General features: G+C 38.1%; 39 protein-coding genes across 39 annotated transcripts in view; 16 read left to right on the top strand and 23 right to left on the bottom strand.

Annotated features, from left to right (window-relative positions):
- EAE97_002095 (uncharacterized protein) overlaps positions 1-1280 on the bottom strand; it is a 2632-nt gene extending 1352 nt beyond the window's left edge. The window contains exon 1 of the mRNA XM_038872606.1: positions 1-1280. This exon is cut by the window's left edge and continues 37 nt beyond it. Coding sequence (XP_038737164.1) covers positions 1-631 — 631 coding nt within the window. The 5' untranslated portion in view covers positions 632-1280.
- A 717-nt stretch (positions 1281-1997) lies between these two features.
- On the bottom strand, positions 1998-3520 carry EAE97_002094 (uncharacterized protein; the record flags this gene model as incomplete). The annotated part of the gene is given in 7 exon segments (XM_038872605.1): positions 1998-2336; positions 2350-2469; positions 2550-2726; positions 2755-2906; positions 3039-3125; positions 3262-3423; positions 3478-3520. The coding sequence occupies 7 exon segments, from the start codon at positions 3518-3520 to the stop codon at positions 1998-2000; spliced, it is 1080 nt and encodes a 359-aa protein (XP_038737163.1).
- Positions 3521-4527: 1007 nt separating this feature from the next.
- Positions 4528-7062, top strand: EAE97_002093 (uncharacterized protein; the record flags this gene model as incomplete). The annotated part of the gene is made up of 3 exons (XM_038872604.1): positions 4528-4630; positions 4718-6171; positions 6223-7062. The coding sequence occupies 3 exons, from the start codon at positions 4528-4530 to the stop codon at positions 7060-7062; spliced, it is 2397 nt and encodes a 798-aa protein (XP_038737162.1).
- A 720-nt stretch (positions 7063-7782) lies between these two features.
- EAE97_002092 (uncharacterized protein) lies at positions 7783-10332 on the top strand (the record flags this gene model as incomplete). The annotated part of the gene is made up of 1 exon (XM_038872603.1): positions 7783-10332. The coding sequence occupies one exon, from the start codon at positions 7783-7785 to the stop codon at positions 10330-10332; it is 2550 nt and encodes an 849-aa protein (XP_038737161.1).
- Positions 10333-23070: 12738 nt separating this feature from the next.
- EAE97_002091 (uncharacterized protein) lies at positions 23071-24369 on the bottom strand (the record flags this gene model as incomplete). The annotated part of the gene is made up of 2 exons (XM_038872602.1): positions 23071-23507; positions 23604-24369. 2 exons carry the CDS (start codon positions 24367-24369, stop codon positions 23071-23073), a joined length of 1203 nt encoding a protein of 400 aa, XP_038737160.1.
- Positions 24370-29990: 5621 nt separating this feature from the next.
- Positions 29991-30806, bottom strand: EAE97_002090 (uncharacterized protein; the record flags this gene model as incomplete). The annotated part of the gene is made up of 1 exon (XM_038872601.1): positions 29991-30806. The coding sequence occupies one exon, from the start codon at positions 30804-30806 to the stop codon at positions 29991-29993; it is 816 nt and encodes a 271-aa protein (XP_038737159.1).
- Positions 30807-34454: 3648 nt separating this feature from the next.
- On the bottom strand, positions 34455-36694 carry EAE97_002089 (uncharacterized protein; the record flags this gene model as incomplete). Its single annotated transcript, XM_038872600.1, has 5 exons — positions 34455-34899; positions 34950-35209; positions 35261-35579; positions 35637-36268; positions 36317-36694. 5 exons carry the CDS (start codon positions 36692-36694, stop codon positions 34455-34457), a joined length of 2034 nt encoding a protein of 677 aa, XP_038737158.1.
- Positions 36695-37698: 1004 nt separating this feature from the next.
- On the bottom strand, positions 37699-41161 carry EAE97_002088 (uncharacterized protein; the record flags this gene model as incomplete). Its single annotated transcript, XM_038872599.1, has 6 exons — positions 37699-38744; positions 38797-38958; positions 39005-39341; positions 39443-39674; positions 40902-41019; positions 41092-41161. The coding sequence occupies 6 exons, from the start codon at positions 41159-41161 to the stop codon at positions 37699-37701; spliced, it is 1965 nt and encodes a 654-aa protein (XP_038737157.1).
- An 818-nt stretch (positions 41162-41979) lies between these two features.
- EAE97_002087 (uncharacterized protein) lies at positions 41980-43544 on the top strand (the record flags this gene model as incomplete). The annotated part of the gene is made up of 2 exons (XM_038872598.1): positions 41980-42114; positions 42177-43544. 2 exons carry the CDS (start codon positions 41980-41982, stop codon positions 43542-43544), a joined length of 1503 nt encoding a protein of 500 aa, XP_038737156.1.
- A 2114-nt stretch (positions 43545-45658) lies between these two features.
- EAE97_002086 (uncharacterized protein) lies at positions 45659-47109 on the bottom strand (the record flags this gene model as incomplete). The annotated part of the gene is made up of 2 exons (XM_038872597.1): positions 45659-45797; positions 46220-47109. 2 exons carry the CDS (start codon positions 47107-47109, stop codon positions 45659-45661), a joined length of 1029 nt encoding a protein of 342 aa, XP_038737155.1.
- Positions 47110-48950: 1841 nt separating this feature from the next.
- On the bottom strand, positions 48951-51935 carry EAE97_002085 (uncharacterized protein; the record flags this gene model as incomplete). Its single annotated transcript, XM_038872596.1, has 1 exon — positions 48951-51935. One exon carries the CDS (start codon positions 51933-51935, stop codon positions 48951-48953), a length of 2985 nt encoding a protein of 994 aa, XP_038737154.1.
- A 3144-nt stretch (positions 51936-55079) lies between these two features.
- EAE97_002084 (uncharacterized protein) lies at positions 55080-56192 on the top strand (the record flags this gene model as incomplete). The annotated part of the gene is made up of 3 exons (XM_038872595.1): positions 55080-55115; positions 55173-55476; positions 56002-56192. 3 exons carry the CDS (start codon positions 55080-55082, stop codon positions 56190-56192), a joined length of 531 nt encoding a protein of 176 aa, XP_038737153.1.
- A 1576-nt stretch (positions 56193-57768) lies between these two features.
- On the bottom strand, positions 57769-59039 carry EAE97_002083 (uncharacterized protein; the record flags this gene model as incomplete). The annotated part of the gene is made up of 4 exons (XM_038872594.1): positions 57769-58097; positions 58158-58601; positions 58655-58890; positions 58942-59039. The coding sequence occupies 4 exons, from the start codon at positions 59037-59039 to the stop codon at positions 57769-57771; spliced, it is 1107 nt and encodes a 368-aa protein (XP_038737152.1).
- Positions 59040-62108: 3069 nt separating this feature from the next.
- Positions 62109-62990, bottom strand: EAE97_002082 (uncharacterized protein; the record flags this gene model as incomplete). The annotated part of the gene is made up of 1 exon (XM_038872593.1): positions 62109-62990. One exon carries the CDS (start codon positions 62988-62990, stop codon positions 62109-62111), a length of 882 nt encoding a protein of 293 aa, XP_038737151.1.
- Positions 62991-67038: 4048 nt separating this feature from the next.
- Positions 67039-68100, top strand: EAE97_002081 (uncharacterized protein; the record flags this gene model as incomplete). Its single annotated transcript, XM_038872592.1, has 2 exons — positions 67039-67130; positions 67185-68100. 2 exons carry the CDS (start codon positions 67039-67041, stop codon positions 68098-68100), a joined length of 1008 nt encoding a protein of 335 aa, XP_038737150.1.
- A 1882-nt stretch (positions 68101-69982) lies between these two features.
- On the bottom strand, positions 69983-71731 carry EAE97_002080 (uncharacterized protein; the record flags this gene model as incomplete). Its single annotated transcript, XM_038872591.1, has 2 exons — positions 69983-70495; positions 70565-71731. The coding sequence occupies 2 exons, from the start codon at positions 71729-71731 to the stop codon at positions 69983-69985; spliced, it is 1680 nt and encodes a 559-aa protein (XP_038737149.1).
- Positions 71732-72932: 1201 nt separating this feature from the next.
- EAE97_002079 (uncharacterized protein) lies at positions 72933-73311 on the top strand (the record flags this gene model as incomplete). Its single annotated transcript, XM_038872590.1, has 3 exons — positions 72933-73122; positions 73184-73203; positions 73261-73311. 3 exons carry the CDS (start codon positions 72933-72935, stop codon positions 73309-73311), a joined length of 261 nt encoding a protein of 86 aa, XP_038737148.1.
- A 451-nt stretch (positions 73312-73762) lies between these two features.
- On the bottom strand, positions 73763-75602 carry EAE97_002078 (uncharacterized protein; the record flags this gene model as incomplete). The annotated part of the gene is made up of 3 exons (XM_038872589.1): positions 73763-74870; positions 74923-75169; positions 75221-75602. 3 exons carry the CDS (start codon positions 75600-75602, stop codon positions 73763-73765), a joined length of 1737 nt encoding a protein of 578 aa, XP_038737147.1.
- Positions 75603-76600: 998 nt separating this feature from the next.
- On the top strand, positions 76601-78371 carry EAE97_002077 (uncharacterized protein; the record flags this gene model as incomplete). Its single annotated transcript, XM_038872588.1, has 4 exons — positions 76601-76769; positions 76819-76876; positions 76963-77709; positions 77759-78371. The coding sequence occupies 4 exons, from the start codon at positions 76601-76603 to the stop codon at positions 78369-78371; spliced, it is 1587 nt and encodes a 528-aa protein (XP_038737146.1).
- Positions 78372-79663: 1292 nt separating this feature from the next.
- Positions 79664-81019, top strand: EAE97_002076 (uncharacterized protein; the record flags this gene model as incomplete). The annotated part of the gene is made up of 4 exons (XM_038872587.1): positions 79664-79732; positions 79791-80331; positions 80421-80615; positions 80679-81019. The coding sequence occupies 4 exons, from the start codon at positions 79664-79666 to the stop codon at positions 81017-81019; spliced, it is 1146 nt and encodes a 381-aa protein (XP_038737145.1).
- Positions 81020-83113: 2094 nt separating this feature from the next.
- Positions 83114-85184, top strand: EAE97_002075 (uncharacterized protein; the record flags this gene model as incomplete). The annotated part of the gene is made up of 10 exons (XM_038872586.1): positions 83114-83254; positions 83306-83410; positions 83473-83601; positions 83672-83855; positions 83911-83994; positions 84051-84147; positions 84199-84313; positions 84368-84391; positions 84445-84950; positions 85010-85184. The coding sequence occupies 10 exons, from the start codon at positions 83114-83116 to the stop codon at positions 85182-85184; spliced, it is 1560 nt and encodes a 519-aa protein (XP_038737144.1).
- A 551-nt stretch (positions 85185-85735) lies between these two features.
- Positions 85736-86125, bottom strand: EAE97_002074 (uncharacterized protein; the record flags this gene model as incomplete). Its single annotated transcript, XM_038872585.1, has 1 exon — positions 85736-86125. The coding sequence occupies one exon, from the start codon at positions 86123-86125 to the stop codon at positions 85736-85738; it is 390 nt and encodes a 129-aa protein (XP_038737143.1).
- Positions 86126-91204: 5079 nt separating this feature from the next.
- Positions 91205-92744, bottom strand: EAE97_002073 (uncharacterized protein; the record flags this gene model as incomplete). Its single annotated transcript, XM_038872584.1, has 2 exons — positions 91205-92551; positions 92664-92744. The coding sequence occupies 2 exons, from the start codon at positions 92742-92744 to the stop codon at positions 91205-91207; spliced, it is 1428 nt and encodes a 475-aa protein (XP_038737142.1).
- Positions 92745-93915: 1171 nt separating this feature from the next.
- On the top strand, positions 93916-95085 carry EAE97_002072 (uncharacterized protein; the record flags this gene model as incomplete). The annotated part of the gene is made up of 1 exon (XM_038872583.1): positions 93916-95085. One exon carries the CDS (start codon positions 93916-93918, stop codon positions 95083-95085), a length of 1170 nt encoding a protein of 389 aa, XP_038737141.1.
- A 1208-nt stretch (positions 95086-96293) lies between these two features.
- Positions 96294-98255, bottom strand: EAE97_002071 (uncharacterized protein; the record flags this gene model as incomplete). Its single annotated transcript, XM_038872582.1, has 1 exon — positions 96294-98255. The coding sequence occupies one exon, from the start codon at positions 98253-98255 to the stop codon at positions 96294-96296; it is 1962 nt and encodes a 653-aa protein (XP_038737140.1).
- A 493-nt stretch (positions 98256-98748) lies between these two features.
- EAE97_002070 (uncharacterized protein) lies at positions 98749-99529 on the top strand (the record flags this gene model as incomplete). The annotated part of the gene is made up of 2 exons (XM_038872581.1): positions 98749-98781; positions 99041-99529. 2 exons carry the CDS (start codon positions 98749-98751, stop codon positions 99527-99529), a joined length of 522 nt encoding a protein of 173 aa, XP_038737139.1.
- Positions 99530-100256: 727 nt separating this feature from the next.
- On the bottom strand, positions 100257-102305 carry EAE97_002069 (uncharacterized protein; the record flags this gene model as incomplete). Its single annotated transcript, XM_038872580.1, has 5 exons — positions 100257-100888; positions 100976-101486; positions 101560-101583; positions 101832-101848; positions 102068-102305. 5 exons carry the CDS (start codon positions 102303-102305, stop codon positions 100257-100259), a joined length of 1422 nt encoding a protein of 473 aa, XP_038737138.1.
- A 2150-nt stretch (positions 102306-104455) lies between these two features.
- On the bottom strand, positions 104456-107645 carry EAE97_002068 (uncharacterized protein; the record flags this gene model as incomplete). The annotated part of the gene is made up of 13 exons (XM_038872579.1): positions 104456-104479; positions 104535-104633; positions 104719-104869; positions 104925-105110; positions 105164-105980; positions 106031-106224; positions 106314-106344; positions 106400-106626; positions 106678-106788; positions 106851-107001; positions 107060-107225; positions 107271-107432; positions 107487-107645. 13 exons carry the CDS (start codon positions 107643-107645, stop codon positions 104456-104458), a joined length of 2478 nt encoding a protein of 825 aa, XP_038737137.1.
- A 213-nt stretch (positions 107646-107858) lies between these two features.
- On the top strand, positions 107859-111490 carry EAE97_002067 (uncharacterized protein; the record flags this gene model as incomplete). The annotated part of the gene is made up of 12 exons (XM_038872578.1): positions 107859-107965; positions 108163-108427; positions 108485-108508; positions 108558-108750; positions 108801-109211; positions 109270-109288; positions 109350-109822; positions 109872-109977; positions 110025-110288; positions 110347-110807; positions 110854-111284; positions 111338-111490. The coding sequence occupies 12 exons, from the start codon at positions 107859-107861 to the stop codon at positions 111488-111490; spliced, it is 2907 nt and encodes a 968-aa protein (XP_038737136.1).
- A 3442-nt stretch (positions 111491-114932) lies between these two features.
- Positions 114933-115397, bottom strand: EAE97_002066 (uncharacterized protein; the record flags this gene model as incomplete). Its single annotated transcript, XM_038872577.1, has 1 exon — positions 114933-115397. The coding sequence occupies one exon, from the start codon at positions 115395-115397 to the stop codon at positions 114933-114935; it is 465 nt and encodes a 154-aa protein (XP_038737135.1).
- Positions 115398-117984: 2587 nt separating this feature from the next.
- EAE97_002065 (uncharacterized protein) lies at positions 117985-119586 on the bottom strand (the record flags this gene model as incomplete). The annotated part of the gene is made up of 1 exon (XM_038872576.1): positions 117985-119586. The coding sequence occupies one exon, from the start codon at positions 119584-119586 to the stop codon at positions 117985-117987; it is 1602 nt and encodes a 533-aa protein (XP_038737134.1).
- Positions 119587-121197: 1611 nt separating this feature from the next.
- EAE97_002064 (uncharacterized protein) lies at positions 121198-122901 on the bottom strand (the record flags this gene model as incomplete). The annotated part of the gene is made up of 4 exons (XM_038872575.1): positions 121198-121766; positions 121845-122173; positions 122229-122545; positions 122632-122901. 4 exons carry the CDS (start codon positions 122899-122901, stop codon positions 121198-121200), a joined length of 1485 nt encoding a protein of 494 aa, XP_038737133.1.
- Positions 122902-124450: 1549 nt separating this feature from the next.
- Positions 124451-125196, top strand: EAE97_002063 (uncharacterized protein; the record flags this gene model as incomplete). Its single annotated transcript, XM_038872574.1, has 2 exons — positions 124451-125013; positions 125046-125196. 2 exons carry the CDS (start codon positions 124451-124453, stop codon positions 125194-125196), a joined length of 714 nt encoding a protein of 237 aa, XP_038737132.1.
- A 3-nt stretch (positions 125197-125199) lies between these two features.
- Positions 125200-125484, top strand: EAE97_002062 (uncharacterized protein; the record flags this gene model as incomplete). The annotated part of the gene is made up of 1 exon (XM_038872573.1): positions 125200-125484. One exon carries the CDS (start codon positions 125200-125202, stop codon positions 125482-125484), a length of 285 nt encoding a protein of 94 aa, XP_038737131.1.
- A 1295-nt stretch (positions 125485-126779) lies between these two features.
- EAE97_002061 (uncharacterized protein) lies at positions 126780-128506 on the bottom strand. Its single transcript, XM_038872572.1, has 2 exons — positions 128190-128506; positions 126780-128108 (listed from the first exon to the last, which is right to left on the bottom strand). The coding sequence occupies exons 1-2, from the start codon at positions 128310-128312 to the stop codon at positions 127794-127796; spliced, it is 438 nt and encodes a 145-aa protein (XP_038737130.1). The 5' UTR covers positions 128313-128506; the 3' UTR covers positions 126780-127793.
- Positions 128507-129257: 751 nt separating this feature from the next.
- On the top strand, positions 129258-130346 carry EAE97_002060 (uncharacterized protein; the record flags this gene model as incomplete). The annotated part of the gene is made up of 3 exons (XM_038872571.1): positions 129258-129436; positions 129622-129725; positions 129856-130346. 3 exons carry the CDS (start codon positions 129258-129260, stop codon positions 130344-130346), a joined length of 774 nt encoding a protein of 257 aa, XP_038737129.1.
- Positions 130347-131047: 701 nt separating this feature from the next.
- On the bottom strand, positions 131048-133973 carry EAE97_002059 (uncharacterized protein). Its single transcript, XM_038872570.1, has 2 exons — positions 132277-133973; positions 131048-131906 (listed from the first exon to the last, which is right to left on the bottom strand). Exons 1-2 carry the CDS (start codon positions 133288-133290, stop codon positions 131442-131444), a joined length of 1479 nt encoding a protein of 492 aa, XP_038737128.1. The 5' UTR covers positions 133291-133973; the 3' UTR covers positions 131048-131441.
- Positions 133974-135731: 1758 nt separating this feature from the next.
- Positions 135732-137360, top strand: EAE97_002058 (uncharacterized protein; the record flags this gene model as incomplete). Its single annotated transcript, XM_038872569.1, has 1 exon — positions 135732-137360. The coding sequence occupies one exon, from the start codon at positions 135732-135734 to the stop codon at positions 137358-137360; it is 1629 nt and encodes a 542-aa protein (XP_038737127.1).
- A 327-nt stretch (positions 137361-137687) lies between these two features.
- On the bottom strand, positions 137688-139155 carry EAE97_002057 (uncharacterized protein; the record flags this gene model as incomplete). Its single annotated transcript, XM_038872568.1, has 2 exons — positions 137688-138800; positions 138868-139155. The coding sequence occupies 2 exons, from the start codon at positions 139153-139155 to the stop codon at positions 137688-137690; spliced, it is 1401 nt and encodes a 466-aa protein (XP_038737126.1).
- Positions 139156-141795: the final 2640 nt, after the last annotated feature.

The following is a 141795-nucleotide window of genomic DNA, read 5'->3' as shown; positions in this document are numbered from 1 at the left end:
TCGCACTACCATCCGCCAAAATTTCCGCTCCAGGCAAAAATCCAAATCCGCCAACCCTATAAGCCACTTGAACAAAAATAATCGGTTTGCCCTCCGCAATACTTTCCGCTACCCACGAAGATCCATCATACATCCCTGTTCCTCCCAATTCAAAGCCTCCTCCAAAAATCCAAAATAAGACTGGTAATTTAGATGAAGCAGTTGTACCAACTGGTCTTTGAATATTCAAATACAAACAATCTTCTCCAGCATTGAGAACTTGTTGGAAAACTGGTGTATTAAGGAGAAGACCTAGTGCTGATGTAGGAATGGCATCATTGATAGTAGTGCTAAAGAAGAATTGAGGACAAGAAGCTGCTTGGGCTGTTGCTTTGATTGTGCCCAACGCAGAGGTGATAGGTTGAGGTGGTTTAAGTCGAAGTGCACCAACGGGCGGTTTGGCAAATGGAACACCAGCAAAGGTTTCGACAATTACGCCAGCACCTCCAATAATTGTAGCTGCTGGTGATGCAATTGTTACTGTTGGAGCTGCAGCTCTTTCTTCAATTGGTACATCTCGCTCGACATTTTCGACTGGAAGAGCAAATGTGGTTGATAGAAGAGCAAAAATTGATACCAGCGAAAGCTTCATGACTGATGAATTGGGATGTGGCTCTTTCGGAAACCAGAAAGAAAGTAGGATAATGAGTGGAGACTACCGAGAATGGAAGGCCAACACTTCGATCTTTCCTCGAATTATAACAAATATCAGGGCTCCATTATCTTTCATTTTCAGAAGGAAATTTAGTAAATTTTCATCTCTCCAACATGTGCTTCCTCGGTCAGTGACTATAGGATTATCCACCTGACCCTCTTCTTATCACTTAATCTCTCATAGCTCGACATCTCGCATCCACCGCCGACTAGCCATAAGAATGGTGCCTTACTTGATGGAACGCAGAGTTTCCCATTTGCCGGCGCCAAAAGAATAAGCTGGCCAAATTCGAAATAGATTGGTCAATATTCTAAAATTGAACTCTAGAGTGGATGGGAAAGTTTAATAGTGGTCTTGGATTAGTCGGGTCCTGAGGTCGTGTGAGAGATCATTTCCTATTGTGAAATTGAACCCCTGGTACCTATGTAGTTGTATGAACGGGTAGATTCCCATTCCGGGAAAAAGTGTGACTGAAAGATATGGAGGTGTGGGGATGCGGGGTGAGGCTAAATTGACATACCGTTTTAAAGATTCAAAGCCCATCCATCAAAGTACGAACAGAGCGTAAGTACGACCCTATACGAGCCCTACATTGCATATTTCACATGTCTGAGGCCCAAAATAAATTGAATAGTCTTTGATTACTTTCATTTAAGTCGTGTAATTCAGAAATCGCCAAGCAATGTTTACAGAAACGGTCATCAACCGAGGCCAAATGCAAGTACAAGGTTCCCCGCATCAACACAGAAGGATCTTAGAATCAAGAAATTCTTCAATATTAAATTTATTCTTGCTTATCCATATAAGAAGTGGATTATACGAGCATGTGGTGCTACCTTCGTACCATGTATGTAGAATTATTTTTCCGTGTGATCTTGGCAACTTTGCTCAATGAGGATTTTGTTCCGAGGAATGTCTTTTAGATGACCACAACGTGACTATCTCAATTTTGTTCGAGAGGCCCAAGAAAACGATAAGAACTTCAGTCCATCAGTCTCTATTTCTCGGCAGATGCTTGGAAAAGGAAGCCCAGCATGCGAGGGCTCAATGGAGTCTCAAGAAAAAAGTGAGGAAATAAAACACGCAGCAGTTGAAAATTGTTTAGTTCGATGAAGTCAAAAATACTGATCTCCGTTTGTCAAAGTGGACAAATATGGATCAAATTCGGGAGAAAAAAGTGCCGAAGCTTCAACGAAGTCCTGCCCTACCCGATGTTCAAAGTACAGGGTTCCGTAATGAACTTGAACAAAAAATGTTATCAGCGTGCATTTTAAAGTAGCACGATCATACCCAACGATATTAATCACTTCCAAATCTCCATTCTCTCCGTAAAGTCGTTATTCTGATTCTCACTTTCTCCTTTCTTTGCAGCTTTGGTGCCGTTAGTTTTCTTCCAGTTGTAGCATTTACAACCAAAGACCGCAAGGGGCATCAGACCTACCATTGCAATTCCAATGATGTAGGCCTTCTTCGAAGCGGCTACGTAAGATCTGAAATCGTCTTTTGACCGTTCAGCAGTGAAGATCTTCCTCAATTCCGTGGCGCCAGTTGAGACAACCTTCCTTTGTGACACAATTGAATCATAGACTGCGACGCTTTTGATCAGAGTTTCAGCAAATGCAGAATCGACGGCGAGGTCTTCCTAGGGTTCGTACGAAAAGAATAATTGCTATTGCAGATGATATGTCCTCTAGAATCACCAAAGCCTGCACTGCAAGTGTGGACACTTGAATACCGAAGCCATATCCTACGTCCGGAAGACGTCGATATCCAATCTACTTTGAGCTGTGGGTACCGATGTCTTGGGTATACAGGAGAGCGACAACGATAAGACGTAGAGCACCACTAAGCACACGAAAGCCATGCCACCATAAACCGATCTTTCTTTCAACAAACGATTGACTAACATCGTACATTCCCCAAGCCAGATCCGTACAATCATAAAGATCATGGAGAGAAGAATCGAGCCGACGAGAAGTCCGATTACCACAAGTGACTCCCAGAGGTATGTAGTTTCAGCCTTCTGGGAATTCTGAGAAGCAAGGTAATTAGCATATAACAAAATACATGATCGCGATGGATTCGATTACAATGATATAAAGGATTATTCCGTGAAATATTACTTTCGCTGGTTTTGGCGTATCAGATGCAATAAAGATAAGGGAAATTGTTACCACCGAAGCTTCACCAAAAGAAAGATCTATATCGAATCCTAGACAAGATCAGTTATGCCTGGGCCTTTTGAAATTCAGAAATATCCAAAATGCATCATCGCTACAATACATGTGACATAAATTATCCTTCTACCAAAAGGCCAATCACACTAGCAACACCCACACAGCACCAGCAAATCCAGTACATGCATCTCTTTTGTCAGGAACTGCTATAGACGCAATTGCGGTGAATGAGCTGAAATGAATGCCGCCACCTGCTAAAACAATCGCGCACAGCCAATAATAAGCGTGGTATCATCTCGAGCATCACCTAAACAAGATATTCAGCCCTGATTCGTTGAATATGGTCTTGAAGAAACAGAATGCCAAATGTGTACGGAAAGGAGAACATACCGCAAATCAAAATACAGACCTCGCAAGCAACGATTGAAGCTAAAAATGTCCATCTGAACGAAAAATATATGTACGCCTTTCGCCAGACCGACTGAAAACTGAACAAGGCGAGTAAAAAGACGCTTTCGTACCATCCGACAATCTCGATGCCATGAAAATCATCTGTTGTTTTCGGTATAGCATTTCATTTGAGCGAAACTCGCTACGTATCCAAACGAACTTGCATCAGAATGGTGACAATCTGAAGTTTGGGCGCCATCTTCAATACGACCAGTCGCACTGGTATCATATTCCTCGCACTTGCTCTGCTATGATGACCTTGACGTCGAATTTCTTATCATGGTACAATAGAAAAGAAAGGATTTCAGTGGGGAGACAACCTGATCAAAGGAGATTGCTATGCTCGTATTTGAGTAACGGTTGAATCGTTTGTGGCACAATGAGCCCATGCTTGTGAGCAACATCACTGTCCATAATGAATGGTATGTATCTGGGTTAGATGGGAGCTGATATGAATTCAAGTTTTGCGCGGTGATCCACGCCTCTTATTGACAAACCATCTCATGAATAATACTTTTGTGTATGTTCTTGATTTTGATACAAAAAGGGATGATTAGATGCAAATGCATGTAAGAATGACGCATGAAAGAGAGATCGTACGCACGTGCACGTGCACGTGCACATGCAGTTTATTTTGTTGCGCTTGAAATTTCATTGGTTTATTGAAAATCACATGTGGTGGCGGGGGTTTGGACCCTTGAAAATAAACATGGTAGATACCAATACCTTCCAATTCCCTGGATACCTGTTTTGAGTGATTGAACTGATCGTTTCTATTGTTTACTTCACTTTAATGTTAATATCTAGTATCTACTCTCCTTACTACCTATCGTCAAATCTTCTACCACTTCGATCTGGTACTGCAAATAATTTTCATTGCAAACTTCACTCCTTTCCATCTCTTTCTCTGCATCAACCAACCAACCCACATCGGAAGAAGCAAAAGAAGGCCAATCAGGTTAAGCAACAATCAAGAATCTTCTGCGATCCACATCCACAATAGCTTCAAGTGACATTCAGCTCCTCGAAGGTGGGGTAGTGCTTTATCCCACAATACATATGAGAGAGCGAGAGCTTTGGACTTGGGGATATTGATCGACGAGCGATTCAAAGCGCCAGACTTCAAATAATCCTCCCTTACACGAATCGGAGATTTGATTGATTCCATAATACTCGTATTCCCATCAACATCCATCATCCATTAAAATGAATTCACCACCAGATGTCAATAGTCCGACGGTGCCTCGCAGGCCAGCTTTGAGAGCAGACACAGATGACATTCATAGCCCCAAGAGTGGACCAACCAAAGGTTAGCAATTGCAATTATTTCTCATAATTATTCAATACTTTCATTGACCCTGGCGTTTCGCTAACCTCTTATCTTTTAACTTCTCAGTCGTCTCAATTGCCGAGCCAGAACCAGAAGACATACAAGAATTCGAACTTCCTCCTACAGACGAATCTTCGAGAATAAAACATTTCAGTGCTGGTGTTGCAAAAAGAATGACAGGCCGACCAAACATGCCTTCTGCCAGTTCCTCCAAACTATCTCTCCGAAGTCAGAACAGCTTAGAACAACCAAATCGAGATGTTCCTTCCCCGGAAGCCTCAAAAGCCAATGATGAATCAAAGCATCATCATCACCGCGATAAACTTCTTTCTCAAGTTGCCGAATGGCTGCACTCAGAAAAGGCGAAGAGAACTTCCCGAAAAGCAAACAAAAGGGACGCTAAGGAGAACGAGGCTCAGGCTGAGGATTTGCCTAATAGAGAAACAACGTCAAAACCAAGAACAATGTCTGATAGTTCTACTTCAAGTGCTCTTTCTTTAGAAAAATTGCAAAGGATTTTGGAAGATAATATGTTGGATTTTGGCCACAATCAACTCCCACACTTTACTTCACCTAAACGACAATCGAGAAAACGATCCCTCGTTCGTCCCTCGCTGAAACCTTCTCCATCATCTGATACCGAATATAATGAAGGAGATATTGTGGTTCCATCTTGTGATGTTATTCTTGATAACTCAAAAACGCTTGCATATAGTGGTGGCGCTGGATCTTCCATGGAAACAACCACATTAAGCAATGCGAAACGTGCGGAAAAGGAAAGAAAAGCATGGATCCAGTTCAAGAATGAAATTGTGAGATTGGCGCATACGCTTAGATTGAAAGGATGGAGAAGAGTCCCATTAGATCGAGGTCATGAGATTGAAGTGGAACGATTGAGTGGTGCTCTCACAAACGCAGTTTATGTTGTGACTCCACCTGCAGATTTACCACCTTCTTCGAGTAGTACAAACATTTCAACCAAAAGTCAAAAATCTCCACCAAAGTTATTGCTTCGAATTTATGGTCCTCAAGTTGAGCATTTGATTGATAGAGAAGCAGAATTGAGCATTTTGAGAAGATTGGCTAGAAAGAAGATTGGACCTAGAATGTTAGGAACTTTTAGAAATGGACGATTTGAAGAATTCTTCAATGCTCAGACCCTTACAGCGCAAGATCTCAGAATTCCTGAAACTAGCAAGAAAATCGCGAAACGTATGAGAGAATTGCATGATGGTGTTGAATTACTTCAAGAAGAAAGAGATGATGGTCCGTTTGTGTTCAAGAATTGGGATAAATGGGTTGATAGGTGTGAGAAGATCATCACATATCTTGATAAACAAATTCTGGAAGGAGATTCTAGTAAAAGTATTAGAGGCGAAAGTTGGAGAGATAGAGGATTAGTTTGTGGTGTCGAATGGCCCATTTTCAGGGCTGCCGTTGAAAGATACAGACAATGGTTAGAGGAGAGCTATGGGGGAAAAGAAGGGCTAAGTCGTAGATTGGTATTTGCTCATAATGATGTATGTTCTTCACTTTAATCTTTGCGGTTCCGAACTAATCTCGAATTCTAGACACAATATGGCAATATTCTACGACTGGTACCCGAACCACCAGTCAATGGATCAGCGCCCTCCCCTCTCCTCCTTCCAGCGAATCACCACAAACAACTGGTAGTCATCGATTTCGAATACGCAAGTGCAAATACTCCTGGCTTAGAATTTGCCAATCATTTCACAGAATGGTGTTACAACTACCACGCACCTGCTCCCATGACCTGGACTTGTGATACTAGGAATTATCCCACAGTCGAAGAGCAGAAGAGATTCGTCAGAGCATATCTCAACCATCGTCCTCATTTCAATCCTCACGCTAACTTAACCCCCAAAATGGAAGGCAAAGATGCACCACCAGGCAGTATCAAAGAATTCATGTTGGATAGTCGAACGCCAGGTGGCGAGAAGGATACCCCAACTATGAGTACAAGTCTATACGCAGAAGAAGAATCAAGACGAGAGCAGGAGACAGATAGGCAAGTGGAAGAGATGTTGAAAGAAATTCGGATTTGGAGATTGGCCAATAGTGCTCAATGGGTTGCATGGGGAATTGTACAAGCTAAAGTTCCAGAGTTGGATGATGCACCGCCGTTTGTTGTGACGCCGGATGAAATTGACGGGCCCCAGGATGGGATCCTCGAACATGCGAATCCCGAGGATGCGAAGATGAAAACGGAAGATGAGAGGGAAATTAAGATAGAAGAACAGGTCGAGGAGGAAGAAGATGAATTCGACTATCTGGGGTATGCGCAAAGTAGAGCCCTTTTCTTCTGGGGAGATGTAGTTGGATTGGGCATTATGAAAAAAGAGGAACTGCCTGAGGGGTTGGCAGAGAGGATTAAGGTTTTGGAATGTTAGTCGAGGTGCGTGGGGCGACAGGAAACCTAAGGGAACGAGTTTACGTTTTGAATACATCGACAGTGAGGATGGGGGGTCGATCGATGTGAGCGAGACTCAAACATAATGAGCTATGATACCTATATATCTGAAACTCAAACATAACAAATAATTTGGAATGTATTGCATTTGGCGAACGATTGCCATAGCGGAATTGGAGTATTGTAAAGTATTTGAATATAAATAGATAGTAAATAGAAAACATAGCATAGCATTATAGAAATTATGGACCTCATTTATTCTTTTCCATAGTTATTCTTTCATTCTGTATTTCCATTGCTACACTTGGAAGTCCAAGGTAAAATTCACTTATTTAAACGTCGATCAATTTTACTGTTCATTAATTCGTGTTTTATTCTGTAAAAATTAATGTTTCTTACTGTTTGTTAAAACGCCAAGCTGTATGTAAGCATTGGATTTGGTAATCATTAGCGGTTGTCTATTAGCTAAAGATCCTGTGGCGATGCAATTTTCCAAATCATGTCAGCTGAAAAGCTTTTTCCAAAGCATCACCTCGAAGATATTGTTCATTGACATTTTCGCTTCTCGTGATTACTTCGAGATCTAAGATTGTTTATTGCTCACTATGCTTCAATTGCTCGAACTCGAACTCGTATCTTCATCAAATAGCATGTTTTTACTTCCTCAAGTCCAAAGCTCAGAGATGAGGGTCGAAGTGCGATGGAATTAACACTTTCCACTCCTAACGGCGATCAAAACCCAAGTATCGAGACCTATAAACTTGCCTTGCGACATCTCGAGAATGCCATTTCGGAACGATATCTCGGAAGTTACTCTTTAAACTCCGCTGGCGGTGCTGGTGGTGCGCTCTGTAATCATTGTGTAACAGTAGACGAGCGACTAAAAGACGTATGTTATAATGATGATGCAGCTCAAGGATTCGACTTCGGTGCGAGCGCCCGAGATGCTTCTGACAATCTGCATCTGGGCACTTTGAATGAAATATTTGCTCAGAAAAATTGTTCGTTTTGTGCTTTACTTACGAGACAATTTTTACGGACGAAACGAAGGGAGATTTATGTGAATGCAAAATTGAAGGGGAAAGATCTTCATGGATTGACTCTGACTAGGCTCCTCGAATTGGCTTATGCAGAGGAGCTTACTGGAAGTGGGGATGGGGTAGAGTGGATCGTTGATCCGTTCTCGGAGTACCTTCAGCTTTCTCTCAGTACCATCATAAGTGATGGAATTTTATCGATTTGGTGGCCCGAAAATACAGTGGATGATATCAATGATGAACCTACTCAACTTCCAATGCTCGCCACTGATCACGAAATTATATTCACCGGTGTGAAAAAGCCCTGGATTCCTTTGCCCAGTGGTGGAATAAGTACTGAAAGAGATCTGGGTATGTTCTCAGACTGTTTTAATTCTTGTTTACAAAATCATGAGAAATGCCGAGGAACGCAAATGACCGGGGCTCTCAGCCTAGGTTTTGGACCAAGTAGATTGATCGATATTGCGGATATGAAGATTGTGAAAATGGGGATTGATGAAGTTCCAAAGTACTTCATTTTGAGTTATGTATGGGGGCGCCCACCATTTCTTCTTCTCAAGAAGGAAAATGAGAATGAGTTCTCCACACCAGGCTCTCTTACAGTCCAAAGTATACCGCAGACGATTCTAGATGCAATTGAAATTACTGGACGCTTTGGAATACGGTACTTGTGGGTCGACGCCCTCTGTATAGTGCAAGATGATCTAGAAAGCAAAATGCATGAGATTGATCGAATGCATATTATCTACGCACAAGCGGAGATGACGATCGTAGCAGCTACAGGCGATGGTGCAAATTCTGGACTACTGGATATCGATCCAGTTTTCACAGACGCAGAAACTCACTTGGTTGACAACATCAGATTCACAGTCAACTCAATGGAACTTCGTGAAGTGATAGAGTTTTCAACATGGTTCACTCGCGGGTGGACATTTCAGGAATTAGTGTTTTCAAAACGAATTCTTTGTTTCACGACGGAAAGAACTTATTATTCATGCGAGGAAGGGAGTTGGAGTGAGGATTTTCCTTTGTTGACTCTAGATAGCAACGAAAATGGGGATACGGGTGAGATTGAAGATATATTTTATGATGAAAGTCTTAAAACGGGCTTCGATTTTCGGAATATATTGGATCCGTTCGAAAACTACATGGCAATGGTATCGAAAATGTCTACGAGACAATTTACACAAGAAAGCGATTGTTTGAATGCTTGTCGGGGATTTTATACAGGTCTTCTTTTGAAAGGTCTAGGGGGCTCGGTATGTGGAATACCGGCTATTTGTTTTGAGTTTGCCCTAGCTTGGCAACCGGAGGGAAATCTTTCGCGTAGAGGATCTCAAGAATTGAGCTCTGGGAATTTTGAATTTCCGACTTGGTCGTGGGCGGGTTGGAAGGGACAAATTGAGTATCCATTTCTTGCAAGTCCGGACAAGTGTGGGGTAAACATGGAGGTGAGGTGGGCTATTTATGAAGCTTATAAGCCAAACTCCAGCGCAGATGGCAAAGTAACAATAAGACAAGGGAAGAGATATAAACAGGTCGTTCCCACAATCAAAGTGCACACCTCCCCATCACAATCACATCAAAGTATGAGTTCATGGTATACATATTCTTACTCGTCTACATCAGGATCAAGATCTTCGAATCCAAAATTTGGGGTTTTACTTGACGTAGAGGAAGACCCGCACGCGAGCACCCGGAAGATCATGTCAAGTAACTTTATTGGTCCGAGTATCTTATTGTTTCAAACATATTCTATTACTTGTCATATTGACATGAATGAAATCTCACGACCGCCGCTAGCGAGACACAAAGACTTGAGATTCTTCACCATTGCCTCTCTTGGAAAGGATGAAATGATCGGAGAACTGAAAATCGATTCCGGCAGTTTGAATAACTTTCTCGAGTCTCATGTTTCGTCAGGTCCTACGAATACCGCTCTACAAATTGAACTTATCTCCCTCTTTGAAATCGATTTTGGAATCTCGTCGATGCAGAATTTGATGTGGATGAATGAGCATAGTTCGAGAGGTACGTTTTCGAAAGACTTTATGGAGATGGTGGAGAAGAGGGAGGGTAGGAAGATGAAGTGTGTTATGTGGATTGTGTGGGATGAAGAGGAGGAGGTAGCGATGAGGGTTGCGGTGGGGTGGGTGAGTGTTGAGGGGTGGGAGGGGCAGATACCGAGGTGGAAGGAGGTTGTGCTTGTATGAAGGAGGGAGAGAGATTTGTGAGGAAATCGAATGGGGATCTAAAATGAGTAGTTTGGTGAATCAGATTGACCTGTGATGTTGATCATTGATACTATTCTATTTCATTGAGTACGTAACAGCTTTTTCCAGTAATCAATATCGATAGCTCGCTCTATATTCATACATATTCTATCAAGACTTGATGCTGAGGCTCAAAACTTGCTATATTCCAGAAACGCAAACCTTTAAGCCTTAGTTCTGCCGTGAGTTCGATCATATATACTCGGAGAAAATAGGAAGATAAGCCGCTAAGCGCTGTCTTTTTTTTAGCGTAGATGCACGTGTAACCGATTTCCCTACTACGTGCACATCCCTGCTATATGCACAATCTCAATCATCCATTTTGAATAACTTTAAAAATTAATAACAATTCCAATTTATAAGATAAAGAGCTAGTAATTTAATTAATAAATAATAAGATATAATATTATTTAAAAATATAATAAAATCTTTAGATTTTGAATTTCGATGAAATTCATAGTGCTTATTCTTTATTAGATTGTAATATAATCTTTTTCTTTTTTTCTTTCAAATTATTAATCTTTATAGTATTAGAAAGCTTTATAATTTTTGTTAATATTAAATCTATAGTAGAAAAAGCTTTAGGGAACTTTTTATTTCTTTTGATTGGAGATTTTATTGATTTTAAAATCTTTTTAATCTCTTTTTTTATATTATATATAATCTAATAATCAATCTTTTTTTATAATATCCTTTTTCTTGTTTCAATCTCTTTTTGTTTCTTCTCAGTTTTCTTTTTAGCTTTTATTTAAAACTTAGCTTTCTTCTCTTATTCCTTTTTAAGTATTTTATCTTTTTAATATATTCTAGTTTTGATAATAGTAAAAGATAATCATAAAAATACATTATTCCCCTTTTCTTTAATAAGATTTAAACGCTTTGAATAAACTCTTTTTCTTTTTTCAAGTTTTAGAGTCTCTTTTAAATCTTTAAATCTATATTTCTATATAGAAGTTTCAATTTCTAATATAATTATAGCTTTAAAAAGCTTTAAAGTAATTTCATAGGTAAGAGTATAATGAAATTCTAATTTCATTTTATATATTGCTTTTGATATATATAATATAGCAAGAACATCTCTACAAATTTTAAATAATATAGATAATATAAAAAAGGCTTTCAAAATAATATAGTTAATTATAAGATTTCTATTTATAGAATATATGCCTGTTTTTTCAAAGGATTATAAAATATTATACTTTGTATAAATAAGTTCTCAAGCCTTTTTAAATATGTCCCAAAATATATACTTTATTATATCAATAATCCCCCTACTATTATATATCAAATTATTTAATAATATATTATAATTTATTAAAAGAATACTAAAGATTTTAATATCGAAAAGCTATAATTGATATATATAAAAAAAAAAAGAATTAAAATAATAATTTTTAATTTATTATATTTTAAAAGGAATTCCATATTAATATAATTAGAATAATTATTGATAATAAATAGATAATATCTTCCATCTGCTTTTTGATATATAATAGAATCGAATATATTTATAAGTTAATATAAATTAAAAGTATTTAATAATTATTCATTACTTAAGGCTTCAAAATAAGCTTTATTCTTTTCCTCTATATTCTAAACCCATATATCTTATAGATTCCCTGAATCTCCTTTATAAATAAGAACAAAAGGGAGAACTATCCTATTAACATATATAATTACTAATAGAATAATAAACTCTTTTAACTCATTTTACTTAGCTTTTATTACTCTACTTTTATTATAAATATTAGTATTTATTATTCTCTTTATAATCCTTCTTATATTAATTATAAAGCCCTTTTTATTTCAATTGTATATATTTCTTAACTATATATTATATTTTATAATTATTTTTATTAATTAAATTAAAAAAAGAGAAGTATTAGTAAGAGTATTTTAGATAATAAAAATTAATAATAATAGAAAATAGTTTAAACTAGATTATATATATAATAATAGTTATTATTAATATTAAGAGATATAATAGAAATAAATCAATATAATTAGGCAATTGAGAATGGGCTATAGTAAAAATATATGGAAATGAGGAGGATAAAATTATTCTTTTATTTCTAATAATTTAAGGATAGATTTATTTCTTTAATTGGTATATTGAAATTGATTTTTTTGTGGATTAAGTTATTAAATCTATATTTAATGGATAGATAAATAATGAGATAGATTTAAAATAATTGAAATATTTTGATAAATATATTAAAAATCAAAGAAAAAACAAATATCGAATATTGATATTAAATAAATATGAAAATTATAAATTAATAGTTTTTCAAATATATTATAAAGAGAATAATATTATATATTTATATTTATTATTATATTTAAATTATTTAATTTAATTATCTAATATTAACTATTTTAATAATCTAAAATATTTATATAATAATTAAATTAATGGATTTATTAAAATATATATTAATTATATTTCAAAGATTAAATTCTTTATAATTTATAAAATTATATATAAGAAATCAATTACTTTTGAGAATATAAAATCAGGATTCTAAAGAATAGGTTTAATATCATTTAATCCTAAAGTTGTATTTTTAAAATTAAATATTCGAATTCGTATATCTACCCCCCCCTTTTTCAATTTAAATTAATAGATCTCTCAAACCTCTTATAATCTAACTAAAGCTTTTTTTCAATTGATATTAATTAAATTTCAAATAACTTATTATTAATTAAGCTTCCTTACATCTATATTTGAAATTATATTAGTTTTAATTAAAGGTATAAAAAGATTAACTTATAAAAATATATTTTTGAATATAGAAATTCATATACTTTGAAAAGTAAATAAGATATTAAATAAATATTGATATATGAAAAAAATCTAATTATATCAAAAAGGAATATTTACTAAATAAAAAGTTTTTAATATATTATTTTAGTAAAAGATTGATATTTAGATTTAATATAATGAGTATCAAAAAAAAGATATTTTAATAGAAAAGTATTTTTTAATAAATATTATAATAAATATAAAAAAATAGAATATAATATAAGAGTTTATTAGAATAATATAATAGATCCTAAATTATTAAATTCTTTATAGTTTTAATCAATTGAGTTGATTATTATTAAATAATATGAATTTAAAAGTATGAATTGAGGTGAAAGTAGGCTACATGCTGATATGGGCTATATGCTAATAAACCACGTTATAAAAATATTAAATATTATTTATATATAAATAAATAAAAATGTTTTCTAAATATAGATCTTAATAACTTTGATTCAATTGAAAAGTTCATTATTGAATATAAGGTTTTAATAGTAAATCTTAAGAAGTTTAATATTAAGCTTATAAATATCAATTATTATATTTAGTTTATATATAAAGCTAGTAAATATTTATTAGTTTGAATAAATTAATATTTCTATCAAACTTACTATAGTAATAAGAATAAAATATTCAACTTGATTTAATTTATTAATAATTTCATAAATGAAATATAAAAGAATAAAGGTTTTAATAAGTATGACTCAACCTTATTTAGAAAAAAAAATAAGAAATATTAAATAAGAAAAAAAAAATAGAAAAAATACTAATTCAATAAAAGAAGGACAAATTAATTATAAATATTATAATAATCCTTATAACAAAAAGAAATATATTAATAAATATCTTTTAAATCTTATTAATATTAATTAAAAAAAAGTATAGAAAAAGAAGATAAAATAAAAATAACTTTAATACTCTAAATTTCAAAATTTTATTAAAAAAGAAAATAATAAGAAGAAGATTAAGAATATAAATTTTGATATAAATATTAAAGGATTAATAATAGTATTATTTTCTATTTACAAATTCCTTAAAATATTACATTTATATCAAATTTAGTATTAATAAATAAAAAGATTTTAATGTAAGATATATGGGATTTTTATTAATAAGGTATATAATTATATAATATAGGTATATCAATATACTATATATAGGATAAAAGAGTAACTTCAAGATATACAAGAAACTATTTTTTAAGAAAATAAATAATCTTATATTAATATCTATGAACAATCCAATTATATTAATTAATATTAAATTAATTATATAAAATATATTCTATTAAATAATTCAATTAACTTTGTTATACTATTTGAAACACTTTATTTTGAAGATCTTTTCTATAAATTATTTTCAGGTTTTAAATTCTAAAAGACTAGTGATTATATATAACCAAATAATAATAATACTGATATAGATTTTGTTTATAATAAAAATAAAGGAATTCTATTTCAAATCGATTATAATTTATATATACAAATACTTAATATATCAAAAATATAAAGTATATTTCTTATTATTTTATATATAATAATTATAATAATTAAATCAATAAAAATCTAATATTATTATTTTAATTATTTTTTATTATAGAATATATAGAAGATACAAAAAATAATTAAGGATTTATTTAAAAAAGATATAAAAAGTTTTTTCAAAAAGAAATCAGAAATATACGAATTATATACACTAAGTAAATCTTATTAAATCAAGAGAAAGACAATTAATAATCATACAATTTATCCTTTCGAATAGATAAATATTAATATTATTAAAATACACTCTATAAGTCTCAATAATTATAAATATATAATATTATTTATAAACAAAAATACTTATAAATATATAATATTTATATATAAAGATAAAGAAGATGCTAAAAAGATAATTTAATTTATGGATAAGTATATAAAAATATAATATAATATTATAATTCTTATATAAAGATTTAACAAAGAAAACAAATATGATTATTTTAAATTTAATTAAATGATTATAACTTCAGGTTTTTATTTAGAACTTATAATATTATATAACCGATATCCCTACATCTTGCACAACCCTGCATCTTGCACACTTTTATTTCTTTTGAAAATAATATTCTAAAAATGATATATAATCAATCAATCATTGAATTCTATTAAAAATAAAAATAAGAATACTATAATATTATTTCTTTTATATAAAATAATAAAATCATAATTATAATTGATAATTGAATAGAAATCTCGATATCAAAACTATTAATATAAAATTATTATGTATTAATTTATTTAATAATAGAAATAATAAAAGTTTGTTTTTAGAATATATTCTATAAATTTGAAGATCTTTTAATATATGGAATCAAAAAAAGCTAATTTTAATATCAAAAATTCGAAATTATATTAATATATAATAAGAGTTTTAATAAATAATTTGTTTTAAAACAAAAATCTTTTATAACTTAAGTATTAATTATATTCTGAATATAATTTAATTATATAATATATTATTTATATATTAATATTGATAATTAAATAATAAAATACTATATTTTATTATATATTAATATATATAATTATTTATTTTAAAAATATTAATATTTAAAAATTAAAATTATATAATCAATAATAAAGAATTTTTATTCAAATATTTTTTGAAAGAAAATCTTGATTTAAATTTAAATTTAAAACTAATAATTAGTATTAAATATTATAAAATGAATTTGAAATCGAATATAAACTATAAAATTCTTAGAAATATTATAAAATTTAAAAACTTTTTTTAGAAATAAAATTCTTTTAAAAAAGGAACTACAATATTTTTGATTGAAAAAAAATATATAATAAACTTTTCAACTGAAATATAAAGATCAATTATTTTAATTATTATTTTTTCTTATTTATATTACTCTATAACATAATTAATTATAATTTCTAGATAATATATTATTTCAATATTATTTATTATTATTATATTATATATTTTCCAATATATAAAAATATAGTTTTATAAATTAAATTAAAATATCAATTTTATTTTTCTAAAATCTCGAAATAAATATTTTATCATATTTTAAAAAGTATTTTTAAATTATTTTCTTTTTTTAAAACTATACAGAAATTTAAAACTTGATATAAAACTTGATTATTGATATTTTTCGAAATTTCAAACTTTTGATTAATAATAATAATAATAATAAATACAAAAAACTATTTTTCAATTATATACATTCACTCTAATATAGGTTTTTATTTTATTATTAATATTTTAAAATATTATTACTCAAAATCGATTAATATTCAATTGAATATTTCAAATCTTTCAAATTCCTGAAATTATCTTTTAATAAATATAAGATTCTATTATACAAATTTTAAAATCATTATAATGATATTTGAATTTAATATCGATTTTTAGTTTAATAAATCAAATTGTGCAAGATACAGGGTTGTACAAGATACAGGGATATCGGTTACCCTTAATCAAAACAGGATCTTAGAATAATCAATTCATATTGTTTTAGAAAAAACTTATTTAATTTTTATAGAGATAAACATCCCACTTTTTCTTTAGCCTAAGATTCTAAAAGATATAGTTTATATTATAAATTATATTACTATTTATATATTACTAGATAATATTATATTATATAAAGCTTATATAGATCATATTTGACCTAATATTAACAATCAATTCGATATCTCTTATCTATATATACTAAATAGTATTACTTATATATATATCCCAAAAGAATATAGAATTACAAATCAGAAATTCGCACTTTATATAGAAAAGAGTATTTTGATTAACTTTGAAAATAATCATATTTATAGAGTATTTATATTAAATTATACTCTGAATAAGATTATATAATCTTTAAATATATAATTTGATAAATTAGATCTAATAACAGATTCTAATAATAATAATAATAATAATAATAATAATAATAATAATAAATATCAAATTAAAAAGAATAATATTATTAATAAAATAACTAATAATTTGATATCTATAAACAGCTTTATCTATACCTAGTTGGATAAGCTAATTATTAATATTAATAATCGATCTAATACTATTAATAACTTTATCGAAATTATAAATGAAAATGAATTCAATCAAATAGAAAATAATAAAATATTAATATTCGAATCTAAATGTAATTATAATTAGTTTAAGGATTTTAAAAACAAAAAGATGAATAATGAATACTTTATATTACCTATTTTATAACAATATTATACTATAGTATTTAATATATATATAATAACTACAAGCGATTTAGATAATAATCCTAAATCTTTTAATAAAATTATGAGATTATAAAACAAAAACTAATAAATTGAATCTATTAAGAAAGAGTATAAATCTATTCTCAAGAATAATACTTTCAAATTAATTAAGAGATTCAATATTTATAAATAGAAGATTCTATATAGAAAAACTATTTATAAATATAAATATAATAAAGAAGGTAAAATAACTAAATATAAGACTTATTAGATTATTTAAGGCTTTGAATAATATTATAATCAGGATTTCAATTAAACTTTTGTAGGTATATATAAAAATATATTATAGAGGATTATTATAGTAATTATTACAAAATACAATCTATAAGTATTTCAAATAAATATAGTTATAGTAACGTAACGTATGAGGAACTCGGACATATAGGGAACTCGGACACTTTTAGCCCATTATCAACTTGAAATCGCAATAACTTTTATTATATATATCTAATCACCTTTTATATTTACTCAAATTAAAGAAAAGCTTTAAAAAACTATAATTTCACTTCAATTAAAAGAATTTAAATCAATTAGAAAAACTATAAAGTATTTTAAAGTTCCTAAGTCTATTTTAGCTAATAGATTAATTAAAAAGAAAATATATTCTCAAATCTACAAAATAGTTCAAATTCTTTCAAATATAAAAGAAAATACTCTTGTATAATGGATTTCATAATTTATTATTATTAGATTCTCTATTATATTTATATTAATAAAGAAAATAACTAATGAAATTCATTTTTAATATATTCAGATTATATTATTTCGAAATCCTATCTCAATAGAAATTCTATTTATAGATTATAAATAAATCTATAAATTCCAAAAACAATATTTAGAATTTAAAATATATTATTTATATTAATTAAAATCTAATCAAGCTAAAAAAGCAACTCTAGAAAATATTGAGATTTAATTTGATATATTTTGTATATATTTTATTAAATAAAAGTATAAATTAGATAATATATATAATATAAATAAAACCAAATTTGGAGTTGGAAGTATTCAAAATACTTATATAATAATTAATTCTATTTAGAAATCAAATTGAAAAGTTATAGCTAATAAATAAGAATAAATAATTATATTTGAATATATTAATATAATTAGAAATATTTTATTATCTATAATCATTTTTAAGGCTCAAAATACAAATTTTATATGAATTCTAAAGAATATATTTTAAAACTAATAGTTTTTTATTAATATAAATAAATAAATTTCAAATAATTATGGATTAGAATAATTAAAAAGGATTTTCGAATTAAAATCTAAGAAAGTATTAAGTGATTAATCTTGACTTTTAATTATAAATAGCTATTTAAATTATATTACAAATAGCTTTATTATTTTTTATATAAATAATAATATTGATTTATTTATATTATTTTCTTATTATTTTTATTTACTTTAATTATTTGATATTATAATATATAAATTAATAAAATAATATTATACTTTAGAAATTGATTAATATTCTTAAGCTAATATAAAACGAATTCAAAGAATTGAATAAATAAAACTCTTTCAAAATATTAGAAAAAAAGTATTAAATTCTTTTAATATTAAAACTAATTAAAAAAAAGCTAATTTGATACCTTTTGCCTTATAAAAAGTATTTGATTTATTACTATTTAATTCCTTTTAATAATTTTTTATTTTATAAATAAGAATCTCTAATTAAAATCTAGATTTATTTATATTTAGAAATTCTTTTTCAAATGAAATAAAATTAAAATAAGTAAATCAGATCTTTAATATAACTTTAATAAATAATAATTCTTTTATATCACTAATTTATTAATATATTAAAAAAATAATTAAACTTATAGAATCTCAAAATATTAAAATAATTCTATTTCGGAAATAGCTTTCTAATATTTAAAAGATAATTGAGATTTGAAAGAAAAGAATTAAAGATAAAAAAATCAAATTACAAAATCAATTTGTTTTTAATATTAAGAAAATATTAAAAATAATATATAAGATAAAGAAAAAATTAAAAAAGAAAAAGTTATAAGGATAGCTATACAAATACTTAATTAAAGAATTAAAAGAAAAAATTAAAAAAAAAGAGCTAAAAAATAGTTCAAGTGATTTGGAATTGGAATTAGAGGATTATATAGCTTGTAAAACAAGATCGCGTATAGAATAATTGAAAAAGTGTTCGAGTTCCCCATATGTCCGAGTTCCCCATATGTTATGTTATTTCTAAATACTAAGATATTTAATAATTTATCTATATATATTAAGCTATTTCCTTATTAAAAGTAAGACAGTATAATTTATAAATAATTAGAAGAAAACTCTAATAGAATTATTTGAATTAATCAATTAATTAAAGCTTTTTATAGTTTAAAATAAGCTTTATACTAATAGTAAGAGATTTTAAAATATACTCTTTTCAAATTAGATTTTAATTCAATAAAAATCAATAATTATATTTATTTTAATAAAATTATTAGGATTATTATTATTATATATATTAGTAATTTTGTTATTATAAATAAAAATAATAAATATATAATACTCAAAAAGAATTTTATTAATAAATTCAAAATAGAAAACTTAGAATTGATTTCCTATTTTCTTAATATTAAAATTAATTAAAATCTAATAATCAAAATTATTATATTATACTAAAACATTTATATTTAAAAGATTTCTCGAAAATTTGGCTTTGAATACTACAAAACTAAATCAATTCTAATATTAATTGATACAATTAAAGATATAATTTTATTTAAAGAAATTATAAATATATAATTTGTAGTTTTATATTAATCCAAAATTGAATTAATCAATTCTCTTTATATTTATTCTGATATTATATATAATATAAGTATTTTATATTATTTTCTTATTAATCCTTTTCCAATTTATATAAATACAATAATTATATTTTTAAATATCTGATTAATATAATTGATTATATTATTATCGATAATAATAGCATAAATAATTACAATATTGAGGAATATATAAATTCCAATTATACTAAAGATCTCTTTATTAATAGGAGTATATCTAGATATGTTTTTTTTATATAATTAAAGAGATAATCAATTATAACTTTGAGCTCTATTAAATCAAAGTATTATAAATTATGTAAAGTTGCTATAGAAATATTATAAATTAAATAGTTTCTTAGGGAATTAGCTAAATTAAACTACAAATATCTAGAAGCCAAGAAAATCAAGATTATTAATAATAATCAGAATAGTTTAGTATTTATTGAGAATCTAGAAATTTATTAATGAATTAAATATATAATAATGAGATATTATTATATCTATAAACAAATAGCTTAAAATTATATAAATTTATGATTTATATTAATTAATCAATAAATAATTAATAAACTTATAAAATCATTTTTATTAATCAAATATGTAAGATTTGTTGAAATATTATATATAAACAGAATTTAAAATGGGTTAATCTATATGTTAATTATCCAGGATATATATATTAATAATAATAATATATATTAGGATAAAAAAGAGGAATATATAATAAGAAATATTTATAAAATCAAATGGGCAAAATATATATAATACAAAAAGGAAATTATATATATCTTTTAAGAGTTTAAAATGAAATCAAATATCACTTATATTAATAATTAAGAGGTATATTGAAAGTAGTTAGTTTTTATAATATTAGTACTATAGTCTAATTAATATTAGTATTAATTATAAGGTGATTACATCTTATAGAGAGTATAACTATATTCTAGCTCTCATTTCAGTTAAACTATAATACAATGAACTATACCCTAAATTCAATTAATTCATTCCCCACTATAACTTATTTCAACAAAATGAATACAAGATAATAATTAATATAAATATAAATATAGATTTAGAATAAGACTTTTTATTGATTCCTTTAAAACCTCTTTTTGAAACTATATATATATAAAAATTCTTTAGTATCGAAATGATATCAGCCCGATGCCGGTTTCATATCAATGCCCGTAACAATATATTTCAATTTAATATTATATATTTTAAAGAGTCTCTTTTTATATTAGACTTAAACTCATTCAAAATATACAATATTCAAATAAAAATATACAAATTTTCATATTTCAGAATACTACTAGTAATATTCAATATTCTACTTATATTGAAAATTATATTGAAAACTATCAGTGATATTCAATCTATTAATAATTATTGAAATATATTTCAAAAATTCAATACGCATCACTGAAGTGCGGCGTATCCAAAATACAGAAAATACTAATTACAATACTGGTATACGGTGAAAATGCGAACACCTTCCTAGATAGTGATGAATGGGAATGGAGACGGTAGTAGCAGATACATATGACGGCAAGAGCTTCATAAGCCCTAAAATCCTCAGGGTTTCTTGGTGTGAAGATTGATGGGATATGGGTTTTGTATGAAATACTCAATGTACCACAATTCCAGTTGGATATTGGGACTCAGTATATTTGCCCTTTTGGTGATGATACTGCAGTATTATGCGTTGGTGTTGTGGGAATGATTAATTATACAGGTGATTTACATACTTCATATACGAAATCAGAAACAAAAAAACGAGTCACGGTTTGATCTTGAACTAAGAAGCGCTCGATAATCATTTTCTAGTGTCTAGACTGATTGCTATTTAAGTTGAGTTTTGAAACAGTAAGTCTTATGAATTCAGTGGTCAAAAGACTTTGAATCAGACAGTACAGGAAATTTGACCCGATCCCGGATGCCGCAATTTGTTATGTACTTTTGGATGGTCACTCTAGATTGGTTTTTGCTACGGCACGACAGATGAGTCTAATATTGTTGGTTAGCAAAAAAAAGAGTCAAAACGACGGAGGCGAGATCGATTGCTAGGATCTCGTTAAGGATGACAGTAAAAATATAATCACAAAATCGATTTATCCCAAGTATCTGTATTGTATTGAGTACCGAATTCTCGGATTCCCAGATTCAAGGAAAGCGCAAGATAGCTTTAACGTCAGTCTTCAGTTGTGTGATTGAATTTTGATGGAATCTTACTGCTCCGTCGAGATTACGATCGAGATACAAAACCAATCACTTTGCTATTCATTTCTCTGTATATTATCTACAAATACCTGTGCTATAGTGCCTCACATGCTGGGCACGTTACGAGAAAATATGCCTTGTTTATACGGATCAAATTAGGAAAAATCTTTTCATAATTGAGCTGCGAGTCCTGTGAACCATTCAAGGCTCCGTGTGAAGTGGCAGTCGTCATGAGGATTCTTCGTAGACCCTATCAACAGCATTGAGGATTTATAATCGCTGTCAGTGGGCCAAAAATATCGCATTTTGGCAGTAGATTTTTTTGATTCGCTTTTACTAGAAACATTCCCTATCAATCTTGATTGGTGTTTATTGCCATTTGGAGGAATTGGTAGTAGTCTCATACACTTGCAAAGCGGAGCGATTAAGGACTGAATGGAGGTCGATCACTAAGAGGAGAAGTCAACGTAGAAGAGACGCGAAATTGGATATGCATGTAGATTCGCCACTCGATGGCGTAGTGTAAAGATGGCATGTTTGCAATCTACCAAAAACAATCTCTATCAATTTTAAATCATCTAATCTCAAATATTTGGGAGGTCGCTTCCCCACGCTCCAAAGCTTCTCCAATCTCTCCTGTCACAAGACCATGTGCGTAACATTGGCCAACCAAAATCCAATAATCACCATGTTGTCTCAAAATATAAGGCACAGGTGATCCATTAAAAATGCACAGTCTATCACCCTTCTCTGCCCGTTGGTGGCCCAACCCAATATATCCTTTTGAAGTGACAAAGAGCCTTCGGTTTTTGGTCACTTCTTTGAGATACTTGTCGAACATTCTGCTTTCACGAAGCATAGATGTTCGTTTGAATTCTGTTGGTGTTGGCCTGCACATGTCTTCATCCCGTACGGGAACATGATCGTCGTAGAACCTTTCAAGGGTATCTGACTCGGATAGAATCTTATTCATTAGCAAGGTGCGACAATATGCTTCGGTCAAAGTACCCCCTGCCACGTAAGATTCTTGGTGCTTCATTGATCCTCTCGATTGTCATAAATTTGAAATAGAAGTTTTCCAATCATCTGTCTCTATGGTTCCCTCACTCCATCCACCTAAAGTTTTATCGCTGATCGGTCCCCAATTCTCATGCCATGAGACATTCGCGCTGCAGATTCTTGTCTTCCAGGAATCCCACACGTCCATTATTGTACCAGAGTTGGCTGATGCAGATGTGGCTAGGTGATCGCATCGGAATCTTCGTACCATAATATCTTCCCACTGACTTAGAATTTCGAAATGCGAGTGCATATCTGCGTCCATAACTTGACCGCATGTGTCGACATCACCTACTAGCACACCTCTGACGCTCATAACACGATCATTGTCATGAAATCTCAAATCTGGGGTCAGATCGGTCGCAGCTTTGTAACAACATACATCGTTGTCGTATATTGTAAGTGGCCTAACCCCGAAAGAATGCTTTGCTATGATGTCAAAATCTGTGGCCCAGGACTGTGAATTATTGCTGGAGCTATCTTCCCCTCCGCTGAAGACGCCCAGATAATTAAAATTGCCACTACTAAGGAGGTGCTTCGCAGCTTGAGTGTAGACCTGAGTTTTCGATAATGTGTAGTCTGGTATGATATCGCAGCTGGCTGCAAGTCCGAGCAGCCCATAGATTCTGTCGCGAGGATCTGTGACTAAGATATGAGGGCCAATTATTTCGAGAATGTCACTGAGTAAAAGTGACTTATTTGTAGCAGCGTTGACTCTAGAATGGACGAGTCTCTTGATACCTGTTGGTATCAACTTGGTTGATATAAGTGTAAAGTACTTTAGTCTATTATAGTTGTATTCATTCTTGATCATTATTATCTATAAAAAGCTAATACTTAATATAAAATAGTATTAATGTAATACTAATTAATACAATGCCCTTTTTGATTATATAATCGATATCCTAATATTAGCAATTCTTTAAAAATAAATATAATTATATATTTTAGTCTATAATCTATTTCTTTAAATATAATATTCTCTTAATTTCTTTTAGTTTTTATTTCCCTATTCTTTTTCTATCTAATACATTATTTTAATAATTATTTTATTAATATCAATTAAATCCTTTAATACTTAATATATACTATTTTTGATTATAATATTTATAGAATTTAATTTCTTATTAATTTATTTAATCTCTATAATCTTCCTATTTTTATAATATTATCTTAAAGTTATAATATCAATTAAAAACTATTTTTCTATACTTATATCAAGTTTAATTAATAGATTATATAGAAACTTTGAGTTTATATAGAGTATAAGTGATATTAACTTTTTAAACTCGAGAATAATATTAATAATATTTTTAATAGCTATATTGATATTAAAATCTAAAATTAGTATATATAGTTTAAAAATTAGTATATTCCTAATAATTCTTTTATATTTGATTAATATCTAGTGAATAATATTAGCATTATTGTATTTATTTATTAAACAAATAATATAATTAATTTATAATAATAAATCAATATTATTAGTAAAGAATATATCTATAAATACAATTAATTGAATTAAATCCATATCTAAAAATATAAATATAAGTTTTTTTATTGAATTATTTATTTACTATTTAATGATTTTATTAAATTTAATTATATTTTTCTTTTTTGAATTTATTATCTGGGTAATAATAGAAAGATGATATAATACCTTTAGTTGATATATAATTGTAATATATATTTCTTTTATATATTGAGTAATATATTGATTCTTTAAAATAATACTTTTTCAAATTTTTCCTTTTATATTATGTATATCAATATTTCCTGATATAATCATTTTGATATTATTATATTATTTCTCCTAATTCAAATAGATTTTATTAATTTTAAGAATAATCAAACTATTATTAAATTTGAATAAATAATTCTTGATAAATTGCTTTCTGTTTTTAGTTATAAAATAAGTTTTATTCAATTATTTTTGTTCTAAATATATAAATCTCTTATTTGTAATTATAAAAATATTATTTGTTTAGAATCCTATAATACTAATATTATTATTAGAATAAAGTAAATAGGAATTGTATATAGATTATATTATATTTAGCTTATCCCTATAATAATTGTAATAAATTCCAAATTAATAATTTTTTGTTTTAGAAATATTATATAAGGATTTAATAATATATAGAATATATTCATCTTTGAATTCAACCTTTTTCAATATTTTTATATAAATTGATCTATTTAATATTGTAATTGATTAAATATATATCTATATAATATCTTATAAATAAATTTGAATATACTTATTTAATATTTATAAAATAATAGTAAATACAAAAACAATATACTAATTGATATATTGAATAATTAATAATTATATCAAATAATGATTTTACTCTTATTTTGATATATTTGAATTATTAATTGTAATTTAGTATATACTTTATTAATATCTTTATTCTTTATTTTATTAATAAATTATAATTTGAATAATCTTATTCCAAATAGAATACTAATTTTTAAAATAATTCTAAAGACTCTACTTTCTATTAATCTATTAATTTCCTTATATTATAATTCTATATATTTTGTAAATATATCTTTTTATAAGAATATAGTTAATTATAATAAATTAATATTAATATCTATTATATTGATTATATTAATCAAATTACTTCTTATATAGCAATATAATTGTATATCTAATTATATTACTAATAATAATATTTAAGATTATAATATCTCTATTCATAATATATCAATTATTATAATATCATTATTGTTATTATTTGTATTCCATTGTTTTATTCAATTTCTTTTAATTCTATATAAAAGAATTATATAAATATAAAACAGAATTTAATTAATTTATTAAAAAGCTTTATTTTATATATCTCCCTATTTATTCTAATTAGGGAATGTAATTTAATTTATTTATTTGATATATTATCTCTTTTATTCTTTTTCTATATCAAAACCTTTAAGTTCAAAGATAGAGTAAAAATTAATATTATAAATAATCCGTTTTTTAATTTTAATATCTTTATAATCTATTTTTTAATATAAATATAATATATTTCTATTATAGCTTTCTTTATAGCTTTTATATATTAAATGATTATTATAACTAATAAATTAATATTATTCAATTTGGGATATATTTTATAAATTAGAAATATAGGAATAAATCTATTTGATTCTGCTATATTGTTTATAATCTTTATTATTATTTATAGAATTATTATTTTAATTAAATTGTTATTCTTAAACTTTTTAATTAAAATCTTGTATATATAATATAAAAAATAATAATATTTCTTTATAATATTTATAAAGTTGTATCCCTCAATTAATATATTTTTAGTAATAATTGATATAGACTTAATATTTTGAATAAACTTTTTATTTATAAAGTTCTTTTCTATATTATAAATAATATAATTTAATAATCCAATATATATATCAATTCAGTATTCCCTAAGTATATCAAATATATATTTAGTGGATATATTATTAAGGAATCAAATTGCTTAATAATGTATTATTTTATTAACAATATGTAAAACTAATTTATCTGTAATATATATAATATCGATAAATATAGTATAATTAAAATCAATATTCTTTAATAAAATAAATCTAAAATATTCAGATGATTTATTATATATTTAATAGTGTTTATAATATTTAATAAAATATTTAATAAAATTATTATTTTTGTTATAATCTGTTTATTGTAATATTTAATAAAAGTATTATGCTAATAGATAGTCAAATTATTAATATAGATATTATAATTCAATAATAATTAAATAATAATTATTCTAATAGATTAACTTTTAAATAAATTGATTTATATTTATTTTCTATATTAAAAATATATGCCCATATCTTCTAATAATAGAATATTAATTATTTGGAATAATAAACTGATTAGTGATATTATTATAAAACACTTTAAGATAATCTATATCCTCAAAGCTTAATAAAAATAGAATATCGATATTTATAATATAAAAATCAATATCTCCAAATAATATAATAATACAGAATGATTCTATCAATATTATAATTCCCTTTCCAAAATATATATTCATAATATCTATTATTTATAGATTATATATAATTAGACAAATTTACTTTTATATATAATATTATTCAATTCTAATTATAGATTTTCTTGTATATATTATATAAATATATATACCAAAGAATTCTTTGTTTATATAGCTTATATAAAAGATATTCATTATGCTCTCTATTAATAGAATAGTTTTAATAAGGCCTTTAGTTATTATATATAATAATATATTGATTAATAATTGATTAAATACTTCCTAACTATTAATAGACTCGAAACTTATAAAAAATGTTTTGTTCATATTATTTTTGATATCAAGATCTGTGAAAAACAGACCCATTTTGATTTCTGAATTAGATTCTGTATTAATAACTTTTTCTTTATATTCAATTATTTATTGGTTATAGTGCTTATTAAATATATTATTATTACTATTCTTAATCTTCTCCCTATATTTATATCTCTATTTATCTTATTTCTCCTTAAAATACTTTATGGATTAATATTCTTCTTTCTTGTATATCTAATATTAATTATATTAATTTAAGAAATTGGAATATTGTGATTTATTATAAAAATTATTTCTAAAATTATTATTTCTGAAATCCCTAGAATTATTCTAATTATTATTATTATTATTACAAAATCTTTTATCAATAAATAATATTATATCTTTTTTATTTTTATATAATCTTTTCCATATATTAATAAATTATTATAATTGATTAATCAAATCAGATATCTCTTTCTTAAAATCAAAACAAATTAGATTATATATTTCTATATTCTTATATATAAGTATAAGTTTATTATATAAATAGAATATTTGTTATATAATAAAATCAAATCAATATTATAGTATACATAGTTATTTGATTATAATAATAAGATACTTGCTGAGTGATTTGTTTTTATTCTTCTTTTTAATTGATTTGAAAATGATATTATTTTATTTAAATAGTATATTATATTGATATTTGTTTTTCTTAAAATTATTCTGTATATAAATACATAATTCTTTAAAAATAAATAATAATAACTTATAATTAATATAAAAGAATTCAAATATATTATCTTTAAATATAATAAAGAATATCTTATATTATATATTTATTAATATTTTTATATATTATATAATTTCATAGAATATTGAGAGTTTGAAATCGAAATTATTGTTATTTTTATTATATTTTTTTTTATTAATATAGAATTTTGATAAATTAATAAAAGATTATATATTAGAATACTTCAATAATCTCTTATCCCATAGTGATTTATTGTCTCTATAACTTATATTATTATTATTATCTCTACTATTATTAGGATCCTTTTTTTTATTATATAAATCACTATCTTTATTATCTTTTTTCTTATAATTAAAATTGTTTTTAATAAAATTATAAATAATTCCGAATTGAAATTTAAATTCCTTAATATTAATATTTTTTAATACCTCTTAAATTTATTCTTTTGTTTATATATCAATAATAAATTTATAGAATTATTTATATAATACTATAAATACCTTAATATATATCTTTGGAATATATACTCCTTATATACATAATATCTAATACAATTTTCATATATTAATTTAATAGATTTTCAAAAAATATACAATATTGAATATCTTGAAATCATTATAAAAGATTTCTATTAAATTATTATTATTGATATTCTCATAATCATACTATTTACATTTGAATCTAATATACTTGATAAACACCTTAACATCGAATACAATAGATTCATTAATATCTTACTATTCTTTAACTAAATTTAACTATTCTTCACATTCTTTTTCTTTTTTCTCTATATATATATCCTTATTAATAATATTCTTAATAACAATTACAATATTATTATTATCCAATATAATAGAATATATATATAAAGATATTTCGAAAATTATTATAAATATAATTATATATAAAAAAGTGTTTTATAAATATATAATAATAAAAATTATTGTTTCACCTAATATAATATATAGTACAAAAATGAATATATAATGAATACAAAATCGATTTGTTATACTTCACAAAAATAATCTTCTTGAATATATTTTCCTAATATAATTATTCGGAGCATACTTTTTAATATTATAATAATAAATAATATACTATACTAAATACAATAATATCTTCTTTATAATCTCTTCAGAATTTCTATTAATTCTAAATATTATATAAAACACCTAATACTTTATAATAGAATCTAAGATCCTAATTTGTAATATTATTAATTAATATTAGTATTAACTTAGTTAATATAAGTATAAAATACTTTAATCTATTATGATTGTATTCGTTCTTGATTATTATTATCTATAGGAAGCTAGTACTTAATATAGGGTAGCACTAGCGTGACGCTAGCTAATACAGTGCCCTTTTTGATCACATGATCGATATCCCGACAATACCATATGAATATTCATCCAACCAGTGGTCTTCACCACTTGCCACAGCATAATGAGTTCCACAAGACGAAGCATAACGAATGCCAAAAATCAAATCATCAAAGGAGATTGAATGTGAGCCACAATGAACAATGGGATTCTTAGCTAGAGCAACTTCTTGGATAATCCATAATCTGGTCCAATAGGGATTCTTCAATGGTTTCCAAAACTCGCATTGCAATGCTTCTCGCCATTTATCTTTGTTCTCAAAATCTAGGTGAGGACATTTTGTTTCACCACGCTCGACGCTTTGAAACCAACTAGCAAGTAACTTCAAGGCTTTAAAGTGGTTCGAAGTGCTAGGAATAGTACTCTCAGTTTCTACATGAGGATCCTCATCATCCCTCAATCCTCTAGTTGAAAGCTCCGGTGGACCGAGCCATATTAACACATCTTTCGCATCCTTATAAATGTGACGCATCTGTTGTACCTGCATACCCCGCTCGGGAATATCTTCCTGGTTAATACAGATCGCGTCGACCCATAGGACGTGAGTAATTTTGGGAACCCGAAGATATCTCAATGCACTTTCTAAATTTGTGGTCGCCATGAGTACATGGCCATCGACTGTGATCGGAGCACGAATCGATGGATCTCCCCAAGTATAGGAAAGTGCTTGATATTTAGGGTTATCATCAAGTAAACATGGAGATAAAGTGCAATGAATAGGTTCATCGAAAGTGCCTGGCTCTATTCCAAGAACTCTGATCTCACCATCTTTCAGTGGATGATATAGTTCTTTTGTAGATAACATGTCGCTGTTGGCTATTTGGAAGTAAGCGGCTTGTACAGGAATGCAATTGCAAGAGACCTTGACTATGTGTTTTTGGCACTTTGACTTACTCAATTGAAGGATCTTCAGAATACAAGTTAGAATTAGTTGTAGTGATACTAAAATGATAAGCTATCTATGCCAGTGCAGTCGCACCTCTGAAATTCGAAAATATCCGAGTAAGAGCCCGCCCCTCCCCCGTCCACCCCCATCTATGCAAGTCTTCCATCTGCTCACCCCGCATTAACCGATTTCCCCACTATATGCATGTCCCTACTATGTGCACAACTTTGAAAATATCAATATTATAGCTTTAAATATTGATGATATACCTTTAGAAGCTTGTATAAAGCTTATATTAAATTATTTAAAAGAAATTCAAACTTCTAAATACATTTAAACAACTAATTTCTTTAAAATTGATTAATCTATATTCTTCTAATAATATAAAAATAAAACTATCTCAAGAAAATAATTCCTTTTCAATATAAAATAAATACTTTTTAATAATCAGGAGAAGATTTTAATTAATTAAATTAATAAATTGATATAAAGATCTATCCTTTTTATAAACTATATAATTAGAAATCTTATAGAAGAGATTCTAAATAGAAAGATGGGAAAAAACTGAATTAATAATTTTATTAAGAAGTATTTAATATATCTTAAAAGTTAGTATTTTTATTATATTGATAATTTATATATAAAAATTAATAATGTTATTATATTTGATTATTTTTATAAATTCTTTAGAATATTTATAAAGTATTTTTGTAATATATTTTTTATATTTTTTTAAAATGAAATAGAATAATTAAATAAAAAGAAAAAGAAAAAGAAAATAGGAAAAAAGAAAAGGGGTTTTTAAAAAAGCGAACTTTATTTTAAATAATATCTATGAGATATTAGTAATACTTTTATTATTTTATAAATCTTATTAGAAAAATAGAGTCTCTTTATAATATCTTAGAAGTTTTTTATATAGGAAAAGATCTAATTAGTTATTCTATAAATAATCAGATTTATTAATTGAAGCTAATTATAAATAATTAATATTATATTGAGTAACTTATACCTAACTAAAGACAAAATAGTATTTACTAAAATTATCTATTTTATAATAGATGCAAATAAACTATTTCCAGGATTTCAGGTCATTTTTAGGCTATTTTTAGGATTTTCAGGATTTCTCTTAGATTTTGAAAACTCAATAGAAAACTAATGAAGCTCTGTATTTTTCAGTTATTTTTAGGATTGTTGGTTCGAGAAGGGTACGGAAGACGTAGCACCCACGTATTTGTAGGTCCTATATGTCTAATTGTATTCTATCTAAAGAGCTAGCTATGTAGGAAAGTAGTAGGCCTTATATAGACACTACTGAAAGAGCTAGTCTCTTTTGTATTCGCTTAATCCCTTTGATACAATAGCTATTGTATTGAAGTCATTCCTTTGAAGTCATTCCTTTGAAGTGAATACCCTTGTACACACAAGGATTTCCCTCAGATTTCAAAAACCCAATAAAAAACTAATAAAACTCCGCATTTTTCAATTATTTTCAGGATTTTCAGGATTTCAGATTTTAAATATATTTGTTCAACTAATTTACAAAATTCTATTATTTTTTTAGAATTTCTAGATTTTTGAATATTATATATTAACAAATTATTATTGAATTCTAATTTTATAGATTTTATAGATTTTTGGAAATCTAATAGAAAACTAATAGAACTCTATCATTTCAAGATTTTTCGGATTTTCTAAATTTTCTGAATTTTCAAGTTCTTTATAATATTCCGAATTCTCATTATTTTTAGAATTTTCAGAATTTCGAATACTATACAATAACGAAATACTATCAAAATTCTAATATTATAAATTTTATATACTTTCAGAATAAATAAGCTTTCAAAATTGAAAGCTAAAAAAAGAAAAGCAAAACCTTATCAAATACAAATTACTATTCTATCAAATCGATTTCTTTCTTTCGAATTTTTCGAAAATTTTAAGAATTTCAAATTTTGAATTATAGATTAAATTATTTCTAGTATTTTTATATTACAATATAACTCTTTTCAAAAACTATAAAAAAGCTGAATCTTATAAAATGAAAATATAGGTATTATATAATTAACTCTTACTATAGGATTTAACAAGATTTCGAAAATATATTAATATAATAGCGATTATTTATTAAATAATTTTGAAAAGCTTTTAAAAACAAAAGCCTAAGAAAGAAAGCTCTATTACAAACATCAATATAGAATCAGTATCAAGCTGATATTATTCTAATACTAAAGAATTTTCATATATATATAGCTTCAAAAAGAGGTTTTAAAGAAATCAATAAAAAGTCTTATTCTAGGCCTACACCTATATTCATACTAGTCGTCACCTTGCACCCACTCTAACATATATAATATTCAAATAGAAATATATAAATTCCTATATTTTAATATATCTTCAATATAATCCCTTTTATATAATATATATGAATATGAATATTATTAACTATTATATATACTAGTATATCAGCCACAATAATATTATTATATGCTAATTAAAACACTGCCATATACCTCCCACTATCAGATTCAAAGTTTTCAGATACACGTCCCTTGAAATATTTCTGGTCACATTATTCCGCAAGCATATGTGAGAATATTTCTCAAAAGAGCATAAGGTTGATTCTTGGAGATCAAGGTCTCCTGATCACCTGCGTAGGGGCTTCCAACAGCAATACTTAAGGGGGAGAGGAAAGGAGGTAGGAAATATTGGATTTATACTGAAGTACGTATGAAGAGTGGAAGAGTGATATTGACTTCGACCATTCTTGACACCGGTGCATTGAATCCTACTAAGTCTCTGAGCATTCAAGGGTCAACCAAACTATAAAAAGCGATTATTAACGTCACCAGAAGCATCTGTAGTCCTGCTCACCTCACTCTATTCCCTGTCCCCAGTCCACCTTCTCAACCTCCACTACCTTTCAAGCTTTGAGGGAAATATCATCATCCACGCCTCTCATAATATTACACATAAAGCCCACCAGTGATATTTTATGGTGCAATTGTCTAGGAGTGCGCCGCATTTTGAGTGTCATCATATTCTTGTATTGCTCCAGCGAACGAACAGGGGAAGCGTTCAAAATCTTTTCACCGAGCGTCTTTCTTTTCTCCCTCGGGAAGTAGTAGCAGAATCGAGATTGATGAATATAATAACTTTTCAAAGATACCCAGCAGGGTTCAACAATCAACGTATCGAGGCGTTTTTTCAAGATAGTGGAAAACGAAAGTAAACACTCATATCAAACATTACACATGTAGGTCCCGACACTGAAGTGGTGTGTGCATGTGAACACTGTTATCAATTGGAATTAAATGCGTACTCGTTAGAATAAAATTTCACACTATCAAGAAGTTTGGAAAGTTTTCGACAACCCGCCAAATCTTCATAACTAACCAAGGAAATCGGACTCCAAATCAAAGAGCCGAAGGTCTTGTTTCAACCCGATCCACACCTTTCATTACGACCTGCCTCTCGACACCTAATCACTGAGCTATGACATGCGGATGTCAAGTGAAGCAAAATGATTTCTCCCGGATCGTCATATCGGAAGATTGACGACCAAACTCAATGCTCGCAGAAATTATAACCTGAATTATGCCATTCCTCTCCAGCCGCTCTCACAAAAGAGCCGCGTTCCTCCATCAGTTTGAGTCTATGCTCTTTAGCCTCTTCAATTCCCATAAGCAATGAATCACCACCGGTGTTAAAGTGCTCTCGCACCATTTCCATTAACTCCGGTGAGAGTTTCATATCTTTTGCCGAAGTAGCAGCATTCGAGCCATTCTCATTCAAGAGCATTACTAACTCCGCAGGAAGCTTCGACATAGTTGCTTTACGAGCTGCGGGGGTAGTTCCAGAAACAGAGTCAACCCACCAATCCAGTCGTTGCGGTGGGACATTGGCGGTTGAAATGACACGCAAGGTGGGGTCTACGAGCCATAGGGCGATAAATCGTCGATGACCTGGTTTGGTCGGATCTTCTAAGCGAAAAGACGAAACTTTGTGTTGGCTTTTTCATTCGTTAGCACCCAGAAATTAATGAACCAAACTTTCACTTACAAGACGTTAGGAAAAGCAAGTAGTCTTCCCTGACGTGTTTCGACACTACCATAGTTTTGAAGACACGGGGAATTACTTTGCCCCAAATTGGTTCCAAAGACCTGCTCAAGCCAAGAATAGGAATATTGTCCAGTTCCGAGTTCATCGTCAATTTCCTCTGGTGTCTGCATACGGAATGAGAGGTCATTCGAAGTGATATTCTCACTATCAAGATAGTAGAGCGCAGTTCCAGCAATGTGCTCATTCATTTGTCCCTCGATCTTCAGTTATATTAGCGTTAGAATCTTTCTGAATGAAAGAGTTTCACTCACATGCCAACTACCAGCCGGAAATTCAGGCTTTTCAGGAGTAAGTTCAATGGATGCCATCTTAACGATAATTTGGAGACCAGACTCTTGAAATTGATGTTCAAGGCGAAGCTTGATTGAGTAGTCAACATCTTTGAAAAAAGGCTCTGGAATGACGGCTTTGCGTGTCTCCCTCCATCTTTCTTCAGCTTCTTCATCTTCAATTTCACTATCGATACATTCGATGTCTATTTCATCTTCCTCATCTGTGCCGAGACCGGACTTCTTTTGGCTAACAACTTGCTCAGGGCTCGAAGGATTCCATAGCTCCGGATTTTCGTCGCTGAAATCAAGTCAGAATTGAGATACTCATCCCGAAAGGATTTGGGGAAACACCTACTCCCGGTCATCAGGGTATGAGAACCGAGGCTCTAGTCTTCCCGCACCATGGTTCTTATCGTAATCTGTACTAAGAGCAAGACATTGATTCCATAATGGAAGAGTAGTCTCGACCAACTTTTCAATTGTGCTGTAAATCTCAGGGTACTTGGTTGGATGAATGTTGTTGATGTAACTGGTGAATTTGACTGTTCCATCTTTTTGCAAAGCTATATTTGCAGGCAACCATTGGTAATTATCTGACCAATAATGCTTTCGTCCTGCGCCCCAACTTTGATATCCCTTATTGGTGGCGCTTGCTCCTCCTACTGGGATGATTTCACCTTTTCCTGCCCATTTTTCAACGGCATCATTGACTCCAACGACTTCATCCTTCATGACTCGACTACGACCGTAGACTAAAGGATACATTGAAGGATGTACAAGGTCTTGAACCATCTCACTCGAGTTGGGATGCCAGTCAAGTGATGGAGATTGATCCCTCTTAAGCGTATCAAACGCGTCGCGCAGAGATCTATGGAGCTCAGCAGAGACCAAATTATCCGACTTGGCAACAGACGCACAGGCGTCAAGAGTTGGAATGACACCGGTTTTTTCATAATATTTGGCCTTACTTCGGAGTTCTTCGATACACTTTTCATCATCAGTTTAGTAAAGAAGATATTATGCGGAGGCACTTACACAATCAAAAGTACTGGTGTTCATGATGCCCTCTAGCCGCCGGTCAAGGTCATCATTACTCGCGTGAATATTGACGTGGTAGTGCCGAGTGTCTTGCTTATCAGATATTGCAATCATCCAAAATTGTTCGTCTGGGATGGCTAGAGCTTCTTCACGCCACTTGGACACAACTTCCTCGTTGAAGACTTTCTTATGCCAATCTTCCTTATCCGTAAGACGGTCCATAATACTCATCATGGCAAGCTCTCGGACATAAATTAGTTTCGACTTCGCACCCCAACAACCATCATGGGCACCAATTGGATAATGACTTTTGTTGTCGGAGTCTTTCTGTGGATCATAGCGTAAGGGAAGACCGAGACCTGGATAAGCTGGCATTGTCAAGGGATTCGAAAATCTTTTCGCTTTCTGTCGTTTTGTCTTGATGGGTGTATGTAGAGAGGATGGATCAAATGGAAGTGGTTGGTATTTACCATGAGAATGGTCGTCGGAATTTATACCTCGTCGCTCAGACCATTTGTTTGATCAATATGAAATGCTTGGTTGATGATGATCTAATCTTAGAATGCTCTGCCTGCTCTGCCGAAGAAAGAAGGAGAGATAGTATTGCTAGATCGTTCAGGATTTGATACCGTTGATATAAGATCCAGGTACGCCTGATATTGAACAAGAGCAGCTAATCATTTTCGGCTTAGTTTAGGCAGAACACTCGTATTTATCCCACAGTTTCTCAAATAAAAGAAGTGAATACTGAAGATCCATTCATCTAACATCAATTTCCCAGATTTTAATGATTAGGTAGTCTGGTTTCAAATCTGGAATTCTGAGTGAATATGGATATGATGCCTAAAATTGGAGAATGATCACGTGGCGACTGCATCACGAGATCATTGAGGGCGTGATATTGAGACCGGCAACGGGCATTTCATCTAGATCGGAATTGGTGTCAGTCCAACGGTTGAACACCGAGTACGAATGTCGGAGTATTGGCTTGCATAATTCATGACGTCCCTGCCAGGAGAGTTTGGTGAATCTAGCCAGTAGTTCTGCCTATTTTGGACTACGATCACAAGGTCTTTTATACATCTGATTCTATACCCGTCCCCTATTCCTCAAGCCTCAAATTTCCACACTCACAAGGCAGACACATGCCATAAAATAAATTTCCTTGATTGTTTCTCCTGCGTGTGCTTTTCTAATTCAACATTTCGCTGCCATCCCATTTCTCTCCTCCCAATTATACCCACTCCTCATCAAAGTTTACTAAATGTCACCTTCTCATAAGCCTTGTTTATGAGACCAAAAACGACAGCTATTTGATTCCAATGCATCGTTAATTCACCTTACATCAGGCCAGACTTTTCTTCTCTTGATCAACCACGCTAAAATCTCTTCCCCGGCTTCTGCAAATCCCCCCAAGCAGTATTGACTTGTTTCTTAAGCTCCTTGAAACTAACAATAAAGCAATTTTCTCCATCTCTACTCGTCAATTGAATCTTCTCATCACTCCCCGCATCTAATTTATTCAAACACTTTAGTATCCACGCCATATCCGTAAATGGTCTTCCTTCCGGATCGACCGAATGAAACACGTAATCTCTGAAGAGTTTCAAAGTATATTGATTTCCTGTTTCGCTCCATTGAGGGTTATTTTCATATTCTGGTCTTTCATTAATATTGCCGAGTTTAGCCATTAAACGAACGAGTCGACCATTCTCGAGCTCACGACAGAGGTCGGAGGTTAATGCGTCATTCGCTTGGAGGGAGCTATCGAAGGCAGTGGCCATACGGCCGGAGATCCCTCGCATGAAAGTTTGTAATTCTTTAGTCTCCGGAGAAGAAGGCGTTGTGAGAAGCCATGTTATTGTATCGACAAGTTCTGCTGAATAAATTCGGCTAAGGCTATCAATGTTGGTTTGCAAAATTTGAGGGTTGGTTTGAGGTGTAATCGATGCATTGACTGTGGCTAAGGATAACATAAGTATGCCGAATAAATGTAAATCTTCATATTGAAGTTCCTTGATATCCCGACGTTGATCGTAATGTAAGATGTCGAAGATAGGACATGCATTAAGACGAATTCGATTTTTGTCTGTAAGAATAACTTTACTCAAATGCATACATCGTACAGCAAAATTAGCCTGATGAACAGCCTTGATTGCAACTGTGATTTGTACAATATATGACCAAAGAATGTCTTCGGATATCCGAGGAAGTTGATTTCTATAGCGGCTTGTAGTTGTGGTGGAAAAGTGATGCTCTAAAAGAGTTTTTGAAAGTGGATGGTAATTTGTGACAATGATTAGTGAACTACCATCTTTAAATTGTCGTGTAGTAAAAGCATCAATGAATGATACTACACCCGAACTATTGACTTCAGTCCATTTCTTGACGGCTCGTATGGCTTTATCATTGGCAAGAGTATAGCCTATCAATCTTTAGTACTTATTCATAGAAAGGAATATATGTAGCTGTCCCACCTTCTAGTCGTCTCAAGCAGCAATATTTGTCAGTCTTTTCTGAACGCGCTTTGTATACCCAACTTGTGCAACCAAAAACAGCGGTGCTCCTGTTCTGAGTTGTGTCTAGAGCGACGAGAGAATAGTATGAATGCGGTGATGTACCAATGTTCGGAAGGGCATCTAATCTGATCAGTAATGAAACCATCATAATATTTCTCATGCTTACTTGGCATTACTTGATGAGTAGCTTCAGACTTTCTTTGAAGCTCTTCACGAAGCCGGTCGGATAGGAAAAGATCATGGATAGATTTTTGGTAAGGTGTCAAATTCTCCGTATGTGGACCAATCGGGGCGTATTGGTGATAATTTAAAGGCTGGACACTGAAGCCTGGTTGTCCTTGAAAGTAGGTTCCACCTGTTCCTCCACCTGCTATATTTGCTCCTGCTAAAATGCCAAGGTCTTCAGAATAGTGGTTCTGAAATGTGGCGGGAATCGCTTGAGAGACATTACCCATCGAGAAAGGATCGTATGTAGCTTCAGGTGTGGCACCGTTGGTGGGTAGCTTATTCTACATTAGTACTTTATTCAATAACCAATAAATACTCTCATGCCTAAGTTGGACATGGAGGTAATAATCAAGGATGACTGAAGTAGTCCACTTACAGTCTGAGAGAGATCATAGTTCTGTGGGGTAAAGTCTCTCTGTGTTGGATTGAATTGAGGTATCTCTGGGTCAAGTGGTGCATTTGGTGTGGCAGTCCCACTCGTGAGTCCTCGAGGAGTGAATGGCGCCGCATTTGCAGCTTGTGAAGTTATTGAAGATGATCCTTTATTGGATGAGGATATGGTTGCTGGTGTGAAAGAAGGCGAATCTACGTTCAATGCTTTCTTTGGCCTATCATCGTTAAAGTTAGTATTCGACAATGGAGATTTTTGTCCAGGCCTCTCATTCGATCTCAAGTCTTCACGATGATAAGGTTTTGCAAAACGACTCTGTGGGTGCAGATTGACTGAAGAATGATTGAAGTCTGTCTGACTGCTGGTTGGAGAATAGTCTGTCGAGCCTGAAGTGCTGGTATCTTGCCGAACTCTTTTGCGAGGACTTTTTATGGGGCTAACGCGGTTTTTTTGAAAATTTGTATTTTTCTTTTTGTCTTTGGCCAACCATGGCTTGTGCCATGGATTATCCATTCTTTGTGATCAACTTAGATTTGGCTATCCATCAGATCCGTACAATCCATGGATGTAGAACGTGATCTTGGAGCTGCTTTTCTGAGATTTCTATTGAACATAGCCCGCATCTCGATAAAAATTGTTGTTCTTGATGTTACAAGAGATTGTTGTGCAACGAAGAGTAGAAATATCGTATTTGGTATCAAGATGATGTGGGAATCGAATAGAGTCGTGATGAAGATAGGATAGGCAAGTAGCACCCCCATGACAATCCTATCAAAGCAGGAGCCAGCCACGAGACCGGGTAAATTGCCAGAAATGAGTAACCATGGTCCAAATACCCCCGAAGTCAAATAGTTTATATGTAGTGGAAAAGGAGTTTGAGCGATTGTAAAATCAACCTGGAAGTATAAATACGGAGACAGGCTTTGCGCAATATTCGAACCGATGAAGGCGACTCCGGGGGACTATCACAGCTCCAGATCATTTCCTTCTATTATTGAAAAACAGCGACTGCCACACATTGCGAAGTATATGGTGTCAACGACTTGAAAATCATTCAACAGTCTGATTATTCAAAGCAACACATAACTTTTCCAATGAAGGGTCGAAATGTTATTGTCTACAATTGCCATTGAAATAAATCTCAGTTTTAGCTGGAATGAGGCTCCGCTGGCTCTACAAGAGCCACTGCCATGGAGGCAGACTAATGCGAGGAAAGGAATCATATCCAGCGCAGCGAGTCATGGGACTTGGACGCTTGGCCCCATAGAAGTGAACAGAGTGCCAATTCACTCGGAATTCGACTCCATCGAATTCCAATACCAATGGCGATCATTCCCAAAGTCCAAGGTAAAATTTATCTGGAGAAGTCCAAATGTTTGGCGAGATCGAAATTGAAGAGGGTCATATCCTTTATTTGAATCCGAAGAAACTGAAATCTACTCACTGATCGATTATTCCCCCAAGTCCCTTGTTAGGATCATGATTAAAGGCACAACCTTGATCCTCATAACGGCAATGCCCATATATCAGAACGTTTCGACATAGTGTATCCTTTGCGTTTTCTAGTACAGCTTCATCAACATCCATTGTTATTTCCCTTTGTATATCAACCCAAGAATGCGCCTAAAACATACCACGTCCTTTCGGCCTCGGAGAACTCGTCGGTCTGCGAAGTTCGGGTTGATTGAATCTTGTAGCCGCCATTGTTTTATATTTTATGTTAAATTCTTGCTTCAAGATGAATAGAACTATCTGCCGGACCCCAATGACACTTTAGGAAGCCTAATGAAAAGTAATCATGTTAGCTCGGTTCAATTAACCATTGAGGTAGTTTCAAGTATCATTTAGTGTTTCCAGAAGGATATCGACCGCAGTGACGCGTAAAAGGGTTAAAATGAAGGGGTTACGTGATGGATATGCTTTTTGCTCACTTGAATCTGGCTGACATCTCCTAAATTCCAATAAGATGAAGATTGGTCCTTGTATGAGGTTTAATAAGTAGAAATGAATTTGAACATAAGAGCTATACAAAGAATCCTGCCAAGGAACAGACAGAGCAAAATCAATGTGACATCTAGCACATCCAATGAAAGATTAGACTAATAGTCGTGTTGAGGCTGAAGATATTATAATATATATGACGCGGGGTGGAGGTTCCTTTGAAGGTGGGAACACTGGCTGGCTGGTGGTGATGCACCAGAAGTTAATGCGATCCGATAAAGAGGTGGATCCAAAATTTCAGCCTTGCTGTGGCTTGGGGGGGAGTTTAGTTTATCCGATTCCGATATGTGGCTTAATTATTGAACAATCATCATAGGTAATTCCAGAACTGTATCCGTACTTCTGAGCTAATACCTACCTAGTGAATCGTGATATCACACCAACTGTAATTTGAACAAAAAAACGATTTACTATTATCTGGCCATTACTACGGCATTCTTAGTTTTTACTGAACATGCAAGTATATTTCAAGTAACTTCTGTCTTTCGGACAACACGACAAACAAACCGACATCGCAAACAATGGCTACCCCAGATACCGATATCAGCCAGCTGTCCGAAACACAGCAGGCAGCTTTACAACAATTACTTACGGTAACTGGTCAGGAAGTAGATCAAGCAGTCCCCCTATTGCAGAGATCACAATGGAGCGTTGAGGTAAGAGTTCGAGCTTTATCTTTCAATAATCCCATATCCATCTTTGTATTAATTCTCGATAGATTGCAATCGCAAAGTTCTTTGACGGCGAAGATGATTCTTTGACAGCAGCAGGACTAGCAGCTCAAAACGTTCCACCTCCTCGTGCTTCGAGACAAGAAAATCTTCAATATAGTCTCCTCAACGAATCCTCAAATCGATCGAGAGCTCAAAATGTGGACTCGGCTCCAAGAATTGTTCCTCAACCGGAGGATCAAGTAATTCGAAGACCAAATCTTATTTTCGCCATACTGTTCGCACCATTCAGTGTACTCTATAAAATTTTCTCGATGGGATATAGAGCCTTCGCATTTTTGTTTCCTTTCCTACCAAGGTTCACACCTACAGGCGCATCAAATACAATGGGACGGAGGTCACTCAAACCGAGAGATGCAGCAACACGCACAAAGCGGGAGTTCGAGGAAGAATATGGACCAAATAATATACCATTTTTCGATGGAGGATATGCGCAAGCATTGGATCTTGCAAAGAAAGATTTGAAATTCCTTATTGTTCATTTAATGTCTCCGGAACATGATGATACATCCGATTTTGTGCATCAAACTTTACTTTCCGAAGAAGTCACCTCATTTCTCGGGGATAAAACCAACAACATAATATTTTGGATGGGAGATGTACGCGATTCAGAAGCATATCAAGTCTCTTCAGCTTTGAGATGTACCAAATTTCCATTCACGGCCTTAATTACCCATACACCCGACCAAGGAGCTACCTCAATGTCGGTCATTGCTAGAATCTCTGGACAAGAAGCACCTGGCGCATTCGTAGCGAAACTACAAAGTGCGATGGGACAGCATTCCGAGAAATTAGCTGCAGTTCGTGCACAACGTTCAGCACAAAACTTCGAGCGCTCGTTAAGAGAAGAACAAGATTCTGCCTATGAGCAATCTTTAGCACAAGATAGAGAGCGTGCTAGACAGAGAAAGGAAGCAGAAGCCGCGGCTGCAGCAGAAGAGAAGAGAAGGAAGGAAGAAGAAGAAGCTGCTGCCAAATTAGCCGAAGAACGAAAACATTGGAAGCAATGGCGAGCACAAACCATTCAACCAGAACCTGAGCCAGGAACTAATGTTGTTCGAGTTGCATTGAGAATGCCAGAAGGTGCTAGAATCACTCGACGTTTTGAAGCCAATTCCGGAATCGAAGAACTTTACGCATTTGTCGAATGTCATGATTTACTTGAATCTGGCAAGGATTACAATAGGCAAAAGCCGGAAGGATATGAACACAAATATAATTTCAGACTAGTGCAAAGCATACCGAGAGAAGTGTATGAGATTGAGGGGGGAGGAACAATTGGGGAGAGGGTTGGCAAGAGTGCGAACTTGATTGTGGAATCTATTGATGATGATGAGGATGATGATAATGAATAAAATGGGGTGGTAATTTAGTAGATGCTGATATACTATGGTATATTATACCGTTGGCGTTTGGATTGACTCCGGCTAGAGTTTTACATCTATAGTAGTATTAAAGCATCACTGCGTGGGTGGCATAGACTCTTTACAAATAAATTTATCTATCATCAACTATAATGCTCTGAAAAAAATATTTTATGACGCCCCCAAACATAAAGATTTCGTTAACCATCATCGTAGCACCAGTCAACTTCTTCATCCGAAGTCCCTAAAACCTTTATGTTCATTCGCTATCCATTCGTTCAACTCTCCTGTCTAGAATTCAACACCTTTCCTTTAGCTCTCTGATACTTTTTTCCATTACCTAAACTTTTTCACGATATTCAGTCAACATCATGGGCTATTGAACCATTCCTCTTTTCTTCCGCATTTCCACATCATAATAAGTCTGTATTACCCCTCTGGTCACAATTCTCAGGGGGCAAAAAAGGAAGTGAACACATCAGTAGAACAGGAATGAGGAACTGAGAACTCCCCAGCATAGTATAATGCGTTAATACACTAGATCAACATTATGCTATCAAAGTATCCTCTCATGTATATATCCGTCAGGGAGGTAAAGGTGTAGGTAGATCCAGGCTGATGAGTTTACAATTCCAATTCCAAGAAACTGGGGCTGGAGGAGCAGAGATTATACTCAAGAAATATACCTAACGTAATTCAGCCTATTATTCTTTCTTCCCCCCCTTTTTTCCACTTCATATCTCAGGTCGGTCATTTCCCGTTATCGAGTACCGTCCTAATATTTCACCATTTTCTTCCTTTTCTGCACTTCCTTTCACTTAAACCCCGAAGACTTCCATCCTTGTGAACCACTCTCTTTCCTTTCTGCGTCAAGTATTCACAATCCCCTTCACTTTTGTCGCTCGACTTCACACGATCCATAATTCACAAACCACTCCACCACTCCTCCAAGCTCCACACAAGTCTTTGTCGATGAGCAAGGGTGAGAAGCTCGATTACTTTGGTTTTTGATTGGTTTCTTATGAGAGGCTGATTTTTGGTTCTTTACTTGCGATGTGTATTATACAAGAACAGGGCATTAAAAGGGTCCGAATTGAGTGGAATATGTTTAGATTTATAATTGAGCCATGCGGGATTATCCAGGGCTCATGATCTTGACGAAAGAGAACTTTGATACACCTACTAGAGAGGATATAAGACAACACCCATGTTTATCAAATTTATGCTTTGGAAGTTCATGTGTAATTTAAACCTCAGGAAGCATTCTCGATTACGTTATTAAGTTGAATGAGCCCTTATTTTTGTGCTCATAGCTATAACAACTATGAATACAATAAAAATACAAACGTTAAGTCCTCTCGCTTCCCCTTGCATCAACCCCGCATTCTTCATCTAGCGAACAAGCTAATACACACTTAACTTTCAGTTAGACAACTAATTTTTAGACTTGAATAAATTGACAGGTGGCACATGTCATCTTAACACTAGATTTAATCATGAATTAGGAATCTAGTATTGTCTTGATTATATTACAAGCATTAAATTAAAGTATCCTTCTCACGCTATATTTGATACATGTCCTCCCAGCTCCAGCACTATGCAGCTCTTGTATCTATTGCGTGATTCTCAAGCACGTCCTAGCTTTATCATCTATAAACATTAAACAGACCTATGAAATATTTAAACTATTCATTGTACTTCACTGCATTACCATCTGATGCTGGTTATTGGAATAAATTGGGAGGAAGATAAGAAATTAGTGAAGGAGAAGTAATTGTGGAATGTGAACAGGAGAAGAAGAGACAAATCCAAGGAGGGGTATTTTTTAAAGGGCATGAGAAGTCAAGAATAGAGAGATAAAAACAGTTAAATAGAGAAAAAAAAAGGGCGAAAAATCAAGAAGGTAATTAAAACGTTCATCGAACAATGAAGTTCAGATGAAAATATGTATACAAAATACACTATTTCAAAACTATTCCTAGAAACAGAAAAAGGCTTAAGGCGACCACTATTTTTTTCCCATGCGGAATTTCCCTCAATTAAATTATAATTATCTTCGTTTCCATCTCCATCCTCGTCTACTTCCCCTGCCCCTTGCTACCTTCTCAGTATAATCCACCCCCCCATCCGCTCCGTCTCGCTTCATCCCATAACCTCGCATCTCCTATTCCCCCTCCATATGCATACCCCGTTCTTACCTCCCCATATCCCGTCGCATGAGCCGTTCCGTAGGCTGTGCTGTGACTATATACAGATGATTGTTAACTCCAAAACCGACAGTACGAGTAAGTGAAAGGGGGAAGCGGGATTTTAGTTTTAGTATTAGGGTAGAGGGAGTGAGAGAGGAAGTAAGCAGAAAATAAGAATTAGAAAAGAGAAAAGGAAAATTGAAGAGAAGAGTACATCAACTCCATGGAGCAGAAAAATAAGTAACAAGAGATTCAATCACCTCCAAAACGAAGAAAAGACGCAAAAATGTCCATCCACCTCTCCATCCTCATAACAAGTATCCCCACCTCAACTGCCGTAATCAAACCCCAAAACTCAAAATCTCAATACACCTCTCACTTTATATCAAACACCCGCCTTCCCTTCCCCAAGATCTCATGATATTCACGAACAACACAAAGCAAAGTCAAAAATAATAAATGCAAAAAATCACTCACCCCACACAACAACCAACCGGATCCTCAATCCACCCCACCAAGCGAAAACTACTCCTCATGCTAAAAGGATGAAGACAGTATTTCCTCAGGAAGGGTCTTATTCTCTTCTCTCGTTTTTCTTTCCCAGTTTTTGATTCATTTCCCTCTCCCTCTCCCTCTCCCTCTCCCTCTCCCTCTCCCTCTCCCCCTCCCTCTCCCCCTCCCTCTCCCCCTCCCCCTCCTTCCCCATCCCCATTCCCCACCCTCCGACCCCCAAGAAATCCTCTCGCTTTCCCTCTCACCCTCCCAAAAGTTTTCCATCTCTCCATGCGTGAATTCATCATCGATATTCCCACTTCCCCATCACTTTTCCCCAAACCATTCAGATTCGAAATATCAGAAACCGAAACCGAAACCGCAGACCTCGAAGTTGATGGCTCAGGCGAAAGTTCCGGAACCGTCGGGACAGATGAGCGAGAGGTATGTGAACCATCATCTGCATCTTTGTCGAGATCTCTGCTTGGGTATCCAAGGCTATTAATAGGATATATAATACTTGCATGTGGACTTTTATCTCTTCCCCCCATCCCTCCTTTGGTGTATTCGCATCGGAGTACCTGAGAAGTCCCTCCATCCACCCTTCCTATCACCGCTATCTCATCACGACAAATCGCTACTGTAACCACCGGACGAAAACCAACAGACTGTTTCTCCTTATCCATATTCCCAATCAAACCATCGTCATTCTCCCATCCCAATATCGTAGGGTGTGAGAACGAAGATTTAACACGATCATCAGAACGAGACTGAATCTCCGCGATTGATCTCAGAGAACTCGAACCGGACGAAGTACGACGGAATGAAGTACGTTTAAAAGGAGATCGACGATGTCGTTGATGAAAGGGTGGCATTTTCCTTCTCTTTTTCCTGTTCCTTTCGCAAGCGATGAATGATTTTCCAAATTCCAAAATCCTCCGTCTTTAATTTCTTTCCTCGATACTCCTATCTGTATGCATACCCTCAAAATAAGATTCAAACCCGCAGAGAAATCTCCATAGGATATATCACCGCATCAAACATATTATATCATATCCTCCACTTCAATCCAATCCAACACACAAATATAGAACAACAGATGGAAGCACCAAAAGTCTCATCCCAATTAATCTCCATCCAAACCCCACCATCCATTATGCAAAGATGAATCTGGATTCAAGACTCGACTCAGACTCAGACTCAGACTCAGAGTTTGTTTTCACCTGAAATTAGATTCAAATTTCGTCTATTGGTGCAACAATACAATACAATACAATACAGTCCATTCGTCTATCACCGCCACCTCCTCCTCCTTTTCCCAAGACTCGAGCCAAAATACACAGTACAATAGAATGCAATACGCACAGCAGAGCACACAAACCTTATGGATCAAAAATACAAAACTAATACCACTATAGCAGGCTAGCAGCCAATGAAAACAAGAACAGAGAGAGAGAGAATAACAATAGCAATAACAACAACACTCAGAACGAAATGGTTCAAATCCCCACAAGGACACGAGAAACAAGACAGAAAGACCGAATAATCTTTACCAACATCCATCCGCTACGCTCTATATAGATACCTCAACAATTAGACTAAAAAGAATGATCCAACGCCAAAAAACCCCCCATATCAATTCTTCAATTCCCCCTTCTCTACAGCCCAAAACATCCAACCCTCTACTACACTACCTAACTACCTACAAAGCAAAGCTCATAAACCCCAGCATTTCCCATTTCCCATCTCCCCCCCCTCATCTCCCCCATTTCTCCCCAGAAAAGAGAAAAAACACACACATATTCCAAAAAGTAAATCCATATACCTGCTTGCACTTACACTCACAATCACACTTACACTTACACTTACACTTACAAAACCAATTCCACAATACACAACCCCACCCCAAGACTCAAACCCACTCGCATTCCCACTCGCATTCTCACCTCCCACCTCGCGCCAATCCAAAGCAATTGTACAACCCTCTATGAAAGTCAGTATTGGCCGGGGGAAAAAGCCAGGTATCAACTCACACCACACCACACCACACCACACCACTTGCCCGATTTTTGTCTGTTTCGCGGGCATGTAACATCTTTAAAGCTGTGCGAGCATCACAAGTACAACCATGTATCACGCATACACAGACACAAGCACAGACACAAGCACAAACACAAGCACAAACACAAGCACATACAATTCAGAACAAAATCAAAAGTCATAAGTATAAGACAAAAGCATATATTTGTATTTACCATCTTCACCTCCACTGCTTACTATCACCACCGACTATCACTCATCTCCCATCTTCCATAACAATCATCATAATTCATAAAATCACCTCATTCCCCATCTCAATACATACACACCTGCATCAATAAAGCAAGAGACGGGTATAATGCTCGCATATTTGCAAACAATGCAATGCAATGAAACATCGCAATATGTGTAATGCAAACCAAGCACAAGCCACAGTAAATACAAATGCAAATGCTTAAAAATATGATAGAAATGTATACAAAGTTTTGGTATCCATTAGACATGTTAGAAGACTATCCCCCCATTACATCATCATTATTAGCTCCTCCATATAGTTGTCATTTTGTCCAGCATTAGTAGACATTCATCATATCCTCCACCGTCATACACCCTTCACTTATTCTCCTCGTCATAAATATCCTCCTAACTGAACCGATTAAAAATCAAAAGAGAACATTTAAGCCGTTTGTTCGTTCTCGGCTTCAGACTTAGCCTCAGGAGTAGCATTTCCTGATGCTGCTGCTGCAGCAGCCGCTGCAGCCGCCGCCTTTCTCTTCTTCTTCTTAAGGGTAGACTTTGATGGGGATGTCGAAGATGATGGGGATCCTGGAGAGGTTGGGGAAGTTGGGGTTGTTGGCGATGTTGGTGTAGCTGGTGACTTCAACTCGATAGTCTTAACATTGTCCTTGATTTGACCAAGTCCCTTCTCATTCAAGAAGACACCCTCTTGAGCAATCAACTCAACCTTAGTCAAAACCTCCTTGGTGTCGAATTTCTCAGTTGTAGTCTTAATTTCAGTCAAGACACCATCTTGAGCAGAGATGCTTGTGATGATTTCTTTGACGGAAGATTCAAGACCAGTAATGTCAGTTTCCTTGAAGGATGGAGCTGGGGTAGATTTAATTTCATCAACGGTAGTCTTGACGGAGGCGATGGAAGACTCAATGTTAGAAAGGTCAATCTTTTCTGGTGCAGGTGATGCCTTGACTTCTTCAATAGCTGCCTTAATTTCAGAAATAGATGATTCAATTGAGCTCAGATCAATCTTCTCTGGTGCTGGGGCAGCCTTGATTTCATCGACGGATGACTTGACGGCAGCAATAGATGATTCGATGTTAGAAAGATCAGTAGCTTCATGGGTTGGGGCTGGGGTAGCCTTAATCTCATCCACTGTAGCCTTAACAGCTGCAATAGAGGACTCAATGTTGGAAAGATCGACTGCCTTTTGTTCTTGAGCTGGAGTAGCCTTGATCTCATCAACGGTACTCTTGACTGAAGCAATAGATGCCTCAATTACACTCAAGTCAATCTTTTCGTGAGCTGGAGCCTCTTTGGCCTTGATTTCTTCAACAATGGACTTGACGGACTCAATGGAAGATTCAATCTTGCTCAAATCTACTGATTCTGGAACTGGTGATTCTTTAGCCTTGATCTCATCGACCGTGCTCTTGACAGAGGCAATTGATGCCTCAATAGCGCTCAAATCGATCTTTTCGGCAACTGGGGTCTCCTTAGCCTTGATCTCATCGACCGTGCTCTTGACAGAGGCAATTGATGCCTCAATAGCGCTCAAATCGATCTTTTCGGCAACTGGGGTCTCCTTAGTCTTGATCTCCTCGATAGATGCCTTGACGGATTCAATCGATGACTCGATTTGGCTCAAATCAACCTTTTCGGCAGCCGGGGTCTCTTTGTTCTTAATATCCTCGATAGATGCCTTGATAGACTCGATCGACGACTCGATTTGGCTCAAATCAACCTTTTCGGCAACTGGGGTCTCCTTAGCCTTGAATTCCTCAACAATTGCCTTGACAGACTCGATAGATGATTCGACGTTGCTTAAATCAACCTTCTCGGCAGCTGGATATTCCTTAGTCTTAATTTCCTCAACAGACGCCTTGATGGATTCAATTGAAGATTCAACACTGCTCAAATCAACCTTCTCGGCAGCTGGAGTTTCCTTGGCCTTAATTTCCTCAACAATGGTCTTGATCTCGTTAACGGAGCTCTCAATGGTAGAGAGATCAGTCTTTTCTGGTGCTGGAACTGATTTGATTTCGTTGAGAGTACCGGAATGAGATTCGAGAGCTGCCTTGATTTCAGCAACGGATGATTCGAGAGAAGAGAGGTCGACTGGTCCAGAAGCGGAAGACTTGATCTCCTCAAGAGTGCTCTTGTGGGATTCGAGGGTAGATGTGATTGGAGAGAAATCAACTTCCTTGGGAGCGGCACCAGTAGAAGTCTTGATATCCTGGAGAGTAGCGATGATTTCCTTGACAGAAGATTCCAAGCCAGAGATATCAGTTGGTTCAGGAGTAGCAGCTGGTGTAGAGGTAGATTCCTTAATAGATGCAACGTTAGAAGCAACTTCCTTGAGTTGAGCATCAATTGGAGAGAGGTCGATGGTTTCGTGAGCTGGAGCTGGGGTAGATCTAATTTCATTGACAGTAGCAGAGATTTCCTTGACAGAAGCTTCCAATCCAGAAATGTCAGTCTTCTCAACAGCGGCAGCTGGAGCAGAAACAGTTTCCTTGACTTCACCCAAAGTGGAGAGAATTTCCTTAACAGATGATTCAAGACCAGAGATGTCGACAGTAGATGGTGCAGGTGCGGACTTAATTTCCTCAATGGAAGTAGCAATATCCTTGATGGAGTTCTCGAGACCAGAAATATCAGTTGGGGCAGAAGCAGGAGTAGATTTAATCTCTCCAAGAGTTGAAGCGTGTCCTTCGGCAGCAGACTTGATTTCGTTCAAGACAGCAGCGTGGGAAGCATGAGATTCGTTGGAAGAGTTAACAGCAGAGAGGATATCCTTGGAGGTAGCACTTGAGTCAGATTCCTTGATGGCGGCAACATCACTCTTGATAATAGCAAGGTCGGATGTGATGGCATTGAATGCTTCCTCATTTGTAGTACTCTTAAGAGCAGCAACCTCTGTAGCAATTCCATCCAACTTTGTAGTGTGTGATTCCAAAACCGATGTATCTTGAGGAGAAGAAGACTTCTCACTCAATCCTTCCAATGAAGATACAATCTTAGCAAGAGCTTCTTCGATGGCAGCTAATTTGCTTGCAGTCTCTGCATTGCTAGCATCGATTTGTTGAGAAAGTTTGGTAGCTGTGGCAGCGAGTTTTGTATCGACAGCATCAACATTGAGGGAAACATTTTGAATGGCGGTAGGGATAGAACTGATGGATGATTCGAAGGCAGGTTTAATCTGCGAGACCAAAGAGGTAGCGATAGCATTTGAGAAAACATCCGAGTTCAAGGCCTTCTTCACAGCCTCCTCGATAGCAGCCTCGACGATTTCCTTATCCCTAGCATCGCGCTCGGCAGACGTAGTTGAATCCTCTCCACCTGATGTAGTAGTAGTTGTGCGAGAAAGAGGAGCTCCAATAGCCCTTGGAGGGGAAGCGGTACGACCTAACAAACGACCGAACATGGTTGGATTGAAGATTGCGTATGGTAGGTGAGAAATGTATCGAAAAAGAGACATCCGGGAGAACCTGGATGTTTACTTTCTCTTCTACTCACTTTCTTTCCTTCCTTCTTGTGAGATGGCAGCACAAGGGGGGGGGGGGAAAGAGGAGATGCAGTGAGGTTGACTTGCAGGTTGGGAGAAAAAAGTCGGAGAGACTTGTGATGTGGTAAGGCAATGAGTGTGAGCTCTTTTCTTTTTCCCAATACGGACGATGGGACCAACAATGAGCAAGGAAAAAAGACAAGGTTGGGAGGAAATGGGTGGGTTTGTATGGATAGAATTGAGGGGTTGGTAGGACCGGAAGATGAATGGGTGAATGAAATCAAAGAATTTGAGGTAAAAAGGAAAATTTATTTATTGAATCCTTGAAAAGATTTACCTACCTGGGTGTGCACCGTGGTCACTGGTGAGTGTTAATTGTCTTGATAGGTTGGGATGGGAATATTTTCCTATCCACTTTATGCAATTTTCACGCATCCAGCCAATGATGATCGATATATTTGAAGAATTACGGTAATGATTGAATTAAATACTCGTATAAATATAATAATTATAATTACCGTATTGGGCTATCAAGTAAATTCGATTGTAAATGAGTGAATGAATCCATTCATGTTTGGTGGTTGTAGTGGGCGGAGAGTTGGCCATACAATTTCCAGAGTCCAGACCATATAAAAGATTTTCAATTTTTTCAGTCTTCAGTCAAAAAATGAGGTTATCGATGAACATGAGGGGGTCCAATATTGACTAAGCCTTTTATGGATTAGTCATACCCGGGCCATTCAAAATTGGGTACAATTGGTCCATTGGTGGATGCATTAGTGGATACATTAGTGGATACATTAGTGGATACATTAGTGGGTTACAAGTTTACAACCTTCTCGAGACTTCTGTAAAGTCTATCAAGCTATCTTCTACCCTTGTCATTTGTAAAGAATTTGTTGTCACCGCATCTTCATGCAAAAAAAGATTGCTAACGAAAATGACAGGTTTGTTGGAGGAGCTCTTTTGCATGAATGATTCAAAAAGGATGAAAACTTTTGCTTATTTCGCATTCATCCTAAATACTCAGAGTATCATCAGAGGGTGATCGAAGGGTCATAGATGTAACATTTCAAAGAATAAAGTTCTCGGGATTGAAATTTCTCCAATGAATGTCGTGCCCGCGTCCTGTATGGGGAGAGAATGGAATGATAAAATAGGATGTTGACGTGCTGGCGCCGCATGTCTGCCCTATGTGTTGTGTATGTGCACTGTGTCTCGTGAACTTACGAGAAAGGAAAGGAAGATGGTACCCACTAACGAACGAATTCTCCTATCATCGGTGAACAGTTGTCTAGACAACTCATGAGCATTATTGGATCTTTTTTGAGTGGTTATGTTTGGCTTTATGGAATCTCTAGAAGCTTCAGAGGTAAAAAGAAGCTTGTGAATGATGCTAGTCATAGAATTGATGGGTCGGATGAGATGTGGTCATTGGAAGTTTCATTCTTCTGGAAGTTTGGAAAGAAGCTTACGATATGGTAGAGGATGATATTTGAAGGCAGGTACTGTACAGTTCAGTGGAACACTGAGCATGGGAATTGTCCATAGATTTGTCAGTATGAGCTGGGACTGTGATTCGATCAATTTTTGGTCCGATTCTCGAGCTCCGTACGTACCGTATACAGAGGATGTCTCCACGATGATCCATCTGCAAGCCTACAATATTTGTACGGTTCAAGGTTCATTCTGTGCCAAGGATGGTGAAGATCTTTCGTCAAACAGGAAGTTTTGCGGCTGAGCTATAGTTCTAGGTCAGGATCGTCGTCACGGTCTTTCACCTGCACAGGTGCTCAGACAATTGAATGGAATCCTGTTCTGTCCTCCGTATGTAACGGCGAAGACGAATCGGTTCACTTGTACAATGGTACACGGTAAAACCTCATGAGGTGATAAATATATCTTGTGATTTGAAATCAATGAAGCCTTTTGGGTAAAGATGTCCGATACATGCTCGAGCGAGTACATCGATGTCTTGCTCACTGTTCTGATGACATCAAGTCGCCCATTGTGAGTCTCACACGTGTATCCCGGGCTGAGTATCTGGATCTATGTGATGATGATGTTGAAGACATAAGGAGCTTCGAAGCTGAATGGCTATGTTCGTTCATCAAACTCACCATCAATCCCTTGCAACACTCATTCTTTCCAGTCCTCATTTTCTATCCTTCTTTTCTCTGGTTTGAGCAAGAAGCCAAGGTCTGAAAGTGACCTATATCCGTGTCAGGGGCAAGCGCACATTCTGCCGCTGTACAATATCTCCAATTGCGAGATTATAGGCGGTATAGTTGAAGCATCTGAGGATATGGGTCCCGTCCGATTTTGGAGTGCCGAAGTCTGAAAATTGACTGTAATGATTGATGCTGTGACGTCGAGATGGTGGGTTTTCCAAAAGTGTCGGGTTAGGGTGACCGCGGCGTACTCCATGTGCATTTAAATTGGATGTGAATACATTCGCGTTGACCGACGATTCCTCACCCACGAACAAACACTTTCATATCAACCCCAAAAAATTAATCATTCTCAACTCCGATCAAACATTGCTCTTCATTACTCGAATTCTTTCGAAACGATCTCGCCCATACTGCCACTCTCTTACTAGCTACATGCCAAACCAATCTGTCAACATGCATCTTCTTAGTCACCAATCCAAATTTCGAAGTCTCGATCATAGGACCTTGGTGATGAGTAAATCAGCCTTATGGCCGCCAAATGATTTGGTCTTTGCAACTCAAGATTCTTTTCTGGAAACCAAGAGGCTCAAAACATTTCTCAAACTACCATGAAAGGTTGAGGCGCTGGCCGAAGAAATTCTAATTACAAAGTTGTATTTACTTGATTTCACCTTCTTATTCTCAGCTTCCATTTATATATGGTAATTGGTAGACAGCTACGTGAGTGATGGTACGTACGCAAGGAGGGCTGTGGTAGCAGCTTTCAGCCACGATGCGATGTAGTTCAACCTTAACATCTCACCTCTCTTGATCCATGCTTCATCTCAATCTCCTTATTATTTTTCAGAATTCTATATGCCACATTTTCCTCCTAGATCTTTATCACAACATGGAAGGGTTAGCGGCTGCTGGTGGAGTCATTACCGTGATTAATTGACAGGTCAAGTCATACAAGGCTGTGTTTATCTACCCCCATTTTGAGGACGCAGAAGATGCTCCTATAGAACTCCGGTTGCTTGTTGACGAGCTTTCTATCATAAAGAGAATTTTCACAAAGTTTGACGCCTCAATACCTGATCACCCCGAACGTCTTGCTGCTTTGGACTTTTGCAATGAGTCAATTCACAAACTACGAGATGTGGTCGATAGATACGGCATCTTGACAGGCACTGGAAAATATAAGAAGTGGGGACCAAGGCTCGCATTGGCTCTCAATACTAGTAAGATCTTGAAGCAATTGAATCGTCTAAGAGAAGCCAAGGGGCATCTTGAGTATTTGCATATATGTGAGTACAATGCGTGTCATTCCGTTGGCCCCTGCATAGCACTTCATATAGATTCTTCAGCCCAAAATAATTTTTGAATTCTGTATTTAACTATTCATATTTTCAAGTATTCGTAACCTTTTTAATCTTTTAAATTTTTTGAATATTTTAGATATTTTAAATGTTTTGAATGTTTAAACTATTTAAACTATTTTAACTTTTTAAACTTTTTAAACCATTCTAATCATTCTAATCATTCTAATCATTCTAATCATTCTAATCATTCTAATCATTCTAATCATTCTAATCATTCTAATCATTCTAATCATTCTAATCATTCTAATCATTCTAATCATTCTAATCATTCTAATCATTCTAATCATTCTAATCATTCTAATCATTCTAATCATTCTAATCATTCTAATCATTCTAATCATTCTAATCATTTATATTATTTTTATTAAAAAAAGTTAATCAATAAATCTAAAATTCAAAAAACAGTTCAAATTAAAAAATCCATATGAAATACTATACTCCTATTCCAAGCCTTTACAAAATCAAAATATAATGAAATGAAATTCAAGATAGAAAATCTGCGGGACTTGATCCAACAACTCTATTCGTCCAATTCGCAGATTTCCGCAATTGTCGATTATTCGCACGCGAAAGTAGATGACATTGCTAGTAAAGCCAAGGAGACAAGACTCATTTTACAAAACATGGCAGACAGATTGTAAATCGAGCTTATAGATAATATGATTCATTATATCGAAAATTTCTTACCAAAGACTTGAGGACTATACTTCGACGTGGTCCACATGAGCTATACTCCTCCTTCCTTCTGAGACAATACGTTATTCTTATATGATAATATCATTGATTCTGGGTTATGAATATACTATCTTGCTTCACACTTAATGAAGCAAATACTCGCTCGAAACCTGCACGGAAAGAAATTGAAGGTCCTGAGTCCACTCGAGTCACCCTTTACTTATCTTTAAACAAGCTCGAGATTCAAAAGAATTAAGAAATCTTCATTCTGGCCGAAAGGACATGAGCTCTATAAGTCACAGCTTGTAGTCAGTCTCGAGAAGTGTTGACAGATTCATGTAAATACTTAATCGTCACCGTGAGTAAGAAAATTCATCGCCTGCGCGACCAATCAACTAATCCCAACACATTTCCCTCTCGAGTTGCAACTCTAGAAACGAAGTCGAAAACTAGGTATATATTCCCTTGAAAAAAAAAAGCATAAAGTCCCGACTTGGAGTCTGGGAACAAGACGATGAGTGGGACTCTTTTGAGATAGTACCTCGTGTGAACGAATATGAATACAAAAGAAAAGTTGTGACTTATGCGCTAGAAATAGGAGAGGAGAAGATTTAGGGAATTCAGTCTTAGCGTAATCAAGAAATATATGTAAAGTCTAAAATTTATTTTTGTGCTAATATGTTGATCTGTATTCAGCATAATGTCACCTCTACGCACATGGATACCTTGTTAACGATATCTTGTTATGGACAACACTCGGAATGACTGGTTTGAAGCCCAAGGAAATTACCATCACCGAGCTGTGGGCTTTGTTTATGAAGAGATTCGAACGGTAAAATTGGTTTTTTGTCGCTGAATCCTCATCAAGTAAACACGAATCATGGTAATACAGCACTCGGAAATTTATCATGCCCACCGAGTACAATATCCGTTCCATACATCAATCACGTAGAGCAGAGATTCTGAAGAAGAGCATAGAAGAATATCGAACAACTGCTGCAGGGAAATCATATGGAAGAAAGAAGAGAAGTGGTGAATGGTTATATGCACTAGATGGCAGAGATTTATCTCTGACGTAGAATAATAGATTCACGAATCATATACGAGGAATTTTAGTTCCGAGTCAACTCGATTATAGAATTTGGGACGGAATACCGAAAACACTGATTTTTGATTAACAGAATTCTTATAATGTAAACATTGGATAGTTTCGGTTTTGTCATTTACAAATATCTCATCCCTTGTTTTGAAGATGGTACGGAGTAATTCTAGCATTTTTCTATCTTTCACAACGAAATCAAAATCACAAATCGTAAAAACTTTTAGCTCCAAAAATATTCAATTCTGTTTATACAAGACACAATATATACAAGAAAGTGACATGAAGCCCATTCAACTCATCCTCCAGCTCATTCATAAGTTTTCCATCCAAGCTATACCCGATAGCCCGAATCAAACCGAAAAACAAACCATCAACATATCATCAAAAAGTTTTTTAGTCAAAAAAGGTACTGATGTTAAACAATCAAAAGATTGGAAATTTTATGCAGCAGTGACGGTAACAGTTACAACATCGGTAACGGTGACGTAGTCAGTGATCATATCAGTAACGTCGTTTGAAGGTGCAGAGGTAACAGCTGGGGCGGAGGTAACAACTGATGCTGCGGAACTGGAAATAACTGATGAAGCGACGCTAGCAATGGAGCTGGCGGCAACAACAGCGGAAGAGGAGGCTACGCTGGCGACTGGGGCAGCGGAACTGGTAGCGGCAACTTCTGCGGTGGTTTGAGCGGAAGAAGAGGCGATAACGGCGGCGGAAGAAGCGGCGGAAGAAACGACAGCGGCGGCGGTGGCAACTGCTCCGGAAGTACCTAGATTGAGTTAGAAATTATGATGCAAAAGGTAAGAGTTGTAGGAAATAGAAAGCTTACCTTGAGCAACGGAAGCAGTAGCGGAAGCCCATTGAGTAGGACCTGGAACATCGTATGAAGCGAGGGAAGCATAGATGTTGACGTTCACACCGGCATCCGTCTCAGTGTAAAGAGCAGTACCAAGGACGGTATCTGCGCTAGCTGGGACAGCGGATCCAGTTCCGGAAACCCAAAGGTTAACACATTGTGGGTAGTTTTGAGCTCCATCGGCTTGCTCAGCGGAGTGGAGTGCGATGATCTCGTGGCGGAGAACGTAGGCACCTGGTGCCAAGGACTCTGGGATGGTGACAGACCAAGAGTTGTTGTTGGCGATGAGCTGATCGGATGCCCATGTACCTGGGACGGTGGAATCATCGACAAGTCCTACACCATCGATCTTGAAGAATCCGAGGGTGGTCTTGTCAACAGTTGTGCAGTCATCTCCGGTACAGGCAGCAAGGTAGTCTAGATAGTTGATTAGTGAAAAGGATATGCAAAGAGATTTGATATGAGCATACCAATGACTGGACCGTGATGCGAATCAGGCCAGGTGGTCCATTGCAAGTTAACCTCACTTCCGGCAGTAACATTGACGTATCCTTGAGCGTTGGTGGCAGCCAAGTGGCAAATGATGTCGGATGTACCATAAGCATCTGGTGCGATGAAACCGTTCGATTGATCAGTTGGATCAGACCATCCAGCAACAACTGGTGCGACTTGTTCGTATTGGAAAGCTGGGTTATAACCCTCATACCTATTTGAATATAAGCTTTTAATTAAAAAACTTTATTTGATTATTACTTACCAAACACCATCAGCAGTGATACCTTGGACACGTCCGTGAGCAGCAACACCAGAGATAAAAGCGGCACCAGCCACAACAGCGATCTTGGAGAAAGACATTTTTGATGATAAAATCTTGAGATTGATAATTTTGATGGAAGAAATTCTTGAGAGTTTTTCGTGGTGAAAAAAATGAGTGTTTGGTTTGAAAAGTTGGATAAAGCTTCAATCAATGAAGTAATGAATGTAGATAGTCACCGAGGACTGTGTAAATGAATGTGAAGGGTAAAGAAAGAAACGTTTGCTTGAACGATGAAGAACTCGTGGTCAAACTGGCCAAGGGAAAGATACTTATACAAACCTTAGGGAATGGGACCTAGCTCTGTATCATTAGATGAACTGGTTAGTTGTGGAGATTCAACTTGTGTGCAAGAAACTGGACATCCTAGTTCTTCATGAATCGCACGATTAGATTTTGCTTGCGAAGGCAGTCAAGGGAGAATTCGCAAAAGGGCTAGAAACATGTCCAAAAAGCTTATGCTCGTCATAAAGCTTGAACGAGATTGGATAAAAAATGCCTGTGGATGATTTTGAACGAACAAAAGAAGTAATCAAGGCGGTAATTAGCAATATATTTGTTGCTCGCAAGGATATTTTGATTTGAAAAGGGTGACGACCCATACATGAATCAATTCCTTCCAATGTTTTCCTCCCCACTTCATTCTGACCGATATCCGAATTCCTCGGATGAAAATGAGAGGAGATTAGATGAATTATGGGGATTTTACCACCTTGAAGCAATGGTAAGGGTATGAAACACAGATCTCGTCTAATTAGCCCCTGTAATTCAATCCTTGGCTCACTCTGTACTAACAAATTGACGGACCTGGTCTGTGTTGACATATCGTCGTTTCGACCATGCAATGCTACCAATGCATGGGAATTGTCTATTGTTCCCACCCAATAAACGTTCACTAGATCAGTCTAGATGAAAAGGTTCAATAACATAACCAATAATACTCCGAATAAAAACTTTCTGAAAAACTACTGACGACGTCGATATATTAAACTTTGGCCCCTTCTACCAGATTCCATCATTTGACCACATATGGAGGAGGGTAAGGGTAAATAAATTGAGTCGAAAGGGGGCGGCGCTATACTGTATGCCTATTTTGTTTTGAGCGGTTATGATGCTATTATCGCCAGGATGGAATGCCAGAAGAAGCAATTTGCTGTCCATGATTTCGGATTGATTGATACTAACTTTGTGAATTAAGCTGCTACTGTCCCAGTGTAGCAAACTGAGGGTCTTCAATTTCTTCATCATTATCGTATTCGCTCGATATGTCGGATGAAAGTCCAAAAGACTCGATACGGCCTTTAATTATTCATTCATTTCGGACAGCCATTCGAAAATTGATTCTGAACCACCTGGGCACTCCGAAAAGAGACTTTGAGTGGAACCTGACTGTAATGTTTGGTACCGAATGGCGACTATCGATTCAGAAACAAGAAGCAAGCGCCGTTGAATATTGACAGGATTGGCGCTGGAATTCAAAAATAACCTCCAAATGTATACAATGTATTTATTTTCGGAATTGCGGCAGCTCGACAGCACTTGAGAATTTTCCTGGGTCCTGACTGGGATTGGTAGGAGGAAAACCTAAGATATGAAAGGGCGGTGATTTCTCAAAACGCTTCGAGGTTGGTTCTGCATGATCTTATTGCTGGTCAAGTCTTGGAGATGGTTCTCGAGCTCCCTGGAGTGTTTGTTTAATCTGCAGCATCTTCACATCGTGGAACATTTACAAGGGACAAGCTACCTACTGGGGAGGAAGAATTTGACGCCAAGTTTCGACCACGTTCCTAGATATCAACATCATCTCCTAGCACTCATTGCATCGAAATACTTGAAATTAAAGTGTTAGAAGAGCAACATATATTGCGGCATGCATAAGGGCGCTCGAGTACATGTATACGAATTCCCAAGGGATCTCGAATCGACCATGTAAGACTTCGTAGATTTTGGAGTTAACATTGCCGTGAACGCCTAGACTCATTTTGTATTGCATAAAACAATTTAAATCCAGTCGATTCGTATCAAGAGATCGGTATGGAAGGATTTCGTCATTGTAATGGTGATGGTCTCATATCGGAAGAATGATTGCCTGTCTTGACTTCGACTACCTTCTTCCTACGGAAAAGTTCCTAATCTCTTAACATGTAGTCTTTCGAATATTGAGTATACAAGTGTTCCATTCGTATTCGCGATGTAGATATGTTTCTCCCAGACCGTGGTTATCTTTTGAGTTGCCATTCCCCATTATTCTGGCAGTCTTGAGACGTTTGATGTACACATTAATATCGCGACAAGTATTTGGTCTCTATGTTTCGATACGAATTATTCTGGCGAATAGAAGTTTTTGAAGTGTTTGATTTTGTTATTGGGGTGTTCGTCCATTTTGTATGAGGATGATTTGGTCTTGGCGCTGGTTATAGTTTTGTCCACTTCTTGGCCATTAATGGCCCCATTGTTCAAAATTCGGTTATGAGTTTATTGATCTTGCACTTTGTGGTATTGAATTTCTTATATCGCATTTGACTTTTATAGACCCGAGAGGTTGGTTTCGAAGTATTTGATTTGCGACTACTTCTCTATTGGGTTTGTGAGAAGTGCATAGGATGATCCATCAAAATTATGGAGGTACTGCAGTGTACATTGGCCATGGTTACAATAATACAAAATGATTTTATCGCCCTATTGACCATCGACACCATCATGAAAACTTCTATTGTTCCGTATACTTCGCTCTGAGCTTGTAGGTTGCTTCTTCCAAGGTCTTTTAATCGTTCTTTCCGAGGGTTAACCCCTGGATTTAAAGAAGATACCACATGGGAATTGTGTAGGAAATCTTAGGGGCTCACAAATTGTATAATAGAGAAACTCCATTAAATTTTCAATATATTCTCATCAGTTACTATCGAAGATATAAAAGTCAACATCAACATCATCTACAATCATAACATTTTGGTCATTTACAATGTGACTTCGATCCGTTTGTTATTATGCAATCAGACTCTAGTCTGCCATCTTCTTCGACTCAGCTTCTGTGTGATCCAGGAATAAAATTCAAGAAATTGTCATATCACTGCTGTTTTTCGCCACGCTCGTAAATGTAGCTTATCCTTTCATGATGCGAACCTGTCAGAAGGATAGCTGGAATTCACTAGAGGCTCACTATCATTCCTCTGATTTGTATGAGATCTGGGCGCTAAGGCTCTCACTTGTCTAGAGTCTTGCATACCACTGGTAGTGGGACGAGAATGCTGACTAGCTACAGCCCTCGGCCGTGGCACTTGTGGATGTTGTTGAGAAGCGGAGGATCCGTGATTTGTGTGCGTAATACGAGGCGGCAGACGCGGATTTCCTCTTGTTTTAGGAACAATGGTTTCTTTATTCTGAGGATTCCTTCTGTCTGGAGGTCGACTGTCATTGGAAACTATCTTTATATTGTTGTGGGCTCCATGATGACTTGGTCTCTTTCCTGGTATATTTGGAATTTTGTGCTGTGATCTAGGCTGCGAGGGTGTTGCAACGTTTGAGAGAGACTGGGAGCTGAGATATGTTTGGGCTGCAAGGACTTCACCATAATCAAGCTCGCCGGGATGCCTAACATTACTTCCGAGTACTGGTTTTGGCGTTACTGCCTTTCTCGGAATTTTGTGGTTATTTTGCTTTTGAGGAGGGACCAGAGTCGAGGGTGCTTTTGGTTTGGGAGTTGATTTTTGTTGAAGTGAAGTGTTACGTCTGGCAGCCAAGTGTTCGTTTGCACCCGGTTCAGAATCAGCTTTATCCTCGTGGCTTGCTTCAAGGTCTATACGGTCAATGTCCTTGGAGAATTTAGCGACTGTGTATTTATTCCTGTTTGGTTGCGGGTGTGCCAAAACTGGCCCCGAATCAGGTTTTATTTCGTCCAAAAATAGAGATCCACTACCTCCCGTCTTCTCTTCCCGCCTCTTCCTCTGTGTAGCGCTAATTTGCGCTTGAAGATCTGGGCTTTTTGTCGTCATTGTTGGAAGTTACTTTTATGGATTTCAATATAAAATGCTGGATAGAAGCTAATAAGTGTACTAATGGCAAGAAGCGGTCACAAAAAAAGCTTATGCGTGATGAGATGAAAACACTCTAAATTTCGTTCAATCGAAGATAAAAAATTTTGAGGAGAAAGACGTCTATACAGGTACACGTTACTGTATTATAAACTTTCTGTGAAACTTTTTGGAGATCCTGTTGCTTGAAGGACTACTTTTCCAACAACCAATTCTTCAGATATGGTCCGTGGCCAGGCAGATATAAACATTTAGACTGACCAAAGATTTGAGAGAAACAGTTGTAAGGCCATTGAGTCGTCTACAGATCCTCAACCTTAGAGTCCCGAAAAGTGGCCGAAAACATCTGGAAATGGAATAATGTAGCTTTCATTTAGCACCGAGCAGAAAGTTTACAACGTTCCTCGTGCCTTTCATTCGATATTTTCAAGAATTGCGCCACATTGGTCGTCCGCGGCTCGTCCAGCCAATTCTAAAGGCCATAATAGTCCTCAATGGCTCTTTGGCTAGGCCTACTTGACCAGCGAAATTCTCTTCATGGCAATTGCTAGAAGCTAATTATAAATACTGTAGCCAGAGATCTCTCACTCGACTTTTGACTCATGGTCAGGGAAATTTCCGGTGGTACGTAAATTGCAGAATGAAAAAGTGGCAGAGCAATTAGACTGAACATTTCTTCGGCGTGATAGCACTCTAGAGATGACAGAATTTATGTGGTCTACACAGATGACCCAGGGATGTAGTCATGTGATGAACGACAGAGGGGAGCACGTATGAGCAAATATGAGAAGCTAATGATATTATTCAGCGAGGAGGTTACGTATGCATTACGACTCTCAATCAAGATAAATGTAATGGATCCACCATATCTAGTATGGGTTGAATTTTTGTATAAAAGGGTACTCATTTCCATCGTAGCCAATAAATATTTGCAAGATGTGTTGGTGAAATCGCAGAGCCATTTGTTCTACCTGTCAATCATCGATACGCGTAGGAACAATGCGGGACGTTCCTTTCGACCTGATGTTGTCGCATTTTACGGGCGTTTCGAGGATACTTGAAGGGTGGAATGAGAAGCCTTTACTAATTGGAACGGGATTAAGCGCTTACCAAGATTCATATAGTTCATTCTACATGTAGGAGGGTAACATTCGAGGGTACCATTCAGAGACGACATTATTCTTCATCAAAAGTTTCACAGCGTGGATGATTGTTTCAATTCATTCATTCATCTCATCAGACTTGGACAAACATCACGCCTACCTACAAACTGACGTTGAACGTTAGGCGAGTAACCAATATCCCTACATCGTGCACGACCCTGTATCTTGCACGCTTTAATTTATTGAATTAAAAATTGATTATAAATCCAAAACTGCTTATAATAATATTAAAATTTATAAAAAACAGATTAAAGATCAGCTAAATATAATAATAAGTTTTTGATAAATTTGAAATATCGAATAGAATATTAATTGATTTTAAAAAATAATATTTTAAGATATTAATAATTTAATAAAAATTTATATTAGAATAAATTTATATTATTAAAAATAAAGTTTTTTGAATTAATTTATATTGTTATTATTGAAAAAAAGCTTGAAATTCTGAAAAATATAAAAAATTAAGTTTTAAATATAATTTCAAAAATATGTATAATATTCAAAAAAATAAAAAGAATTTAAAAATTCTTTTTAAAATATTTTAAAATGTTTTTTTATAGATTTTAAGAATTTGAAATTATTATTGGATTTTAATTAGAAAATAGAATTTTTATATATTAGAAAATATATAAATTATAATAATAATAAAATATTAAAAACTAATAAATTAATTAAAAACTATAATTATATATTATAAATTAATCTATAAACACCAAATAAGAAATGAAATCAAATATTCTAATTTTAATAAATAAAATCTATTATTTTTTAAAAAAACTCAAAAAATATTATAATCTATTTTTAAAAGAATTTATTTTTTAAAAACAAATCCTCAAATTTTATAATATTTCTATAATTTACAGATTTTAAATTATTAATTATAATTTTACTATTATAATATATTCGTTTTTTATTAATATTCAATTAATTCCGTTTTTAAATTTTTAAAAAAAAATCTTTTTTGAATATTTTTTATTAATTATATAATCCTTAATATTTACTTTTATAATTTTTTTAATAATTAATAATATATCTATATATCTTTAATAAAAATATAGTATTTTTAGTTTTCTAATCAAAATTCATCTATTATATATTATATAATTGAAAAAATTAAAAATCATTATAAATACTTGATTTATAATCAATTTTTTTTAAAAAAAAAGATTATTTATAAAAACTTAAATAATATATTGATATAATATCAAACTTATAATATAAAAACTTGATTTTTTTATTTCTTTATATTAAATATATTCAAATTTATAAAAAAGAAATTGAAAATCAATTTTCGCTATTTCTATTAATGAATAAATTAATATATAATATTTTTGTATTAATAATTTTAATATTGAAATTATATTATATATAATAATTATTTTTATATTTTGATTACTTTATAAGAAATAAATAGTAATATAATATATTATGTATAATTATTAATAGAACTTAATGATTGATTAATTATATATTGAATTTAGAATATCTTTTTTAAAAGAAATAAAGTGTGCACGATACAGGGGCGTGCACGATGTAGGGATATCGGTTATAAATTCCGTTTGAACAACACCAACATTTGAACAACCAATCGGAGAAAATCAATCAATAGGGCGCTAGAGCCATATGCCAAGGTATCGTTTGCTGACATTATTGGTTAGAAACCAGACGTTTTGCTGTAAATGGAAACCCGGGTGTACCCCTGGATTATTAATAAACTTTCGTAACGCGTTTTTTCTTTTTCAATCCACCCCGATCCCTCATCTAATCTATTTGATTCCTCTTCATTTCCGCGATTAGGTTGGCAAGCTTACTCCATCTTATCGAGTGTTATAAGTTTTTGGAAGGATTGAAAGAGTCAGTGTTAATATAACGGCCTTGGCTCTCAATCTGTGCAATACGTTATGTGCCATCGGAACATTAATTCGCAAAGTTGCGTATCTCATTCTATCGCAAACCTAATTCTTCATCGAGAGACTGGTGTACTTTATGGAATTAGACCTTCAGTAGAACAGTTAGCGAATATTTCACTACACAGTCACAAGTGTATCATAAGATTCCGAGGCTTCAAAAACTTCATCCAATGCATTATGCTTGGCATACGGAAATACATCTCGATTGATTGAAAAACCAGATGAACAATGAATCAAGGAGGTCATGAACACTGGAGACGATGATAAAAGAAACAGTGATATAGCTACATTCGAAACATCAGGAGTAAAATATTACCACACCTAGATCGGAACATTAGATTAACGAGATTGCGGCCACGCCTGCAGTTAATCTAAAACGCTCCAAGAGCCCCAAAACGTTTCGAAATGCGGGTAATCCTAGTCTTTTTCCTCCAAATTCAATTCGTTCCACCAATTGAATTAATATCTTCTTCCCCATTGACAAACAATATTTGATCCCTTTTGGAAGCGCCTGGAATTGAGAGATGAAAGTGGTATGAAAACAGCATCATAGTCAATATATTCTCGACTTCTTGGCACTCATTGTCAACCAGATGACAAGGCTATGAAGTACGGATTAGATACATACAGACTATGGTAGAGCGTCTACCTATATCGCGATGGCGTGAATGGGGTACAAGGGTATTATTCGAAGTTTTATATATTCCGACGACTTCGCTCTCCTCAATGCTTCTTCTTTCAACCACATCAAAGCAAGCCTTTGTACATTCAAGTTCTATCATTCTCTTCTCGCTCTTCCACACTCTCTTTTTGCTTTAAGCATTTTACATTCATTCAGCTGGTCTAACATCTCAAATTCTTTTGTGAATTTTTTTACCATTCGATTATCAAACTCCTTCATTTTTTCTCTCCAAAGTCGAAAAAATATCAATCAAGATGTCTTTCTCTAAGCTCACCGCTTTCGCCGGCATGGTCGCCGCAGTCTCTGCTCACGGATATGTTTCCGGTATTGTAGCTGGTGGAACCTAGTAAGTTTAAACTTTCCCGCGTCATCTTAAAACTTATATATTGACTCAACATAGCTACACTGGATGGCTCGTCAGCTACGCATACCAAACCCCACAACCTGATTCTATCGGTTGGTCTGACACCAACCTTGACCTCGGATTCACATCACCATCTGCCTATGCCACTGGTGATATCATCTGTGCCAAAGACGGTAAAAACGCTGCTCTCTCAGCTAAGGTCGCCGCTGGTGATAGCATTGATTTCCAATGGACTGTCTGGCCAGAGTCCCATCATGGTCCAGTCATCACCTACCTTGCCAACTGCAACGGAGACTGTGCTACCGTTGACAAGACCACTCTTGAGTTCTTCAAGATTGACGAGGCTGGCTTGATAGATGACACCACTGTTCCCGGAACCTGGGCTTCCGACAACATGATTGCCAACAACAACACCTGGACCACAACTATCCCAGCTGATCTCGCTCCTGGAAACTACGTCGCTCGTCATGAGATTATCGCTCTCCACAGTGCCGGATCTCAGGATGGTGCTCAAAACTACCCTCAATGTATCAACTTGGAAGTCTCTGGTTCCGGTACCCTCGCTCCTAAGGGAACTCTCGGTGAGGCTCTCTACACTGCTACCGACCCAGGTATCTTGGTCAACATCTACTCTTCCCTCACCTACACTATCCCCGGTCCAGCTATGTACAACTCTACCGGAGCCGCCACCGGAGCCGCATCTGGAGCCGCATCTGGAGTAGCATCCGCCACCTCCGCCACTTCCGCCGTTGCTTCTTCCGCCGCCGTTGTTGCTACTAGTGCCGCTGCTAGCTCGGCCGCCGCTGTTACTTCCGCTGCTTCATCCGTTGCCATTTCAAGCGCAGCCGGTGCCGTAGTATCCACAACTGCTGCCCCAACCACCATGATCACATCTATCGCCCCAGCCGCTACCTCCGCCGCTGCTTCTGATGATGAGAGCTGTGACGCATAAGCATTTTAGTGCTTTGCTCAAAACGACAGGAGATTGATTTGGATGGATAAATGAGAGCTTGGTTTTCAATGTATATATACCTTTTTTGAATAGGAGACTCTTTTTGCAGTCTTTCTATTACACGTACAAACTAGCGTTTAGAAATGATAGAAGTTTCAATAGCCCCAAATTTTGAGAATGAGTGATGTGATGTTGGTTCGGGTCGAATTTTGTATTGACTTGCTTGTAAATTTCTACGACGGAAATATAAACCGTACTTGAACTAAGATTGCTTACTGCTCAGTTCCAAGTCCAGATAGAGGCATGAATATTGGACATCAGCTATAATGCTCTCAGAAATATCTAGGTGCCACCAATAGCTCAGTTTTTCGGAAAGCGTAATCATTCTGTGCGCTTGTGTCAATAATTCATCCACTATCTATTCTACAAAAAGAATGAGATCTATTTCGACCAGACAGAGTAAAAAACACTATGACTTAATCTCCAAGCAATAAAAGCTTGGGAACTTCCTCGTTGGGAATAAGAGATTGCGGAAACCATTTGGTGTTTCAAGATGTATAAGAAGAGATGCGTTGGGTGAAGGGGGGAAGTATATGGAGCTGTATAATTAGCTCATGACAGGATGCCAATGTACTGGGAGTCTCGGAGATAAGTCTGCTACTTCCGTTCGTATACATCGGGTCTGCTTCTACCGATTTGACGTTTTGAACTATTGTAGTTCCGATTCGAAGTGACATAGGATGGAGCAACATAGAATGGTGCTATAAATCCAGATCAAAATATGATTGTATAAAGACGACAGCGAGAATGAACGTGTGACAATATAAATGTAAAAATCGAGGAGTGAAACCACTTACTTCACTTCTCCAGATCCATGAACCAAATGGATTTGCAATTTGAACATTGAGATGTGAGAATGATCAAAGAATTTCCCTCGCAGTACTTCTATTTCGAAATATTTATCCATAAGAAGAGAAAAAATAAAGAGCTTCTAGAACTTTATATAGTCAGAAATCCAAGACAATGCTAGGAAGATTAGACAGTTGTAAGTTTGAATTATGGTGTGAAGAATTAGGTTCACCAGTGGGTGTACAGACTCACGGGACAGTACAAAAATAAACTTGTGAATATCTTTTGATATATTGAATCATTTATTTTAGGAATTGTTATAATTCTTGAATAGAGATGAAACAATCAAAATACGAATTCTGATATCAAATAATTGAAGAATGAATTTATGAAAAATATTGAAAATTGAGAAGTGTCCCGTCGGTCCATGCACCCACTGGTGGTTACAACGCTCCATGAAGATAATCTGGGAAATAGGTTACATTCTTTCCGACTGTGCAATGTAAATACGAAGGCGAGATATAAAAGACCCTACTATCTCAGAGTTAAGAAAAACACAGAATTTAGAAATCACTCAAAGGATGATGATGAGGGAGGAGGGGAAGGTTGATTAGGTCTCTTCAATTTATTTCCCCTGTGATATCTGTAACACAAGCGAAAATTGAAACGGGAAATCTGTAGCAATTCAAGGTTAGAGTAGATGGACAATGATAGTAACGTGATTGAGAAGAGATCATGCAGATAGGCAGCGAAATTGTACTCATAAACGGCAACAAGTCCGAATTATCGACGATGAAAAATAGATCAAAGATCTGCGTGGCTCGAGGTAAACCTTTGTAAAATCACGAGTTGTAATTCACCCAGTAGACGACTCGAAGTCTGTGTCTCCGTATCCACCTTGGGGATAGGTTACGATGTACATATTGAACAGAATAAGATGTGCCTTTTATACCTTTACAACTAAATAATTACAGTGCATATATATCTCTTCCATCTGCTACAAAAACATCTCCTTACCCCGCACACAAGGCAATCAGACTCTCTTCTCCCATTTAAAGAACATCCTTTCGGGATGTAACAATTGCAATAGCAATCTGAACCCAGTATCCTCCTTAATCAACAACTTCAATCTCTCAATTGCATCCGCCTCACTCTCTCCCTCAAGCTGTACAGGCTTAACCTTATAATCTTTGAAGAGACCCACCAAGACACCAACAAATTCAACCTGCGAGAATTTTCTCCCTGGACAAACTCTTGCACCACCAGACCAAGCAATGAACGGATTATTTGCCTTTGGAAATTCCAAAAAGGTTTCAGTAGCCGGGTTTGAAGATGATGTTGAAGCGGGGATGATCCAGCGAGAAGGCTCCCAAGCAAGAGAATTGGAACCCCAATGACGGGGATGCGTGTGCATGGCTGAATAACTTGGAATGATCATAGTGTGGGGTGGAAGGATGTGAGTTGAGTCGTTTACTTTAAGTTCACGGGGCTCAGGGCCGCTTGTTTTCACGATGGCTACGGGGGTGAAGAGACGAACTGTTTCGTACTATAAGAAAAGTCAGTATAAGTTAAAACGGTTGTGAACCGGGTGAAATAGTTGAGTATGTTGGCTTACAGTAACCGCCAAACAACGCTTCAGACGAGGGAATATTTCTGCGTAGTTCGAAGTTTCTGGGTCTTGATCACCAAATACCTCGTTGATCTCCTCGGCAATCCAATCCTGAACATCAGGACGAGTAGCAATCAAGGCAATACCAAAAGCCAATGTATTAGCCGTGGTATCATGACCAGCGAAATTGAAGACGAAGATATTTCCGTAAATTTCTTGTTCCGTCAAGCCACCTTGGCTTGAAGCTTCCTTGCTCTCCGCTTGAGATGCACGTACAAGTGAATTCATCAAGTTATTTCCATGTGTGTTCCCGTCTGCAGCAGCTTTCTTTCCTTCTTCGTATGCATTTGTCATATAGTTTTGGAATGTGACAGTTGCTTCATGAAGTGGCTTCCAACTTTTTGGTAGCCACCATTTATCCAAATTCTTTGGACCCAATGCAACCAAAGCGATACAGTTGTCCAAAATCAATTTCAAGGCATCTCTGATATTAGCAGAGCCTTGAGTGTCAGATTCTTCCTCTGCTCCCTGATATGGATATGATTTTCCAAAACCAGCACTAGACATCACGTGTAATGACAATGTCCGTACATCATCACCAATGGTATTGATGGAGGACCTTGATGACCAGTATTTTCGCATTCCGGTAGCTTGACGAATGACTTCCGACCAAACAATTTCATTATTGTTCTCGTTGAAACAAGTGGCTGTGATCTTGCGATGACGCTGCCATTGTGTTCCCTCGGTCGTTCCGAGATTCGGTCCAAACACGTTCAACATCGCCAACATCTCCGTTGGTCTAGTAAATTCTCTACCACGTGCATTGATGTCAATCAAAGTCTCTGCATTGCAAAGTTGTAGCCAGTTTTTGCCCGGAGTCACGAGAATAAAAGCATCGCCTATCTCCTGGTGAGCTTTGTATCGGTCGTGAATTTCCCATCCTCGATAATTGAAACGAGTGAAGTTTTTGGTGAAGGGTAGATTTTTGAAGTATGGTAAGATCCTGGTGTCAACGGCCATCCATAGTGGATTACCGGAATCAATAGGCAAGATAACGAGGGGTAGACCAGTTTTCTTAGCTTTGTTGTAGTTGACGGCCAAAGAATACAGTACGTATGAAATCCATCCTGCCACCGGGATGATGAAACCTAAGAATAACGAAAAACCAGCCATGATTGTCGACTGAATAGTAACAAAAGGCAGCAACTTTGACTGACGAAGACGGAAGATATTCACAAACCAGAAGAGAATTATTTCAAAGCTTTGGTATTGATGACAATTGTTCGGGCCCATTTCCCGAAAATGGAAATATGGGACTTTTCGTATGGGAGTATCCACAATTGATGAATTGAAATGATAGTGAAAGCAGTCAAGAGGCACAGCGCTTAAAACAAATTACATGAAGATCATTGGATGGTCAAGAGAAATCTACCTCGCGTCTAGACTTGTAAGGGTTTAGGAAAGCTACTAAGCATCTTGCTTGTAATTATGGGGTGATGTGATGTTGTCGTTCAAATTATTCGCGAGCCATTATCTATTATACTTTTTTTCACCCAGGTATATAATTAGATATTTCATAGACGAAATCATTCTAGTCCTAATAACGTAACATAAGGGAGTACCCGTCAATAATAAATGTCCAACATAAGATCTTTAAATCTCACATAAGATGAGACATCAGCACTTGACGAGCCGTTGCATAGCCGGCACATGTATTTGCGGCCCCCAAATCACAAGCAGAAACCGGAGCAAATCACCGTTCAAGTAGTTACGCAACTAGATACCGTTTATGGAGTTTACCGATACCAGTCATTCAACCCAGAGACTCAATAATGGGGTAGAGAGCTATTTCGTCAACGCTGTGAACGATAGTCGGTAAAGGCGCAGAATCAAAGTTGGGGGCCTATATTTACTGGGTCATTAATAACTGGGGCATTCACTGTGATGCGATTAATCACTGTGCCGGGGCTATATCTACTACCCACTACCCACTACCCACTACCCACTACCCACTACTCCGTACACTAAATTATCCACTGTGCTATAGGCTAGGCTACCCGCCCCCGCTCACGCACATGTGGCTTCGCTAAATTTACCATACGCCAATTCCCTCTATCCGTGCTCAGCCGTGTCCAGAGATGATCTGACATCTGATACCAACTAGGCTGTACCTGTTTGTTGCTAGGTATCTACATCATATCACAAGAAAGCCACGCCAAGTTTCTATTCGAAACGCCGTTTCTAAATCTGAGGAAACCTTAAAAAAGCCAGAGGTATAACAATAGATCAAATACTTAGTACTTTGCTATCATATCTGAAAAGGGTATTCTTTCCTGAACCCCATCCATACGCACGTAATTATACCTACTCCAAGATGCATTTCCCCGCTCTCCTCGCCGATGAGCGCCTCACCCAACTTCAACACTCAACTGCTACTTCCCAATACTCTGGTAGCTCCGAAGCCACACACAATTCTCCAATTCAGATATCGTGCATCGTTTTAATTATTCTCGGAATAGTTGCAAAGGCGGCATTCGCGGTTGAAAGTTTGGACTGGTTAGATTGTGAGTTTGTGATTTTTTTATGTTTGGTTATATGAAATTTTGACTAACTAAGATCTTTTAGATACTATACTTTGCGTTTTGGTATGTATTATGGCGACGAAAGCATTCGTAGATATTTGAAGCTAACACTAGTATCAGACGGGAATTTGGTATTCTCGAAGACGACCAACTACATATGTAGTTTTGTGAGTTTCGACCTAAGGGGGTCTTAACATTGGTATGGCGTTGATGCAGGCAGAAGGCAATATGGAATATCGCTACGATCATGGCTACGGTTTGGTTTTGGTTTTAGGTTAGGGTCTGGGTCTGGGTTACATTCTGATCTTTCATTGGCTGGATGGGCTGGATGGCAATAGGTCATAGGAACTGGGCGGACAAATTTGCATTTCGGATGGCGCAACAGGAATTACGAATTATGAATGAAACTACAGATCAACTGCATCACCATAGAGCAACATACAGAATGAAACGAAGAATTATGCTCATGAAATTTTATCTAATCTATCTGGTGAAAATTGGTCAAGGCAAAGCAAAGTCAATGTTTCTATCTGAAGATTCGCTCAAGGAATATATAGCATAGTAGAATTCATCTATTACATTATTAAAATCTTTATCTAGGTATCGATACACTTCATACACTTCAAACTTTCTCAGAACCAATGACACTGTTCATCATGTTCGAGTTTTCTAGCCCAACTGACTTCCCCTCGTCCTTTTCTCTTCTTCTCTCCTCTGCGACCTTTTTGAGGTTGAACCATTGCATTCCGCAAGCAAATGGCAAAGACAAACATGCTGCCGCCAAAGCGTAATACATTGCATCTCTAATAGCAATGGTGTATGCTTCTCTCAAGGCAGTCAACACAATCTCCGAGCCACCGGCTAAATCCTGTAAGCCACTGGCGCCAACTTTAATAACTGCTTCTGCTGATACAGCAGTGGTATGAGCTGGTACGCTGGTTTGTAGTCTTGACAGAAAGAGAGATTGTGCGATGGAGACAGAGACGGAAGAACCAATCTGATACATGAATACCGCAATGGCATTTCCAGTAGGAGCGTCTTCTTCACTCAAAACAATTTGCAGTGCGGTATATGGAAGCTGCTGTGCCATTCCAGTTCCCCATCCATTGATTACCATGTATGCAGCCCATTTGACCGTGGATGTGTTGGTATCAATCGTAGTAAGGAGGCCGGCACCGACCATTGCGATAATCGTTCCAAGAATCATATATGGAACGTAGTATCCCCATTTTGTAACCACAACTCCAGTAAGTGACAGGCCAATGATTTGAGGAAGGACTATCGCGATGAATCGGGTACCACTTTGGATTGCTGTAACACCTTGGATGGATTGGAAGTAAATGGGTAGATAATAGGCATAAACAAAGCTCATCATGCCAAATGTCATGAGGAATATGCTGCCCATGAGAATTGATCTTTGTCGAAGAATACGCAAGGGAATTGTGGCATGTTCGCCTCGTTTCCATTGTAGGATGCCGAAGGATATCATGAGTAAGCCAAAGCCAATGAATAGACCAATAACTTTGGATGATTTCCATGGCACAGTCTGCCCACCCCATTGCAATGCTAGAAGAAGGCAATATATGGCTCCGAGAAATAGTAGGACTCCGCCAATATCCATACGTTTCAATTTTGTTGGAAGATCTAAGGCACGGTTCGAATTTCGTACGCCTTTGATTCGAAAGAATAGTACGATAAAAACAAGTACAACAGCGCCCATAGGTACGTTACTATAATTTGGTTAGTGAATGTAGAATCTCAAGGATAAACAGAATCCATTACATCCAAAAGCACCATCTCCAGGAGGCTTTATCAGTGAAGACCCCACCGAGCACAGGGCCAATACACACGCTAATAGCAAAAGAGCTGATGACTATGCCTTGGTACATAGGCCTCTTTTCGAGTTCAACCACAAAGTTGACGATGGCCAAACTTCCTTGATAGATTCCCGCTGCACCGAAACCAAGAACAGATCGGCCTCCGATGAGAACACTGGAGGAAGGGGCTGCCGCACATAATATAGAACACACTATTTCATGTCAGATACCATTGAATCGACCCGCAAGGTGAAAGTACTTACATTCAAATAAAGCTATTGATCCCATGTAAACGATCTTAGGATCGAAGTATTTGTACAGGTTACCAAACAAAGGTTGGAATGCTGTAACGGTAAGAAGATATGCCGAACCATACCAGGCCACATCATTCAATGCATGAAAATCAGATGTAATTCTGGGAATTGCAACAGCAATAATATTCATATCCAATGCTAGAAGAAAGATTCCCAAGCATAAAGACCCAATGACAGCCGCCAGACGCCATGAGTGAAGAAAAAGCTCATCGGAATCGAATGTTTGGAGGCTTGCGGGGCTTGGAACATCCGTAATGGCCACAGCGCCCATATCTTTATCGATAGAGACAGTGTCCTTGCTGGACAGAGCTACGTCTTGATTCAATGTCATGGCTGGTAGATGATTCAGAACCACTTGAAGTCGTGAATGTTTCGTCTGGTGGCGTAAAATGCCTTTTGTATATGAGATCAAAGATGAATGTAAAACTTCAGCAATTTGGACCTCATGAATTTTGTCAACCCTCTACCCACCATTCTCCATTTTTGGTTGAAAAGAGATTGCATGGCATGGCATGGCATGAGTGACAAACAGCCTTCACCGTTTGCTCAGCGGGGGGGGGGGGGTGTTTTGCCGGATATCATGATTACCTCCAAAAATGTATAAGGCTTGACCACCTAACCCACCTAATTAGAGATGGTATCGCTTCTAGCTGATCTCAGCATAAGAGGCGAAGTTATGCTGAAGCCTGAGGGTAGACAATGTATATCCATCCGGCTTGGTACCTATCTCTCCCGTCATTTTGACACGCAAGTTATCTACGGGGCTACAATCATGCACTGTGGACTGTGGACATGGAATTCGACAAGGGGGAGAATTTTTAGACCCCCCTGTCACCTGATGTGACACTAAAATTTACTGCGCAGATTTTAGCTTCCAATATAAATTTGATGTGAAGAGGTGGTCAATGCAGAACAACCTTGATCTCGTAAAGTATGAACGACCGGGAAATGTCCCATTTGGGTAATGTCGCATCATGATAGTTCGTGATAGTGATTTGTGATTGAATCTCAAGGCAGATTCTCAATATCAAATTGACGCCTGGGTGATGGACCAATCTGGGGACCGCGCATCTGGAAATTTGAACAAGAACTCCATAGTACAATCAGCACTATGCGACTAGTATCGGCAAACTCCTGTCTTGGGGGCTGAATCTCTCATGTTCAACAGTGGAGGAGGCAAAAGTGAGGAAGTATATCTACTTATGTCGATCCTCTTGGGTCTCCAATTGAAGAGATCATCAAGCACTTCTTTCGTTTTCACCCGCATATCATCTTTGCTCCAGAAATTTTCAAGTCCACAAAGCTCTTCAGAGAGTAGACTATCTCACAATGTTTCTCAACGCAGCTTGGAGATTTGTATCCACAAGCGAGTATTCACAGTACTTCCTCGCAGCAGCACTATTCGGCACTTGGCTTCTCTCGTGGCGTTTGTGGAGATTCACCATTCGGCCATACCTTAGACCACAAGACCCCGTCGAACTTCCATATTGGATCCCAAGTAGGTGATCTTCTAATTGTCTACTTCAACCTTTACTAACACTATCTAGTTCTAGGACACAGTCTCAGCTTCTTCCAGAATTCTGATAGTTTGATTGAGCGTGGCTTGTACGTTAACGTTTTCATTTTCATCTTCTCAGTTGTCTTAATATGCTCATCTCTTCTGGAATGTAAGACTAATACCCGTATTTCAGAGACTATACTGGCAGAACTCACGAGCCCTTTGCACTTCAAGTTGCTTCGCAATTATTCTATATTGTCACAGGCCCCAAGGATGTCGCAGAAGTCTACAGGAATGTAGCCACCCTGAGTTGGGATGGTCACTTGTCTCAAATTCTTTCCAACTTTGGCTTCACTGGCAAAGCATTGAAGTTAGCATGGCATGTACCCATTCCTGGAGACAAATGCTATATGCACAAAAATCCAGTCAACCCAAAGCAATTGTCTCTCGTCAAACTCATTGAGGAAGTTTACATTGCACAATTACTCCCTGGTGTGCACATGACCGAAATGTCAGAGAAATTCATCGTGTCACTAAAAGACTCCCTCCAACCACCAAAAATGGACTTTTGTACCTTGAGCAGGAATGGTCTCACTCGCCGGGTCTCATTGAAAGCTCTTTGTCGATCTACCCTTGTGGAAGCCGCAACCTTTTCCATGTTCGACAAAGCTCTCCACAAGCTCAATCCAGATATTGTACAGCATATGTTGGACTTCAATGATAGTGCCTGGATGGTTTTCTTTGGTCTTCCCGAGATATTCTCAGCCAAAGTAGCCAAAGCCCGCAAAACAATGCAAAAGACAATGGCTGAATTTGCTCGCCTTCCAGAAAAGGAGCGTGAGGGTCAAGCTTGGGGAATTGGGACGATTTTAAAGGCACAAGAAATTGTTGGTATTGATATCGAGAGTAGAGCTTGCATGCTTTTATTGATCTACTGGGCGTAAGTTTATTGATTCCTATGTACAAGAATAACTCCTAACAAACAATAGTGCAAACTCAAATGAGTACAACATCTCCTTTTGGCTTATTGCTCATCTTGTTTACAACGTACCTCTTATGGAGCGAGTTCGCGACGAATTGGAAGCAGGCTGGAAGGACGGCGAGCTTGACATCAAATATCTATGTGCCAATTCTCCCAATCTTGATGGTGCATTCCAAGAATCACTACGCTTGAACGGAGGTGCCATGATGAGTCGTCAAGTCAAACAGCCAACCATGATCGGTAACAAGCTAATGCAACCTGGATCTAATGTTCTCATGCCTTCCCGACAACTACACATGAACGAAAGTGTCTGGGGTCAAGATTATAAGAACTTTGATGCAGAGAGATTTGTTAGAGATAAGGGCATGCTGAAACATTCTTCTTACCGCCCATTTGGCGGTGGAATCAGTTACTGCCCTGGGCGTGTTATGGCTAAGGAGCAGGTTTACGCTTTTGTTGCTATCATTTTCAGAAGATTTGATGTTAAGTTGGCACCTGGGATAAATGGAAAATTCCCGGTCTTGGATGAGAGCACACCTTCGCTCGGAATTACAGGTCCAGTGAAAAACATGGATGTGTTCATGGATTTGACCGAAAGGGAGAAGTATAATCTATACTGAGAGGGACGATTAGGAACGATTCAATGAGGGGGTTTCATAAGATGCTTGTTACAGCTTCTTCTCTGTTTTATGTACATATTTTTAACAACTTTTTGACCGCCGAGAGGAACAATTGAATTTCATCAAACAATTAATTTTTTTCCTTAATGCCATACTGATAATGAGATTGCTGTATTATACTTGACTAATCGAGTTTCTCTGCGTCATTGATTTGCGTTGAAAGTTCTTCCACACTATGACATGGCTTTAATGTAACATAGAGTGATACAGCACGCGAGAGCGTTAGAAGGCCATCATTTGTTGCGTCTCGTTTAGATGCCATTCTAGACGTCGGTATTAAGCGATTGAATATTATTAGTCAGGGAATCTGCCAGACGAACGGGCCGCTCAAGTATCGACATCATTCATACACATGCGCGGGTAGGATTGGATTGTGAACCCAGCGCAACGGTTCCTTCAAAACCATGGTACCTCAAGCCCAAAACTTTGTTCTTTAATGATAGGCTTTCACAAACATGGCACAATCTTCACAAATCGTGCTACCGACGATTAAAATTCTCCGCATGCGAATTATGCGACATACATGGTGGTATCACACTCAACCATGCTTGGACGGAGCTAGACCCAAATTAGGCAGGTGAATTTTTGGCCTATGTGATTGCACAAATTAGACGCACTGGCCACAAGGCACACGTCGATCTCACATCCAGGCGGTTGGAAATGAGAATTAGACACGCTTCCTCCGTGACTCCTCCTGTCACAAATCTCGATAAGCATATAAATAAAGAATTGGCAGAGCGATACTGTGTGATGGTAATTTTTTAAATCTGTGACTAGTGAAACCAAGGATCTGGAGGGGTATTCACGACCAAACAGGGTAATGAGCTCGGCGGCTAACGCAATTGGGGTCTCTACAGGCTTTGGCCGTGAGATAGACGACTGACCATGAGATTCTTGCAGAAATTTTGGCAGAATGTATTGCGAAAACTACGACCTTACTAATTTAGGGCTTACCTTGCAGTAACAAACGCATGGCACAGTGGGCAGATTCAATAGAACTTACGGAGACCCCATCCTAAAAGGCTGTGATGAAAGAGATCCCCACCTCTGTGCCCCCATCCTTATTTGATTTCCATGTGGCATCTCTGTAACCAGTGGCAGTAGATAAGCACTACGTTTGTCCATGTTCGAGAGTTTAAAACGCAAGCTTTCTTCTTTTGTACCGTGGGCAATCATCCTCCACTGATTCAGTATAGACAACCAAGTTACTCAAGGTTTACTCATTATACACCATGTCTACTTCTAATTCGGGCTCAGTGGCCACTGTTGAGCCAACAAAGGTTGATATGAAAACCTTCCTGGTACGTGCACTTGTTGTATTCACGGATGCTGGGGAAGCCTCAACTAACAACCATTCAGGGTGTCATCTGGGGAGGTTTCGCAATAGCTGCAATTTGTATGGCCTTACGAACATTCTCTAGAATTAAGAGCTTCAAAAGCCTCTATAACGACGATATTTTTGCCTTTCTGGCCTTAGCTCTCGCACTTGCCAGTGCAATACTATGGCAGATTCATGCCCAAGCAATGTTCGACCTCATGGCCGTGTCAGCTGGGATCAAAATGCCTGGAGCGGATTTCGTTACCAACAGTGAGGCTTATTCCAAAGCATCTGGAGTCGTCATCATCCTCTTTTACTCCACTTTGTGGTCTGTCAAGTTCTCCTTCTTGCTCTTTATTCGACGACTTGGATCCCATGTTGCAAAGGTTGAATTCCTATGGTGGCCAATCACTATTTTCACTATCTGCACCTACTTTGCTTGCATTGGAACAATTCAATATCATTGTTTGTTTGTCCCATTGACTACAATCGAAACAAAATGTACAACAGACTCTGCGGTAGACTTTCAACAAATCACTTTGAAGTTAAACTGTGTTTGGGATGTGGTCTCCGATGCTTTGAGTAAGCTCACTTTCCCTTTCCTTTCCTTTCCTTTCCTTTCCTTTCCTTTCCTTTCCTTTCCTTGTCTTAGACTTGACTAACCTGCATAGTTATGATCATTCCAATCAGTATGTTGTGGGGTACACAGATGAAGATGAAGAGAAAGATCACTTTCGGTATCATCTTCTCTCTAGCCCTTATCACAGTCATCTTCGCCATCGTGCGAACTACAGTTGTTAGTTCATTGACCCGAATGCCTGATACCTCTTGGCTCTACATGTGGTCAGCCATTGAGACTACAATTGGTAAGTTAATTCTCTAAAACAATCCTTTTTGAATCGTTAAGCTAACTTAAATTTCTCTTCCAGCCATTGTTGTTGTCTGTCTTGCCTCTATTCGCGGTCTCTTCTCAAAGGAAGAAAATGTCAAGCCATCCAAATATACTCCACCAAAGAGCTCCGAAATCTACCCCAAGAACAGCAGAAAAAATAGATTGAGGGTAACACTTGATACATTTACCGGTCGAGACAGCTATATGCGAACGGGGGATTCGAAGAACAGCCAGAGTCCTACTGACGGAGGAAGCAGTGTAACAAGCGAGCAAAACATTCTTCCATTGGATAATGTCAGGGTCAAGCAGCGATATGAGGTTACTCATGAGCTCGCGACGACACCAGAGCGCGAGAGAACTTATTATGAACACGTTTAGTTCAATTTCAATGTTTTATATATTGTATGGTTTATGGGTTATGTGGGAATGATTGGCAGTTGGGGAAAGGATTATAACATGCGTAACGGATTCATTACGAATTTCTTAGGGGCTTGGGTTGTTCTGTATTCATTTTAAAATTTTAGATAGCAAATACCCAGATTCTTGATTCTTTTACATATGATTCTCATCTTGGTCCTCGATTTTCGAAATGTCACAGTGATCGGATTATTTCTTGGTCCATCAGTGGATGAATAGCCTAGTAGAACACTTCTCAACTTTTAAAAATCTTCGACAAATTCATTATTCAATCATTTGATACCAGAATCTATTTTATGATTGTTCAATTTTAAGTAAACATTACGATTATTCCTAAGATATATCGATCAAATTTATCATGAGATGTTTCTAAATCTATTCTTGGAGTGACCCTTCCGTCCGTATACCTACTGGTGGTCTTGCCATAGATAAATAATCACACCACAATTTGCCCCAGAATCTTCAATCGACTCCTCCCTCTCATATGTTTACACTTCGCAGGGAACACCTATTCTGGAAATCTTTTCGAAAGAAAATCTAACAGCATCATTTTCCTTAGAATCATTCCAAGTAATGCTGTTGGAGAATATCCGCACCCTACGAAGAAATCCCGGGCGCATGCATACCCCGCATACCCTGGTTTAAAGCACCCCTGACCTGGCCTAGGCTAGATGCTTGCTTGGTGAATTCAGCTCGGCTAGACTCACAGCACAAAAACACAGAACCGCTTTTCTAAACGTTCGCTAACCTGAGCTGTTTGAGATGTTTACGAGGGCTGATTAAACAGAAGTGCAAGGAACTGCTGATCACTGATCAGCAATTTCAACTTAAATGCTGATTTTAGAAATCAATCCCTTCAATGTTACTTCAAACGTTCTATGTATAGTCAAGCTATCAAGGTAGTGCAACTATGCAATGCAACCACGTCGCCACGCCACGCCAGTCATCCCACTCTTACATAACATGTACGCTACAGATTAATACCTGTATGATGAGAAATAATATCAAATGCACCAATGCTGCAATACCAGTGTTCAGTCCCTGTCCCCACGCTATGTCGACGTACGTTATACCCATTGCAACCATACTTTTATATCTGAAAGGGGATTGGATACACAGGATAGAGTACCACTGCTAACTGCTACGCTGACATATTCTTCACCATGGGTAATTTGACTCCTTTGAAGAACATCGTTTCCCAACCCTGACTATGAAAACCCAGTGCCATATTCTCCACCACACTTTTTAATTACCCCTGAACGTCAAATAACACATTAGCCGCACGTGGCACCAGACAAAAGATATTCCATTCGATATTTATTTCGACCAACGATATTTCATCCCACTGTGATGACATCCAAGTTGACGGGTTTCACGGTACATAATCTCTCCAGGTTAGAATCCTCCGGTAGAAGATGTGCGCAATTTCCAGGAACATGGTCGAGATAAATCGATTGCGCTTAATCGATGCGCACACACACTAAAACATATTTCACACGCCGAGAGTTTTTTTATCGCACTATCGTAGGCTTCAAGATACTTCATGCAACACGGATCAAATTCATCCCAATGGTACGAACTTTTTCTCCACTAAAACCTCGCGAATTTCTTAAAACGGGCTGACTACCGAAGCTATATTTCATGCTCTGAGCAATCCGCCCCGCCTATCGAATTGTTATGCCTGTTTAGGGTGAAGGAACGATTAAGTTTTAATAAACTGTCTATCTAATGGAATATGTCGGAGTTTATGGTGCTTCCGGCACTGATGTGACTTAATATCACAATCGGTTCATCACTTGTAAAAGTTGGCAGCGGCTATTTCTATCTCACCGCCGTCGATTGTATGTCTGCTATCGCGGCACGGCTTAGAGTAAGGTAAGGTAATTTCATCTGTTCTGCCTGATGTGAAGTCACAATTTTACGCCCCCACCCTTCCCAATTAGGGAATTGGTTCTTCGGAATCAAATTCGAACATTTGCCACGCAGTATACATCTGGTTCTCTTCTCGTGATCTTTCGTGTCGGCCATCTTCATACCGCGACTCGTATCATCAAAATGCTCCAGGAGCTTTTTGACCTAGCTCGCTCTCAAGCGGGCGCTTGGAGAATAACCTCAGAGGTGGTATTTGACACTTGTGTAATTTTGATCATTTTGAATAGACTTTATGTCACAGCATCTATTTACCGCAATCGTCCTGTAAGTCCTCCCCCATCTTCTCATGATGTCAACGATCACTAACTTGGATAGCGTAACATACTCATTTCTGGACCTAAGTTGCGTTGGGGAAAATGGTTGAGCAGCATAAAATATGTTCTCAGTGCTCCAGATATCATCCAGCAAGCATATGATCAGGTACTGAACTCTGATATCCCAATATCAAGTCTATTTCCGATCCAAAACTAACTGGATTGTAGGCCAAAGGAGAACCATTTGCCATTCCCGCTCTCGACGAGTATCAAGTCTTTGTGTCATCTGAGGCACACATCGCGGAGGTAAATGAGAGTTCTCAAGATCATTTGTCCCTACATGATGCTATGGAAGATGTATGTCTTCTCCGTCTTCTTTGAGAAAAAGTTACTTGTGCCATGAGGGTTGAGCTAATGTGATGTATAGCGAGTCAAAGCGAAATACACATTTTATGGATTTGAGACAGGAGAAATTGATCCTCATGACACTATACCAGGACGTGTTCTTAAGTTCCTTCTGAGAACAAATCAACCCGCTCTGAGACCCAGGATTCAAGAAAAGATTGAGGAAGCTTTTAGTAAAGTTTTGTCAAAAGGCAAAGCTGTCAATGGTAGCGAACTCAGTGGAAACTACTTAGGAGAAATTGCTCTGCTAACTTGACCTAGATTGGACTTCAGTTTCTGTCTTAGGCTTGTCTGAGGCTATCGGTTTGAGAATAAATTGTCAAGTGCTTGTTGGAGATGAACTTGGTGCGTCTATACGCCGGGATTTTGTTTGATGTTTAGTTTCACTAACGAATATCTAGCTAACAACCAAGATTATGTTGATGCCGTATTACGATACTCGAACGATGTTATTCTGTCTATGGAATTCTGTCGTTACATGCCTGCATTCATCATTCCGTGAGCACCCCATTTTCTGCACTCTGAAATGTCCAATTCTGATCTTTTTAGATACGCCTGCCCCGCAATCATGGCTTGGAGTGGTGCAATGAAAAAAATAGCCGGGCATATCAGACCTTTGGTTATCCAACGTCTCAGAGATATCGAGGAGAAGAAAACTTTACCCGTAAGCTATCATGGAGAATTTTCAAAAAGTGCTTGCTAACCTTGTCAATCACAGTCTGACTGCATAACATGGGTCATTGTAAGAATTTCAATTTCCATACTGTCTGGCCGAAAATTACTAATCTCTTCTAGGAATCATCCACAACCCCCCGCCAACGCACCGTAGAGCGTATCGTACAGCAAATGATTGCCCTCACTTTCGCCTCCGCCCATCAACTTCCTCTAGTCTTGACTTTCACAATTTACAACCTCTGTCTTCACCCAGAATACATCGAACCACTCACTGAAGAGATCCGCTCCATGCTATCCTTACCCGAGGAAATGCAGTACAAGAACATGCCTTTGATGGAATCTTTCCTCCGCGAATCAGCTCGTGTGAACCCATTAGATGCTCTTTCTATCCAACGTAAAGTTATGAAACCATTCACTTTCTCAAGTGGTGAAACGATTCCGCAAGGGAATATTATTGCGGTGCCTCAGGATGCTTTGATGAAGAGTCCGAGGTATTACAATGATCCGGAGACTTTTGATGGTTTCAGATTTGTATTACCGGAGGATAGAGGGAGAGAGGAACCCAGGATGAAGTATACGGATGTTAGTAGTGGATTTCCATTTTGGGGAGCTAGTAAGAAAGCTTGGTGAGTAAATCGATATTTGATTCGTTTTGAAGATGGTGCAAGAACTAACATCTCCCTAGTCCTGGCCGTTGGTACGTCAGCGCGTCATTGAAACAAATTTTGGCGCACTTGTTGACCAACTATGAATTTAAATTGGCGGATGATAATAAAGCACTTACCATGGGATATACCACAATGGTGATACCAAGACATGGAACGAGAGTCTTGTTGAGGAAGCTTGAGAAGAGTGGATAGATGGTAATGAATAATACGGTAATATGGAAATCTACTCATACTTGGGTTGGATTCACTTCTTTCTGTATATATTTGGCAACCGGAATTTATTTAATCTGGCAGAAATTTTTTCAATGACTGAGACTTAGCTATCTACACTATACACATTTGGAAATAATCTAAGGTGCCCTGCATTAGATGATAAATAAGTTGCATAAATGTAAAACTAAAGAGCTTTGCAGCCGGAATCCCATTTGTATTCCTTTTGTCCCGATTCACCAGAAGATATATAGCCATTGTCCTTGATTTTTATTTGATTTTTAAGTCAAATATAAAATATCAATACGTGGTTTATTTTTGTTTTTGTGAGGCATTCGTCATATCCGAAGATCAATCATATGTAATCAAAACTCCAGATTATCTCTTTCAAACTCCTACTTTTCCTAAAGTTGAATATATCCGACCCAACTGAGGTCTGGGAACGAGGAGAAACTGAACAATCCATAACTTATACTCCTGTCCATCAATCAACGATCATTCCTGTTTTGCTAAGATTAAATGGATACGAAGAATTACAGTTTACCATCCAGCGTTGGTCTCGCCCCATTATCAAGTTGTCCTTTACCGCAATTTCCATTTCCTACCATATCAGGAGATAGAGTGTTCCGCTTAGGATCTGCACGAAAGACATAGCGAATCCCAGAGGGATCGCAAATACCATCTGTAGCTTCATGCGTAAAGCAAGTCACTGCAGGACCAGGATTGGCAGTCGTATCTACATTGTAGTAATGTCCAACGCATGTAGATGACTGTGCACATATGGCACAGCAGTTGTATGGTTTCACATAGGGATCCGCTATATATGTCCAGTGAAGCTGGAGGCTGGACGGACCATAGCTAGGTAGGGAGTAGTCAATGGTAGCCCCTCCCACGATCGCTACGATGTTGTTTTCCTGGCACATATCAGCTCTTTTTTATCTGAAACCATATATAGACAGATTTGATTAATGATCACGTAGTTAAAAATCACCTGGTCAAACGAGCAACAGATTTCAGCACATCCAATGATAATTCTCCCAATACTGGTTTGCTCCATTACGATCCTAAGCTTGAATGCTGGTAACTCGGGTGTTCAATAGTCCGGACTGCAGTCCAACAATGATGATTGTCAAATCCCCGAGATCGATTAGAATACTCAAACCATTTGGGATGTTGAATCTGATTCGAACATTGAATTATTTTCCAATTTCTAATCGCTCTTGAATATTCAAAAGCAAATATCTTTGGACTGCAGTCCGAAGTGCTGGATATACTGTCAACTAGTTGTCGTCTATTATTTGTTAGTCGCAGCTCAAGGTCGAGAAAATATATGAATATAGCACAACCGCGCTCCGAAATTTCACTTTCTTTGGACGAACACACTCCAGAACAGCGGAAAGAAATAGAGCTAGTGAATTTATGATCATGATATCAAGAGTTCTCAAGTGACTGGCAAGGCGAAAAGAAAATAGCGTGATCATTTATTAACGAGCACTCTTTCGGTCAACGTTGAAATTATCTCTGTACTTCTACAAACTCTTGATAAGCACTTTCAGTAGCATCGTTGCGTTCAAAACGTCCTCCCCCTGATAAAGCCAATATCGACGCAACCTTACTTCCAATGGATGCCTTGTGTGGCCTTTGTCTGCCATAGCAGCAGCTAGAAGATTTAATACCTGAATCCGCCTAGATGTGCCAAAATTGGACACAAAATGGAGATCCACTCCTCTAAATGACATTTCCGGTCAACAGAGAGATGATGAATGTCAAGAATTTGTCGATTGATTTCCACTTGGATTACTTGATCAAAATAGTACGCAAAGACAGACTTCTATTCCTCCTTGTCACTTTCCAATCACCCTTATTCCTTCGTTGGCTCTCCATGGAGTTTTCTTCCCCTATATGAAAGTTTTGTCCTCTGCCCCTTGGCCTTTACCCTACATATATGTGCAATCTAAAAGCATCGTCACATCATGATTTTTAATTTCCATAACACTTCAATCTGTAACGTATTATATCAATATATATCAATATTTCTATCGCTCAACACACAGACAAGTCTCGACAATAAGAAAAGGGGTAGAAATGACAACAATTCATGCCGTAATCCCAAAGTGTAGAATGGCAACAAGTCCGCCGATTTACGTCTGACGAGAACAACAACTTCCAGATCTTCTTCAATACAAGAGATGCGCAAAGCTTTGTTCATGCAAATGGGAGATAACAAGTTTCTGGCTCCCTTGTCTTCAATCTCCAAAAAGCAGAAGAGAATTTGTTCCGTCTCGTTTTCTTAGGAACAGATAGTAAAAACCTAGCGGGAGCATCTAAAGCATCATCTAGATTCAGTCAGCCAAATGAAGACTCTAAGCAAGATGGTAGTTATCTCTAACTCCTGAGACAAAGAATCATAATCAAGGAGCGACAACGAAAAAAACATTGAAAACTCTCAAAAATGGCAGTCATAACATCAATAACAGTACCATTGAGATTGCAAGTCTATTTGCAGATCGGCGTCAAACCTCTCTCACTCCTTTGACTTATCTCGAAGTATCAACAATTGAAGCAGCGAAGAGACAATTAGTCCTCGGATTCCTCGACTCCATGACTAGAAATTTCAATGGGGTGCAAAATGATCAAAAAAGACGAACTTAAATACCAACTTCCCTCCACTCCAAAATACTAAGAGATCAAAACAACTATCTGAACTTTATTATGGACTATCTTCTCTTCTCTCCCTTGAACTCTTCCACTCTCTCTACTCCTTGAACCATACCTCTAAACCTATTCCTCCCGGTCTCATTCTTGTATTTCCACATGTTTTTACAAATTCCCCCAATACACACCTAGATATTCCTTTCTCTACAAACACACAATTGCACCGAGCTTTTAAGATCACTAGGGAAGGAAAACACAATTGCATTACCATGCTACTCTTCCAACTTGCTCGTATAAGATATGTAAACTGTGTCTCTAGATGCAAGATATATATATTCTGGTTGAAAAGAGATGTGTGATAGAGATGGCAATGGCAATGGCAATGGCAATGGCATAAAAACAGTAGCATTGACAAATGATGAGAGTGGACAGAGCTTCAACGGGCGATTGATGTCTAGAAGAAATGCAGAATCAAGAAATGAATACAACAGCAGTAGAAATACCAACAGTAGCAACTTCAACCACATCGATATTTATATTCATACTCCTCACTCTTATTATTTTAGCTCACAGTCTCTACACAAATATCCACTTATCTTCTCTTTTCCCCAAGTCCATCCAAAGTAACAAAACACAACACAACACAACAGAAAGTGCACCTCTTGTTCTTTATCGCCGCCTGCGAGCCCAACACAACTACAGAACCTCAAAACACTAGCTTTGAGGTTCTTTTATAGAAAACCAGGTGAAACTTCCTGAGTTCTCTGCATCTACCACGTGACACCTACATACCAATCGCAGAATGTACGATATTCCAATTCAGAAATGAACAATCGTAACAAGAACGAGGATATTTGCAGGCTTTAAAGTTGTAGTTATACTCACCAACCTCCATACCATAAAGCACATCACCAATAATAACCCACCAAGTGAGTATCCCAAACAAGCCAAAAAAAGAGGAAAGAGCAACAGCAAGCACACCATTCAAAATCCCTCAATCACAACAACTACTTCATAATAATCTCTCCCGCAAACTTCCTTACAAACCATCATATACATACACTACATACATACAAATATAGCACAACCCAACCCCCCAACTTCAAAACTCCACAATACATACATACATCACTCACCTAACGATCCCATAAAAAACCCTCCCATTTCTTTCCGTCTACTTCTCAACACACAATCGACATCAGAATGCCAAACAAGGAAGTCAGATCCTGAATAACACTTCTCCGCCCTCTCACATTCATCCCGATTTGCCAGCCATAAATACCCAATGTAGAGAAACTGGAGTTCGAGAGAGTACCCTCACGACAACGACAACAGTAAAAAGTCACGATCTAAATGCACAACAACAGCAAAACAAACAGCGCCCACCAAAAAAAACCTAACCTCAAGAACATCAACGATGATAGCAGAAACGTATTACAACGAGAATAAAAAAATGAATGGCACTCACTCACCCCAATCTCCACCTCATCTCATCCCACTTCGTGTAATCCGCACATCAAACAAACCACAGAATTCCTGATATCAATCGAATATTTGAAAACATCAGTCTGTTGCATCTCGGTCTCCCCATCGTTTGTGAGAATTGTCTCCTGCCAGCCGCCACAATATTAAGAAGAGCAGGAAACATACAGTTTACGTATTTATATCCCTGCCTCCTTCTCTACCACACTTTCCCCATCAAACTCCGTCCCTCCCCCCACCAAGACAAGAAACCCCCGTCATTCCACCAAGAGATCCACAAACGCACTAGAAACTAAAGAACCGAAACCCCATTCCCAAACCTCTCCCCCCCTCAAAACGCACAAAAATACTAACCCCCCATCTCGCACCCCCCAGCAAGCCCGCACAGCTCCAAAATCCTCTTCTTCATACCACAAATATACACCTCCACCTACACCCACGCAACCAAAACCGCACACAGCACGGCACTTTGATAGCCGCTGAGAAATATGATGTAATAGATATATGTGATCCCCTTTCCCGAACTTCGCAATATGACTTAACATGAGAGGATAGAAATAAATAAGTAAGATTGTAACGCAATGCAATGCAATACCCCTACAGGACACAGAAACAGATATGTAAACGTGACGCTTGGCAATGTAGGGAGCGAGAAAGAAATTAGAAAGATTAGGGTGATCATGGTAATGGCGATGATGTTGACAAAAGGAGAACTTTTGAGGGGAGAAAAAAGACTATTGTATTGATTGATTGATTGATGTATTTGAAGAATAACAGTGCTAGCTTCCTCCTCAACCCTCCAGCCCTACTCAGTCTTCAGAAACAGCCTCACAACACAACCCTCGAACCCTCAGCAGCCCTCAACCACCTCCCCAACCCCCAAGCACCCCCCCACACTATCCCACACACTCTCACCCCTCCTCACCCCTCATTTTCCATCCCGCTCCTCCTCTCCTCCAGAAACCCCTACCACTCATCTCCAATCCCCGGACTATCAAGATTATCAAGATTATCAACATACAGAACTAATCCAGCAAACCACGTACCAAGAGATCTATACCATATACACGTCCGTACATATATACCCTCGCTCACTGATAAATACTCTCCTCATTACATAAGCGCTTGCTTCTCAACTCGCATGCCTAGCACATTGAGCAATTATTCAATTCAAACCACACACCCCAGCCTCTTATAGATCCACCCAGGTTCATAATACTATAATCCTCATCACCACACTCTCCACAAATAAATCCTCCTTCACAGCGCAGCTCATCACAGCACAATAAAACAAAGTAAATAACGATTTAACAAACCCTTATTGGAAACTCATCCAACCGTACTCATAAGTAAAGTATATTGTATTATATTCCCCTTCCTTTCCTAGTTAATGGGTATATCCCCTCCTTCCCCATTTTCACATCCCATCAACCCTTCCCATCATAAATACAAAGAGGTGAGTCGTCCAAGACGAAACGTGAACCAAAGAAAACTAAAATAAAATAAAAACGAAAACGAGATAATGCAACGCCGAATGTATACCCCCAATGCAATCCCGATACATTTTCAGCACCGGTAGCAATGTAAACACCATACCTCAGGTATATTCTTCCCCCGTAACGTCTGTGTATATGCATATTTGAATGCTGAACATAGAAGTAAGAAGTGAGAAATGAACGCCAGCCATATGCATGTATGTTACCCATTGGAATCCTGTTCCCCATCAATGCCTTTCAAATGTTCATCCCACCATGGTCTTACACTAAGGAACTCATGAGTTCTCTTTTCTCTCTATCGTAGCCCATCCTTGACCACTCAAATTCAACGCCCCCCATACACCTTCCTCCTTCATTTCACGAACCCCCTCAATTTGGACTAGACAAAGTCTGACTACTCTCAGATTTCTCATCCGCACCCCAATCCCTATCTCTCTCCCTCTCTCTTTCTCTCTCTCTATCCCTCTTATGGGCACTCAAAGTTCCACTCCCATTCCCATTCTTGATCTTTTTTCTGTCCCTCTCTCGATCCTCATCCATTGGTAACGAACCTGGTTTTAGCACTGGTGTCGAACTACCACTCCCCGGTCTTCCCAATAATAATTTCTTCTTCTTTTTATCGCTCAACCCAGCAATACCAAGACCACCACCGTCCTTATTTTTCTTGACTATCCCCGCCCCCGCTTTATTAACCAACAGTTTCTTCTTCGGTTCAATACTAGTTCTTCGTCCATATTCACCATCTCGGTCATCATCTCCTGAATCATTATCATCATCGCTATCCGGTCTTTTGTGTTCGAAACTTAGATTTGAGGAGGAAAGTTGTGAAGGTGTTTTTGTCATTTTCGGAGCTTTGAGTTTATTCTTCAGAATAATTCCACCCGAGCTACCTGGTTTCTTCAAGAATTTCTTCTTCTTTTGTGGAGAATCGGATTCGAAATCTGGATCATCGGCTGCTTCGCGTTTATTAGGACTACCTCTCTTTCCTCCATTGGGTTGTGGCGTTGCTTGTCGACTTAATGGTGGTGTGCCATTTTGACTATTGTTTCCCGTACCCAATCCATTTCCATTGATTTTGAAGGCAGCTGCTCTTGCGGAATCTCTTCCTCCACCTCCAATACATTTCACCATATGATTGTTCATTCGCTTAATCGGTAAGAATGTATTGCAATTGTGGCATTTGGCGTGTGGGAAAGAAATTGGTTTCGCAGGTCCTTCATCTTCACCATCCTGACTATTTGGAGTCCCTTCTTTCTGTTGTTGTAGTAAAGGATTGATCATATCCTTCTTCTTCTTTCCCCTCCCTGGTCCTTCTGGCACATAAGTTTGACCATAAACATCATGCCATGGTTTCTCAATGAAAGGCTTCTTCTTGCAGAACTCCTTTCCTGGAGGAGGTTTCCTTGCTCCCACTCCATCTGTAGGTTGTAAAAGTCGAGGTAAACCACACTTTGCGCAAATAATCTCATCGACCAATTCTAATGGATTGCCTTTTAAGAAAACTTCTTTATTTTCCCACTTCGCAGCGTCGGTTTCTATGATTTGATTTGTGTTCCAAGAAGTAGGATCGTCTATTGAATCAGGATTGGTTTCTGCGACTTTTTGTTCAATGGCGATAGCAGCAGAACATGCCTTTGCTATTTTCTCTTCACGATGAGTTTGTAAGACTATATCGTGAATGATATTGTAGAAAATATCATCAAGTACAGAATTTGTCTATTGCAGAATGTCAGTAAATTGGTAAGTAAGCAAGGCAACAATCAAGTTTTGCTTGTAAAAAGGTGAGGTGCAGTAAGGCAAGGGAAAGTTAATGAAAAAGGATGATTACAAGTTTTCCCATAGTATCAATTTCTTCATCTTGGCCAGCGATTATTATACCAGACTGAGGAAACTGATCGTTGGCAGACATATTGAAGAAGTATTTGCCCGTTGGTGGAATGGTTTATCTTGAAATAAATTGAATTTCTCGAAAACCCCAAGGCTGACGGAATTGTTAAATTGGAGGGGAACTTGGGGAGGAGGTTTGGAACTATAGATGAAAAGAAATGATTGGAAGATCTCTCTCTCTCCCTCTCTCTTCTCTCTCCTCTCTCTCCTCTCTCTATCTCTCCTTCCTTTAAGAAATGATAAAAGGGATTGGAAGTAAATAATCGATCATTTTATAATTGAGACTGAGCTTGAACTCTGAGTTAAAGAAAATAAATAGAAGAAGAGGAAGAAGTATTGTGTCGTCGTTGTCTGAATACCTTCAATATTTTGAGGTAGAAATAGAAAAATGATTGATATTAATTAACTTGTTTTCCCTTGAACCTCTTTCTCACACTTTCGGGAAACTTTGATCCTGTACGTGCCGGTTCCTGTACTGTACTAGGTACTTTGGGGTTTCATAGCAAAAGCTCAATGATGTTCGAAATTATTGCCAGTCATGTTTAACTTGACTTGGATTAGTAAGGGCAAGGGCGGTGAAGGATCGGAATGGATGACTAAGACTTAGCCACCCGAGCCACCCGAGCCACATGAGCCACATGAGCCACATGAGAGCTACGCTACCTGTGGACCTCGGCGGGTGACCTTGGAAGCTCCTAAGATATGGAACCTTACCGTGGAATACCAGGTGAGCACCTGGGCAAGCTTCCTCGAGGCTTCACTCTTTTCTAGGCACGTGCTGGGTATTCACTAGGTACAGAGTAATGAACTGGGCACCTGAGTTTGAAGTGAAGGCAGCCCTGGAGAGAAAAGATAAAAATGGAAACCTGTGGCTGATGAAAAAAAGGTACAAAGTTGAAATCATTTAAGTTATGGATATCCTTCATTCCAATTGATTTCTACATGTCATCACTAGGGAGAATACATACCATATACTCACTCTCTCCTCTATGAAATACTGGTAGGAAAAAGTCTAAGAAGACAGATCTCTCTCCTCATACATGTTTGACTCGAATCACAATTCATTCTTTTATCAATACACAAACAATACACGCAAAGCAGTCAGAGCACACACATCTTCTCTCTTCCTCCAAGCATCTTTGTCTCTCCTTAAACATCAGATCAGATCATACTCAAGCAAGGTAACTTGAACAATGAATACAGCAGACATCATGTCAAACAATACCCCTCCACCACCACGTTCTCAACAACCAACTATTCGATCATTCTTTCAACCAAAACAACCTACATACACTCCACCACCAGGAACAACACCAATCACAGCTTCAGACTCTCATGAGAATAGAAATGGAAATGCAAGTCAGGAAATACCTCCACCTCAACCTGCATCGGGTCCACCAAGCTCTACCAATGCCCCTCTGCCACCGGTAACCACCGCAACTACCGCTACCCCAGATTCTCTAGATCCATTATCTGCATCATCTCAGGAACTTCCCCAGGGTTATAAAATCGAAATACCGCAAGATCATCATATTCAACCATTACGTCGTATTAATGCTCTCCTCCTTCCAATTCCATATCCAGATGCTTTCTACCACGCTATTACTTCTCCCCCTTCTCCTTCGATACCAATCTCTCTCTCTTTCTCAAGAGTAGTTACATATACACCAGACTCCAACTCCGAACCAAAAGTCATCGGCTCCCTAATCTGTCGAATCGATCCCTCTCCTCCACCTTCTCCAAATGCCCAACCTCCCACAAATACGTATAGTATATATCTACAATCTCTCACTCTACTTTCCCCCTACCGAACCCTTGGTCTCGCGACCGCACTACTAAACTCCGTCATCGAATCTGCTACATCTTCTCGCATACCAATTGGAGTCAGAATAGAAGGATTATACGCGCACGTTTGGGTCGATAATCAAGAAGCATTAGAATGGTATACCAAGCGCGGATTCGAAAAGGGGGAATTAGTCGAAGGATATTACAGGCGTTTACGACCACAAGACGCATTTGTTTTTAGACGAAGATTCTCGGTTCAAGATCATATTTCTAGACAACCACAAACAAATCCTACTCCGATATTAAACTCAATCAAAAATGCGACTGCGAAATCAACACCCCCTCCTCCTCCAATGGGCACAACAGCAAGGCCACCCCCATCAAAACATACAACATCATTTCAAGATCGTAGACCAGAAAGGGAATGGAACGATCTACCTGAAGAAGTATTTTTGCGTCCTAGAGCACAAGGAGATGAACAAAGTAAAGAAAGTTCAAGAAGCAGTAGTCGGAGTGGAGCTTCAGGAAGTGGTGGAAAGAAAAAGAGAAGTTATCCTGCTGCTGCATTTGGAGCTTAGATAGTTTTGGATGTGGTCTCTTCTTTTCTTGATATGCATGGGATTTGTGGTTTATGGAGAGTTTGGAATTGGGAATCGGGAGTCGAAAGCTAAAAGGAGATGGAATAAAGGTTTCAAAGAGGAATAAACATGAAAACGGGAAGAAAGAGTGAGCAAATTTGATACTTGGGAGATGCGGATGGATTTATCGATAGATACTTAACAGATAGAGTGGAAGAGAGAGCTCACTATTTCCCTATTTCATTTCATTCCATCTAAACACAACAACACCAAAACAGAACAGAACCGGCTAAGCAAACGGGAAAATGAAGATAGGCAGATAGAAGATAGAAGATACCTACCTACAGAGTAAATAGATATAATCAATACACACAATCCAAAAAACGAATATATATATATATATACATAGTCCATGATTCACAATGATCCCACGACTGAATACATATATCATTTCACTCTAAAACCTCAGAATCTCGGATCTCTAAAACCCCAAAACCTCATATCCTAACGACGCTCCGCTGGCCCTCCGGGGGCCACTGCCGTGGAGGCAGACTAGATTCTTTTTCTAATTCAATTTTGATTTTATTTTTTGATTTTTTTGTGTTTATATAGGTATAGAATGAATGAATGAATAAATAAATAAATAAATATACAACCCAGAACTGCATGATATGATACGATTATCTAGGTATCTATCTAAACATATTATTTGGGGGAAAATGAATAGATATATGGGATGGGAAGAAGGGGGGGAAAGTTCGTGATGCGTGAAGCGAAATGGGTTTTATTATTTATTGTTTACCTAGGTGGGTATTTGAGGGTTTTTGTTTATTATTGTTTGTTTCTATTTCTATTGCTATTTTTATTTTCTATTTCTACTCGTGGGTTAGGATGTGATGTTTGATGTGATGGAATGTTATATGTTATGTTATGGTATGATGGGATGGGATGGGATATGACGGGATGGGATGTGTAGGCGATATAGGTACCTAGTATACATCTGTTCATCTATTCATTTATTTATTTAATTCATGGATTATCTGCAGCTATTTCTTCATTCCTCTCTTATTCCTTCTATGCTGTGATTACTATGATATCAAGGATGGATGGATACCTATGTATTTTCCATTCCTGTTTTCTGAGTGCTACGACTAGACATTTCTAGTCTTTGATTTCACCTCGTACTGGCCTCCACCTTCCACAATCTCTCATCTATTTTTCTTCCCCTCCCCCTCCCCCTTTCCATCCACCCCTGTTTTCTCTCCCTTCCTCTCCGCACCCCTTGAGCCCGGCCCCGTAATAGAAAAGAGGAAAATTTGATCTTCCTTCTCCTTTTCCATCTTCCTCTCCTTCTCCTTCGTCTTCAAACCCTTCCTCGTCATTTTCTCAATCCTCTGATGCTTTTCCTTTTCCGACCTATCATAAACCAATTCATCATCCGCTTCACTCGCATTTGCATTTCCATTATCTTCAGGCCACGAAATCGACCCATCAGACAATATCGAACTCGCATCTGAATCGTCCATCAACGTATCGATCGCTTCTGCGAGTTTGGTTTTGATTTCTTCGTGATTTTTCTCCTTCTTTGCTAATTCTCCATTTGAGATTTGCTTTTCTTTCACTTTATCATCATCTTTCTTCTCGACCTTCCCATCTACTTTCTTCTTTTCACCTCCTTCATTCTTCTTCTTATCCTCATCTTTCTTCCCTTCATCCTCTAAACTCCCATCCTCAGTAAATTCCCACATAACTTTTAGTTCTCCCCTCACAGCTGCCGTTCCCCACAAACTAAATACGACACCAGGAACCAGATACAAGAGAGCTGGCTGTGCATGTTTCCACACATTCATAACGAATAATGTTACGAGCATTCCAATGATGTATCCCGCAAGGGCGGCTTTAAAATAAGGTTTTGGAAAACGAGTTCCTTCGACACCTGTTTCGATGGAGGAAGAGGAGAGAGGTGAGAAGGAAGAGGTCCAGAAACGTTCACCCCAGAGACCGGTTGCCGGCCTGTAGGCTGGTTTTTGGGATGATGGAATGGGTGTTGTTGATTTGTTTGAGAGGGCTTTCTTTGAGGTTGTGGCAGGAGAAACGGTAGAAGAGGTTGGTTTCTGTAAATACAAATAATGCAGATACAAATCGAATCTTAAAGCCAGCGCGACCAATATTCCCGGTAGAACAATGTCTCCCAATCCCAACATACTACCTCTTCCACTTTCGCCCGCTGGAAACACAAGTTTGATTGGAACATCCAGAGTTGTAGCCACGGTTACCATTAAAGGTGTATAAAACACCATGATGATATCGTAGAAGAAAAGTCCGAAGAGAACCAAGGAGCCAGTGAAGAATGTAGTCAAAGACATAAGTTGAAGAGATCCATAGCAAAACCCGAACCCCATAAGATTCGTAAGATACCATGGTGCATTCATCAGATTGTAAGCTGTAATTGTGGCGATACCTATCAAGAGACCGAGAAGTGATGTGAATTTGATCGGAGACTTCTGATGAGGAAGTATATTCTTAATGTGAAGATGAACCGTATAATTTGTTCTCAGCAGACCACGAACATTCCATAACGCAATAGTAACTCCTTTTGGTAGATTGATCTTCGAAAGTCGTCCAGGAAGAGGACTCATGACTCCAGTACTAACCAACTTCCCCTGTCCATCTTCAGAAACTTGACGTCTCGATTTCTGATCGATATGGAAAACGTTGTTTCCCCTCGTCCACACATTTGGAAAAATAAAACCCACTCCCACATCCAATGAATCCTTTGCCAATCTCCCGACTCCGAAGATTCCCAGAGCAGAGAAATACCATCCTAATATTTTATTAAGAATAGCGGGATCATCCAACCATTTAATAATAAAATAGAGACTTCCCAACGCCACAGCAGCTAGAAGTGGAAAGACGATAGCATCAGAAGGTGTCATACCTTCCATTTGAGCTCGGGATTCTTCTTCATCTTCCTTATCTGAGGTTTGGAGACGATTAGAAGAAGAGGATTTGCGAGGTGAGGCGGAAGGAGGGCGTTGCAGTGATGCATGTGATCCAATGTAGATGGGAAAGAGAGCAGCGAGAATAACATGAATTTCCAATTTAATCATTTCTCGATGTGTGTAGATCATAGAGCCATATTTGGCTACTAAATCTTTGACGTTGTCCATATTGCGTGGTTGACTTGTTTGGTGTTGGTATGGAGCAAATCGTGACCACTATGGGATTGACAGGTTGGAAGTTGAGTTGTGAGGTAATTATTGAGAGTATTTTCACAGTTGAAGCCAGTTCATTGTGGGAACTTTAAATTTTAGATCCTTTCGTTTTTAGTCAGCTAAGCTCTTTCACTCTCAGAAATATGAAGTCTAATTTGAAGTGAATGTAGTTTTTGAATTTTAGCTAGAACATCATGAAAATAGAATATGAAGTTAGTTATAGATGTTGTCCTTCCCAAAGAAACAAACAACCCAAACAACCAGCAGGGATCCCACAAGGCCACTGGTGGGCGACAAGCTTCTTTCAGCCTTGCAGAAAAGTAAACAATAAATTGAAGCCTTCTCGAATCTTTGACGTATTACTCTTTTCTCACTTTGAATTGACTTTTTAGCTTCTATATTATTAATTGGTCAAAATCGATTGATTATACATATACAAACATACAAAATGGCTGTAAATATCGCCCTAGAAACCACAATGGTGTGTACAGATTTCCCAATTACTTCCCCGCCCTCAATACTCTGCCTCCACGGCAGTGGCTCCCGGAGGGCCAGCGGAGCGTCATCTATGGCAGATAGCTACAGAGAGCTCTAGGAATATTTTCGGCTTGAGCGTCATTCATACGGCAGACAATTACACAGAGTTCTGATCATAATTTCTGCCTCCATTCCCCAAACCTCCCTTCCCCAAAGAACCAGCAAACCATCACTCAAACCCACCTAACCCCCTCCTCTCCTAGGGCACCATAACCCTCGAACTCTACACGTCGCACGCGCCCAAAACCTGCACCAACTTCGAGACTCTCATCCGACGCGGCTACTACGACAACATCATCTTCCACCGCATCATCCCCAACTTCATGTTGCAAACGGGCGATCCGACGGGCACCGGCCGCGGCGGAACCTCGATCTACGGGGAGAAATTCGAGGACGAGCTATCGCCCCCGGCGGGGACCAATCTGCCTTCGCTAAAACATACCGGGGCGGGGATCCTCTCGATGGCGAATTCGGGCCCGAATACAAATGGGTCGCAGTTTTTTATTACGTTGGCGCCTACGCCGTGGTTGGATGGGAAACATACGATTTTTGGACGCGTGACGAGGGGCATGGGGACGGTGAAGAGGATGGGGCTTGTGAAGACGGGGGCGGAGGATAGACCGGTGGAGGAGGTGAGGATTTTGAGGGGGAGGGTTTTGGAGGGGGAGGAGGGGATGGGTGGAGAGTTATAGGTAGTGAGGAATTATGAGGGATGAGGGAGAGGGGGGTTCTTCAGATGAAGAGGATCTCAAGATCTGTGGATATGGATGCGGATGCGGATGCGGTTGTTAAACAAAACCCATTTCACAATTGGTCTAATGGCTCTATCCTATCAAGAGTCCAACATACCAATCTTGGAGCATATATCTTCTCCGCCATTTCGTTTCATTCCATTTCTGATACACGGCCATGGCATAATTGCAAACTACACACATTAGAAACGAAAGGGTCGTAAGCTAGAAGATATGGATGAGAAGAAAAGGAAGAAGAAACGAAGCGAGGCGAGGCGTTTAGGAGTTCGATATACCTAGGTAGCTACCTACCTACATACATCAATCAAGATCAATGCATAATTTCTACTTAGCAGAGGTACATGAACAGAAAGATATCTCAGACGAGAAAAATAGAGTGTTATAAATTAAAGCAATTAAAAATCTATGGTCAAAACCAACCAACCAATTTATTTTTTCCGTGGTTCCTCCATCCATCCATCCGCCCGCCTATCCATGATGTTATGCTTCTCCAATGTTTCTTGGCCATGTCCCGGTCAGAAATTCCAGAAACTCCATATATACGCAAGCCCAAACGGAAACCAGCCTATTCTTTTTCGGCATCCAATGTACAGCCCAGTCCAATCTACCATCTGTCTATACACAAGCCCCATTTCCCCTCCACACCTATATCCATATCCATATCCATCTAGGAAACCTCCCCGGGTAATTTCCACGCCACCAAATCCTCTCTCATATCAAATTCATCCACTTCCCTCGGCCTCACATACCCGTGATGATTCCCCGGAATATGACCCAGACCTCTCCCCTGTCTTCCTCTCTCTCCACTCCCCATAATCGACATCTCATCATCTCTATCCCCCATACTCGACAGTCCAGACTGTGCACTCACGCTCCTGCCTCCACTTGATGAAACCCCACTACGTGTTGTATCGGTACTTCTCTTATATCGATGACCTCTCCCATCTGCTCTTCCCAATTTTCCACCTCCAGGAACAGAAGATGATGTGGTAAGATTGCTCTTTTGACTCGCATCACTATGACTTCTCCTGTGTCTTCTCAAGTCCTCTCCGCTTCCCCCACTCGCGCTCAATTCCCTATCATCTTGTACTATGCGAGGCATATCTCGACTGTACTCATTGTGATCGAAATTGGAAGAATCCGGATCGCGTTTCCAGCCATCTCCTCCGGCGAATATATCTTCGACACATTCATCTGCGGGCATTTCGGCAAGAGAACAAGTCCAAGAGGCCGCGAGGGCGCGTCGATACATATCGTGAAGATCGGATTTATCGGAGGATTTTTGAAGTTGTGGCATATCTTTATGGAAGAATTAGTATGGCATCCCGGGTCGCATTCGCGCATTGTGAGATAAATGGAATGATGAAGAAAAGGATGTAAACTCACTACAAACATCATCACCATTGTCCCCCGTCTCGCCCTTCATTATTCCCGCAATCCCTCCAAAAACAGGTGCGCTCTTCAATGTTGGCGCGACGAAATTTCTCTCCCCTTCTACCTGTCGCATTCTGATTCCAATCTTCGCCGTACTATTAATCTTACTATCCTGCATTAAATATCTCCTCACCACACCCTCCTCGCCCTCAACTTCACTCTCTTCCACATATTCCGCCAGATTCAACGTAATATGTCCTAAAGTGACTCGTTCCCCTTTCGAAGTAGCCCCAGAATTATAATCTTGGATGACTTCGAAATGGATAAGACATTCGGAGAGATGGTTTGATTTATCGATTGTGAGACGGACGGGGATGGATCGGCTGTAATCCCAATGGACTTTATGTTCTTTGATAGGGGAGCGAGGGGTTTGTCCTGAATGCTCGGAGGCAACAGAGGAAGAGATATGCCATTTTATGTATGCAGTTCCACTGGTTAGAGGGACGTTGTTGAGATCTATCAACTGAAGGAGGGGAGGTTAGTTTGGGTTGAAAAAGAAGTGTGAATCTGTTGGAATCTTGGGAAGGAGAACTTACTCGGAGGACAAAATCAAATTTTGGCTGAAGAAGTGATTGTTAGTTATATGTATGTATGAATGATGTATCTCTATATCTTCTTTTCTCCTTTCTCTCCCCTTTCCTCATCAATTGAACCTCCATCTGCCCACCTGCGCAGCTTTCAAATGATAGATATTTTCCCTTGCTCTCTCCTCCATCTGCCATTCGCCATTCGCCATTCGCCCATCCATAACCCATTATTCATCTCCAAATCAAATCGAAGCAAACGAAACAAAACACTGAACACATACCTTTTTAGCCTTTGAGACTAATCGTTTGGTAAAACCAACCATAATCAGCAAACGAATCCCAAGAATTGCACAATCAAATGATGGATCAATCAATCATCAATCATCAACCATCAATCCAACCTTTGCTCTCATAGATTTCTTTTCCTTTCAAGATATTTCCACCTCGAATAATTCACATCACAAAATCCATACATCATCATCTCCAATCCAAACCCTCCAAAAGAAGTCAAACTCACCCAAAAGTGTACTCATCCCATCCAATTCCTCTAAAATGGGCAAACGCACTAAATTCAACGGTAGTCGTCTTAGTCTCGATTTACGTGATGGTGGTTGATAACCATTTATCAGAATGGAATCTTTTGCTAAGGCCAGATTGAGGCTGAAATGACGCAGTGGAGATGATGAAGAGAGGTGTGAAGCTTGGGCGTATCTTTGGGGTAAAGGGAGAGGTAAAGGTAAAGGTAAAGGGGTCATTTTTTTTTGTTTTTGGTGTTATGGTTATGGTTATTATGTATGGATGGGGGTGATTTGTGCTTTGTTTCATTTGATTCATATAATCGTGAAATTTAATATAATGTGAAGGAAATTGTAAGATTACTCAGTGAGAAGAGGAAGAGAAGAGGTTGTTGTATTTTGAGTAGATAGATAGTAGATAGATAAATACTTGGATATAATATTCATGTTTCCAAGAAGTATGTAATGTGTATGGTAGGTATGTATATATATGTAGGTATGTGTGTATATATATATATATATATATATGTATGTACTAGCTACCTAGTAAATGTATATAATCTATCAAGTTATCAAACTAGTTAGTACGTACTCGTATACAATTGAATTTACAAAAAATCAATTGTTGGCGTTGCATTCCATCACATACACACACACACATACATACATACATACATACATACACACATACATACATACATACATACATACATACATACATACATACATACATACATACACACACACATACATTCTTATCGTGCGTGGGATTCATTCTGTTCGTTTTCGGTGATGATAATTTCCCCATCTCCGTGCAAAACTTACTTATCGCTTGGATGGCTGCTTTGGGAAGGAGTGAACTTTAGATACGGACGTCGTATTTGGAATTGCAAACGGAGGACAGAATTGGTGGATTCTCTTTGGGAAAGGTTTCGTGAGAAGGGTGAATTCTGGGTTGGAATGTGTTGAATGCTTTTGGATGAATGCTTGGGTATGTCTCCATTCAACATCCGCTCTTGTTCCGCTGCGGTATTATATCTCACGACTTGACACACCTATCTTCTTCCCATTCTTACATTGCATTCTCCATGTATTCTCCACTCTCTCCATTCTTCCCCGTCTTTTCCGTCGTCGTCCTCGTCATCATGCATTCTACCTCCACCTCAACTAGGCAGATTGGGGTATCTAATACGTTTGATACGCGTTTGACCTAAGCCACGAGAAGACTAAAACTAGTCTGATGGTTTTACTGTAATCATTCAGTATCAAACGATGTTCCATCACGGCTATTCGTGGATTTTTCCTTCATTACACTCTTCAAATAAATCTATGTGAGATTATTATAATGTGGCTCCCTAGAGATATGTTGCTTACGTCTCCGCAAATACTACTTGAATCAGAAAAAAAGAATTCCAAATGAGTTCTCATCATTTTGAATTATCATTCTTATTCATTAAATGATTACACAAAACAATACAATACAATTGCATAAGCATGCATTTATTACAATTCATTTACCTCTCTATCATCTTCGACACTCATTGATAATCTAGAATTCAATATTCAATATTCAATATTCAATCACATCTCGAATATCCACATACCCCTGAGTACATTCGCTTGTCCCAAACTAGGAGGTGTAGTACACATATATAAAAGCATGGCATGACTTGCTCTGGGTGTCGCCAATCCTATGTGACTAGGACACACAAGACCAACAACTAAATAATTAACACAGTGTATCAGAATCGCGCTTAAAAATTGGGATTGCATGTACAAGTGCACAATTCCTTATCTTTTGGTTCTGCAGCACATTTGTTTTCATTGTCAAATGTTTCACTATTCATCAATATCTTGTACTGATTTTACTGCTCCCTAGATGGACGAGTGTACATACTGCTATCAGTGCATATCTATATATCACCAGCTCTTCATACATAGTTACCAAAAGTCCATTAAAAGCAGGTCATCCACAGCTCGAGTTCGACCGCGGATTTCAGCTTCTCCTCCACCCATTCCACTATCTGTCTGTGGCGGACCCTAATTACATTGAACAATTCAATCATCAATTGATATCCTTCGATTGTGCACTCAACTTTGACTTTCACGCTCTCCTAAACCAAAGATTATCTATGTATGCTATCCGAGTATTTTTATATCTCTGAATTCTACCTCTTTCTCACTACTTCTAGTATTTTTACAGTCGTACCGAGTATATACCTCGATTTGCTGGCGGAGAAACATACTTAAAGCCGACATCGAAAGTATCCTGGCTTGACGATAGCGAATCTGCAGTCAACATTATGAATTCGGCTCTTACTAGATAATAGTAACATCTTGTAAGGTGCGACTAAATAACTGAGCAATAATCTTAGACCTATCCTATGATATTACTCCAAGATAGATTTCAAGTACTAGATGTTTGTCAGAATTACAACCGAGATTTGAAGGTTGACTTGGGAAGCATACTGGTAAAATGCTCATATCGACACCAGCTTCTGAGATGCAATTTTGACTAAACGTAACATCTGCAAGCATCTCCTTTCTCCTTTGAAGATACACAATTTGCTATAAGCTATCAGCATCTCATAAGTTTCACCAGGAGCTCTCATCAAATCTCATCCCGATGGAAGACAAAAGTGGGCAAGCTTACCTCTTCAAACGAATCATGCATCAAATATCTAATGGTAGTAACATTTCGGTTCTGACTAATTCGATGTACACGGCAGAGAGCTTGTTCTTCAATCATTGGGTTCCAATGTGGCCCGAGAAGATATGCTCTCGACCCAGTGGTAAGATCGAGCCTGCTCATATCCATTAGTTGCTAAAACAGGAATACTTGCAACAGACATAACTCACCCTGCACCACCACAAGTGATTGAGACAAGAATTACGCCAACAGTATCTTTGTTCTTGAAAGCACCTAAAGCCTCATTTCTTTTGGAGAGGGACATCGTCCCATCAATTCTTGTGTAGCTTATTCCTTGGTTATCCAGCATCATTTGCACAAGATCAAGAGTGTTCGTCCAGTATGAAAACACGACACTATCACACATTAGTTCCTGACATACTTTTTGGTTTTATTGGAATGAACTGACCTTTTCTCCGCATTCTTGTATTTATGGAGATCTGCCAGAAGCGCTTTGATCTTTGTCGACATATGTTGGACAGAAAATGCAGTATCTGTAGCTATTTGTGGTGCCACAGATCTCAAATCTTCTGTTGTATCTGGGAAGTTTGAACTGTTACTCGGAGATCGAGAACAATTGTCTCCGTCTTGAAGAATACATTGTTCGCATAATGGTTGGCGTTGAATATCAATACCCGAAGAAAAAGGGTCACCAAAGATCTCTTCCTGTAGATAGTCGCCGCACATGGAGCAACACGCGACAACATCACTCCCTTGAGACATTAAATGATCTGTAGTAGGCGTAAGCTGTAATAGACCGTGATTGCAGATCAGACGTAAGCGGTTGAGTAGTGACAGCGCATTGAATGTTTTTCCACTCTGATTCCCAGAAGAGATCGGTCTCTCCAGTAGCACTCTCGCTCGCACTTTCTCGGCCTCGTACTTCTCTCGCTCAGCCGAGGTAAAATCGAGATGGTGGATCTCGTCAACCCGTGCTGGAAGTTCAACAACTGTCTTTGTGCGACTGATGGTAATGGCGCGCACAAGTGTTTTGAGTCGTAAAAGCCCTTTCGCATCCATCGAGGATGAATTCCTAAATGGCTTGGTAATTTCTTCTGAAAAAGTTCTTGTATCGGAATAAGGATAAACGCGCAGAAACTTTACAATGCTGGCGAAGTCTGCAAGTTTGTTCTGGATCGGAGTTCCGGTTATCGCCCATCGTCTTGTGGCTTTGAGAGCACAACAAGCTCGAGCTAGCTGGCTCTGAGGATTTTTGATTATATGAGCTATTGAAGTTAGGAACAAGCTTGAAGCTTATACTACATACTGTACTCACCTTCATCTAGTACTATGCGATGCCATGTGAGAGAATATAAAGATTCATCATCTGGATGAGCGCTGTGATGCTTCCAAATGGCCGCAATAGTGTGGTATGTAGTTATGACAACATCGAACTGTCTGAGAAAATCTATGCTTTTTTTGTTGTTGCCATGGTAGATATGGCATGCTAGTGCTTGCGGTACGAGATGTCTAGATATATTAGTACCACATAAATGTAGCACGAGTGCAAGGATGCATGCCATGCAACTTCAATTTGACAGAAATATGCGTAGACTTACAATCGGAACTGATACTTCCATGCTTGTATCACTATTCTTGCGTTAGAATTGGACAATGACCTCCCTTATCATGGAATGGAACATACATGCTGGAGGTACAATCAGTAGTGTAGCCTTTGAAATATTCGAAAGCCTCAATTCAGAAGGACGAGAATGAGCCTGCGGTAATCCATAATCCAAGCAAGCTTGGTTCGAGGCTATCAAACATATCATGGTGAGCGTCTTGCCCAATCCCATATCATCTGCTAGTAGACCACCTTGGAATTCTGGAGGTGCTTCACATGTGCTGTATCCGGTGACGTTGTTTACGTAACTAATGGTTTCAGTCAACACAAAAATTGATTAGAAGAATTAGGAGGTGTACCTGAATCGCCCCGAAACATCACTCCGCCAACTCCATATGTCAGAAGCTGCATCATCAAAAGTCCAACCTTCCTCGAGACGTAGCATGAAAGTCAGAGCTTGCTTTTGATGCCTATAGTGAAGATGCCATAAGCCCCTGTGGAAGATACCTTGATGAATGTGCTAGTAATTTACCTGAATAAAGAAGTCTTCACAATTTTGGGTGGCTCGGTCTCTCTCAAAGGAGCCTCCCCTTCCATCAACTGCGCTAAAAGATCTGGTCCAGATTTTAATTCCTCTATATCGTGATGTCCAGGAACCAAGAGAGATAAGTCTGTCATCACAACTTTCCCCCGTGTCGGGGGTCATAGCATGGGGGTTATGGTACGGAACGCACCATTCACAACCAAGTGGATCTTGAAGATACATTTTTCTGATTGATAAGTATTCCCCTATCTTTTCAGCAAAATGTTCTGGACCAAAAATGATTACATTCAAAAACCACAGTCGACGCAATTTTTCAGAACGTTTGATCATCCGTCGACTGTGTCCACCATGGCCGAATTCAATCTTTGGATGTCAATATAACTGCATTTCGATCTCTGGAACACTTACCAAGTCATTGATGATCTTGGCCGATGCAAATTCTGATATGTCGCATGAAGTTGAGTGATGATCATCACCCGAGAAAAGATGATTAGGGCCATGAAATTCGACGTTTATAGGAGTTGAATGCGTCTCTGAACTGCATAGTTTCTTTACGGCGATATCGCTCAACTACTCTGTTGTTAATTTTTGAAAGGATCTTAGAGATATCTAAATCTTTTTTACCATCCCATAACAACATTCATATGCTTCCCGTTCAAACGTTCTTAGGGCATTCGAGCTTTCAACGGTAGGCGAGTATACCTCATCTGCTCTGATCTTACTTTCATGGTTGCCAGTATTGTTAACCCGCATACGCTTGGCTGGTCGTTCTTTGTAAGACATCGTCAAGATTGAAAACTTTGCTTCGTCTGGAGGAACTCGTAAAGACAGTACCACAGCAATGAACAGCTAGAGAAATACATATTATGGTAAGGTTGATTGACCGTTAATTCAATTATTTTTCGTAAAGGTTATATCGCGGATGAAATAAAACAAGTGTTGTGTGTATAAGAATAAAGTGAGCCAGTACGATTTCCTGAGGAGTGGAGGTCCTGCATGCCAACTGTATTCGTCAGCGCCGTTAGCGAGTCAAGTGATCCCTACAGCATACTACTGTACAATGGAGATAATCGACGAATGAGAGGTTCACAGCAAACTTCCACGTATGTCCAGCTTCACTGCACCTTTTAGCTAAGCCTTCATGCGGTGCAACTTAACTTTCATCACGGAAGCCTGGTAGAACGCCTTGAGTTCCATTTAACCAATACAAATACCATGAAAAGCTGATGCATTTCTTCGGTCGCTTTCAATTTCCTATAGAACATAATTCTTCGATATAGAGTAAATCATACTGTTATAGATACCTCACGGCAAGCCCCCAGGATACCATTGCTGGTGCGTTCAAGAGGCTCAAATCTTTAATCTCCCAAAAAGATGCGCATAACTTCGCCTCAACAGAGTTAAAAGGTGTGTGGCTGGCCGTTCGCCAGATCGATAGCTCACAAAGGCAACGGCAATCTGGTCAGAATCTACGCCGTATCGAACCTTTCTTGCGAGGTGTTGAAAAGTACTCGAAGATAGTTGAAACTTTATGCAATGGCACACCTTACTTGTCGTTCATATGGGTTCGTACCCTTCTACCTAATCGAATGAAGAAAGTGATGATGATAATTGGTACATAGGCTCCAATAAAACTTATGCTTCAAGTTGGTATCCCATGATTTGTGTACAGGCTTCAGGCTTATTCTCTAGTAGATTGCGAGTCACCATCGTGATATTTTCGAGGCCTTGATTTCAGCATATGTTGATATTGGTGGAGCCTTACCACGATTTGACCGATATCAAAAGGCTTTTGATAATAACATCGAATTTCAGCAATCGCTTGCTACAGTATATACTAACATTCTGGAATTTCATCAACGTACTCACAAATTCCTTCGACAAAGAGGTAAGTAGATCAACTCTGATCCTTTTACCGATACTGAAAACAGAATTTAGCTTGGCATGTTATCTTTCTTTCCTTTTGGAAGGATTTCGGGAGTCGATTTGATTCCATCATCAATTCTTTGAAGAAACATCGAGACTTTATCGACATAGAGGCTGCTTCTTTTGATATCGTCGAGTCAAGAGAGTCACGAGTTAAAATGCAAGAAGACATACAGCTGAGACTGAAGCGAGACTTAGAAATGGTCGAAGAGATTGAAAAGAATGCGAAAGCTACTCGTTTGCAACACGCTATTGCATGGTTTACTCTTGATGGGAAGAATCAAGAAACTGAGCATGACAGAATCTCCAAAAAGCGACATGACAAGACGTGCGAGTGGATGGCGGGGGAACAGCAATTCAAGAGTTGGATAGAGAGCAATACAGAAGATCCGTGCCTGTGGCTTCATGGCAAGCCGGGATCAGGTCTGCCCCCATTTCATAGAATTCGAAGGTAATAACATGGCTAATTTCATTACTCAAGGCAAGAGCGTTATATGCTCGTACATAATCCAAAGATTAATAGAGGCCTGGATTGACTACATGCTATTATTATTGTGACAGTCGCAGCTCTGGCAACGTTTGCCAGCAGATCCTAGCAACCATTGCAATTCAATTTCTTAGACAGCATCATGAAATTTCCACTCTGGTTGCCAATGAGTTTGTCTATCGAGGGTTAGACTGCACAATGACTCAGCTCAGAGCTTTAGTTCCACAGCATCTACAGACTGTTGCATCTACAAGAATCGTTATCGACGGCTTGGATGAATGTTCAAAGGAAGATCAAAAAGCGATATTGAAAGAACTTCGCACTATTTGTATCGGTCCAGCGCTTCAATGCAAGGTTTTATTTTCTAGTCGAAAAGAAGCACACATTCGCCCAAGGCTTCTCAAACAACCCTACATCGCTCTGGACAGCCGCCAAGAAGTCAATCAAGACATTCAGTCTTACCTAAAATACAAGATGTCTAAACTTGACACTTCCGATCAGGACTTATTGAAGAGAATTGAAAAAACTTTGATAGAAAAGGCGAATGGTAAGCAAGTTCAATGCCATAAAAGAAACAGCGATACTAACTTTGTTAGGTATGTTTTTATGGGTTCGGCTAGTCTTAGACGAGCTCAAATTTTGCTACAGTGATGAAGCATTGGAAAGGGCAGTCATGAGCTTACCGAGAGGTTTGAAAGCAGCGTAAGATATCACTCGTTATACCAGGATATGTGATTAATATCTACTAGGTATGGTCGAATTCTCGACAGAATCATGGATCCCAACAATCCCGAGACGGCAAGATTCATGGCTATTCGTATTTTGGAATGGATGGCATGTTCTTATCGAGTACTTAAAAACTACGAAATACTTGATGGAGTTGCACTTGATCGTTCAAATCGGACTCTTACATCCAGAACAAGAATCGGGAAAAGAGCATTGGATCTCTGCCGTCCTCTTATAGAAGATGGTCCCGCAAATACAGTCGAATTTGTGCATTTTTCAGCAAGAGAGTAGCAAACCCCTTGGGATCCCTAGAATTTTAAGGATGAGGTGGCTAACATTTTATAGATATCTACTTGACGAAGAATATCAAGAGAAGCTGCCATTTCTGTCACGTGAAAGCGCACATCTCAATATCTCTTTCTCTTGTATCGCCATACTGAATTCCTGCGACAATTTAATTCCAAGTAACTTCACGGAAGCTCAAAGGGCTACTGTAGTCGTAAAAGGATTTCATGGTCTGCTCACGTATGCCATTGCGTTCTGGTACAAGCATCTCCTAGAGTGTTTTCAGAAGCATGCTCAACTGTCGACAGAGCTTCTAGATCAACTGCAATTTTTGTTACGCTATAGGAAAGAAATCACCCCACCAAAAGACACACGAGAAAATACTGGAGCTATCACCGACAATCAGAGTTTGCAAGGTTTGAGTCATCTGTCTGAAATTAAAAAGTTAATGTCAGATATTCTTCGGTTGAAAGCCCGGTCGAAGTTACACTCGGAGGCTGCTTTAGACAAATCTCCGGAAAGTAAGTGCACCTTTCGACATTTAATGTTTGGTCTAAAATTTGGCAGAGATCTCACTGGATATATGTGAAATGGATCCTACTCACTTAAGTACCATTGGCCACCAATTTCAACAAACGATCGAGTCTCTGTTGGGAACCAATGCTCCGGTGGCGTTTCCTAATATCAACCAGATGGATATACAAGTTCTTCGAGAGACTTATGGCGCCTCAGTTTTCATATGTCGATATGTAAATTGTGTTCGTAATGTTGATGGCTTTGAAACTTCCTCTCAACGGGACAAGCATGAGTCACATCATCAACATCGGTATCGATGCGCGCATTCTTCGTGTGCATATTTCACGAGTTGTTTTGTCACCCGAGTGCTCCTGAACAAACACAATAAAAAGTATCATTCCCTTACCACAAATGAAGAGTCACCTAGCCTTGCAGAAATCCTTGCGCCCAAGACAGAACCCCTTCTTGTGAATGCATACCCGGTTTGCTCGTCACATATAATTCATTTCGATTCTCGCTACTAACATCTAAATAGTTCAAAATAGAGCCGGATACTTTCCCCGACTTAGGCTCTTATAATAATAGTCCCTCAAGCCCCACCTTCACACCAGTCTCCCCCTCCATCTCCTATCGCTCAATTCCAGACGGAATTTATGCCGACTATTTAAAGGAACCTACTCCCTCTTGATTTGGGAGAAGGGGGGGGGATATCTGCTATGCATTAGATTGAGAATTTCAATTCTAGATTGAGTGATGCTTTTTATGTATGTATGTGGACGGCTAACTTTATAATAATTAATTTTGCAGACGAGGAATGGGGTTCAAGATTCGTATACTAGCAAAGAGGATACATCCTTTGTATCTAAAGTGAGAAATCATTTCTATAGAGCATGAGATTTCGTAACGAATCTCGCATACAAATTCACATCGATGATTGGATACTGGATACCCCCGGTGGATCAACTTACCGAACAAGACTTGATACGCACGTAAATAATATCAAAGTTCGGATATAAAGAGGTCTATGTATGAATGCTTTACATGGCATGATACATGCTTCTAAAATCCAATGATCGTATCATGGGTGCGTTGGTATTGTTTTGCGGCTCTTGAACTCGATAGCTGGTGAAGTTTTCCCTGCTTGTGGTTTTTGCCATCGGGGTGAAAGGTCTTGGAGTCCTGGAGTTATGGTTATGGTTGTATTTGTTGTGAGGGATGAACTTTGATATCGTTTTGAATCTTCATCATCTTAGATTGTAGACAGTGGACAACAATGACAACATTAAGTACAAGGCGATAAGAAGTATCGAAGGAGAAACTGTATTTCCTCGGCTCATCGGAGAAGGGCGTTCAAAACTGGAATATCCACGACTGGGTTTAAGCTGTAGACAAGTATATTACATTTACGTGCTAAGTCGTACCTGACGTCTTTTGCCTGGCCTGAACAGCTTGAGTGTACCGTAGCCAGTACGAACCCTCATCTATTTATATACTTCATCTACATTCGGCGCGCGGTTCTATACAAAGATATCCAAGTTTATCAAGGGAATATCGTGGTTAAACTCTCAGTTAACAAACCCTTCCAATAAATAATCCGTAGGTGAGTATAAAAACGAGCACAATGATTTGTTTCCAACATCAGATATGTACTAAAAAAGGATACCAAAAGATACTATGGCTATGTGGAATTCCCGTCGCGTTGTACTGTTTGGAATTTCAGAAAGTGTTCCTCTAAAGTTCGCAATTCGGTATTGGCACCCGCTGGTAGAGCATTCTTTTTGGTTCTTGAGATAACTTAACATCTCGCAATCGCCCTGTCGTGGATAGATTCCTCTATCACTTTTAAATCCTCGCTGTCAAAGTAACAAACTCGGGAGTCCACTAGAATAGAGGATTGCATTTATTCCGTTTATGTTTTTCCCTCTTACCTCAAATCCACTGGTCATTGGGGATTTCGGTGACCATATCTGGTGCTTGGTTGAATTTCTCCTTAATATCTTTGCTGCAAAATGTTACTATTGCCCATGTGGTTCTAGATAGATAGACATACTTTTTTATATACTCTAACTAACAGCTAGACGATCTTGTTCATACGCACAGTGTTAAATTAATCAGCTATCAGATGACAACAATGTCTTTCATTCACTCGCAGCGAAGAATCGTGAGGAAGGTCATGCTGAGTATAGAAGTACAGGATGGATGGGAAGCATATGATAAACAATGTGATTTTAGAGCTCGAAAGCGCGCGACAAATAGCCAATGATCTGAAATCTTCTGCTGCGCACTTACCTGCTACCCCTTAAGATCTTAGCATTTCAGTTGTTGAGGCATGTTCTCGCTGTTACTTCGATACTCCAAGTCCATTGTCTTTATACTGCTCGAAATGAATCTATAAGCCACATCCGAGGAGAATATGCTAATTCACTTGAAGTTTGGAGCTCGGATCAAGCCCATCTTACAAGCCTGACTTTCTCAAAGCCAGGGAGGGATAAAAGATTACATACCTGCCCATGAGAGACCTGCAAAAATGCTCAAATTCGTCACGGGCTCTATCAAGGCTCTGACGTCTGTTCGTTCGGAAAAGATACTATTATGACGTTATTGACGAGATCATGACCTCTGTAGGCGTTTCAAATCTTGAATAGCGATTTATTTTTGTAATTTTGTCGTCAATTTCAGATCTTGATTGCCATCATTGTCTTAAAGAGAGGAATGAGAGGATTGAGAGGAAGGGGAAATGAGCTTTTGAACAGCTTGAGAGTTATAAGAAGTGTTCTCAGTAGTTTCGGAACGATAATTTACCAATCATAGACTCGTGGCCCTGAGGTCATTTTTGATAGAGCGTATGGCTATATTAGTGAACTCTTAGTGAGTTTTAATACTATTTATATAGCTCGGTGTAATGCATTTACTTGCAGCGATATTAATCCCAAGCTCCGAGACAAATTCTTACTGTTATTTGAGTCTTCTTACACTCTAGCTCATATTTTCAACATCCAAGTATAAGTTGGGTGTCGAACCACTTGGATGAAACCACAAGTTATATGCTACTTGGCGACGGCTATGTCCTATGCTTTCTGGTAGAAGACTAGAGAAAGCCACAGTGTTCAAGTGCAGCAAGCACTCAACTCAAAGAAATGGTCAGTCCCATGCGACAATGTTGTCAATATAATATAATATTATGCACACTGTCATATACATTCGAACGACAACTGAGAAAAATTCCCTTGCAACTCCTCAAACCATTGAGCGTAATAAAGAAAATTGATTGAGTCCCTCATAATATTTCTGCACAATCTACGGCCATCGTTACAGTCCTTGTCCATTTTTTGATCATCATGAAATATTTTAAGAATACGGCGAGAAATCCAGCTGGATTTAATATCAATAGGTGATCCCAGAGTCAACTTCCATTTCGAAAATCAATTTGAACTATTCCCCGGATTATCAAAAATCTGACAACAAATCCTGGGTATAAATAAGCCACCCGTATGCTTAGAAGTCGGTATCAAGAGTCCAAAGGTCTTTGAGGACATGCGAGCATAGGTGAGAGCTTTGGTAGAGTCTTTTCCATTGGAACATTACCCCTTGGGGTTGAAATTGATGAGATGATAAAGCTACAGGCCAAATGCGAGGTTGAGCCTATACACTTACTTCAAAACGGCTGTTGTGACTCTTGTTGTCATTGTGAAAATCCCATCATTGAACTGAAGATACATCGCTAAACGGATATGCAGCTTGACAATGAAGATGACATATTGCATAAAAAGACCATGGATTTCAGATTCCGGGAATTGATATCTGACGCATACCACATGCTACTGATTTTTAGCCCAAAGCCAAATCTCCCGCTCTTCATTAGCAACTACACAAGTCGAATTGTTTACAATCTGGGTCAAAAATCTAAGAGGGCTCTCCAGAAATCGGATATTATACTTCGCTTGGAAACCCGAGATTCCCGGGATAGCTGAAGATCTCTCTGACAATAACTACCACTCGGAAGTTTGTTCAACTCGTCTCTATCAATGAGTTTTAAGGTTGTTCAATATGCTTTTCCTTGAAATACTGCATATCTAGATATACACTTGATGTCACGCTCTTCCGCATCGAATTTTAATCGTCCCCCCCCCTCACGCTTTTGGCTTCTCTTTCAAATACCCTACACACCACTCCATCGCTGCTCTATACCCATAAACGCCCAACCCACAAATAACAGCTTCCGCCTTATCACTCAGAAAACTCTTATGACGAAATTCCTCTCTCTTATGCACATTACTAATATGTACCTCCACAAATGGAATATCAACACCAGCCAACGCATCTCGCAGTGCTATGCTATAGTGTGTGAAAGCACCAGGATTTATGACGATAGCATCGGTGCCATCAGTACGCGCTTCGTGAATACGATCGATGAGCGCACCTTCCCAGTTAGTTTGGAAGGCTAAAAGAGTGACGGAGGGTGTTAGGGAGGAGAGATAGGTGGTGAGAGAGGATTCGATGGAGGCGAGGGTATCGTAACCATAGATGTGGGGTTCACGAGTCCCAAGGAGGTTGAGGTTTGGACCGTTGAGGAGGAGGATCTTTTTGACAGCCATTTTGGTGGTTTTTGATATGAGATTTCAATTGATGGTTTGCAGTTGTTTGTTTGTTTGTTTGTTTGTTTGTATGATAGTAAGCATAAAGTGAAAATGAGATGCTTGGAGAGGAGAAATCCAGATTACTTAACCTACGCTATTCAACGGAGTTGATTTCATCCATTCTTGGAGATCGGATTACTATGCCGACTGTAGTGACTTGCATTTCTACTGCTTGAGGTTTGGAATTTTGGTTGATTGCGGGGAATAAAAATGGGTCTCGGATAAGAGTTTACCCCTCGCCTCAACATTGTGGGGGTGGAGAATACAACCTTTGTGACTTGGAATGTCAACCTCATTTGGATAGCGTTCTTTTCTTCGAGTACCTAGATACCTAAGTATGGATGCTTTCTTCTAATACAGTAAGTAGTTGGAAAGATTCACTGCCCTGCTCCTGAGAAGATCATGATTGACCCCCAAACATGACAAATAACAAACAACAGCTCCTGTGGTATCTACCCATGAATCGATTCACTACTCCCCCATGCAGCAAATCAAGTTTCTTTCCTATCTGTAGATATTTAAGAGACGTCAGTGTTGTAACCTATTGAGATAATCACTTCAACTACTTCTAAGCGAATCTAAATATGGGTGCGCCCAGAGCTCGAGGGTCTGGTAGTCGTTCTTCGTTCTTCGCGTTGCACGTTCCGGTTCTCGATATGGCATGTTTCGAGGCTCAAGTGAGTTTTAATCTGATAATTTGTTCAAAGAACGACAGTAATATTTATTCGTCTCAAACCTATGACGAATATGACGACAAAAGCTGCAAGTTGACAATGCTCGTATCTTCCAGCGTTTGATCCCTTCGTCATTCTTTCCCGAACTTATGTTTGTTGAACTTTCAATATTGGAGATTCAAAACTGCCACGAAGTGACCCTACCCTTTTTCGTTTTCAATCCCTTTGCTTGGGTCATTTCTCAAGTTTTGGGGGAAAGGGCAAGAAGCATTTATGCTATTTTTCTACAAATATTTTACGAGGGTGGGCAACCTCATGTGCTTGAAGAGGGCAGTTCTTACTTACTTGCGTGTTATTCATCTTCATACACTACGTTTCTGTTCTTCTGTCACTTGGTGAATCGTACCTTGACAGCCTCTAACAAAGAAATTCCTCATGAATATTCCACATGGAAACTTATTATTCAGTCGCTAAGCTTGACTATCCACTCAGAACAGCTTTTGCTAAGACCGAGAGCGAACCCGAGAGCGACTTTATGCGAACTTACATGATTTATGCAGTCTTTGTTTGAACATTAGCTATGAGTGATTGTGGCAAGCGCACTTGTTATCATACGGTGACTGTGCGATCGATTCCATTATTTTTGCTCTCTCTCATTACAAGATTCTCTCGATTGATCTGGAGAGCATAATTCTGAGAACGTTGGGTAAAAATCAACACCGGTATATCGTCTCGTTAATTCATGCCGCACCAAGTCATACGATCTCGTTAACGCTCTGATGCTTAGACAATGCCATTAATTCCATCCATGAAAGTGCTTGCCAAGAGACAGTTGCTGGAAATTGTCGAATAAACAGCCTGCACCCTGAGGCTTATATAGCAAGGTCTGAAGTCGGAACCTAAGGAGAGATGCTTTAGCCTCAACGGTTGAAGCATGCTCCACACGAGCACATGATTTCATCTTCGAAGATTTGATGGTGAATTAATAAAATTGGCAAGTGCTATCAGCTCATCTTTTGAGCTAAGATTCAGCGCAAGCATTATAAAAGCTTCCAGCCAAGACAAAAAGTGCAACATTTCACAGTGCAAAAATTTCTCATTTTTCATCCCTTATCCCATATCTCATGATTGCTGACATGAGCTATTCCAATCGCCTGTTTCAAGTAATACAAATCTCCCCGCTCAGTTTTGATTCATTGAAGCAAGTCGGGAGTAAGCGAGATTCACTGACACTAAATCAACCAACCCTCCATTCAGCGCTGGAAAAAGCAACCTCGAGAGGTATAATGGCTCCATATAAAATGCCAACGTGTGGATATACAGGAGAGTTAGGTATATGTGATCTCGGGTATCGCGTGGGATTTTACTTCCTGTGGATATTCAGTGTTCTCTCCAAACTTCTTCTCGACAAAGTAACTTTTCACGATCTTATAGAGCAAAGCATATTTCTCATCGCCAGGCAACTCAGAGAGTAAACACACAGCGAGGAATTAGTACTGAACTTACTGCTCCTACAACCACGCCTGATGATTCGGATTCATACGGATCACTCTCTGAATCTCTTCATGCTCGAAAGAGAGTACAGTGCGGCAATAAAAACTATCATTCTTATGAAATCACTATCAGAAACCACTTTCTTGGAATGGGTAATCTATACCCCAAAAGTTTCGTTCATTATTCATATACAGTAACCTAAAACTAAAATAAATGATCTTCTAAAATCTCTGGTATCCTGGCCTCATTTTCCTATCCCTTGCTTTCTCCGTAACCACAAACCCAACCCAACCAACCCAAAAGTAAAATAAAATAAAATATCTAATAAAACTACAAAATATCTTTGTTCAACGTTCACTGCGCCACGAGACGCTCAATCAATAAGCCTTCCCAATCGAAAATCGAAAAGGTCCCTTCCCCTTCCCTTTCCCCGGCTCCGAACCCTTCTTGCTCGCACCACCATCATAAACACTCGGACTCAGCGTCATAATACTCGTATCACTATTCGTATACGAATGCGTTGGCCTCGTTACCGCGGCTGGGTTTGATTTCGGTAAGGGCGGTGGTCTTTCATCCAATGTGAAGATAATTTCTTCTCCTTCCTCTAAATACCCCTCGGTCATTTCTCGCGACGAATTTCGCGTGCTGTCTTTTGAGTATTCTTTCGATTCGTAAGAAGACGCCTGAGATTGTCGATATGAAGGCATCATGCTTCTTAATCGCTCGCCGATTCCCATGCTCATAATACTCCTCGCACCACTTCCTCTCCTTTCTCCTGCTTTTTGGGGCAGATCTCTAGGAGTAAATAGAACGCTAATACTCTTACTACTTCTGCTCAATCCACTCTCACTCGCTCTAAAAGATCGTTCTCTATCTCTTCGCTCTAATTCCGCCTCGGCCATTTTCATCTGGTAATCCATCTCTGCGATTTCCTTTTCAATGTCGATAATATCGTGTGTGGAATAATTATCCTCATCGCCTCTTTCGTAGTTTCCTTCTACATAATCTCTGTTGATAACTTCTTCTTCCGGGTTGGGGGTATATCGGGAAATGTATTTTTCGTTCCGATGTGAGGTTGAAACAGAGGAGTGTTGAGTGGCGGGGTAATTGTATGATGTCCCCGGGCGCGGAGGTCTATAGCTCTTTAGACCCTTTTCCATTCCACCAGCACCATAGTATCCATTTCCACTCCTGTTCTGTGCATCTCTCATATCATTCTCATTTTCCTTTTCCCGCTTGATCCTCCTCTTGGAGATAAATCGATAAACCAAAACACTAACAACACTACTCGCAAAACTCGTTCCAAGAATCAACACGACCGCGACCGTCATTGGTAAAGTCGTCGCCTTCGAGAACTGCACTGCCGAAGTTGCATCAGCCAATTGACTGGAAATCGCCCACGCACTCTCCGTCGCCGCAGCTCCTTTAGCTTGTGCCGCTGCTTGAGCGCTATATGTTGCCAGAGCTGCCGCAGAAAGAAGAGATGCTGATACTGCCGCGAGCTCTGAGCTGGCGCTTGCTTGGGCATTTATTACTTCCGCACTCGCGCTTGCTAATGCTTCCGACGCGGATGATTGAACTATGGCGATGGCATTAGAAGCGCTGGCATCAGCGGCGGAGATGCTAGCTTGTGCTATGGAGATACTGGCTGCAGCGGCTGTGCTAAGGAATATTAGTTGGTCAGAAACGTTTGATGCGACGTTTGAAGAGACAGCGCTGGAGACAACGCTGGATGCTGAGAGGATGTAGCGATTGCATTCTGGAAGGATTGTGAGAATGCCTGCGATTTGAGCGAGTTTGAGGCCCGGTGGTGTTGTAACTTCTGGTTGAGTTGGAGATGTAGGTGATGGTGTGACGGTTTGAAGAGTTGTTGAAGCTGTAGATATTGGTGCGGGCTGTGGGGTTCGACGAAGAAGAGAGGCATTGCATAGTCCTGTTCCTGTCGCGAAGACTAAGAGAGAAAATTGAGTAAGGTGCATGACGCCCTCGAGTGGTCTGAATTTTCAATCAGTCTTGATACTCCAACATTTTGACGTGAGTATAGAATAGGAATGAGATCTTACATTGGTATACTAAGATTCAACTACATATGTGACCAGCACCATTCCAATCCATCTAATCTAATCCACTCATTAATTCCTTTTTTCTGTCCCGCAGTTCTCGATTTCAATACTCCATTAACATGTACACCATACATCAAAGTATCACGACCAGATCAACCAAAGTGACAGAAATCGCGGGGGGAGGACAAAGCATACAATAGTTGAGGCCGCGAGCAACCTCCACACATCCACGAGTAATTCTTTCGACATGCATAACGGACACGGTTGGATTTTCCTACCCGCGATAATCTAAGGCTAGATCGCGCGTTTCATGCCAACGGTATTCACAGAATTTGCCTTGTCAAATGGTCGCAAAAATGCAAAAATGCAATGGTGATGTGAGAACTTCGCATCTTGGTTACCACTAGTCTGTGCGCGAAGTGTTTGGGAATATCGTCCAATCGGGACTCAAGGTAGAATCTGATGAAGAACTATTTCATATGATCATAATTCAAAGATGTACTTTATCAAGCCTGTTGTTTATTATTATTGAAGAAAACATCATTGAGAGCTTGTCGTGGACATTCAAAAGAAGACTTCACTAGAAGTAAAATTCCAATCGCTCAAATCGACAAAATCTAAGCAAACAAATATTCGAAAGCTTTACAAACAAACCCCAACCCAGGTTTTAGCCTATTGCAAACCTTAATCCCCAACCAGTTCCCAATCCACATTTCTTTTCTCCTTATGCACAATAACTTCACAATGGATGTACGAAGTTTCGGGGTCAAGGTTCACGAAGGAATTAGAAACACGCACGGATCTTACTAGTGCGACGTTGTCTCGTCACGAAGCGAATCACCATGTCCAAGCCCCTGGAACCAGACTAATCCACAAATCCAGTAATCATTCGATGGGTTCTTTACTACATGTGGAAAGAAAGGTGAGTTTCTTTCTCGGATTATTGTGCCGGTATTTCTTCTTACTTTCTTGGCATAGAGAGACATGTGAACTTCATGGTGAAAAAGATTGAATAAACACTCTACCTGCTTGATATTTTTTTTTGCATTATTTGAAAAGCTTAGACAATCCCTTATTTCATTCTTTCGAAATGAATTTGAAAGTTAGAGAAGGGTGAAAGTGCGTTCTTCGATTGCCAAGTAGGCCTCGAGATCCCGTTGTCACCGCAGTCTTTGTCCGGGGTGTTTAAAGTCACTTCATGTCAACACAGCCTCGAACGATGGTAGTAATGATATGCATTATATCTACCCGTATTGTAAGTTCTTGGCTAAACCCACCGAAAAGAGCCATCGTTCATGATAGTGATAATAATATGCATCGTCTCTCCAGCTACTCTGAAAGCTGTTCAAACTCGCCGAAGAAATTCCATCAGTTATGGCAGTAAGGATACTTATCATCTCTGCCATTGTAAAAAGGAAACATCAGCGAAAACCCAGTGACAAAAGATCATGCAGCAGTGTTGGTTTCGGAATAACATCGCACTTGTGGCAAAGTGTAAGCGTGTGTAGAAACACACATGATGATAGCTTACTCCTCTCGAAGTCGTTTTAGTGGATTTAGAATATTCAATCCCAATGCTTCTGTCGACTCCATTTGTTTGGATGGCTCAACCGGTCCTTGAGGTTGATTGAGTCTCTTTAAATTCGAACCTTCTGTCACATTTGCTCCAAATGAAAGCTTAATATCATCTGAAACTTCTGACTGAAATGGCTGCATTCCATCCGCTGCCTCAGATGACTTGACTGGTGAATGTGACTGTTTCAAATCCTCTGGAATAGTCGGATTATATGTTGATTCCGATTCTTCTTGAAGATTCACTTCCTTTAATTCTTTTGGCTCCTCCGAAACATTGAGTTCTTTCGGTGCCGGTCCCGCATCCGATTTTTTGAAATCTTCCGATTTTGTAGGTCTCCTCGACTTTTTCGGTTCCTTAGGCTTCTTCGGAGCAGATTCACGTCTTCTACCATGTCCAGGCATACCATTTTCATTTTTTGTATGCCACCTACAATCTTCCTTGTGATGATCATTGCCTCGTTTTTTTATCATTTTGAAATCGGCAAAACAACACCAGCAAAATTCGACAAGGCAATAATCGCCTATTAGTTGATCAAATCTCTGTCAGCCTATGACATTGTAAGGTGTAACAAAGATACAATGAAAATCATACAACATACACTCACAAGTCAAATGATCGCAACCAGATTTCTTCTGGATTCTCATTCCACATTTTGGATTTGGACAAAGTTTGGTGTGCTCTGCAATCCATGCTTCAGAGACTGCTTCTTGTCGAACTCTGGCTTGATTGAAGAGGTCGAATTCTGAGCATGTGAGATCTTCGTGCCATGGTAGTTTGTGATTGAAGCATGTCTTGAAAGCACATGTAGTGCATGTCATCATTGGATGATCGGGTATGTGTATTTGACCTGATTCGCAGGTAGGACTAAGGCAAAAGGTAAATTTTGGGAGATGCTGAAGAGACATATTCAATAATCTTCTTCCATTTCTGGTGAATACATTAGTTGGTATAGTAAAGATAGAAGTACAAGCAAATAACTTACCTCTCCAAAACCTCCGGTGATGCATACTTCTTTATTTCTGCATCGGAAACCTTCTCTAGACACTCGGGGCATGAAACCTGATTTGATGCCTTGGTCTGAACTTGATCATTGATGTGTTTAGTCAAACATTGATTACAGACCGCTGGATGGTGTGCACACGTGCTTGTTATGCGAGTTTGTGGGAACTTCTCCGGTGTTAGATTTTCCATACAAACCCTACACTCATCGACTGCGGCAAAGACGATATCATTATTAGATTCATCAAGTTTTGTCTTCTTGGCCACTGGTTCATCAATACTTTTCGGTGTGATTGGTGGCTAGAATACCCAAACATTAGCAACTTCACGAAGGTCCTTGAAACATTGATCTGATATAAAACTTCGGACCAAATGAGAGGAATTACCTTCATAGCATCACCTAACAAAGCTGCTAGAGCTCTATGAGTACCTTCACCAGCGAACCAGTTGACAAGTGCTTCCTTTTCTCTCTCGCCGATAGAGTTCTCGAGTTCGACAAGCTTACGAAGTGTGTCTTCTTTTCTCTCGTTTCCATTTACTTGAACATTATAGCGACGAAGCAGGCGTCTCATGAAACTTGTCCGATGTTTAGAAGGGGGGCAGCCAAAGATTAAGCCGGGAAGGTCTGGATGTTTGGGATCCAGTGCAGTAGTCATTGCTTCAGGTTTGCTGGAACAACAGCGGGAGGAACCTCTGAGTGATGCAAGTAAAGCTTCAAGGTTGGGAGAATGAAGAGTAATGATGTGCGAGTAAGTCAAAGCATTTGTAGTGTGGTTTTATTCAAGTAAAGTACAAAGTATTGAAGAATAAGAGCGCTGATTTAAATAGGGAAGAAATGGAAAAGTATCTGAATGAGTAGATGCAGATGATTAGTGAATTGATAGAGGGGTCATGCGCTTCCTCCTATCTTCCCCGCACCAGCAGAATGGGTCTCGAGTCGAAGAGATATGAATCTTTTGTACTGTATAATTTCTGAAACTTCTTGGGGGAGTTCAATCTCGGAGGGACTGTTTGGAACGCAAATGTCTTCTAGAAACAAAGCCATTATTTCCGAGTACAGACAAGCATCGAATTTCTTCAAGTCTAATACCTCAGTCTGGGAGCCTGAACTACATTCACAAATCCACAATCCATATATTACCCTTCGATAAATCCCAAGGTGTCAAAGTTCACATGAGAAATAGTACATGAAACCTGCGGGAATATCCTCAACGGTAGGGTATCCATCACAAGTCTTCTGACAGCCATGCATAATCATCGATGAACAAATACAATGGGTGCGCGACCTTGACTACAGGTCTTTTCAGAAGAAAACGACAACAAAGTCTCGTATTCTGAGTGACAATGACTATTGGTCTCCATACTGACAACCAATCCAACGATTCGCATCTTATCAATCGAACTTTTCACTTGGCTTGAATGAGATACCAGTCACTTGATAGCAAACAACCACGCAATTATTTGCCAACAAGAATCTTCATTTCGAATATCTCCAAGAAATGGTAGCAAGATTTCTCTGATGGATAAGCTGAATCACATCAAAGACACCGTTTGCCCTTCGAATAAAATAGGAAACGACGGCAAAAATTGTGATGACAATATCGATCAGAACACATTCGATAATAGCCTGGTATTGACGAGGAATGATCCAGAGAAAGTTGGCATTTCGATACCCCTCATCTCTGCGACCATTCGAGTCTTGTATCTTTCAACAATCCGTCGTTTGATTCCGCAAATATCGTCCAGTCGCTCAACACGGCATGAGAATAGTTTGATGATCACATGATGTTGTTATGTAACCTTAAGCTTGACGGCCGAAACTCCTGCACATTCCGACATGACAGATGCGCGACACCCAGAGAGAATGAAATCTTGAAAAGGGGGGCGAAGTATTATCTACCTTGACCTAGATAGTCAAGAGGAAGAAACAAACACTTCTCTCCTCATAATCCCTTCTCTCTCAAATATGTGGGGGAGACGCTCAACAGCGGCTCAAGTGAGTGTCGTCATAGAGCAGCGTGGGGTCCAATTCTACAAGTCAAAGCTGGAATAACATCTAAGTAGCACTTCGCATTTAATCAACCTCAAAAAAAAACTTATCTACAACATCACAATTGCCCTTCTTCTTCTGCTCCCTTTATTTTTCCTATTTTCTCCACTACCCCCAAGAGTCGTACAAAAATCCCTATTTTCTCACCAATAAAAATGGACGGCCTCAAACCAGCTATATCCTCCATGTCACTAGGTCGCGCCTGGATCCATTCCATGCCCATTAAGCTCTCCGCCGCGTCTACCCACAACATCTTCGGTCTCGAGATATTCTATGAAGATCTCGAATATCTCGCACGAACCGAATCAAACACCGAGACCCCCTCTCCAGAAGCTCTCCTCCATGCTGCTTCCACCATAAAAGCGCTATGCGACGAACGAAACATTACCATCATCGGACTGCAACCATTCTCTTTCTACGAGGGCTTGAAAGATAGACACGAGCATGCAGAGAAGATTGAGAAAATGAAGCTTTGGTTTAAAATTGTCAAGATCCTGGGAACGGATCTCGTACAAATTCCCGCGAACTTTCTACCCCGAGAGAAATTGACTGATGATATGGATATCATCGTTTCGGATCTTCAGGAAGTAGCCGACATGGGTGCGAAAGAAGAACCAGCTGTTCGATTCGCCTACGAGAACTTATGCTGGAGTACCTTTTTCGACACGTGGGAAGCGGGATGGGATGTCGTGACAAGAGTTGATCGAGAAAATTTTGGGTTTGTTTGGATACGTTTAATATTACTGGGAGGATATATGGAGATCCTTCATCTATTTATGGAAAAACTGAAAATGCAGAGAAAGCGTTGAATGAAAGTTTGGAGAGATTAGCAAAGACTATTGACGTGAAGAAACTTTTTTATATCCAAGTTGTTGATGCGGAGAAAATGCAAGAGCCATAAGTGATGGGGCATGCATTTTGGGATGATGAACAGCCTGCGCGAATGAGTTGGAGTAGAAATGCGAGGTTGTTCGCGGGGGAGAGTGAAAGGGGGGCGTATTTGCCGGTTGAAAAAGTTACGAGGATTATTGTCGAATGTTTGGGTTATCAAGGATGGGTTAGTATGGAATTGTTCAACAGGTCAATGGCTGAAAAGGGAGAGAATGTCCCAGATGAACATGCTAAGAGAGCGGAGGATTCTTGGAAGGTAATCAAGAGTTGGACCAAGTGGCCGAAACTTAATGACTGAATGGTAAGCTCTGGGCAGAATATAATGGTCTTTTGAGACGGTGAGTGTATTCTATTTGGTGAGTCTTCGCGGGACTGGAAACAACTCGCACAACTAAGACATCGAACATAGGCCTAGATACATAGATAATCATATACATAATACAAAACAGTAAACAAGCACCGCAAAGGAACTTACACCGCCTAACTTAATAGTATAACGAAACACTTCGTTCATTATCCAGACAATTGCGAAGCTCATCAATTTAATCACTATCACCTTAACCGGAATATGAATTTGCCCCCTATTCATTTACAAAATCCCCAAAATTCAGACACCACGACTCCATATCTCAGTCAAACACTTCACTCCTGTGGCGCCTTTTCAAATTAATCCCACCCCACCCCATTCCCCTGTCCCGTCATAAGAAGGAAATCATCATCTTCACCTCTTCTAACACATACTAGAACTTCACTATCGCAAGCCATATGTCCCATATTTCCAAGCTAAGCATCATTCCGTTTTCCATGTGTTAAAAGTCTCGTCAATTTCAGCGGATTTTGCACATTTCGTCTCACCGCACAACATAATGTAAAATACACACGCCATTTCCATATTATCTCACGCGAAATGACGGTAAGTAGAGCGAGCCACTCTACTTCTTGTGTACGGACTATTGTGCATTTACATCGACGATCAACGAGCCGCCACTAGCAATAATGAGCTATGGCTTCCTTCGCTTATTGGAGTCGAATATTCTATATATTCAATATCATCCCATTTTCAATTTGTGGTTACACGACTAGGATTCCCCGCATCGTGATGGACGATTGATAGACGTGATATGATGGAAGTGATAGATCACTCGGTAAGAAGGTAAGAAATGAGGGGATTATGAATGACGCTTGGTATTATCAACATTTTGTTCTCGCTCTTTTGATTATGAGAGATGTGGCAGATTCTAGAGATAGAGACTAAGTTGCAGGAGGATTCCAAGGAAATGAACCGGTTCTTCCTGGTATCGGATACTGACAGGTAGAGAACTCTACCAAGAACCATGGCGGCAAGCCCTCGATCATGTTTTCAACATAAAAAGTTTAAGGCACAATTGAACACCGTATTAACCGGATCAGGCGGTATTATCTTATAGTCAAAAAATCTGTTTTATGGTATGATTGAAGGTGGTCTTATCAACCAGTTAATATTTTATAATTCGAAATTATAATGAGACTTTATAAACTTTACAACTTATAAATATAGAATATAAAACCTATTCAAATAGTATCTTATAAAACAAAAAAAATCCCTTAATTGGTTTAAGACACAGTCCATTAATCCAGTATAACTAATAACCAAATATTACATTCCAATCCAGTGAATAAGGTAGAACAAAAATATATAATCCCATTGTGTCGGTGTATTATGTCAAGATATATCTGCCAAGTGTGATAATGATGAGTTTACTTAGCCCATAATATCACTCACGTACATGAAAATGGAAATCTAATGGAATGCACCATGAATGAGCTACTTGCTGTATAACAAAATGCCAGGGACTGGTAGAACCGCTTGAACGGTTGTATAGCATGTGCATGTAAAATCTTAGGAACACACTTACACACAACTTATGTATCATATTGGATGATAATGTTTTGGAACGCAATTTTGCATCATCTTAGTGATTTTTTGGCATACAAATCATCTGTTGATATTGTGGCAGGAGGTACCATTAGCTGTGTAGTAATATCTTCATCCTCCTTATGAGTACTCGTAAAACTGAAGTTACTAACTGCAAGCTTCATATTTGCCATCTATCAAAGCTGATATGTGATCATGGCTTGCATGCAATCCAGATTTTCTATCAGGTAAATACCCCAAACACAGAGGTACTTCGACCCCAAATCCAAAGCTCATCTTCCGATGCTTGAGATTGCGAGGTGTTTGGTCCATACAAGGTGGTGAGTCGGCCAGGAAAGTTTCAGGTGGTCTCTTTTGCGGTGATCAAGGCGAGAGTCTTCTTGCATTCTTCAACGTTCATGATGCAGACTGCTTGTCTCGAAATTCTGCCGCCAAATTTCATTTGCTTCTTTTTCGATGGCTCGCGAACCCTATGCTGCCGCTCCTATAGGACAGCTTTCCTGGCCCGACCGTAAATCTATCTTCTCTTCTCTTACGCAGTGTGTTCGCAATCGTCACTGCCCCTCTCCTCGAGACCATGGAGGGATCGATGCTTCTAATCGAAGCCTAGCCCCATCGGACAAGTCTTCGATACCGCATATGTAGCCTGCCTCTTCTCCCGCATATCTCAAATCCTTAAACATGCAGCCCCCTCACCACCAATTCCTCTTCCTCTCTCTTCCCTTCTTCCCCTCTTCAATCTCCGTCTCCACCCCAACCACCCTCAAATTGTCCTCCATATCCACCCTTGTCGTCTTCCTCTCCCCCTCCATCGTCAAACCAACATTTTCTCCCCTCTTCCTCTCCATTCCCCTAGTACTTTCTTCAACCGTCGCCCCATTCCTCCTCATTTGTGATTCTTCAATCTTCTTTTGCAACCCCATTCTTTTACCCACTAATACTCCCCGCTGTTCTTCGAGATGGGCAATTCGTTCAGAGATCGGAGCTTCACGAACCTTGCGGATTTGCTTAAGGAAGGTGAAAGGTTAGCTTTTGTTCTTGAGAATGTAGTGGGAGTTAAAATCGTAGATCTTAGTGGAAGGAAGTACCTGTTTTTGTTCTCCCTGCGTTTTCAACCCAGCACCATATATTGTGCCCACGACTGTAACTGATGCAATTGCACCCGTCCATACTATTCTTTTCAATTTGGTTACCTGTTGCGATGTTGACATTTTGAGGCTCCCTGGGATACTCAGCAATTAAGTATGTCGTCGCAAAGTTTACCGTTTGGTGATTGATACTGAAGCTCCAGAAAAATACATCTCGGGTTCAAACTTCACCGAAGATCTTGGACTTTTCCGATTGTCCGATAAGTAGCAAGTAGATGGATGTCTGTAGAAAATAGAAATTCAAGTCCAAACTCCCTTCCAAATTTCATCAATTGATTGTTCTCTCTCTACTTTCTTTTCTTTCTTACTTCTCTCTCCAGTATTAGTAAGTTTAATATTTTCCTTCTTCTGTTTCTGTTTCTCTTTTCTTTCCATCTCTTTCACATTCCCACTCCCACTTCCTCTCTCCTTCCAACTAAATGCCATCTCCATTTCCATTTCCTCACCAATTAACTCCACTCCTCCAATTAGCGTTCGGTGTACGGAGCTCACGGAGCTCACGGAGCTCAAATCGACATCATTGGTGTATCGACGTGTAAGTGAGGGGCAGCTGCTTGTCATTTTTGATTTGTATTGATTTAAAAACCGTTGTTTTCTTGGAAGATACTTGGCCTCTTGTGATAATTATCGTTGGATTCTTATTAGAGTCGAAGGAGTGAGGCACAGATCACTAGGCAGGTAGGTAGATTCAATTATGTTGGTTTCCTGCACTGCCGCTATTTGTATTTGCGCATTGAGGGGGAGAAGAGGAGAGAAGAGGAGAGAAGAGGTTTGATTCTGGGACTCGGAAGAAATGGAAATGATGTTGGAATTTATAATATTCGAATATATACTAATTGAGTCATAGACTTTACTTTACTTTACTTTATACAAACACGCCGTTCATTTTTGGATGACTTATTCTATAACTTAAGTCAACGATCTGCGCCAAAACAAGCATCCCCTCTACCCCTCAACTGAAAGTTAAAAGATAAACAAATATCACATCGCATCACATCCTCCTACATAATGACCAGTCCTCGAGTCTTCGTGATCCGCCATGGTGAAACCGAATGGTCTCTCAATGGTCGACATACAGGCATCACTGAACTTCCTTTGACTGCCAATGGAGAAAAGAGAATTCGTGCAACGGGAAGAGCATTAATTGGTGATGATCGATTGATTGTTCCTAGAAACTTGGCTCATATGTATGTTTCAATCCTCTCCTAGTCTGCCTCCACGGCAGTGGTCCCCGAAGGGCCAGCGGAGCGTCTTCCATTAATTGCTGTATTGATATTAATGGGGGCAAGCCCCCAAACCCCCATTTGCTCGCTGCGCTCGAATATTCAGTTATCTTTTTAGGTAAATATTCACAATTCTAACAACTATCCAGCTATGTCTCCCCACGGAAACGTGCCCAAAGAACCCTCGAACTCCTCGAAGTGGGGTGTGCCGAGAAACTTCCATGGGAAGAACGAAGAAAACATGCTGAATTTGGTGAGTGTTTATTTCCTTACTTCACTCTCCCAATCCAAACATCTATTCCATATACTCTCCTGATTGCCTGGAAATTTTACTTCCGAACTTCTAGTATGTATATCGACACTTGCTAATGTCCAAACCTCAGGAATCCGCACATCAGCAAAAGTAGAAATCACCGAAAACATCCGGGAATGGGATTACGGTTCTTACGAAGGAATCACCTCTGCACAAATCCGCTCTGATCGCAAAGCCGCCGGACTTCCCGAGTGGGATATTTGGCGCGATGGTTGTCCAGATGGCGAATCCCCTGAACAAGTCACCGAACGCATCGATGCTCTTATCTCAGACATCCGATCCAAATACCACGGTCCCGTAATCGGGAAAGATAAAAAGGATGCGGGAACGGGAGATGTGTTGATTGTAGCGCATGGACATATATTGAGAGCGTTTGCGATGAGATGGGTTGGAAAAACGTTACAGGATGGACCGACTTTTTTGCTCGAGGCGGGAGGAGTAGGAACGTTGAGTTATGAACATAAGAGTTTAGAAGAACCGGCTATCTTGCTGGGTGGTGCGTTTATGGTGGATGTGGTTGAGAATTCGGTAGAGGATGAGAAGGAAAAGGAGGGGAAATAAATGAGTGGTTTTATGAGGTGGAGATAGATATTTATTGATATTCGATATTTAAAGAAGTAATTAGAGAGATTTTAGAGGTGTTTAGATAAATCCAATGATTAAACAACATTCCCTTCATTCTTCTCCTAAATCCCTCATCATATAAGAGTTGTTATTCATACCTAGTACACTCATGATAATCTAATTCCTCCACACTCAACCGAAGAGAAGATAATAGAAAAAGGTAATGAAAAGATGAGAACCAGAAGACAATTCTGGGCATATTTATATATGCATTACATACACATATCGACTTCGAGCAGAGCAGTATATTCAAAAGCAAATCTGGAGGGAGAAAGGCAGTTTAGGAATAGAAAGGGGGAGAGGGAGAGGAGAGGAGATAAGCGAGGAATGTATGTGTTGTAGTGTGAGGTGATGTGATGTGAGGTGATGTGAGGTGATGTGAGGTGATGCGAGATCATATAATATGATATAATATGATGCATTATAACATCACTTGATATAAACCCAAGTAGGTGAGTTGGATGATCGAATGCATTACTTTTACTTTTACTTTTACTTTTACTTTTACTTCTACTTTCAATTCCAATTCCAGTTCGCCAGAACCGCATCCCATCCTCACATCAAAAAACACACACACAACCAATTCACACATCATCCCACACAAAAGCCTTAAAAATATATCATATGGTTGAAATTCAATTCATCGCCATAGCCACTGATAGGCTTGGGTATACTTATATACATACGTATATACATAAACACCCTTTTCTCCATTCCATCCTGTTCTATTCTTGCTGATGACCTTTCTTCTCTTTAATCATCAATCATCGCTGCTCTTCCCTTCCTTTTTCCCTCCATTTTCTTAACTTCCCCTTTCAACATATACCATGTGCGCATTCATTAACGCGCGTAAACAATGCGAACCATTCAACCAAACCATACCGAACCATCCAAGCCAAGTTTAAAACATCCCGTAATTCCATGCATCCATCCTTTATATGCAAGTCGCAGAATATGAAAAAAACACCGCGTCCATATTCGATTGTCCAAATCACCTAGACTCACGATGCACGCACAAACTCACAAATCCGCTCAATAATACAAATCACGAATAACTTCGACAATAACTCCATGATCCTCCCACTGTTTCAATCCACTGACAACCACACAAGCTACCACTCCCTCCACACCTGTAACTCTAATCGGTACTCCACCCCCATGAATCGCATATTCTCCCGCTTCATTCCCCAATCCATATTTGCGCGCAAAAGCACTCTCATCCCCTTCAAATTTACACCACATATACCATGTTGAAACACCCCATCTCAAAACCGTCTTTCTCTTTCGCGAAACCCAAGAATCATTATCGGGCATGGTTCCAGAATGGGTACAGCAGTGGAAAAGAACTTGATTGGCGTTTGAAAGGGAGATGGAAATAACGACTGGAGTTGGATGAGGAAGGAGACGCTCACGGAGAGCGGATCCGAGAACCCAGGCATCGGAAGTGGTGAAATGTTCGAAGATGAGAGATGAATCTATGCGGGCTATGGATTCGAGCTGTGGGAGAAGTGATGTTAGTATGGTTTAGTGGAGTGAATTAATGGTATTGAGATGTGAATTGAAACTTTTGATCTAACGTTCATCGGTTGAGATACGTGATGGACCACATTGGAATAGGAAAGGGCACTGCTTTCCATAATGAAACTTCATGAATGACGCTCCGCTGGCTCTCCGAGGGCCACTGCCGTGGAGGCCGACTAGTTTCGTAGAGGAAAAAATCGAGCGCAGCGAGCAAAAGGGGGTTTTGGGGCTTGCCCCCATAAAGTGCAGCAACTAGAAGAGAAGCTTCCATTTATTTTCTCCCGTTCAACTTCCCCTTCTGTCATCTCATCTTCGGAAACAAGAATTAAAACAAGAAGATACTTACATCTTTTGGCGGATGCGCAATGGGTCTTGGTACCATCTCCGGTGTTCCCCTCTCACTACCAATACTGCTAGCCATTTTGATTCCCAATGCGCTGCTTGAAAAATCAATTGGATCCGCACGATCTTTATCTCTCAACCCTTCTCTTATTTCTCTGAATTTATCCTCCAGATTTCGTTGTTCACTTCTTCTTATCAGGTTTTGGGGTCTGGAAGGTGTTGATGAATTTGTGAAAGCGGTATTGAGAGTCGAAGGTGTAGAAGGAGTTCTCGAATAAGAATAACTTGGAATTTTCGAATTACTTGCGCGTTCACGAACACCGATTTTATTAAACTTTGGTGTGCGAGGTGATGATGTAGGTGTCGGAGACAAGTTTTCTCGTATTGTTTCGGGGATTGCGAGAGGTGGGGTTTTTGTTTGGGGGGGTTGCGGTAATGCGAGCGGAGTTGCTGGATTAGAATTGGAATGACTTAATGGATCGGCAGTCTCTGAATTGGGAGTACTTCCGCTACGTGTAGTTTCTTCCAAATATTCTAGAATAACACTCAATTGATCCTCACGCGCCCATTGAAAATCGACGGATGGACGTTTAGAATTGTTATTATTATTGAGTGGGAGGGAAAAATTGGGTGAAGTGGAACCGGGTGGTTGAGATTTCTTTAACTTGAGGTTTCGACCGGGTGGTACTGAAATTGAGGAATGTGAATTGTCGTCGCCATCGAATTTATCTTGATCTCGAAGACTCGACTTTGATTTTGATTTCGAACTTAAATTTGGCAGACTTTGAGTTGTACCTGAGGTATCGCGACGACGGAGAAGAAGAGGTCGTGCATTTGCTACTAATTGTTTGCGGAATTTGGAGGAAGTCGTGGAGACAGCGTCGGAAATATCTTGTTGGGCGGCGTCTTTCTTTAGATTGGAGTGAGAATGTGAGGGACGATGAAGACCGCAAAATGTGCTGCTGGGTGTAGGAGACATTCCAGCTGATAACGTGAGTGAGAGGGCGACATTAACCATTATTTCATTTTATTGGGAAAGGAGAAGAGGATAGAATAAGGTAATAACACAATGATAGAATAGAAGAATAAAAGAATGTGAACGGTTTAGATTTAGACGATGTACAGTAAATTTAGGAAGAGAGTAGATGTATTTGTAGATGTAGACGTATATGTAGATGTATAGAGAGAGAGAGAGAGAGAGAGGAAGGGAGAGAATGAGAGAATGAAATAAATCAACAAGTACTTTTGTATAGAGAGAGAGGATCAGACCGATAGAAGAATATTGTATATATGGTAGATCTTGTAGATATTGTAGCTATTGCTGTCTGGACTGTCTGCAGGTATCAAATCTCTTCTCGAACACCTCGATCTTAGATACACCTCCAAAAGCGATGCAATGCAATAGAGATTTCTCCCCTATGTTAAATTGATACAATATCTAAACGTTTACCTCATTTGGTTGAGTAGAGAGGGGTCCGGATGTTCCGCATACGAAGGGTAGACTCAAGTGAGACCAAGACTAGGACTCCATGAAATAATAGTTCAGATGAAGTTCATGCAAACAATGAGGAAAAAGGAAAAAAGAAAAAAGAGATGAAAAGTTAGGGATCGAGGGTTTGGGGAAGTCTAGGAAATCTTTCCATCTCGATTTTCATTTACATGAATATGAATAGAAGAACGAACATGATATATTTGATATGATATACTTGACAATTGTAAAATAATATACCTTCATATGATGTATATTGAACAAGATGTGAGGCTCACGAGATATAAAAAGAATTTTGAGCATTTACCAATATCAATAGGATCGTTGCTATGTTGGTGGATACATATAACCCTTTTGTAGACTGGTGATCAATCAATATCTTTGACAGGTCGCCTTGCATATACGGAATGATATGACTTGTATATTAATTGAACATGTATATCCTTGCTAAGATCCTAAGTCGATTGAATTTCTAGAATTTCTAGAAACTTTATCGTTCGTTGTCCTTGGCCTGAGTACTGAGGAGAAAACGAGAAGAATCTGGAGTATCGTACCCATATTGGCAGTGGATGCACAAACTCCTGGCTTCCGATCTATGTTCGTCGTCTTGATCATTTTCATACCTAGGGGTATCCAGAGTAGGATCAGTAGATATGTAAGTCTGCATTGCATATTCATATCTTTCTGTGTTTATTGATGGGGGCAAGCCCCCAAACCCCCATAGCTCGCTGCGCTCGAAATTCAAAAGATGTCAAGAAGTAGCAGCAAGTATTAGATATTGCCATTTCCAATAGTCTGCCTCCACGGCAGTGGTCCCCGAAGGGCCAGCGGAGCGTCATCCAATTGTCTACTATGTAGATACAATCTAATATGGTATCTAGTAGTTTGATAGAGATAATGGTGATAATAAATCAACAAGAACAAACAAGTGAGCAAACAAATCATTTATATAACATTACTTAGTCTCGAGCTAGTATATGTTGTATGTATATATATATAACGTGTTTTATTAGTGAATAGTTTATATTAGTGAATAGATCACTAATTTTATATACAACATTTGTTTATATATAATTATATACTTTCTTTATTTATAGATATAATTTTCTGAAATTTTTAAAAATCTAATTAGTTTTAAGAAATTCGAATTTATAAAGTTGTTATTGTAAAAATAGTTTTTTTGCAATAAGAATTGTAACAATTTCCTTTTTTTTATAGAAAATAATAAAATTATCTTATAAAAATTAAATCAATAAAAAATCTAGATTTTAGTTATTTTTTAAAATCTTTTATATAAAAAAATAATGATTAGTTATTAAAATATTAATATTTTTGAAAAGCTTGATTTAAATAATTTTCGAAATGATTCATTCACTGATATAACTTATTCACTAATAAAACACGTTTTATATATATGTAGATATATATGTATATCAGTCATTTATATGACTTCCGAATATTATTCGTTGGTCTTTGACTGGTGATTGTAGAAAATGAGCCCATTCGTGGTCTAGTTTCATCACATCAAATCATTGAAAGATCTGGCTGGACTGACGACTAGACTGATTGAAATCATTGGACGTATCGGTATCGGTATTGTATTGTATTGTGTTGTATTGTATTGTGTTGTATTGTATTGTATTGTATTGTATTGTATTGTCGGCGTCGGCTTATTTTTTTATGCACTCATCTCATGCACTCATCTGCAGCCATTTTAGTTTCGTATTCCAAACCACCCCGCCTAAAAAAAGTATCAAACCTCCTTCGAAGAGAGGCGACAAAAATGGGAGAATCTTTATTTTCTTTTACATCTCTCTGGAATATTAGATGAGAATATAATATTCCTTTCTTAACCTAAGTTATACATCGAGTGAGATTACCTAGTAAGTTTTCATCCCCATTTCAAAGTAGATCTACAACTTGCTTACAACATTCAAAGAAATAATACCTAGGTCGATCTGGGCGCAAAGATGGACCCCGCAATCAAATCCGAATTGGAAAAATATGGCGACGATGTTCCATTTCGCGCAGTAAAAAATCATACTCAATCAACATGGGCAAGAACATTTCATTCATCTCCTGAATTGTTCATTCAACCACAATCTATCGCCGAAGTCGAAAAGGTCGTCAACCTTGCGCGAAGATGTCGACGCAGAATTACAACGGTAGGATGTGGTCATTCTCCTTCAAATATTACTTGCACATCGAGCTGGCTCATTAATTTGGATAATTTCAACAAAATTCTGTCTGCGGATCGGGAAACAGGTGTTGTGGTTATGCAAAGTGGTATTCGATTATATTCCGTGGGCGAACAACTTGATGCTGTCGGTTTGGCAATGCCAAATTTGGGTAGTATTAATCATCAATCGATCGCTGGAGCAATTTCGACAGGGACTCACGGAAGTACTTTGCGACATGGAATTTTGTCAAGTTCAATCTTGGAGTTGAAGATTACTCTTTCGAATGGTAGAACGGAAACTTGTTCACCGAATCAAAATGAGGAACTCTTTCGCGCTTCTCTCATTTCTTTGGGAGCAATTGGTATCATCACAGAAATCACTTTCCAAGCCGTACCAGCTTTCACTCTTTCATGGGAACAAACTGTGGATACAGATCTTCGAATGATGAACAACTGGGATAAAACTCTTTGGACACAGACCGAATTTGTTCGAGTTTGGTGGTTTCCTTACACAAGAAGAGCAGTTGTTTGGGCTGCTGAAAAGACAGATTTGGCTCCCATGCCTCCTCCAAAATCTTACTATGATGCTTGGTTAGGTTATCACGTCTATCATAATCTTCTTGCTCTAGGACATTATGTTCCACGAATTCTTCCATGGGTAGAGTGGTTTGTCTTTGGTATGCAATATGGATTTGCAAATGGTTCCAAGAGCTCCGCAATTCAACCATCTCGTCAAGCTCTCCTTATGAATTGTCTTTACTCGCAATTCGTCAACGAATGGGCAATTCCAATCTCCAAAGGTCCAGAAGCTTTAAAGAGATTAAGTTCGTGGCTTAATCATCTTACTCCAGAAGATTCAGATTACGTTGCACATGGCATCCCTTATTCAGCAGAAGGTCTATACGTCCACGCACCTGTCGAAGTCCGCGTCACAGAAACAAGCAACAGTCTTACCCCTCGTCCACATCTCGATCCTACATGTACAGAAGAAGCAACTCTTTACCTAAACGCAACTCTCTATCGTCCATATGATATGGATCCACCATGTCATGCAAGATATTACCAAGGATTCGAATTTTTGATGCGAGAACTAGGAGGCAGACCTCATTGGGCTAAGAATTTCGAAACTACAGGTGAAGATATTGAAGAGATGTATGGAGAGAACTTGGAGAACTGGAGAAAGATTAGAAATAATGCGGATCCGGAAGGTATGTTTGTAGGAGAATGGCATAGAAGATTTATTCTAGGAAATGGACCTAGACTAGCGCTTGAAGAGGTGGAAATTGGAAGGAAGAGGTTTAGAAAGGGGGGTGTCTTGGTTGAGGGTGTGGTTGGCGGGTTTAGAGATGAGGAGGATGAAGGAGAAGGAAGCGAGAGTGGAGAGAGTTTTGATATGTTGAGGGCTAGCGAGATGAAGTAGAATATCCAAGGAAAGGGAAGAGATGGGTCTCTTTTTTTATTTTTTTTATTTTTTAGGTAATAGCATGACCTAGGCATCGCATTGCATTTGCGGAATCGGAATCGGAACGCGAATTCATGATATTTTGTAAAGTGCGTCTAAGCGAGATGGCTAAATGATTGATATGTACGTATGTATACAGTGAGTAGGTATGCGAAAGATCTATCCATCTATCATTTTTATTTTGACACCCCTTCCCCATCCTATTTCCACACTTTCCAGTCATCGCACGCTAGTCTCTCCCCTCCTTCTCTCCATCCATCCTAAAACACCCCTCAACTCCACCCCTCAACTCCCACCCCCATCCCCATCCCCCATCTCAAAAACCCCCCACCTCTGTTCCCTATCCCCAAACCTCCTCCCCACCTTCCTCTCCCCACCCAAAACCGGACACTCATCCCTCAAAATCTCAAACACAAAACTATAAGCGACATCCTCGCTCCCAACATGAGATGTATTTTCACCTCGAGCGTAGAGCATCTCGGCATCTCCCCTCTTCTTCGGAAGTTTCGAGATCATAATGTGGAGATTGAGGAAATCGTCAAAGATACGTCCGAGTGATGGTTTTTGGGCTGGGGAAGTGAAGATTGAGTGGATAGTTGGAGGTGGAGGTGGAGGTTGACGAGAAGAGTGTTGGTTTGCGAAAGTGGGTTTGGTAGACGTGGTGGTGTTGTGGAGGATGGTGAGGATATTTTGAGTACGGGTTAGGGTGTGGAGAGTGTGTGATAGGAGGGAGAGGAGGTTGTGCGCGGAGACTTTTTCCGAGTGTGTGAAGAGGTGGGTGATTAGATGGTGCATGCTGTCTATGATTAAGATTTCGGGACTGGTTTCTGTTGAGCTTGGGATTGGTGTTAAAACTTGGGGTTTGACGGGTGGTGGTGGTGGTGGTGGTGTTAATTCGATGTCTTCGTCTTCGCTGTCGCAAATTTCATCTGGGATTTTGTGCAATGGCTCTGTTTTCCCTTCGACAGGTTTGCTGGTCCGTGATGGTATGGTGGCAGGCATCTCCTGATCGTCCTCATTTTTTCTGAATAGGTCATCTGGTCGCCCTAGCTCACTTAATACCTCCCATAGCCCCTCAATATCAAAGACTCTACTAATGGCTACCAGCTCCAGTAGTGCATTCACCTCTTTTTGTATGTCGATCCCCGTACTCTCATCTGTATTCTGGCCATTGTTAAGATTCATAGTTATATCGTTCCTGCTTCTCATCTCATATCTTCTCTTCAAGAGCCTTGTTCTCAAGATTTTGACCAAGAGAGGAAGGTTAAAGGAACCAGTCGTATCTATTACTACCACTTTTGGCTTGCTTTTATTCGTCAATTCACTCTGGAAATTTTGAATGACATCTACCAAATCGATATGTTGTGAGAGAACTGATGCTATGAGGTTGAGAGATATCTATATAGAGAATGTATCAGGACCTTATTCAATACATAACTCAATACACAATATTGCATCAACTTACGACTCGACTGCTTGTCGATTCATCTCCATCAGCAGCACTCAACCCCACTACAATTCCCCTTTCGAACCCCCCATCTAGTTTACCTTTACCGGCGCAAAGAACATAATTATCAATTTCCTGACATCCCGTTCTGATTCGTGCCGGTCCACTACCTTTCTCATTGAACAGCACTCGTTGCCGCTCTTCCAATTCAAGCAATTGGTCCGCTGTTATTGGATGAGCTGATGCTGCAGCTGACGCTGAAGAATACAAGACTTCTGTCTGAGCCGTATGATCTATTTCAGCCATTTCGAGAATTCTCGGTAGATGAATTGTCGCACTTTGATAGGCGGAGAGTTGTGAGACGTATGGCCATTTCAAGAAATCATGTTATCACTTTGAATGCTCAATAACCTTAAATAAGGTATTCAGAATCATAAGTCATCATACTTCAATAGACAGATTCTATTTCATAACTGATATACGATATGAGTAGCTCTCATTCTTGGTAGTATAATCGACGCATTTGAAAATCTCATGAGGTGAAGGTCTCAAATCCAACCACGACAGATAAGTGATGGTTCGTGTTTGAAAAGTTCGCGCGGGCACGTGACTATAGTCGCCCGATTTCTTTCACATCTCCTAGAATTTCATTTAGTCTACCAATTGGTAGACTGAGTAACGTTCTTCAATTTCACCAATACTTCGAATTCAACATCTACTGGCGGGAATAAAAGAAAGGTAACAATGGAACAAAGCATGCACAACCTTAGTTCTACCACCAATCCATCCCAAAATAACCATTTACACAAACCAAAGCGTGCAAAGATCCACCAATTCACATCTTTCGATAGCAAACCTAGCCAAGTGAGGAAAAGCAAAAAGCTGGGCAAGTTTTCAGACTTGCAACAAAACACTTTTTCTTCATTCTCGTTGGTTTGCAGAGTTTCGTGTTTCCATTGTCGCGGGTAAAGCTTACGACGACATTTTCCTGTGTGTAAGTGGCACGCACTGGTACGGATGTATATTTCCGGTTGGGGGAAAGGCTTGGTATGGATAATGGGATGAAGGCTTCGGGACCGAAGGTCTTGGGAATTTTGAAGTTTCGAACGAGTTTTTGCATAGCCTAAAATTATGTTCTTGAGACATGTTCTCAGAACTGTTCTCAGAACTGTTCTCAGAACTGTTCTCAGAACTGTTCTCAGAACTGTTCTCATATATTCTTGGATGGAAGAATGGCTTTCTGTATATTGGTAGTTTTCATTACAAGTGTTTGAAAAATATCATCTGAAATTCCTAAAATCTTCTGGGATGCACAACATCACAAACTGCAATCTGTACAACGGAGATATTCTCGTCGTTACTAGGGTACTCCGTATGGTAGACACAGGCCAAGTACTCACTGCCTCTTGTACCTTGTTCGTCTTATTCTGCCTGCCTTTTTAGTCGATTGCTGCATCATTCTATTATGTATCACCCTGCCTTTGCTACATGCTCAGCAGGTTGACCACAGAAAGAAGCTTGAGTGAGTGCGAGTGAGAGGTATAGCCAACATCGTCGATCTCGGAGAAAACGTACTTTAACCTGGCCATTGTGTAGTTTTCTCCGTCTTGGCCTTCATACGATAGGGCAGTATCGCTTGGCTTCTACTACCCTCGCATCTCGAGACATTGTTATCATTCTATTATCTTTCACTCCATTGTTCTCAGACAAAGACGTGGAAACAGAGCTCCATCTCATCGGAGTCAAGAATTCTTTATGTCGTTCAGACTTGGGAGGTAGAATGCACACGCGTTGTCGATTCAATACAATATCTTACCAAGACTGCAAAATTTGTATCAAGATATTACATTAGGACCAGAATCATATTCTCCGACATCCGGAAGACGGAATGCGTCTCTCAGATGAAATTACTTTCATGCAACCTTACAACTGAACTCGGCATCCAACGGGTTTGCCATAGAAACTTTGAAAGGCATTCCTTTTCAAACAAAAGACCACTCAACTTTCCTGATTAAGATAACAGCAAAGCTATGAATTTCTTATTCAAGGTTCTGAGTTACGATCAACTTCATGGTATGATAGTACCGTAACAAAGTGTCTGTTCCACTATGGTGCAAGCAGATGTGTACCAGGGCTAATGAGTGGTATCGATACACCAATCTTTTGATCTCCCGTCGCCATTTGAGCCCAAACCCACGAGACTCTACCGAACATCATGTCGATATCTACCGGAGAGATGTGCAACAGCAATTCCGCAACTGGCCCTTCCTGTGATGCCTCGATTATGGTATGACTTAAGGCACGGATGGTTGAAATACCAACTAGCTTCCATTTTACAAGGCTGCCAGTCTAATGCTGTGTGTTGATAAATGAAGTATCTCATGGATCCCATATTACATGCTTCCTTTACAATATATTAACGAGTCGATGGATTCTTCGGTGATGGGTCATTCAATCAATACCAAACACTCGAGCTGATACAATTGTGGGCGTGCCTTTTTCACTAGCGACCTGTTGATGGCTGAGTGGGAGTTGACATTTGCAAATTGTTGTTGTCTCGAGTTCTGCAGATTCAGTTCTCTCGGGTATCCCAGGTTGCTCCGGAAACCCTGCCTCGAGGCAATTCTCGACTGGACTTCTTTTTAGAAGGCATCCCAACATATGTTCCTCTCCCTCTTCAGGTACCTATGGCGCAAACAATTCACACTCTAATCACCCAACTCCTCTCTTTCTAGTGTCAGTACTACATATTCGGGTTTGTTAACCATATTACGGACAGTACATTCCCAACGAGTGCGACATGGGCCATCGTACAGGATCGTAGTATCCTCATATCAAGTCCCCATTCACCCTCCTTTTTCTGAACCCGACCCTTCGATACCAATCCCATTCTTCTCACTCTTCGGCTCTCATCTGATTGATCACAATTTGCGTCCGCAAAAGTTC

This window comes from Botrytis byssoidea (genome assembly GCF_014898295.1).
Source record: "Botrytis byssoidea strain MUCL 94 chromosome Unknown BBYS_003, whole genome shotgun sequence".
In the NCBI taxonomy this organism is placed as follows: Eukaryota; Fungi; Ascomycota; class Leotiomycetes; order Helotiales; family Sclerotiniaceae; genus Botrytis; species Botrytis byssoidea.
This window is presented reverse-complemented; position numbering and strand designations above follow the sequence as displayed.

Bases quoted from the DNA above. Each gene is read 5' to 3' on its own strand.
- EAE97_002061 (XM_038872572.1), bottom strand. From the start codon at position 128,312: ATGTCAACATCGCAACAGGTAACCAAATTGAAAAGAATAGTATGGACG. The intron at 128,109-128,189 runs GTACTTCCTTCC...ACCTTCCTTAAG, and splicing joins CGCAGGGAGAACAAAAACAG to CAAATCCGCAAGGTTCGTGA.
- EAE97_002059 (XM_038872570.1), bottom strand. From the start codon at position 133,290: ATGGTTAATGTCGCCCTCTCACTCACGTTATCAGCTGGAATGTCTCCT. The intron at 131,907-132,276 runs GTAAGTATCTTC...CTTCTCCCACAG, and splicing joins TTGCGCATCCGCCAAAAGAT to CTCGAATCCATAGCCCGCAT.